The sequence below is a fragment of the Cibotium barometz genome, chromosome 30 (assembly GCF_041138505.1).
Source record: "Cibotium barometz isolate CiBa-2024 chromosome 30, ASM4113850v1, whole genome shotgun sequence".
NCBI lineage: Eukaryota > Viridiplantae > Streptophyta > Polypodiopsida > Cyatheales > Cibotiaceae > Cibotium > Cibotium barometz.
The window spans coordinates 49,944,563-50,088,741 of record NC_141075.1 but is presented as its reverse complement, the minus strand read 5'-3'; the positions used below and the strand labels follow the sequence as shown (position 1 = coordinate 50,088,741).

The following is a 144,179-nucleotide window of genomic DNA, read 5'->3' as shown; positions in this document are numbered from 1 at the left end:
GATTCTGACTCTGAGGTATCTTCTCCGAAATCGGATTCCGAGGTTTCTTCCTCTTTTCCTTCTTATTCTTCTTGAAGTCTTTGTTTGTTTGATTTCGGACTCCTTCAACTCTGGCAACTCCTACGAAATCGGATTTCGAGGTAAAGTTAGGACTTCTAGGTCATATGAGGCTACTACCGTCTAGAGCTTTTCCCTCAATCCTCTCACAAACCAGTGGCTCAGTGTGGCTAGAGCGGGACGGTTGGGCTGGTCCAAGAGCATCAACATTGCTCTAAATTCAGCTATGTAGTCTTATGTTGCCTCTTTTCTGTGTCATCCTCTATAGCTTTTCCACACCTCTGTTATGGTCTTTTTTTCCCTTAATCTTTTCAGGAAAGCCTTCTTCAGTTCTTTGCATGTCTGAAAGTGCTTCAGACTATATTGGGTGTACCATCTTGTGGCTTTTCTGCCCAACATGGTAGCAAAATACTCTGTCTTTTGTGCCAATGGAGCTCTATTTGCCTGGAACGTGGTTTCAAAGGCAAAGATATGGGCATCTGGATCCTCCTCACTCTTACCTTTGAATTTCGGGTACTTGAGGGACGTCCTACCGCCCTGCCTGCCAGTTCTTCTCCTTCTTGAGCTTCATGCCTCTTGTTTGGTGATTCTTGGTGATCTTCTTCCTAATTCCTTAGTGGTTCCAGAATCAGTCTTTCCAATTATTGTGGAATCCCATCTACTAACCTTCTTGGTGGGAGGATGCAGTGGTGTTTCTTATTCTATAGCTTCAGACTGTCTACGGCGGTATTGCATTGCCCTATTTGAGCTTCCATCATTCTCCATGCCTTCTCCATTGTAATCTTATGACTCTCTAGTTGGCATTCCTGACACTAGTTAGTGTGTGCTTTCTTTCTCGTATTCTTTTGACTAACTTACTCTATTGACTCTGTAGGACTTAACCTATATTGGCCTCTATCTCTCTACTCCCCTACTTGGCATACCATTCCCCAATAGGATCACCAAAAATGTCAGTGTGTCCAAAACTTGCGTGGTTTCAGGTTGGCTCTCCAGAGGAGACGAGACGCGACTAATGCAACTGTGCCCAATGTGATAAGCTAATGCTAATGCATTGCACAACTGATTTGCCTAGGCTAAGAGAGTCAGACATGCCAGCACAGAGGTTGGATCCTGCATTTGTCAGTATTCCTAACATGACTCCTAATCCTATTTCCAGATAGGAATAACTCTATAAATCCCAGTGAGAAGGCATATCATAAACAAGAAAGAACTTAGCATTAGACAAGGAATCAAATAGACTTATACAATATAAAAAATAGAGAATCACACAGATGAATCACTTGTCTCACTAGATCAGAGGCTTAGCCCAAAGTACAATGTTGTATCACACTCTTAATTGTCTTCGCTACTCTCTTCTCTATCCTGTATCTCTCATCCCTGGATAGTTTCCCTTTTTCGCTTTACATTTTCCTTGGGTACTACCCATTGGCAAGATTCAGTTACAAGGTTACAAGAAAGGAGATTTTTATCCTGAGAGCCTGTGCCCAACGAATATACTGAGCCACAAGGCTAGTGGCAAGGTTGGGCACCAGTCACATCAATGGCCAGATGACCTTCAACAGTACATCAGAGTGTTTCCCCCAAAGTATGATAGTTTAGTGACCTAACCTGCCTCTTACTTTTGAGATGAGTTGGACATAATGTTCGTGGAGGAGATGGGTTTCAAAGCCAGACATGGTAGCAATATGGCACTCTCTCGCAAACGCAAAGAAAGGTAAGGGGAAGGGCTCCAGTAAACCAATGGTTCTAAAAAGAAGAAAAAATCTAAGGTAAATTTTTTCTACTGTGGCGATTAAGCTAGTCACATGGTCAAGCATGTAGACTGAAGGAAGCAGATGAAAAGAATAGCACTTTGAAGCCCTAGAAGAAGGAGTTTGGGAACACTGCTAAAGCAAAATTAGAGCTATTTATGGCAATAGAAGAAATCTATGAAAAAGCGGAATATTCCTCAGCATTTGATGGTTCATGGATCCTTGACGATGGAGTATCCTAACATACTCTCTTCTTGCCCTCCGCTTTAGCTAAGCTAGCTTAAGCCATCCGGAAACTTGACCAGTCACAAAAGTTCTGGTATACCTCCCTCAAGCCTATGGGGGAGTCCATCCTGGTAGAGCAGATAGTCAAGAATGACACCAAATTCCTAGACATGGGTTTAGGTACCTTTTTTTTTTGTCAAGCGCAACGGTGATACTGAGAAGTTCTCAAATGTCCTTTATGTTCCAGAAATCAAGAGGAATCTCTGCTATCTATTGGTGGCCATAGTTGACCGTAACTTAAAGATTCTCTTCAATAAGGCTAATGTAGTCATCACATATACAAATAGTAATGTTGTTTTGGGAAAGGAATTTGGCACAATAACTTGTATGAGCTGTTATCTTTTACAGCCCAAGCTAATGTGGGGACAAGCAAGCTATGACATGAGAGATTTGGGCACTTGAGCTTTGTAGTCTTGTTGATGCAAAGGTCTGGGATTGTGGCACATCTACCAGCATTTTGAGAGATGTCATGCATTTCTACAGGAAAGTAATAATTATGCAAAGGCTCCTCTAGAGCTTATACATGCAGATCTCTATGGTGGTGGTAAAATGCTAACCACTTCATTAGCTGGTTCTTCCTACTTGTTACTAATGGATGACTTTAGTGTAGGAAGATGTGGTTTATTTTCTTTGGGATAAGGCTGAAGCTTTTGGAAAGTTTAAAATATAGTAGAGAACGAGATAGGAAAGAGACTAAAGAAGTTTTGTGAACATATCAAGGAGAAGAATTCACATCAAAAGGGAGTTCAATGCTTACTGCAAGGAGCATGGGATCAAGAGAGATTTGATAACGGTGTTACAGAGCGTAAGAATTGCATAGTGGTGGAGATGGTGTAGATTATGCTCAAAGGAAAAGGATTATATAATTATTTTTAGGCCGAGGTAGTTAACATTATAGTGCGTGTCCTTAACAAGAGTTACACAAAGCCACTGAAGGGCATGACACCTCAAGAAGCTTATTCGGGTAAAAAACCCTAAGTTGCATATCTTTTAAGACATTTAGGTGTGATTATTTTGTGCATGTTCTAGACTTATCCAAAATCAAGTGGGATTCTAAGAGCATAAAGGGTATCTTATTGGGGTACAGTATGGAGTCAAAGGGTTATTGGCTATACAACCTTGAGGCAAAGAAGATAATTATCAACCCATGATGTGGTGTTCAAGAAACAACCTCACTAGGTGGAGGAGAGGGCTTCATCCACACTATCCTTCAATAATGAAGAAGTAGCCCAGTAGGCACAACCGTCAGTGAAAGTGCCAACTCCACAAGAGGTGGATTCATTAGCAGAGATGATGAAGAAGAGAAGCCTCTCAGAAGCCTACAATGCCTTATAAGGTGCCATGTCCTAGATGGGTGAAGCAGCTCCTGGATGGGAAAGCTCCACCAACAAATCATAGAGGATCCAACAAGTCCAAGAGAATAGAGGAGCAGAAGAGGGCCTCTGATCACATTGCCAATATGGCCTTAATTTTTGAGATAATAAAAGTATAGGAGCCAACTAGCTTGTAGGAAGCATTAGCAAATCCAAACTGGAGGGGGGCCATGGAGTCAAAGTTTGACTTAATTTTGAGAAACATACTTGGGATCTTGTGGGTTTGGAAGGCCAACTATAAGTCTGATGGTACATTGGATAAGTACAAGGCAAGGCTCATAGCGAAGGGTTTTACACAGGTTGAAGGATTCAACTTTCAGAAGACATTTAGTCCCACAGCTAGATTCACCACTATTCGTATAGTACTTTCCTTGGTCGCTCATGGGGAAGTGGCCAATATTGCAACTGGATGTGAAGTCATCATTTTTGAATGGCCATCTCAAGGAGGAGATTTGTGTGGTGCAACCACCTAGGTTTGAGATGCCTAGTTCAGAAAACAAAGTGTGTAGACTCTAGAAAGCATTGTGTACAGGCTAAAACGAGCCTCCCATCAGGCATGGTACTAGTAGATGCTTTCTTTGTAAGTATTGGTCTTTCTAAATGCCCATCATATGTAAATTTATATATTTTCTTTGAGCAAGGTAGGTACATAATCACTATCCTATATGTGGATGACCTTATGAGATAGGGAACCATGAAGGGCAAATCCAGTAGACATAAGAGATGTTGAGTTCAAAGTTTAATATGGAAAACCTTGGGCTTATGCATTTTTGTTTGGGGATAGAGGTCTGGCAAGAGTAAGATGGAATCTTCCTTTCTCAACAAAAGTATACAAGAGAAATTCTGAAGACATTTAGCTCATGGCTGGAGTACAAGTCGATGGTGGTTACACCCATGGAGGTTGATGCAAAACTTTCTATTAAAGATGCTTCTCCACTAGTGGATATGAAGGAGTACATAAAGTTGGTGAGGAGTTTTATCATCTTATGTAATACATAGCCTGACAGCTTTGTAATTGGTGTCCTTAGCATGTTCTCAAATTAGCCTCGAGAGAACCACTAGAAGGCAGGGATGCAAGTGGTGAAATACATCACAAAGGTACCATTAGCTATGGCATCACACTTATAAATCACGCATAATTTCCTTGAGTGAATTTTGTGACTCAAATTAGGTAGGAGATTGTGATAGTAAGAAATCAATTTCTGGTTACTATTTTCTTATTGGGTCTAGAATTACATCATGGATCAGCAACAACAAGAAGTAGCCTATAGGGACACTTTTTTCTACAAAGGCTGAGTACAAGAGGTAACATGCTTTGCTTCATGTAAAGCAGTCTAGTGGAGGAGGATCTTAAGAGACATTATTGTTTCTCAAAAGGGATAAGCAATGTTGTTGTGTGATAATTAGAGTTGCATGGCTATCATCAAAGAAACCGATGTTTCATGCTCTCATGAAGCACATTGAGATACAATATCATTATGTGCATGAGCTAATTATGGATGGAGAAGTGGAGCTTATCTACTTCCTAACAATAGAGAATTGTGTAGACATTTCCACAAAGACTTTGTGGATAGATTTGCTGGAGTGCCATCTTCATCAACATAATGTTGGACCAAAGATGTAGTTCACCTACTATCGTCAACATTGAGGGAGTGTTGTAAAAGCATTTACTCAATACTCCACCCTCGTGATGCTTTTGTGTGAGTGACGGATGTGCTCTATTTTACAAGGCCCCTTAATGAGGAGAGCACCCGGGCACCTGATAGTTCCCAGTTTAATCTGACCAAGTGTGGCTAGATGGCTTATGTAGACTTGACACTCTCTTCCAAGGAGGATGCATGCAAACGAAGTCACCACATTATGTGGCCTATGTAGACTTGACACTCTCTGCCAAGTAGGATGCATGCTTGTGCAAACAAAGTCACCACATTATGTGGGTGTTGGATAGCAAACCAAGGACACACAGTTCTTGGATGTTGTGGGGTGTTCATTTCATAGGTCATACATAGAGAGGGAATTTTATAATCATCAAGCTCATTATGTTCAAGCACTCTTGTAAGTAAGACATCCTCTGTCCAAAGTCTATCTATATTGCCATCAAAGCTTCTTACCCGGAGCACATGGGTGGGCAGACGCCAAAGATTAAAGTGGATTACTTAAAGGTATAAATAAGGGCTTGTTATGTGTTACATGATCATACTTGATGCATGCTACATTGGTATCAAAGCTTTTGGTTGTGACCCCAACTTGGCTACCTAAAGTGAGAGCAACTCTTGGATGGTAAATTTGAAGTCGGGGAAAACCACCTAACCACACCACGTCAATAGCAAAAGAAGAAAGCTTCAAAAAGAAGACACCACCAAAGAAAGCTTCAAAGAAGGCACCACCCAAGAAGAAACAACATTTCTGCAAAGCATTAAAGATTTCCTTCAAGAGTTGATAGAGCAAAATAGACTACTAAAACTATAACTTCTATAAGCAAAAGAGGTAAAAACGCCTAAAGAGCAGAGTCCCACAGAATTTGAATGTGTTCTTCTCCTAATGGAGTAACAAAAACACCAATAACTTGCTAATGAATGGAAGGTTGATGCAAGGTTGAAAAAGACCAACACCATGCAGACATCATGGCTTTAGAGCATCAATAAAAGCTAGATTAGAAAGCGATGCAACTCCAGCATCAGCTGACATTGGCAACATTACAGGCTAGTCTCATAGTAGCGGGCACTTCCCAAACTAGTTTTTGTAAAGAAATAATATTATTTACTCTCCACTTCTTTCAGTAATTTAGTTCTTTGTATTGTGTTGATCCACTTCCACTATTGTGTATTCGTACACTATATACGAAGTTGGCATATTTTGTGTAAAGTGAAGAGTGTAAAGAGTCATTCATAAGCTCAAGGAGCCTTGATAATAGCTCCAATTCTCAAAGCACCAAGGTGGGATGTTATCTTCCACATACACATAGATGCATCAGTGTACACTATTGGATACATTTTAGCTCAACTTGGCCAAAAACAACATGGACTTTCCTATTACTTATACTAGTAGACATCTTAATGATTCTGAGAAGAATTATACCACCACAAAAAGGAAAGGCTTAGCAATGGTTTATGTGGGTCAAAAGTTTTGCCATTATCTGGCAAACAAATTTATATTTTTTGTAGACCCTCAAGCATTTCTCTACCTTGTAAACAAGCCATGCACCATAGGGTAAATTACACGGTGGTTTGTTACTTCTTCTTAAGTTTGATTTCATGGTTGCAAAAGAAAGTTGTATGTTTATAGCTCATCACCTATCTAGAATTTCTAATAGGGTTCAAGGATGATCTTCCAGATGCATCCCTATTTTAATAAGCTTAGTGTCAAGGTGGGGTTACAAGATTGCTAAGTATTTAAGCAGTGGTGGACTTCCTAAGATGAGATCATATCCCTAAGAAGAAAACACTAAGATGAGATCATATCCCTAAGAAGAAAACACTAATTAGTGAAAGCAGCTACCATGTACACCCTCATTTTAGGACAACTCTACAGAAGAGGGAAAGGTGATATTTTAAGACTGCATATGTGAGGATAAGTATGTTGATATTCTAGAACAAGCTCATGCAGGAGTCACTAGGGGACACTTCAAAGGAGACACCAAAGTGAGAAAGTCCTTATATGCAAGAATATGGTGGTGTGGCTGACACTCTTCGATGATGCAATGGAATATGTCAAACATTGCGATGAGTGCCATTGCTTCACCATTATCGAGCAAAAGGATAGAATGCCTTTATGGCCAATCATGTCTACAAGATCTTTTGCAATGGGCATTGACTTTGTGGGACCCATTAGCCCTACCACTAGAAGCACACAAGCGTGATGCATCATCGTGGCTACTTATTATGTGATCAAGTGGGCTAACGCTAAGGCCACAATAAAAGCAGATCTAGGAATAACCACCAAGCTCATGTATGAGTCATCACTAGATTTCGATATCCTCTAGAGCTAACTAGCGACCAAGGAATAAATAATGGTAGTGTACCATAAGGCTTCACCATAATATCCACCACCGATATGCTGAAAGTATCAACAAGGTCCTATGCATTGTGCTCGCCCCACAAAGGTACTTGTCAAAACATCGAGGATGGATCAGGAGAAAAAGCTCTCATCCACATTATAGGCTTACAAAGCCACATACAAAACTTCAACTAGGACTATACCATATAACATAGACTTTGGACTTAATGCTATGCCACTTTGAGAGGGTAGCAAAGCAAATAGAATAGATGGACAATAAGTTATCTAGATGACTCATAGAACTCAAGAATCTTGATGAAGCAAGGCTACACTTAGTGGTGGGCATGTATGTTAAGAAAAAGATAAGAAAAATGTAGTTTGATGCCAACATCAAAACTAAGAGGTTCAAGGAAGGGGGCCTAGTCCTACTTTATAACCTTAAGAAAAATAAAAGAACATTGAAGTTAAGAGGGATGGGTCCTTTTAGGATCTATAGACTCACGACTAAAGGGGTATCGTGCCTATAGACCATCGATGGAGTCGAGATCAAACGATTCCGTAATATGGGAGTAAACTTAGAAAGTATTATGGTCCATTGTCCTATGAACAACTTCAAGCCATTCACAAGGCTGAAGAAAAGCAAAAGCAAGAGGTTGAGATGATGAGATAAGTCCAACAGGAAGCTGAAGCCCAGGCAAAAAAATAAAATCAAAGAAGAGGTATTATACCTAAGAGGTTAAACCTCAAGGATTTGCCTAGAAATCCCCTATGAATAAAACCATAGCCAAAATTTCTTTATTGGATATAGGGAGCAAGAAGAAACTTAATGTTTTATGAGAGTTAGGCCTCATTAGGAAAACCTACCCTTGATCCAACTCAAGCTCTGGTACAAATGATCTTAGGCCTTTATAATGAATGCAAGGGGATGTTAAAGCTCAAGTTCCATACTAATTCTTATCCCGTGGAAGGTAGTTTCTATATTATGATTGCAGGAACAATGCTGGAGGAGATCATCCTTGTAAGGGAATGGATTGCCAAACACAATTGCAGCATAGATAGGACCATGAGGACATCCATTGTCAAGCTTGTGCAACAAACAAGAAATATTCTTCTCACAAAGGAGAAGCAGGGTAGATCTCTACTCAGATCTAGAAGTTATTAACACTGTTAAAAGCAGGTTCGATCAAACCAGTAAGTGTAATTATCCATAAAATCAAGGCCTCATCCAATCAACCTTCTCCGCATCTCATAAAACCAAAAGCCAAGGAGGCAAATCCCCAACCAAAAGAAGAATAAGCTTCATCGAAAACAAGTAGACACTACAAGAGACCAAAGGCAGCAACCAATATTTCAAATCTTGCTACCTCAATCTCTCCTTAAGTCCCAAGGAACCAAATGAAGCAAGTGTGGGTACTAAAGACACCTTATGTACCCACTAAATAGCCAAAACGCAAGAATAAAAAGCCTAAATATGTGTGGATTTCAAAGAATTCCCAAAATGCTGACAAAAATGGATGACAAGTTGGCGTAGATCCCTAAGCCAAGAAGAAGCCGAAAGTCATACAATGATCTAGCCACACAAGGATGGGTGACCACCTACTAAAGGTCACTAATTGCCTAAGGATACTACCAAGGAAGAAGCCAAATCTGGGTGTCGAAAATGCAATGTGCTCGGAGATGCAACCCTCTTAGAACTACAAAAGAAAAGTCAACAAAATCATCCTCGTGCTCAAGGACCATGCATCAACAAGTCACACCAAAATAGGTATCTGGATGCCCAAAAGGCAAGATAAAGGGAAAGTTAAGATAGAGCACATGTGGAATATGGAAGAGAAGAAACAACTTTAAAGGAAAATTCAAGAACTACCCGCTTCTTTAGCTCTACACAAAATCCTATTATCCACACCATCGTTGAACCCTCTAAAGAGCACAGTGTCAAGAATGTCCTAGCATAAGAGAGCCTAAAGACCATCAAGGCCTCATTACTATCATGGGCAGAAGCCAAGCTCATCAAGGTGATGCAGACCCCATTCACTAAAATAACTAAGCTAAAGACATCATTGCTTAAAGCATAATAAACGAGGGAATGCCACTAGCTAAGCATCCGACTCTAAGTGAAGTCAGTTGCCCCATTGCCTCTGTCGACACAACCACTATGATAAGTTGTTTTAGCACCAACGATCGTCGATCTGATGTTATGCCACATCATCATATAAGATAACATAGATTAATTTGACTACCCTATTACTTTCCATAGAGTTTTGGTTCATAGACAACCAAGTTGTTGACTTAGTTATAGACAAGATCATTATCACCCCACCATGCCTAAGAAGGTATAATTCTTCTCTCCAAGGTAGGCACCATAACACTTATTTGAATACTGGTTAAGAGTGTTAGAATCAGCCATTTCACAAAAATCTTGCACACAAGCATAGAAACTTGCAGGATTGGATGCGGGGAAACACAAACATAGTAAGTTTTGTGTACAACAAATTGAAGCACTTTGTGGTGGCAAATATTGAATGCCTTGCCTAATCAGTGCAAGGCTCAGCAAACTAGTAGGGTAGATCAGAAGGGTAGAAAATCTTATGGCCGTATAAAAGTATGGCTGCCACAGTCAAATTGTCCAGCTCAAGTTGAGACGAAATCAATGGAGATAAAATCAATTTGACTCATATATTACCTGCACATAAGGATTTCCTATAGGGTTGGATCGCTGATCTTGTTGGATCACTGAGCTAGTTGGATCGTTAACAATCCCCGTGCATAGTCATTCAATGATCCCAAAAAATAAAGAAGCAATTACATTCTAATATGCATGTCCCCCCACTAATGCAAGATTGGGGTAGTGAATTGTGAATGTGTATGCCTAGAAACTAGCTATCAATGAAGCTATACAAAGCTAGGTAAACTGCTAAGGTTTAGCTAAAGAAAATAACTATAGGCACCCCTACAAAAGGTAAAGGTAAGAAGACTGCAGAGGAGAGCCAAGGGCACCCGCATGAGCCCTATATGTCCCTATAGCTCTTTGAAGCTAAGGAGAGCTACTTAGAGGATTCAAGCTGGGCAAGATGATCCTAAGTTTTAATTCTCACATCTTGTTGGCCTTCACATGCTATGCAATGACTACTAGAATTGGAGGATGTGCCATAATGTAACTATTGCAAAAGATTGGGTTGTTACCCTTGTTTAAGCTGCCCACCCTAGGATATGGACTTGGCCCAATGCAGCTAAGCCATCCACACTCATTTGACAACACAATAGAAACCTTTGTCATATTGCTACTGCAGCTTGCCCCACAACCTCAAAAGGGTAAGATAGAAGAACATCAACAAGCTACAACAACAGCACTACTGCAGCCTCCAACATGCACCACCAACATAAAGTCGAGCCACTCCCTCTACATTTTTCAACAAGCAGTTGTTTACAAACAAAAAGTAGTTTTATATACTCTTAGAGAATGCCAAACAAATAGCCCAATTCCTAGCCACAAATGAAGATGTAAATTCTACAATAATGCCAAGCTTGAACATAGAAGAGGGGTGTGTGAAAAACATTATTTACAATACACTACAACTTTTGCAATGACACGGAACAAAGGTAAAGATGTATGAGAATGCCTCAAAGGATGCACAAAAGATGCAGTAGAGCAAAAACATGCACAAGAGACCAAGACCCTGCATGTAGAAAGAATCATCCTAGATTATTAGAATGCAATAATTAAAAGCAGAGGAAGAAATTAAAGAACTGTTATCCACTGAGCTTACATAGAAAATAGCTATGCTGGATGGCCACCTCTCTAAGTCTATACTATTAAGTAGAATAATTAGATCATTAGTAAATGCAATGTTGATCTTATAGAAGCACCCTCCAAGCAGCTGAGATGCAAGTTAAAGTAGATAAAAAGAGCTGTGGAGAAAAACACTATAGATATGCTATTGCATATATAGGTTAAGGATAAATGCATAAGGGCATTGGAGGAGGAATTATAAATTCTCAAAATAGGTGGCAGGAGCCTTCCACTCCTTGCATCCTACTGATAGCCACCATGAGTAAAGGGAGGTAACCTTCAAGGATGTAGCATAAATACTCTTTGACTTCCTATGTGAATAGTTAGAGTCCTCACAATAGAATGAAGCTCATAAAATATAGCTTAGGCTTGGCTTTCATTTGCCAAGGGATGATGCCGATGAGCCACTCTCCCTATTGCAATTTGCCAAATTATGCAAGCAGATCCCCTAGGCAGTGGAGAAATATGTAGCAATGATGTTTTTCAGGGACCCTGGCCTTGCAAAATTTTGCTGACTTGTATCAAGCGCAGATGCCATGGTCACCAACTACATTACATGGATATTCTTTTTTGAAAAAACACCTCTTGACTTAGAAGAAAAGTGCATTGAGCTAACAACTGGCAAGAGTGCCCATGGATATGGCCGTTTGCAAGGTAGACTTAACATGGCTAGAGGGCATGAGAAAGAGGATAACAACACAAAGACTTGCAAGAAGCTTGTGGATATGGCATGTCTAGCATATGCACCTACAAACGTTCCACTAGTATATCACCATGTCCACTAATAGCGTTAATTATTTTATAGATCAAAGAAAATGCTTGTTTCTTTGGAATACAGCATGCCACCTATCCTCAAGCTTGTGGATATGGCATGCCTGGTATATGCACTTACAAACTTTCTACTACTATATCACCATGTCCATTGATAGCTTCAATTGTTGTTATACAAATCAAAGAAACTTCCTATTTCTTCAGAATAGAGCATGTCACCTATCCTCAAACAGTCCCACAAGAAGAGCAAGGAGAAGTTAAAGTACTTGAAGAATTGGACCACATCTAGAGAAGCACAAAGAACCAAAAGAGTCAAACAACTCCGAGGAGGGAGAAGGTAAAGATGATCAAGACAAGGATAAGGAAGGTAAGCAAGAGTACAAGGACAAAGAGCCACAAGGACAAGGAAGGCCAAGGATCGAGTGATCATAAACAAAAGCTAAAGACAAAGGAAGAGATCCAGGGCCAGCAGACCCAGGGCCAACTAGCTAAAGAAAATTAGCCCAAAAGAATCCATGGCCACCAAACAAACATAGCTACACAAGGATTGAACATGGTTGGAAAACAAAACAAACAACTAAGGGAATAAGAACTGCATGAAGAGCTCTAACACATTGAATTTAAATATTTAGTTCATTTTATAAGCTTACAAGTAAAGCAACATAAGCCTCAACACTACCTCAGTCAAACCAAATTGAAAATCCCCAAGGCCCCAAAGTCAATAGGTATTCTCATGGAAGAACCATCATTGGAAATCCCTTAACACACACTAATACTAGAACAGGAAGAATGTGCAAGAGAGGAAAGTTTAAATGAGGAGGGAAACTGCTCAAGAATTCATAAATCAGCCTGTCGCACAAAATAGAAATTCAAACGTATAACACTTTCATCTACACAATAGCCCGTCTCATAGAGATGGAGCTGCCTCTATTGAAGGAGTACTACTTGGAAATCCAAATGGAGGCAATGGAGCACACATCACATAGAATATGAAACGGCCAACTAACCAAAGGCTGCCACAAAAGCATAATTTTTTCACACGAAGCATAAAGAAAACCAGCAGGCTTGGCAACTAATATGGTTTGTAAGAGGTCCACAATACACAGACATACTCACAAGGTACTGGCCCACTAGCATTCTATAGATCCCTAATACATGCTGATCAACACAATCTATTCATGGAGGATATGCTAAAAAAGGTGATAAGCCACTAACTTCTTTTTTGAACAATTTTTTGAAGTTATCCTCTCTTGCCACTAGGTGAAGCCATCACTTAGCAAATCCTCTTCTTCAACATGATGCCATCCACAACTTCTCATTTATGCCATTCCTATTGCAATGAGGACAAAAGCTAGCCTAGGTAGGGGATATGATTGAATTCACGCTACCTCCCATCTCATCACCAAAGGATGTTTGAGGAATGCTTTATGACAAAATTTTCAATGTGGCATGTTGAACCTTTTTCTATCAATCCTCTTCTTCAACATGATGTCATCCACAACTTCACATTCATGCCATTCTTAGTGCAATGAGGACAAAATATAGCCTGGGTAGGGGGGGTTGTTACTCCTTTTTCCATATACTCCTTGTATCACCACCCTAGCCTACATGTTTCACATTGTATATGGCCAAAGGCCTACAATTGTAACAAAGGCCGGCCCATAAAAAGCTTGAGTTTATGATGAGAACATGTTTTGGGCACCCCATAAGTGTGGGAAGAGCCAAGAAAAGTCCTAATTATATATAAGTAACTTATGGGAGTGTGTAAAGGTACTTTTGATAATACAATCTACATTTGAGCTCAAGGTTGGGAGCTCCTTCATTCTTGCTTGTCTTAATCTCTTCTTAATCCTTGCATGCTTCTATGTTTATGTTATCATTATCTATGGAATCTTTTTGAGTTTCTTCTTGCATATGTGAGTGCTTGATTGTGTGTGAGAGGTAATACAATCTACATTTGAGCTCAAGGTTGGGAGCTCCTTCATTCTTGCTTGTCTTAATCTCTTCTTAATCCTTGCATGCTTTCATGTTTATGTTATCATTATCTATGGAATCTCTTTGAGTTTCTTCTTGCATGTGTGAGTGCTTGATTGTGTGTGAGTGCTTGAGGTAAGATTGCTTAATTCTTGCTCGTTTCTAATTAGGCTTGGAGTGTGATTGGGAGAGGAAAAGAGAGATGGAGTGAGAAGAGAGGAAGCTTGATAGCTTCTCCCTCATGTAACAAAGGTCGAAGCATTGGTGGATTGGTAGATCTTGAGGGCTTGACTACCCTTGAGGGTTTCCATTCCCACGTTTAATGTACTTTGGATGGGTTATACTCTTTGGTGAAAACAATGCTTGTTGTGAAGCCACAACTTCCCTGAACAATTTTCCTTTGAGAGCATCCTTGTCAAACCTAGCCCAAGACCCCCCAAACTATTGGCAAACCTTAACTTTATAAGAGTGAGAGACATGTCTATCTAGGCCATTCCTCTTAATAAAGTGACATGAATGCAAATCCAAAATATAAAGACAAAGAAGACACGCAGCTCATATAGCAAAAGAGGCATCCATCTCTCATCATCCACAAATGACTCAAGGGAAAGCCAAGTCCTATCTACATGAAGTCTCTCAACAAGCAAAAATCACCCCAAAGACTTGAAGGCATAGAACCAAGAAGATGGGGAGAGTGGAGGACCAAGTGATAGTCTAGGAGGAGGGCTCAAGCAAAGACATGGCGTCCAATACTTCATCATCTTTTCCTTTAAAGAGAAACTAATTATAGCTAGTCCATAAGCAAGAAGAAGCAGTCATAGACCTTAAAAACCTACCAAGGGGTTGGCAAAATTCCCAAATCCCATAGAGGAGAAGAGTAGGCTAGAAGCCACTCAAGAGCCTACCAAGAGTAGATTGAAGGAGAGCCATGAGAACACACCATCTTCCTAGGCACCAATGCTGCATTTCTCAAAAGGAGACCAAGAAAAGAACTTGCCAACCAAGAGTAGATTGAAGGAGAGCCACGAGAACACACCATCTTCCTGTTAAGAAATAGGAGATGAGAGTGGAATGCTAGAATAGCTAATCACAAAAATAATGAAGCATAACCAAACTCATCAATGCACATAAGCAATGTAGATGCACTTAGCATGTGATGGATTAACCAATAAAGACCATGAATCAAATGATAAACACGAATGCCACAAAGATTACCTTAATGCATGAGGAGAAAGCCTTATGCCCACAAAGGATCCACCAAGTATATTACCAACATATGGTAGCTTGCACAAAGCACTTACAAAGGCTCCTCTTTCTACACACCAAAGAGTCTAGGACCTTGTTTATATAGAGAACCAAGAGCAAAACATGTGACCTCGATTGTCTCCACCATCCCCTAATTATCTCACCAATCTCACCATAAAGTGACTCCTACATCAAGGGAACCACCAACCATGCCTAAACCTGTAAACCATGGTAATTAGAGACCAAATTACCTTAGAATGTCTATTCCTAAGGTGCACACAATATCTATCCCCACTAAGGACTAATGCTAATGGATGCTAGATCACAAAAATCTCAACACTTCCTAGGCACAAATGCTACATTTCTCAAAAGGAGCCATGAATAGAACCTAATCTCCTTGTAATTAGAGAAGAACCCAAGAGAAAAACTCAAAACCACATTTCTCAAAAGGAGACTAAGAAAAGAACTTGCTCACTCCATAATTAGAGAAGAACCTCTTCAAGATGAAAACTCAAAACCATGCTCAGATCCATTAAAAAAAAAGAGCCTTGATGCTATATGGAATTACTTGACAAATCCCCACTCTGAAGGGCCAATCTAGACCCCATACATCATTACATTCCCTAGGTAGCTTAAAAAGAAAGAGCATCCAAGCTCCATAATGCATCGCTAGTCCCTCCACCTTCTAGATCCCAATTAGCTCCTTGCTTTCAAGGTAACCCAAGTTTATGGAAAGACTTGAAGGATTAGATAGATGGAAGACTATGAGGTCATGGATACACAACCACATTTGAACTCCTGAAACAAGTCTATAAGGATAAAGAACTATAGGGTAAGGGAGAGAATTCATGACCCTTCCCAAGGTTCTTGTTGTGAACAAACTAGGTCACTATTTTAAAAGTGATAACAAGAATGTGGCAATACTTGTGAAATATGGAGGCTCACAAGTCATGACAACCTTAGACAAAGGTTCTCGGGTTATCATCCTCACCAAAGCAATGTTGGAAAAAATATGGCAAGCTAACATTAGACCAAACTAGCTGGGGCTAATGAAGCCACAACAAATCACATCGGTCTAAATAATACCTTCTGGCTTGAGATTCTACCACTCATTTTTGGTGATGAGTTTTTCTCAATAGTGGTCAAGCACATTGTGTAGAAGAGGCTAAGCCTTCAAGATATAGAGCACTTATTTACCAAATGAATCCTAAGTAATCTTATATGGTCATGTGGAGGAAATTGAGATAGGATCATTAATGCCAACAAATTCATTGACAAAATTGATCATATAGATCACCTCATTTTTAGATCATTAACTTTTTAGATTGTTACAGTTTGGATCACCGATCCCAAAATATTCAATTCAGATCATTCTATTTTTGGATCACTATTGTGCTGCAGTTCGGGTGACCAATCCCCGACCCACATGCCATGTCGATGATTTGACTCATCAATCATGGAGAGTAGACTGTTATGGTCATGTCTTGACAATTCAAACTTGCACATAGCCTACATGATGTTGAATTTATACTAGAACTTCCAAATCTCCATCATAAACACAATCAAGCCATCATAAACACAATCAAGCCATCAAACGTGCCTTCACAACGGCTCTAAACGTGTTGATTTGCATCAAAAGTTTATATCACCTCAAAAGTATTTGCTTGTGTAAGAACCAATTGTAAATTGAAATTTTAGCATAGCTGGCATCAATAGCATGGTTGAAGATTGTTCCATATATGCCTAGGTTGTGCAAGTTTAGAATGTGTAACTACATTTGGCAAATTTAAACTCGGATCAGCCCCACTACCAAAACTCTGCCAAAATTGGAACAAAAGGCCTGCATGCTTACAAATTTATTGTGTTTCTTACCAAGTTCTTTCCTTAATAGTTTTTATATGCATAGCTTGCTTAGGGGTAGTAGGCAGCATAGTGCGGTCTCGTAGGATCAAAAAATTAAATGCTCCAATGACAAAGGAGCCTATATCCCCCCTTACATTCCATATGAGATAATCGTCAATAAGGTAGGTCACCTCCGCCCAAAGGAATTAGAGCAGGTGGGTCACCTTTTCCCAAAGGTGGGGAGATGTATGCCCAAGTTTCACAAATAGGATAGCCATATAGATAAATCATTAGGTAAAGTTTAGACTCAAAAAGGGTCCTATAAGAAAGTATTAAAAAAAGAATGGCCTAGCCAATGAGAGACCCAGGATTTACAATCCATGTAACATGGATCTTTTTGAATCTTTTGTTACCAACTCTAACAAGGTAAAGTTTCTCAAATAAAATATTGAGACATTTACATTAAAATGTTAGGAAGTGGTAGATATACATTGTACTCCTGAGACGACAAGATGATTTGATTCAAAAAAAAATAGCCTTCCTATTTTTTGTTTCCCCCCTTTCCACATTTTCTCTTTTTCCATTTCTCCGAGCTTTTTCTTTTCTCCTTATTCTATTAGGAAAACATTTACAAATGCTTAGCCTACTAGCATTTAAATCTTTAGGATTCTAATTTGTTATTACACCTTATTAATGTTTACGTCATTATTTGACTAGTTTTTAAGGTTCCAAGTTACTAATAATGTGTATCATGTTGTAGGTTTAAGCTTTCTATTTTGAAGTTTTTGTGCTCAAACATTTTGGTGTTGATGAGAAGTTTTCCCCAAAGTAGGTAGGAAGGTTTTTAATTAAGTTTAGACTTTAGATTTAAATGTTGATGTTTGTATATATTTTTTATAGTAGGTAATAAATAATCTTTAGTTTTTTTGGGTCTACGGTTTCTACTTTTTCAGTAATCTTCCATGATGTTTGTCTTTGTATAGTTGTTGCTATTGGTTTAAGAATTTTCTTTATCTATCAGCATCTTCTGTAAAGAGCTTTAAGGTAACACATTTACATTCTACATGTTCTTTGATTCTTGGTCTTATTTTTAGTGTAATGTCCATTATATGAATTTTTTTTAAGATGGGAAACAAGCTCTAAAATGTCTTCCTTTTCTATGTGCAGATCCTAGAAAGATGAAAGGTTATAAGTTCTATACATAGTATTAAGGTCCAAAATAAAAGAGTTGATGAGGAAAGATCGATTAATAGGACGACATACAATACAATAAGTTTGAATGGGTATTAATGTACAATAGCCAAGGTTTTTTCACTCAAGACAAAGATAAAGCATGGAAAAGGTAGAATAATATACTTTAAAAGTATAAATATTGGTGGGACTACAATAATGGAGGTATTCATCTAACAAGTGTATATGCACAAAAAAATCTCTCCTTCATCTTTCCTCATAACATTGTATATGGACCTTAACGTGTATATGGACAAAGAAATTTCTCCTTCATCTAAATAATCAAATTGCAAAGAGCTAGCCTAATGGGTAAGAATATGACTTTCTAGCACATTGTTTTTTTCTTTACATTTTTAAAATAAAAATATGGTATATCTAGTATGTCTTTTAGCATTATATCCATCAACAATGAAGAATGGCAATTTGTACAATGCTTAAGTGGAAAGCTAAACGTTTTTCATGCTAAAATTGGAACTTTGTTGTATGAGGGCGAAAATGCTAGCTTCTTGGTATCATAACGTATCTTTTTCTATGATTCATTATACATTGTGCCATTAAGGAATATTAAGTATGGTTCCTTGAAGCCTCCATGTCACGCCTATGTCACTCCTATTACTGTCAAATGGCCATAACCTACTATGAATATAATTACAGCTTGCAACATAAAACTTGTAAATAATTGTCAGTGTGTCCAGAGACGAGACCTAGCACTTGCGTGGTTCTAAACCACTTAGTCAGCTCTGAACGAGAAATGACTAATACAATTATGCCCAATGCGATAAAGCTAACACTAGTGCATTGTGCCATCGATTTGCCTAACCTAAGGGAAGGTTAGTTCCTACGTTCGACAAGATTCCTAACGTGGCTCCTGATCCTATGTTGCACAGGCAAATCATTGTATCACTAGAGTGAAGGCTTAGCCCAATAGTACAATGTAGTAACCCTCATTTTTCACTCTCTACTCTCTTCTCTATCTTGTATCTCTCTAGCCCCAGATAGTTCCCCTTTCCTCCTTTACCTCCACTCGAGTACTACCCATTGACAAGATTAGTTAAGTTGTTACAAGAAAGAAGATTCATACACAAGAGTTTGTTGCCCAATGGATACACTGGGTGGCGAGGCTAGGCGGCCGACAGCTGGATGATGGCCACCAGCACCTGGCAATCACAGTGGATGTTGTGCCAATAGCGAAGCCCATAATGGCTTATTGTCGTTGCTATCCAATTTGAAGGAGATCCAATCTTGAAGTCTGAGTGACGGCCTTCACTTGGTGGAGACAGCACTAAATGACCTTGGCCTTAATCCTATGCAACCAGAACCACTTCCTTCTTTAATGATCAAAATTTTTGTATCCGGAAGCCGGATCTGAACTCTGCAGCCCAATTATCTAAGGCATGTTCAAGCCCGCTTCTTCTGTTTCGCCCTCTGTGGTGGCAAGACCTCTTGAAACAAACTTTATGGGCTTGTCTTGGGCATATCTGGACTCATAAGCCCTATTCCTGCTACTCACCTAGGCATGCCCAAGCAGGGATGGCCATCCCTACTGCAAAAGCATGTGGCTATGTCTCCTCTAGGGCAATGGTTACATCCTCGTCGAGTATAGTCTACTCAGACTCTCTTGGTCTTTTTCTTCCACCCTGACTCCACTTCCACCCATATGCTGGTCTGCTTGTTGCTAGTTTTGTTTTGGAGTGTGCCCTCTCTCTTTCTACCAGTAGGTAACTCCATTGGCATGGGCACTACTCGGGGGGTTCAACTCAAAAAATGTTAGTGTACCATGTGAGTCCAACATGAGGGGTTTTTTAATTAGATACATTGAGAAAAATTAACACAATTACATTAACAGGAGGGGTTTTTTAATTCAATTTTAGAAAAAAATCATTCAGTTCATAAGTAAAGAGGGGTTGTTTTATTGGGGGGAAAATTTTAGTTAAGGGGTTTTTAAAATACCTCTTGAACGCACGTGATACCTAGGGTTTTCTAGTAGTGCACTCCCCGAAGGGCACTAGAAGTCCTGTTCTGTGCATGAGTTGTTGCATCCTTACCCGGATCCTTGTGTCACAAGATCTCACCACTTCCCCACACTGCCACCGTCAGCTTCTTCAAATATTCACCCCACATCTCCTTTAGGTCTTTGACTATGTGGCCTTCCCATTGTTCCATTTTCTCCACTTCCAGCTCATATACTTTTGGAAACTCCTCTGCGTCCAAACTGCGAGTATGGCTTCCACCTTGACTAGATCCACTTTGTCCTTATCTGCCTTGGCCTGCAACTCTCTTATAATATTAATGTGCTCTTCTTTGAGCAAGAGGATTTGGTCCTCATCCCTTGCTTGGCTTTCCTTAGCCATGTCTACCTCTTCTCTCAGCTACTTGTTTGTCTCTTCATTCCTGGCCAGGACCCCTTTTATCATTACCATCTCCCTTTTAGTTTCTTCATTCTCTTTTTGGGACTCAGCATCTCTTTTTGCATCTCATCTAACTAACATGCTTCCCTCCTTCTTCTGTTGAGCTCTTCCTCTCCAAGGGGTCCTGCTAGCTTCTCATGGTCTGGATGATGGTATCCTACTCCCTGATCGTCATCTGCAGCTTGGTTATATCCTTTAATCCATCTTTCATACACCTTTATAGATAGTTGAGGCACCCTTTCACCCAGTCTATTTCAAAGGATTTTGAAAAACTTGCAAGACAATGTGCAAGGGGCTCGGCATGTGCTTGTTCTATGTGTAGGGGTTCAGTGTCTGACAATGATTCCCTAATGAGCTTGTCTGAGGTGTAGGCGTTCAGTGTCTGAGGCCTCCTGTTGTGCATGTTCAGGATGCAGGCATTCTCCGCTGATGTTTCCTGCTACTACTGCTCTTCCAACTTCTGTGTAAGAATGAACTTGCCGATGTTAGCAAAGTCCTCCTTGAGTTCTTTGCTGCTTTTTTCTTCTGTTGTTTTCCCCTTCTTGCCCTTCTTCTTTTCTCCAAGGTCAAAAACTCTCTCCCTTCTAGACATCACCTATCTGAAACTCCCCTCTTGCTGTTTTGCCTCTCCATCCTCTTTACGCCCTATGCCTTCCTTATTGTTGCTTGCCTCCCCCTTTTGGCTCTCCTCCTCTTTTGCACTTCCTGGTTGTGCTTGAAAAGTGTTGTTAGGTAGGGGGCCAATCTTTGTCTTGGTGTTCGGGCGACTAACCTTCCCGATCTGATCTTTTAAGTTATTGTACAACACCTCTGCCGCCCAAGCTACCTTAATTCTTGCCTCCACTGTCTTCACCAGTCTCTGAAGGCTTTTCTTGGCATGCAATATGGCTTGTGGGTGAGATTGATCATCTCCACCACAAAGCGCATAGCTTATGCCTATCCTCATCTGGCATTCCTATAATCTTAAATTCTCTAGCCTTACCTTCCAAAGGGCCAAACTCTTTTATCGAGTGTTCTTCATTGGCTAGCTTGACCTCTCCTTCCCCTTCAGCCCTGTAGTTTGAAGACCTCAACCACATAGAGGGGGTTGAACACCCTCTTTTTGCCCGATGGAAGTGTGATTGTATTTGACTTCTATAGCAGCTACTCCGTGGCTTTGTAATTTTGTTGGAGTTCCTCTTAGGGTAGCTCAGCAAAATATTTTAACCCCATCCTCTCCAACCATTGGGAATGTTTATCCACCTCCTTGTATATAGTGGAGGATAGGGGCTCAAATTTTGGCACCATATTTTTTACTTCAGGTACGCTAGGGCTGAGCAACATTGTTAAATTTGCAGCAATGTGATGAGCAATGGTGGATCAAATGCTAGAATCAACATCATTAATAAAGAGATTAGATGATAATTAAGGTGTGATTAATGCAATTAATTAATAGCTTAATATAGGCATGGATAATCAAAAACCAGCAAATTCTCATTAGGCCAATGCCTCAATTTATGGGGTTTGCATCCAAGCATCTAATCCCACTGATTTCTCCTTGATTCACTCCACCTCTTTTGTTTGATTCTCTCCATCTCTCCCAAAATATCTCCACACCTCCTAAATCTCCTCATGCTACCCTTTATTCTCTCCCAGTAGATACTTCTCACCTTTTCACAGGCTCTCTCACATTTACAGATTCTTTTTTATAGCCTCTTGCCACCAAGGGCTTGTTCCCGCACACACCCTATTCACTTGTATATTTCAACACCTCCCCTCAAGTGAATACTCCTAGCACACTTGGACCCTATACCAAGTTTCCCTCTTACTTGATAGTCCGCGACCAGTGCCTCAAGTCCCTAAACTCATAGTCCTTGACACTCTCTCTCCAGAGAGTAGAGACACTTAGAGCTCGCAGGAGACAGAGGACACCTGGCTTTCGGACACCACACCTATACCAGAGAGAGATGACAGAGATCAGAGCTCAGTTTCACAAAGAGGGTGCGGAGCGACTGGCTTGCTTCAGAGCACACCCAGGCATGTTCTTCAAGGAGCTGTGGACACCCCCTTCACTGATGTATACCATTTTATACCCCCAGTATGGTACAGGATGGAGCTAGCTAGGTTGCATATCATGATTATACACTCCATGCATATAGCTTTGCATTCTCCTAGTAGTAGAGCTCCATCCCCTGCACACCCAGATTCAGCTTTTTTGTTCAGTACTTTTTCATTTTGTTGGGATGACAGAGGATACCCCATACAGGAGTTCGGTCTTTTGGAAGACGTTAATAAAATCTTTCTTTCTTTCTTTTTCTTTCTCTCTATGTGTCCAAGGCTACTACAAGTGCCCGTGACCTTGACTAAAGTACTCATACATACATCTACCACATGGCCTACATCATTGGTGGCTTAGAGGTGGTTTTACTCTATCAAGGCAGGTTACATTGGGTTGTGGGGTTTCTCTCTCTCTCTCTCTCAGAAAAGATGATCTGACTCCACTTCCTTAGGAGCCTCCATGAAGTTTGTCGATGTCATTCCTTCTCCACTGGGTTTGTTGTAGCAGTCTCTTGCCATGTGTCCTGGCTTTCCACAGTTGTGGCAAGTGAAGGTCCTTCCTCCTACTCTGCCTCTTCCTCGTCCTCGTCCTCGAGAGAATCCTCCTCGGGTGAAGAATGCTTTTTCTTCTCCTGCGCCTGTTGAGTCCAGCCATTTCTTCTCTCATCATCACAGGGATATAATGGGCAAAAGATGCATGGGATGAACTCAATAAATTATTTGGCACACAAGCTAAAAATTCAAAGATAAATTTGTTAATGCAATTCTATAAATTGGATATGAAGGAAAGTGAACCTTTAATCACACACTTGAACAGATATAAAAGCATTAAGCAACAACTGGCAGCTATTGGCAAAAAGGTAGAAGATGATGAGGCACTAGCAGTGCGTCTGAAGAGTGTGGACAAAGGTGAATATGAAAACATTATAGAAACACTAAAGAATGTACCTTAATTGAAGCTACACGAGATACCTCATGAGCAGATACATGGTTTTTGTCTGCCATGTGTAAACTTGCTCCCCATTAAATTTGGCTATCTCTTGTGCACCATACTCATGAGATGATGTAAAGGGGGTCTTACCTCTTGATCCAATTTCAAGATTCAAGGGCAGTGTCTACCCTTTTACAACTCAATCTGGTGTCTAGGTGATGATTACAACATATTTATCAGCATAAAATCACCAAAAATTACATTAAACCAAGGGTAACAAATCTGTACAGAAATCTAGGAGTATCAAACCATCTCCGAATTGCAATCTAAAGTTATAGAGATCTGTATTAGATACCCAATGGTTAATTTGAACCCTCAATTGTACCAAAATATAGTGATTAGTGTACTGATTAATCACTGATTAGCAAATTAATCTTCTATTTTGTTTGCAAAAAATAGAGTATGCGGGGAGTCCAGATCTGAGGCCTTAGAGTTCAAATGAGCTCAAATCCTTTCAAGGCCATCAATAGCAATTAGTCTAGTAGAGGATTAAGCCAAGAAACACAAGATTTGACCAAACATTAAATGCTTAATCCCTGTTTTACCAAAGTCACCTGTAGATTTAAAGAGCTTAGGTCTCACTGTAGACTTGATCAAATCAAAATCTGTCTTCACTAGCTTGTAGAGCACCCTTGAAAACCCCTAGGGCCAAGAGGAATTAGAGCCATTGCATCTGTGGAAGACAAGATCTCCATTTTTTGCAGAAAAAGAAGCGCTGAAAAATCACAATTTTCTCCTGCTTGCATCGACGGTTTGATGAAATTCTTGAATGGGCTAGAGCCCAATGAGTATGGCTAGCTATGGCTAAAAGCTTTTGAGCTAATAATGAGCTTAGAGGGAGAGGGAGCTCCTCCACCAGCTAGGGGTGCAGAGGTTAGTTGAAAATAGACTTAAAATGGATTAACTCCTAATTATGATTAGTAGAGTAACTAGCAAGGTAATTAGGCTCAAAAAACAGATGAATCCTAAGCTTGGCTCTGATACCATGTTAAATTTGTAGCAATGTGATGAGCTATGGTGGATCAAATGCTAGAATCAACATCATTAACAAAGAGATTAGATGATAACTAAGACGTGATTAGTGAGCAATTAATTGATAGCTTAATGTAGGCATGGATAATCAAAAACCAGCAAATTCTCATTAGGCTAATGCCTCAATTTATGGGGTTTACATCCAAGCATCTAATCCCACTGATTTCTCCTTGATTCACTCCACCTCTTTTGCTTGATTCACTCCACCTCTCCCAGAATATCTCCACACCTCCTAAATCTCCCAGAATATCTCCACACCTCCTAAATCTCCTCATGCTACCCTTTATTCTCTCCCACTAGATACTTCTCACCTTTTCACAGGTTCTCTCACATTTACAGATTCTCTTTTACAGCCTCTTGCCAAGGGCTTGTTCCCGCACACACCCTATTCACTTGTATATTTCAACAAACATAAGGTGGGGAAAAGAGCAAAGTTTAGCAGAGAGACATTTAAGCACGCACAGAGAACAAACATAAGGTGGGGAAAAGAGCAAAGTTTAGCAGAGATACATTTAAGCACGCACAGAGAATTTTCAAAGGTGATTTGGAGACTAAGCTTTCGATGGAGAAGCATTTGGCCATTGTCTACACCTTCCCCGAGGGCAGCCATAACTGCTTCATATTTTCATGATTGCCCCAGATCCTCCTTGCTATCTGCCAACCATCACTGCCTATTGCACTATTTACAAGGTCATTAATGGCTGGACCGAGAATAGGTGATGGTGATGTGACAAGTTTTCCTTCATATCCATGCACCCCTTTTTGTGGTGACAAACTCGACTTGCCCGACTGCACCATGCTGTTGCCACCTGGCTCCTCATATCCATACATACTGCTATCATATTTACATATGGAAAGTCTATTTTTGGGCTATTATCTTTACCATTTTAAATTTCTCTAGAATTCTATCCTACTTCTTGCTCCTAGCTGGACGTGGATTTTGGTTCCTGAATTATCTCCAGATCAGGATCCTAATTTCCTTTTGGACACCCTTTTCCTTCGTCTGGCATCTTTCCATAATAGGATTCAGCCTATATTTATTTACCAACTTCCTAAGTTTTTTGGCATCCAGACTTGCTAGTTCAAAAGTTCATGTCCCCAGTTTCTTGACAATTTTGTATGGTCCGTCCATCTCATTTTTTATTTTCCTGGGTGGGGTCCCATTCTTGATGAGAATAGCATGACATTAGAAGATCTTGAACTTTGTGTTCCTGTCCACTTGTTGCAGCTTCCTATTACTGCATCCAGCAAAAGGAATCAATGAATCAAAATGGAAATGGGTCTGATATAGTGGAAGCATTCAGCTTGCGGTAGTCAATACATATCCTCAACTTCCCATTATTTTTTGGAACAATGACTATCAATGATGGCATCCATTCCGCCCTCTCCACAGGATAGATAAACCCCACCTTTAGTAATTTGTCGATCTCTTCCTTCACCTGTTTGGCATAGTTTGGGTTCATTCTGTATCTGCTCTACCTGATTAGGGTTGCATCTTCCTTGAGGTTAATTTTATGTTGGAAGAAACTTGGATCAATCCCCTTCATGTCAAAATAGTTCCATGCAAATATATCTTTGTAGGAATTCAGCAATTCCAGGAGTCTCCCTCTAAATTCTTGATTTAGCTTGGCACTAATTCTAACTATCTTGGGTTGTTGATCATCGCCTAGGTTCATCTCTTTGAGCTCATCTTCTTGAACTTTGATCTTCCTTTTTCGGAGCTCAGCTTCCTCCTGATTTAGGGCCACCATGGCTTTTTCATGTTCAGCCTGTAATTCTTCCACATTGTCCTAGTGTCATCTTCCTCTTTATGAGTGCTCTCTTCATTCAACATCACTTCAAGATGAGCCATCAGAACCTCTGGGTCATACCTTTGTACAATCCTCTCTATGTCTACTTCAAATAGTGACAGCAGATCTGGATTCTCCTTCAAGATCTGCTCTTCTTCATCATCTTCTACCCCTTCTAGGTAGTTTAGGCCCTCTGTGTGCATTGGTCAGCTTGCCGGGTTTAGCCTGTCTTTTCCTGCAAACTAAAATGCAGAGTTTCTTTTTGCCTCTCCTAATCACGGTCATAATTTGGCCCAGTTGACAATTCAGCATTTGCTTCTTTCATGCACCAATCTCTTCTCTTTTCTTGATCAAGTTTTTCCTATCCAGATTTTCCTCAAGATACACTCCCAGGGGTGGGATTTCCTATATCGTCCTCACCATTCCTTGTGCGCTCTGCACTAACTTGGTGATTTGTTCTTAGACCTTTTGCTGCCCTACCCATTGTTTTGGTTTCTTTTCTAGTTCATGCTCGGAATTTGTGCATGTCTCTGCGCCTTGAAAAGTCCTTGTGATCTTGTCACACAGCCATAACTTATGTGGCTTCTCTTGTTTCTTTCCTGCACCATGGTCCAACTTTACCATATTGACAACTGCATCATTTCTTGCTAGATTTGCCTCCCTTTGTGGCCTTTACTCTTGTAGTTCCTACTGATGGAGTTGAAATATGGAGCAATCATTTTGTCTGTGCCCTACAGTAGAAGCACACTACCCTTGGGCCAAATCTTCCACCTCCTCTTCCATATAGTCTAATGATTTGAGGTCTTGTGGTGACCTGGTTGTGACAGTGGCTCGGGCTTGCCCCTACTACTACTATCTTTCCACCACCCTTGGATTCTTGTTTTCCGAGTATTACAGTAACACATATATGTAGAGTGTTTGTTCCTCCCACAAATAGTGCATACTTGTTGATTGTCTCTTAACTGGAACTCCTCTTTTGTGTGCCCTTGATTCTTGCACCTGGTATACTAGACATCTAGTCTAAGTCTAGATCCTATGTGTCCTCCAACAAACTTGGCTCTTATGTGGTTCCAAGGCCCTTAGTTCTTCCAGAACCTTTTTTGTCTACTTCATGCCTTTATTTTTTCGAGGCTTCCGCTCTTTGACATTGGACTCCTGGCTGGATTCTGACTTCGAGGTATCTTCTTCGGAATCCATTTTTAAGGTTTCTTCCTCTTTCTTTTTCCTTTTATCTTTCTTTTTTTTCTTAGAGTCTTTGTTTGTTTGCTTCACGACCCCTTTAGCTCTGGCAGCTCTCCTACCACTACTTGTTCGAACGTAAGGGCGTGTAGGTCGTATGAGGCTATTGCTGTTTGGAGCTTTTCCCTCAATCCTCTCACAAACCACTACCTCCGCGTGGCTAGAGCAGGACGGTTGGGCTAGTCCAAGCACATTAGCATTGCTCTCAATTTAGCTGCGTAGTCTTCTTTTGGCCTCTTTTTCTACGTCATCCTCTGTAACTTTTCCAACACCTCCATTATGGTCTTGTCTTTCTTAAATCTTTTCAGGAAAGCCTTCTTCAGTTCTTCAAATGTCTGGAAGTGCTCTAGACCATATTAGGCGTACCAACTGGTGGCTTTGCCACCCAATGTTGTTGCAAAGTATTTTATCTTTTGCGGCAATGGAGCTCTAGTGGTGGCTACGAGCATGGTTTCAAAGGCAAAGATATGGGCATCTCGATCCTCCTCACTGTTACCCTTGAATTTAGGGTACTAAAGGGACATCCTTCCCACAACTGCTAATTCTTCTCCTTCCCAAGATTCATGCCTCCTGTTTGGTGGCTCCTAGTGATCTTTTTCCTGATTCTTCAGTGGTTCAGGAAATCTATCTCTCCAACTGCCATGGAATCCCATCTATTAGTATTCTTGGATGGTGCAGTGGTGCTTCTTGTTCTACTACTTCAGCCTGTCTACAGCGGAACTGCATTACCTTGTTTGTGCTCCGTTCATTCTCCATGCATGTCTACAGAGCGATACCGCATTGCCCTATTTGAGCTCCCTTCATTCTCCATGCCTGCTCTGTTATTCTCTTATAACTCTCTAGTTAGCATTCCTAACACTAATTAGTGTGTACTTTCTTTCTAGGCTTCTTTTAACTAGCTTACTCTACTGATTATGCAAGACAACCTAGAACTAGCCTCTATCTTTCTACTCCCCTACCTAGCTTACCCATTCCCCAGTAGGATCGCCAAAAGTGTTGGTGTTTAGTCAAGACCTAGCTCTTACGTGGTTAACCACCTAGTCAGCTCTCTAGACGAGCAGTGACTAATACAACTGTGCCCAATGTGATAGCGTAAGGCTAGTGCATTATGCCACCGATACACCTAAGCTAAGGGAGTTAGTCATGATAGCATAGAGGTTAGTTCCTATGTCTGACAGGATTCCCAACATGGCTCTTGATCCTATGTCTAGATAGGAGTCACGTCTAAATAAGAATGAGTCTAGATCTAGATTCCAGTTAGAAGACATGTCCAGACTACGAATCAGATAGACTTATTCAGTATAGAATCGAGAATTTCACAGACAAATCACTGTATCACTAGAGTGAAGGCTTGGCCCAACAGTATAATGTAGTAACCCTCAGTTGTCCTCACTCTCTACTCTCTTCTCTATCCTATATCTCTCTACCCTCAGATAGTTCCCCTTACCTCATTTACCTCTGCCCGAGTACTACCCATTGGCAAGATCAGTTACAAAGTTGTTTTACAAGAAAGAAGATTCATGCCCAAGAGTTTGTTGCCCAATGGATACACTGGGTGGCGAGGCTGGCGCGGCAGCCAACGGCTGGATGGCCACCAACAATAACGTGCAAGCTTCAATGAAACCAAACATAGGCTCAAAAAACATTCACCTTTCTTGGTTTATACCCTTTATTTTGTTCACTTATTTTTAACTTGTAAAGAATTGAAGAGAGCAAAGATTACATATAGTTGTAAGAGTGTAATTGAAGACTTAATGAAACATCTCTTAGGTCAGCAATGGGATATAAAGAGAAACTATCAAGATGACACAGTTGATTGTCAAGTTTCAAAATCCTATGTTACATTCCAGTGATAACTTGGTTAGTGTGATTGTAACCTCTATTTTTTTAGTAAGTATTGTAAATATAATTTTATTATATTTTAGCAATAAACTGGTTAGTGTGATTATAACCTTTATTTTTTAGTAAATGTAGTAAATATAATTTTATTTTGTAATGAATAGGTACTTTATTACTCTCGGACAAGCATTACGTATGTGATTTGTTTATAGGAGGAATGGCTCAACATGAACCAAGATATATACAATGATTTTGTAATGGTAGAACTAAACATTCTTTGGGGGCGACAGCATGAAATAATTACAATAATTGTGGAAAGCCACTGGCCATTAACCTTCCTTACACAAGAGATTTCCTTGATATTAAGTGACCCTTCTACTAATTTTTATTTTAATTTTTAAGTTAGACAATAATAAGTTAAGAAGTAGATTTGGGAACTCCTTTACCCACTGTGTATTAACCCCCACATCTTAAAGATTGTGGATTAATGTAATTGATAATTTACTAATGCAAATTATTTTGATCTTTCTCAAAAAAATTATTTTCTTTATTTGGCAATCAAAAAAGTCATCAAAACGATGTGATCTATAGTAAACTTTCAAATACAATGAAGCTTTATAATAAAACTATAACATCTAATCTACCATAAATTTTAAATACACTAAAAACTTATAATTTAAAAAAAGCATGGGTCATGAAATCTAAAACAATATAATCTAAATTCATCAAACCATGCCCCCCTTACATGTGAAATAGCAAAAAAAAGGAACATTTTTTATCGAGAAAGCAAAAAGTTTGTATAGACATAATGAATGTTTGTATTAAAAATGCAAAAAGTAGCTCCAGTGTGCTAGAAAAAATAAAAGAATAATAGAATATTCACACTGACAAAAGAAAAGTACATAAAAAAGATGGGACAAAAAACTTTACATGGGGAAAGTAAAAAGTTAGCATGGGAAAAGTGAGAAGCTTGAACTATAAGTAGTGTATAATTGGTTTAATCAGACTACTTGATTCTAGAACCACTTGCATTGTATAATGTGGCAGGTAACATTATTGATGATGATCTTAGCATATACCTCTTAGGTCTACAACTCCCTAAAGTGACTATAGAAGAGATGCATAGATTAACACCTACAGAGCAGGAGTAAGAGAAAGATTGAAGCAATAATATGAGAGGATAAATTCTATCGGTTTTGACATGCAAACCTTATCTTAGTTAGTACTCTAATTAGTTACCATAATACCATGTTAAATGTTAAAAATTTACTAAAACTTGATCATTCTTATAAAATTTTGAGAAATGAATAGAGAAAACTTTCGACACTACTCGAGAGACATGAACAGTCCAATAGAACTAGTTGATCCAAAGGATACGAGAAGTGCAAAATGCTATGTAAAAAACATCACAACTTGGAATCAGCAATGCAAGCAGATGAGTGAATGTGTATGAAGTTCTATGGAGTAAACTAGTCTCACCAATGATAAAAGCATCTGTCAAACAACCTCAATAAAATAATATATGGACTTGATTAGGTGTTATTCAAAACTATTTTATAATAAGATTTTCTCCATAATGAAAAATTATTGCTCAGAGTTTATTTCTTTTGATGCGACTTTTTTTCAGGGTCTTATGTGGGGATTTTCTAGAGAGCTTATCCCCTACCTGTTTTGAAGGCATAGAAACAGATGGAATTCCTTTTCTTTTCTTTGGCATTCTATTTACATATGTTATATGTTGTTCTCCTTGGTCCAGTACTATGTCGGCACTTAATATTGTTGTTCACCTTGGTCCAATGCTATGTAAGCACTTAATATTTTTTTATCGATGATGCTCAAGTTAGCCACATGTAGTCATTTGAATAGAGATCCTAAGAAAACTAAATCATATATATATATATATATATATATATATATATATATATATGGCATTATTCTTTAAATATAATACCAAGAATCATTTGATTACTCACCTTTACATCATTCGTTTAATTGAAAAGTGATGCTCTATAAATTTAACTCTCCAGCCACATGTATGAGCATCGATCTAGATAGGGACATGCTCAAAGATGTATAGGTTTGTTGAAGTATTTCATTGATCCATGCAAATCTTATGTTGATGCCATATGCTCTATTATTGTGACCATATGCTTTGCATATCTATGCATTGTAAATAAAAAAAATGAGCAAACATTAGAGTCATATAGAGAGACATCAAGATGCCACAATTTTCCCATGGTGTGATAGAAGAGAGTGCATTTTCTTTCGGGTTTTCATTATCACACAGGTGAGGTACTTTGAAACAAATACTTATAGTATTGCATCTCCACGAAGTCAAAGGATCCAGTTCATGAAATATGCTAATTTTTGTTCAATATCAACTACTATTAAGTTTCAGTAGATAGCTGCTAAAATCCTAAAATAAAATATATTGAATAAGGGAAATTTTTATTAGTAAATATTTTTCATACACAAAGAGAGAGGAGCCCCTTTCGTGATAAGGAAACAAAAAAACTTTGACATTATCAAAGGGAACACCATTAAACCAATTTCATATTCATACTTAGTTTACCACCCCTTTTGGGAGCTAACAATAGCTTTGAATTAGGGATAGCTAGTGATTAATCTAGGAGATCTACATCCATCTTGACATCCTTTAGTAGGGAAATATATATATTTTTAGTCTTTGACTTCTCATTGGTAGTTGACATAAGATCACTAACATGCACATAATCCTTAGATTCAATAACTGATGAATGACCATATGTAATCCTTTGAACATTTGAAAAGAGGTCTTCATATGTAATCCTTTGAAACAAGATCACTAACATGCACATATAATCCTTAGATTCAATAAATGATGAATGACCATATGTAATCCCTTGCAATTCTAAAAAAAGTTTTCATAATAAGCAAAAGTTTTTATTATTAGCTGGGCTAGATTAATCTAGGAATTAAATATTTCTCTAATAGTTGTACCTCTTTTGTCTTCCCCAACTTTGTAAAGGAAATAGTTTCTCCCCACACAACTCTCTTCTTTAATTAATTTTTTGACATCTTCCATTACATCGTGTGTAAATGTTATATATTGTTAATATCTCTCTATTGTTCAAGGAGGTGTCTCATTATCCAAAAAGAGGAATTTTAAAGAACCCATGGGCCTTCTCTTTACACGATAGGGTACCCATATTATCTTTAGGACTAGATGACCCATGATGCAAAGAGGATGCCTCTTAGGTTCTCTATAACATTCTCTTCACACGTTAGTGTACCCAAGTGTTAAGTACATTTGTTTGGTTACAACATGTCATCACCCCCCCTTAGTGCAAACATAGCTAGTTAAGGTACTAAGGTGTGTTGAAAACAACAGAAATGAGATGAGATAGATGTCTACTCATATGGTGGCCCCTTTTTACAACATGTAAGCTGAAATATAAGCTTGGGTAGTGAGATTTGCTAGATTTCTTACTTAGAGAAAGTGAGATGCTTGTAGTCTTCTCTACTTAGATTTCTTACTTAGATTTCTTACTTAGAGAAGTGAGATGCTTGTAGTCTTCTCTACTTTGCTTGATGAAGACCTTATGTGGTTACCTTGATGCTTCTTCTTCATGTCGATATGTCGATTCCTAGATTAGAGAAGTGAGGTGCTTGTAGTGTCCTCTACTTTGCTTGATGAATACCTTGTGTGGTTACCTTCATGCTTCTTCTTCATGTCGATGTTGATTCCTAGCTTCTCTTCTTGTCCACATAGTTCTTCTTCTTCTTGTTGTGTGGTGTCTTCTTTGTCATTATATGCTTCTTTAGCTTGTTTGAACATTAATTTGATTTATGAATGCCACCATTCCAATCAAATTGGGAGGAGTGACCATCACCACTATGACCCACGCGTGCATTGAGGAAGAAAATGGAATAAGGAGTTAGAGTTGTTTTCTGAACTCGGGCATAGATCTGGTTGATTGGCCTTGCTGGTCCTTAATGGATGAGTCCATGGCTCTTTTATATGGATCTGTTGGTTAACCTTGCTGATCTTCAATTGAGAGTCCATCTGGATTTTCTTAAGTGAATATATTTTCGGGTACTATGAGCTAGAAACTATTGAAAAGGCCCCTGAGTGAGCAGGTGGTGAGCATTCTGGTTGCCAATGATGCCATAGGTACGTTGGGGAAGAAATGAACGTAATACTTGATTATATTTCCAAGTACTATGAGCTAGGAACTATCGAAAAGGCCCCTAAGTGAGCAAGTGGTGAGCATTCTGGTACCAATGATACCATAGGTACACCGATGAAGGAATGATTAGAAATTAGAATTCAAGCTAGATATTTTGGAGGATTATGATCAGTGATACTATGGTTTCATTAAAAGATTGTTTTAAAGACAACTGAATATGTGAAAAAGGTAATTTCATTAAAGACAACTGAATATGGTTTCATCAAAAGATTGTTTTAAAGACAACTGAATATGGTTTCATTAAAAGATTGTTTTAAAGACAACTGAATATGTGAAAAAGGCAATTTCATATTGGGTGTGTAAGTGGTGTGACTATCTTAAACTTTGCTTGAAGCGCCGGCTAGGGGACCTAGGAACTCTTTTCCTCCCTGGTACCTAGGGCAAAACATAATCAAATTCCTAAATGGATCCTATCACTACAGTGGTTGGTGGGCGGTTGGCTAACCCATGGGATTGGATGGGGTTAGGCTTGACTCATAGATCCCTAAAATGAGACTCAATTCTGTTAAGTTACGATAGTTGAAGTAAATCTTGGATAACCCTTGTTCTATGGAAAAGAATCAACGGTTGTGCCTCTTGATAAGGAAAAAAAGTGTTGGACTCTATGATCCAAGTGCAAGTCTCTTCTTTGATCTGACCACCATGAGACTTACGGGTTCGGTCGGATTAGTTTGGTTAGTGAAGACATTGACTATGTTAGAATAAAATTATCTTGCAGGAATCGCCTATGTCTACTGTTGGGCGAGGGAAGTTTTTCCGGGTTCAGTTTTGGAAGAACCGAGGGATTAGTCTCTTATCCGGATATCCATGGGCGAGGTCCCGAGTGAGAGGCTCTGCCCTGCGCAAGAAGTGCTACTTCCGCTGCTAGCACCCCTGAATTCGTTGCGTGGAGGGGGCAGGGATCTTTCACATGTAGTGGGTGATACCACTATGACCAAAAGCTTCTACCATTGATTTGTAAAAAAATCTAACAACGTTTTTTAAAATTTTCCATCTCATCATTTTTTGTGTTGCAAGTAGGTGCTAGATATTATTACAAGACCTGATATCACTTCCATCCTTTTTTGTTGCAAGTAGGTGTTCGATATTCTTATAAGACTTGATATCACTTCCATTGTTGACCTCCCAATGACCAACTTATCCATTGGTTTTAGCTTCTTTAGACGTGCTCTTGTGTTGTTCTCTAACATTATTTGCATCTTCTTATCATCTTTCTCAAGAACATACACCTTCTCTATTATTTGGTCATCCTACACTTCCATAGTATGCATTCCACCATGCAAATTTTCACATTCCTTCTCTTTCTCAATCATTTATTTTGAGAGTTGTGTTATCCTTACTTCCTTACTTGTCTTAACATACTTTGGACTAATTTATAAACATAATATGCATGGTTGGAAAGCCTTCTTTTGTACAACCTAAGAGACCTCCTACATGACCATCATATACATACTTGATAAAGGAGGTTAATCCAAAAAACAGATGGACCATTTTAATAGAGGATCAATAGAGTATATCGATGCCTCTACCCGCAAGTCCACATGTTTTTTCCATATATCTCTATTCTCTTGCATTATTGAATTTTGCATCAAGGAAACCTCTGTCCTCTTATACATAGGTGCATACTCAGAATTAAGTTGAAGGTGAATGTCTCTTTTCTTACTCTGTGTATCGTGCAACTCTATTAAATCATCGATATACATAAGTAACTCATAACAACATTGACTCAAAGTTAGCTGCAATAATCAAAACCATTAAACTTTTATTTAAAAATATTTTTTTATCTTAAAACATTGATAAAAGCATTAATATTAAATATCATTAAACAAAATATTTTATCAAATCCTTCAAATAAACACAACATTCTAATCTATAAGATTAGAAAAGATATAGAATACTAACCTTAATAGCTTTATTCTTCTCTGAACTTATATAGTGTAGGAAAGATTAATGAAGGGTACGATGGTTTTTTAATTCCATCTCTATGGCACCAGAAAACCAACACTGTTTATCGTCATTAATCCTTTTTTCTCACCCTAATCTGGGAGCATCTATCACCATTAATGTGACAATATAGGGAAAAGAAAGAAAGGAGGGAAACTAGAATTTCATACTATGAAGTCGATATTATTTCAAAACACCAAAAAAAAACATTGGATTGTTGAAAATAAACTTTACAATCAAAGAATACTCATAGAATTGCTCAAACTATTAAAAATTCAAAATACTAAGCTAGATTATATAAATTATTCAAACCTAGCATATTTAAGATAGTTAGAATGTTAGTAGCATTAGAAGTTAGATTTCGCCCTAGAATTGGTTAAGATACATAATAACAATAAAATATTTGATGATCTATTTAGTAAAACATGGTCCTAGAGAGTGTAAAAAAGAGAAAGAGAGTCAATATTTTAATATTATCTTTTTCCTACGTGTTATCTTTTTCCTATGTGTTATCTACATGGAAGAGAGAGAAAGCTCTTAGATGGCCCTTTTTGGTGCAAAATTTGATCAAATGCTTTTTTATGCCATGGTCCCATCAATAAAGTTCCATCACCTAATCATGAAATATGTAGAAGCTAATCAGACTTCTTTAGAATGTCGCCATAGGGGATGGATTACCTTAGATGCTTTCAAGCAATGAACTCTTACAATAGGATGACCAAGGCCTTCTGGGTTGATCCCATCTAGGGCCAAGGTAGAAAAATAGGGATATTCTAACTCACCCACGGAGGCAATACATAATGTCCTCAGTTTTCCAATAGTTAGACATGCTTGGGTAAAGCATAATGCATTAGAAGCAGGAATAGCTTCTATGTTTGGGCAAACAAAGATTATAAATCCCCATTGGACTGATGTAAGACTGCAATATCTAATCAAGCCTTGCAAGGCAATATGTACAAGCCCAACAAGTTCACTGAAGTAGACTTTGAGGTGCTACTAAAGCTCTATAGAGCCTATAAAGATCAAGGTAATGAAGCTACAGTCCAAAATTTAATATAAAATAGATTAACAAGGAGATCGAGAAGCTCATGACACTGGGAGGCTAATACCTTGGTGCATGACTTCTTCTTACATGGATCATCTACTCAGGCTTGGAAGCCCGTTAGTAGTTGCCAAAGCCCACGGAAAGGCAAATTGGAGAACTAGTCACTTGTGTATAAGTCATTTTTTACAATAAGAAATACACAATCATTCCCTTGCAATAAGTCCTGTGGGCTCTTCTATTTTATACTCTTGCTTGCTTGTATGCTATTGGATTCATACATTCTAGATGGATGCTTGCTTGATTAGGTTTGCTTAACTTGAATATGAGGTAAGGGGAGGTAGGATGAGAAAAAGTGCACCACAACAAGGCAAGGTGAGACAAGGCAACATATGCTATTGTTTATGTAATGTAAATAGTAGCCTATTCCACTCTCCTCCTTCCTTCTCCCATAAGGGCTATGCCTCCGTGTGCTTGATTTTTTTCTTAGATACATAAGAAGATGCACAATAGAAGATTTATCTCTCATTGGAATAAAAACAAACCCATTCAAACTCACACGCTCTACCACTTTACTTTTTATTACATCCTAAAGTTGTTTTTCTCTTCTCATGCCCATACACCTCACTTCTTTCAAGGTTATGAAACTTCACATGTTCGAACTCCGATACCCTCTCACGTGTGATTTCATCCTTCCATAGAGTTTCTCAACAAAGTAAGGTAAAAGTGAATCAAATCTTCCCAACTTCCATCAGCTAGCTACCACATACTCAGGCAAAATCAACAAAGAAGAGCTCAAGTGCTATCTTAGACACTCACAAGTACCAAGAAACTAGAAATTCCAAGAGAGGATTGCATAAAAAAGAGGAATACCAATCATCCACAAGTAGAAAACCATTGAAGAAGACCTCACAAAGTAAAGATAATCATGTAAAATCCATTAGAGTGCAGAGAAATCGACATATATATATATGTTTTTAAGTTAAGTGATTTTCAAACTCATTTAAACATTAGTATGTTACAACTCTTTATTCTTACTAACAAATACTAAAAAAGTATTATCCTCGGCACATTGTTAGGATTACGTTAGTGCCATCACGGGCTATTATCTATGACTATGTATAAAATTAGTATTCATCGTGCCCATAACCCAAAGTCGTAACCAATCAAGAAGTAGTGGGTGTTACCTTTTTGTGAATTTTTTTCCACTATTGTCGACATTTTTTGTGATCCAAGCGTTAATAGTGTGTGTGTGTGTGTGTGTGTGTGTGTGTGTGTGTGAGAGAGAGAGAGAGAGAGAGAGAGAGAGAGTTTTAACTCTTTATTATTACTAACTAATGCTCAAAAGTACTAGCTTAGGCACATTGTGGGGAATTCCTTACTGCCATCACATGCTCTATTCTATGACTATGTACAAAATTAGTATTCACCATATGTGGACACAACTTCTGCACATGGACCAAATTAGTAACTCATCAACCCACTATTGGGAAGTAGGGGGGTGTTAATTTTTTATGGACTTATTTCCATTGAGAGAGAGAGAGAGAGAGAGAGAGAGAGAGAGAGAGAGAGAGAGAGAGAGAGAGAAGACCCAGTGATATAATCAAACTTACTTTGTTCTTATCTTTAGAGGTTTAAATCCATATAGGAACCTTGCTTTAGGGGAAATCTAGGAATATGGAGGATTTGTAAGACTAGATAGGGGGTCATCTACATGTGGGTGTTAGGGAGATAATTGAACCTTCACCGGTCAAGAACTCAATGATAAAACTTGTGTAGGTGCAAGAACAAAAAAAAGAAGCTACTAGAAGTACCTGTTAATAGGTTGGGCCACTACTTTGAAAGTAAGTAGTTTTAATTTTGCAATTTTCATTAATTATGAAACTAAAATCAAGTTTCTATTCATTGGAAAAAACTATACTCTATAAATGCTTTCACAAGATGAAATACAAAGCACATTGCAATATGAGGACAAATTAAATCTTGTCTTTGATTCATTAAAACATGCACCTTGGATAAAACTCGAGTAATCTTTATGGTGCAAGGATCACTTAGGGAAGTTCTCTTAATGAAGATTTTAATCTCAAGGATATGTTAATAGGTGCAAACAGGCAAAGGATAAATTATATTTTACTATGTAAGATCTTTAAAGAATGCACTCTACACATAGGTATGCATGGTATTAAATTCATAAGATTCCATGTGAAATTTTAATATGCATGATCATAAACTTTAAAGATTAAAAGTTAAGTCTCTTTCCATTAAACCAAAAACTCTCTTTCTAGGTAAATATCAAAATGTTAAGGGAAAAATTTTCATTAAACTAAAAAATCACTTTCTAGGTAAATATCAAAATGTTAAGGGAAAAAATTGCATTCAATTTGGCTTATAAGCAAAGCTAATCCAAGCTAACATGCAATTTTTATTCATTTGATAGATAATCAAGGTTGAAACCAAAACCTTTGATTTTGTTTCTTTAACAATCTTCAAATACTTCTCCTTCAAATAATTTAAAGAAGGAGACATGGCAATGGCTACCATAAATGGAGAGGATAATTGTAAGCTTTTGGCAAGCCTTTCTAGCACTAGGGTAAAATTGGAAAGTGCTCCAAAGATACGGCTTTTAAGAATCATGCATAACTGTATCCTCTTTATAATAAAGATCGGACTAACTTTGTGTATCTCACAATGTTATTGAGCAACCATTAAAAAACAAGAACTTGCATGTGAGAATTTTATATTAATCATAGATAGTACTGAACTTGAAAAAATGTGCATGCAACAATTTTCTACTATTAAAGGCAAGTAGGATGCAATCCTCTATTAACCATGCAAACAATGTCCAAGAAATGTCAAAACAAGCAAGTAAAATAAAGTGGGGAAGCATAAAAAGCATACAAGTTAAGTGTGAGATTGACATGAGTAGTATATTTTAATACTTGTTCGTCAAATTATTGAAAGATAGTTGGTGTGACTAAGACCTTGAGAATGCATTAGACAAGACCAGAAGAGCTTTGAAAGGGAAATCATGATTCCTAAGTGCAAAGATAAAGAAAATTATGAATATTCGCATAGCTTTATATAATTTGAAATCTATTCGGAGAGTATTGTATTCCTTATGACAAGGATGTGCTAACTAGTCTAAATCATGCCATGTGCACTCGCGTTATCTTTCTCTTTTTTCTTTGATATGGGTGGTCTTGAGTGGTGGGGATTAGGTAGGACACACCCCCCCACACACATGCACATACACATACATGAGAGAGAGAGAGAGAGAGAGAGAGAGAGAGAGAGAGAGAGAGAGAGAGAGAGATTTCAAACTATGTTTATTTAGTGCTTGAATTTTTTCATATTATTGATCATATGGTTCTACATGATGCAAATAGTGAACTATTGTGTGCATATATTCATGGTGGCCCATGTTATTAAAATGGGGATTAATATATTGCCATTGTAAAGTTCAAAAAGTATAAATAGTCACAATCTCTTAAAAAGGTGTGTTTTCAAGCTATTGCTTGGGTCTTGTTTTAGGGGATGAGTTTAATGGCAATGTCAACAAGCTTCATGGGAAAATGAAGCCTTTAAGTTAGGATGGTGAAGTTTGTACCTTGAAAAGAAAACAATTTAAGATTACCAAGGTGACAAATTCATTGATTATGAAGGAGAAAACTATGATTGTCATGTTAATGAAGCGTGCCTTAATGCCATAAATGATGTCTCACTCACACAAAGACAACATAAGTGGCCTCCTAAGTAAGTGGGAAGGCTTACCTTGAGGGATAGACTCTTCTCATGGCCAATTGCAAAATTTAGTCATCAAGGTATAGTCAAATATTGGCAATTGACTCTCAAAGGTTGCAAATGGGAAGGACAAAGATTACTGACAACAAAATGGATCCTTGGGAGAATACCTCTGGTGGTCTCATGATTCAAACAAAGATGGTAAATCCTTGGCTTGCATGAGAGTTAATAAGGCCGGGAAGTTGCACAAAAAAGGAATAAGAAGATAACAAGACACATGGGATGGATGGATTTTGGGGCTATATCAGTGTAATATGGCATCACAATGGATATATATGCCTTGAATCACAATTGATGTATATGCCTTCTTAAGAAAAGGAATGCATCCTCTTCCCTAGAATCGACCCACTATTGTGATTTTTGCAATTACAAGTGGATGCACAATTGGAGAATTTTAGGAGGCAAATCCCTAATAAAATCAAAGGCCAAGGACCAGTATGCCTATGCATAGGAGGAAAGAAGGGAGATATGGCTCTCGTAAAGAATTACAAGCCTTGTGCCCCTTGGAAGAGGTGCTTACTATATGTAACCCCAACCTGCACATGCAAACTTGTTGATGTGGAGGGTTTTAGACTCCAAGCTCCCTACATAGGACCGTGCTGGTGGTAAGTGGACACATTCAACATGCTTTGCCCAAGAACTTGAGGAAGCGCTTCATCTCTTTTGCAAATGTTGATCAGCCTACCCTCTTTGGAGGGGTATTAGAGAGTGGATGTGTACTCGAGAACTCACTAAGGCAACTTATTGAATAGGATGTAGTTGTAGATGTTTTAGTACTTGTCAAAATAGCCAATAGGATGTAAGTAACACTACAAGAAATCTCCTTGTTATTATAAAAAGGGTGGGTGCATGAAAAAGAGGGAAATGGGGTGGTGTGTAAAGGGGTGACAAGATAATTGCTATGCTTACATAGTGAACGCTTCTTAAACACAATCATTACTACCTACCTTTGAGCTTTAGGAAAGGACTTTGTCCATTATAGCATTTCATCACTAAAGATTGAAGAACTGCATTTTTACTTGATCTAGTTGTATTTCTTAAAGGTTTTTCCACATGAACCTCATGGTGGAGAAATTGGAAAGGTGTGAAAAAGGAATGCTTCCTTTTGCTAGGTTTGGGGGCAGATACACTCTTTATTTTTCTTGTTGGTGCTGATTTTATGAGGAGGCGCTTTTGCCATGAACATGTTTGTAGAGATGATGCATTTGGAGTTGTAAAGACACCGCCACAAGAAAAAAAGCTTTAATAACACCCAGAAGTTGTTGAAAATGATTTTATGAGGGGACACTTTCATGGACAATGTCAAAGACTGCTTTGGTCACAAGCATATTTGTTGTTGAAGCATCTGGAGTTGTTAAGACACTCTTATTAGAAAAATAAGCTTTACACACTCAAAAGTGAATGTTGAAGATGATAGGTTGTGAATGCTTCAAATACAAGTACACTATAGCTACATGGGCAAGTGATGAACATCATCTCAAGTACAACCAAAGCAACATTTCTTTTCTTTGTGCTTCATGTGAATGGATAAAGGAAAACTATTATAGAGGCTACTCCCATGCTCAAGTTAACGACACTAGTCTTTTCTTCCTACATTTCCTACATCCACGTAACTTGGTTAATTCCAAGAATTAAGGGCAAGTTTTGTAACTTTACCCTTGCACTTATTACATTCAATCAGGCTAATTGGAACTAGGACACGTCTCTCCATACATGGAAGGAGATAGATGCTTTATGATGGGTGTTTAGTTTCACCTTATCACATGGATGGTGGAGCAAAATACAAGGCTTTAATGTTTTGTTACATAATTACAAGTGAGAATATCCCTATAAGAGTCTACCATTTGAGTATTGGTTGCATTGGTGCTTCTTGTGGATATGTATGTGTTAACATAGAACGTGCTTTTGGTTTGTGTGTGTGTGTGTGTGCCCCTCCCCCCCCCCCCCCCCCAAAAAAAGAAGAAACTCCTCACTACACTCCAGCATCCTATGGTCACCTCTAGCTTGCACAATCCCCCCACCATCGCTTAGCCTACACTTCATATGCATATCGGTCCCTGTCTCCCTTTGTTATAGGCCAACCTTGAGATGCGTTGCAATCACACATCTCTCTCTCTCTCTCTCTCTCTCTCTCTTCAGGCCATTTACTCAACCCCTCTCTCTTTCTTAAAGTCCATCTTCTCCCCCCACACCCCTTTGGTGGGGCCAATAAGAGCATGTCCCCATAGAGCACCTTCACTGGAGACTACATCGATTGTAGGCAACAAGGGGACAACTCCCCATAACCATGCACGATTCCCAACAATGCTATAAAAACCTCATGGTGGCAGGAGAAAAGGAAAAGAATGTGGATGTCGCTCCCCAGTACCCCCTAAGCGTTGCTTCATGACCCCATCTAACATGGCTAGTAGCAACTGCCTTGAGTTGCTAGTCATTTGCACCAGGCAAAAGTTTTGAAATTCATTTTTATAAAAAACGAAAAGGAAAAGCTACTCCTTTAGAGCAATGTCCTGGGAAGAAGCTTTTGCAAGGGAAGGATGGGAGGATTACACAGATTGGCAAGGAGAGGCAGCTTGGGCTTTCAAAAGCTGACAAGACACAGAATGACGAGCGGGACGGTTGGTGGCGAGCCAACGGCTAGGCAACCATTAAAAGGAGGCATGGAGCTCGAAGGAGGTGGAGACTCAATGTGTAGCCATGTGCATATGCATGGTTAGGAATCAAATGGGTTGGTGGGATGATCTATCACGCACGGGCGGTGTGCCAATGGTAAATCTTGGGGGCCATGGGTTGTGTTCAAACTTTTGGGGCTTGGAATATTCATTGACAAATAAAAAAATTCATGTAGCTTGAGAAAGCCTTGACACGAGAAACTCCAAGGCAAGACAATTATGCCACTCTTTTTGTGTTAGGCCCTAGAGGCTAGGTGGGACGGGGCTCAAAATACGACAGATTCTCACTTATCAATCAACATGTCCTCGACTCCTTCCATTCACCTTATATAATAGGGGTTAATGTTACTCCGTCAATCAGTAACGTAGATGGGCACTGTAGGGCATTATGACAGATTATTAGCGTAAGCGTGAAGGGGGGGGGAGGTAGAGAAAGGCACACTCTCTGTAGGTACCTGAGGCTGAGGGATGCTGGAGGAGGAGGTACGTCGAAGGGGGGGGGGCCTTGGTGGTGACGTGGGAAGAGGAAAGAAAGAGGTAAGGTTCAAAGCTTTTATTAGTACAAAGAAGCAGCAGCTGGTCGACATCCCTCCCGCCCTTCTCTCCCACACACAAAAGGACGCGACTGAAGCTGTCCATTGCCGCCCCCTGCCCTTTCCCTTGTCTCTGTGAATCAAAACCTCTCCCTCCGCCACCGCCTCCGCCTCGCCCGCTCCCTCCCTTCTCCTTGGCCATCGGAAAACTAAAAACATTCTCTCTCTCTCTCTCTCTCTTTCTCACAGGCCAAGCAAGTGTGGCTTGCGGATGCTTTGAGAGCGCCATGTTCTTGTTGAACGATTTGCCTTCTTTGAGAGCGACTGCCTTGCGATGAAAGTCAGCAGACTGTTAGCCTGTCGTTTCGGGGAAAGGTAGCCGCCCCCTTCCGCGCCCGTCTCTCTGTCTCTCTGTCTCTCTCTCTCTTTCTCCGGTGGTTGGATGATTCTAGTTGAAAATTGTTGAGATTCAGCACTCTGCCACGTCTGGATCATGTGTGCGAAGAGACGAAGCTTGTCGGGACGCAGAGAAGAAAAGAAAATCGTCACGCTTGGACACACATAGCTGTGGAGAGAGAGATTTTCTTGTCAAGCAAGCTTCACCTACATTATGTATGGAACAATGAGGCGGTGGCGGATGAATGAGGACGACGATGGGGCTAAAATGGCGGACTGCCAGGAAGGACACAAGTTTGGCTAGTTTTGTAAAAGATGGAAAAACCAGCTGAAAGCGGCGAGCCACAGCAGTGGCAAGAAATGAGCTCATGCTGCGGGTTCTTACCAAATAAAGCTGGAAGAAGCCTGCACAGAGCTCCAATGCCTCAGAGTTCCAAACACTGAAGAAGAGGGAAAAGACCGCAAGAGATCCATCTCCTTTGTGCTGAAAGCGAGCACATGCCTCTCATGACACCCCTACATCTTGTGCTGCTGCTGCATCATCACATCAACAGTAACAACAGGATATCACACTTCTTGATCACAACAACAACAGCAGGAGAAGAAGGCAGCAGGAATGCGCACCTGCAAGCTTTTGTTTCCGCTCCTGCTGCTAGTCTTCTCCATGGCTTGTCCTTCCACATCAGTGCTCACGTCCAAAGGTGTCAATTTTGAAGGTAAGGAAAAGCTCGAGCCACCCTTTCTTTGCTACGATCCCTCTTTTAAATTTGCCATCCCTTTGTCTTGTGATCCAAGGTGTGTTCTGGCAAGTTCTTCGTTTCCTTTGTCTGGTTGCATCAATACACAATTAAACTTTGATTCTTTACGGTTTTTGGCTCCTTGCATTGCCTCCTTTTTAAGATGGTTTTGACCCTTTTACCCTTGCTCTGTTACTCTGTAGCTTAAGGTGATTTTCCAACCTTACAGGAATGCACGCTAAAGAGCTCTGATCAGACTCTTACTATCATTGGGATTGCCATCCTTATCGAAAGCCTCAGACTGTGCACATTGCCCAAGCCCTGGGATGGCTAACATTGCCTAACAACTGGGGCACACTATTTAAATCCAGCAGAGCTTAGCCTCACAATTTCTCTACTTCCTTGGTGCTAGGTGTAGGAATTCTCAGAGTAAATATCCTGTAGGGTTTTCCTGTTAAAGTATGTGCATCTGTAGTGTGGGAACAGGTCTTGTATAAAGGGCATGGCCTATTTGAGGTCGTGGCTGATTTATGGTCGTGTGTCTTCATGTGAGTAGGGCAATTCTCCTGCCATCCTATATAAAGACTTCTCCCCCTTGTTGTCTTCTGCTGCATTTTTGGAGGAAGAAGACATTGCTGCGTTTTCATCAGTGGCTGCGTTTTCTTCTCCTACATTCTCGTCTACATCAGCATTTTACTTCTAGCCATGCTCCTGCCGGGTGTCAAAGGTGCTGTTCTTGTGGGCTGCGTTTTGTACTTCTTCAAGCTTTTTAGCAGGCTGGAGGAGAGTGGGCCGTTTTCACAGTCCAGAGAGAAGTGGAAGGTGTTTTCTTTGCATGTGGTGCAGCCCGAGACGCGGCTTCAATGGTCCTTTCTCTTCCCTTCCAGTTGTGTGTTTTCCGGTGAGTTTTTGGCGCTGTTATGCGGATGTCCAGCCCCTTATCTACCTCAGTTTTCAGAGGGAGCTGATTGGTCCTTGAGTTCGTGCTATTGGAGTGTGGAGATTTGAGGTTTTTAGGCAGTTTTCTTGTAGTGGTGGTGTTTCTTTTGCTGTGGATATGGCTCCCCCCGTGTACGACAAAGGAGGACAAGCTTGATGAGACAAATATGGTCGCCAGAGCTTTGTGATGCCATGTCACTACCAATCTTTTAGATTTTGATGACATAATCTCCCTCCTATCGGAAGAGGATTTAATCCTCATGACACAAGGTAAGTTAGCATCAGTGTAGTAGCAGAAGATTCGGAGTCGTTGCTACTCGTGTGGGAAGAAAGGACATTTGTCTAAGGACTGCTTGTCCAAGCAGAAGGACAAGGGCAAGGGCAAGGGCAAGGGCAAGTCTTCATCCAAGAAGAAGGTTAAAGACAGGACACAAGACAGTGATGCCGATGTCTAGTGACTCATCTAGGGCTCCCAAGGCGCTTCCGGCCTAGGAGGACCTGGATGATCAGCTTCTCTAGTTATACAGGTAGTTCCCTCCCATGTGCTTCCAACTAGAAGAGGCTTGTGGGCGGGAGAGGGGGCTGTTAGCAGCTCCTCATTTCTAGTGCATGGGACACGTGTTGGAGTTCCAAGCATAATACATATATAAAAACAAAATCTGGCAGGTAAAGATAGGTATGTATCGGTTGTGTTCCAGATTCATTGCTTGGTGTAGAAGAAGCTATGGACCGGATGTGTTCCAAGTTCATTGATTTGAGGTTTTGGGACTTGATGTGTTCACAGTCCATTGTTGGGGATAATGAAGTCTACTGTTCACTAGTGTGGGAATTTGGAGCCAAGCAGATTTCTTTGCTATTTAGGGTGGTATTTGTGTTTTGAAGAGACAAGTTGGTAGGTGCATCTTGTCAGAATACGCAGCGGAGATGATGACCAAATCTGGGAACACGAGCAAAAACGCAGGCAGAAAAACAGCACAAGAAAGAGAGAGATGTAGGCGTGTAACTCTGCTCTGATATACACAAGAAGATCCCGAATATGATACACAAAGTGGTATGGGGGTGGGGGCCTATTTATATGCCCCCACATGTGCAGTCGGCCTGCTAAAAAAGGCTCCACGACTGCATATGCAGTCGGCCAGCTCTGAGGAGTCCACGACTGATCAAGTACAATCGGCCAGCTCCAGTACACACATCTGATGTAGTCGGCCAGCAAATGGATCCTCCTGCCAACTCAGGGCTACCTCCCAAGCCACAGAAAAATGAAAAAAATAAGGGAAAAATGCGGAGAGTGGGGAAAAATGGTAAAACACCTCATAAGGGCGGGCACACCCACAACAAAGGCCCTGGTGTATAAATCTAGACAGGAGATGACTTCTAACACCCCCTCTTAGCTCCTGGCTGTGAAACCAACCACTGGGAGCTGGGGTGCCGCCTGAGCAAATCCTGAGAGAGCGACTTCGTGAAGAGGTCCACCGTACTGTCCTCCGTCGAACAGAACTCTAGCAAGATGTCATCAGCAACGATCTGTTCACGAACAGAGTGCCTCTGGATGACCACGGGTTCCTTCAGTGGAAGCCCAAGCCTGCTATGCAACCTCCTGCTGCTCTGTAAAACTGCTCCTGGGCCTGAAGTAGATCCCCTCGTGTCTAGATCTCCTCCCCAAACCGAGTCACTCCAACCGTGGAGTCGGACTCCATCCAACAATCCCCCTCTTGTGTACAAGAGTCCATGATCCTTCGCATGCCGCAGAAACCACAGGAAACGCAATCCTGTCTCCCAAAGAGACATCTGCAACCATGAGCTCAACTGCCTCATCACGAGGCTCCCGTCCAATCTGGTGTCCATCAACCAGATCAATGAACCATACAGCTTCTGAGTCACAGAGACATCACACTGCTCACAAGGATCAACACCTGTTACGGTGCTCAAACAAGTCCTGGAAGCCTGATGAAACCTGTCAACCACCCCCTCTGACTCCGGAACCACAAAGCCTGGAGAAACCACCTCCTTCTGCAAGTAAGCACCTGCCACCTGTCTGGCTTTCCGAAAGGTCCCCGTGGAAAGACCATCCTCAACTACCGGAGGTTCTTTGTCCCAAACACTACGAGACATCAGAGCATAAGTGACCTGTTCAGCTTCCTCTGATTGACGAACACAAGAACCACCAACATCAGTACTGGAAAGTTCCTGCCAACTGGTAAGCTATCCACCACTTGGTCTCAGAAAGCTCGCACCTGCAGCGTATCCACACTTAAGTGGCCATCACCAGACTGCCACTCATCACAAACCTGAAGACCTGGGAGAGAGAGTGCTGAAAGCCTGTAAACTCCATTCTCCACTCCACCTTCCCAAACCACTTGGCCTGTTGCTTTGTCTCGGAGAGCAACAAAATGCTCATCAAACTCCACCCGTACGCCAGTCTTGCAAAACTGATGCACTGACAACAGATGAAAACCAAGTGCCGGAACATACAACACCTGGGAGGAATGCTTCCCCCCTCTGCCACATCGGGAACTATCTCCATCCTGCCCTCACTGTGAACTGGGATAGTGGATGTATCCCCAGTAAGAATATGACCAGAAAGCCTGCAGAGATCCTGTAAACCGGAACGGGAAGGAGTCATGTGCTTGGAAGCACCACTATCGAGAATCCACTCCCGAGTATCCGTTGCGGAGAGTCCTCCAATCTCCTCCCTGCCTAAAGAAAATGAAGCATCGGTGTCCATCACCTCCAGGTGCACAAAAGCCGGAGTCTTCATGATTGCTGCTGAGGAGTCTTCACCCTTCTCGGTCTTCCGCTTGGGACACTGCCTCCAATAGTGGCCTTTCTCGCCACAATCATTACAGGTCCTCTCTGCCTTCAGCTTCTCGCGGTCAGCGTCGGACTTCTTCTCAGAAGACTTCTCCGATGAAGCCTTCCCTTTGCCCGAGTTACGGCCTTTCGACCGTTGGCCAGTTAAGGCCTCTGAACCTCCACCCTGAGGAGGGTTCGTGAATCGTTCCTCCTGGTCCAGGACCATGGGCACAAGCTCCTCCCACGTGATGGTGCTGAGCCTGCCACACTGGTAATCAAAGAGGAGTAAAATGCTGAGTACGAAGAGGGCAAATGTGACAGCAACGTGATGGCCATGTCCTCTGACGATATCTCCTTCCTAGCCTGAAGAACCTCCTGTGAAGAGCCTGCAGCTTGTTAATATGCTCCCACATCGTCGACGACTTTGCAGGGCTTATAACCCGCATCTGTACTTCCAAGGAGATCCTCTTCATGGGCGATACCCTGTTGTAAAGTGAGGCCAAATGCTGCCATATACCTCTGGCCAGCGTCATATGCTTTACATGATTGATTACCTGTGGTGTACAGTTGAGGAAAATAAACGAACGGACCCTGGCGTTGACACGATCCCACATCTGTGTCTGGGCCTCCCGGTCCTTTCGGGTTGACGGTAACTCCCCTTCCTCTACTTCCGGCCGTGGAACACCAACAACGACGAAATCGGCGAGGTCGTAAGACTCCAAAACAGATTCCATCATCACCTTCCATATGCCGTAGTTGCTCCTGTCCAACTGACGGTCCACCGGGAACGTGGGGAGTGTCGGGATCTTCACATGTCTCTCGGCCATCTCAAACAGATCTGCCATAGCGGGGATGTACTCTGAAAAAGGTGGGTGGGTGGGAACAAAGAAGAACTAAAACCTGCAAGTGGCTGTCCAGCAAATCAGCCCGCCTTCCTCTTGCACCTTCTCTTCCCGATCAGCCCAAAACAGTCCACCAATCAGCCACAAAACAGTCCCCCTCTTGCTCACACAAATCCCAAGACCTATCTAGAGCCTAGGGCTCTGATACCATGTCAAAATACGCAGCGGAGATGATGACCAAATCTGGGAACACGAGCAAAAACGCAGGCAGAAAAACAGCACAAGAAAGAGAGAGATGTAGGCGTGTAACTCTGCTCTGATATACACAAGAAGATCCCGAATATGATACACAAAGTGGTATGGGGGTGGGGGCCTATTTATATGCCCCCACATGTGCAGTCGGCCTGCTGAAAAAGGCTCCACGACTGCATATGCAGTCGGCCAGCAGCATGCATCCAGTCGGCCAGCTTTGAGGAGTCCATGACTGATCAAGTACAGTCGGCCAGCTCCAGTACACACATCTGATGTAGTCGGCTAGCAAATGGATCCTCCTGCCAACTCAGGGCTGCCTCCCAAGCCACAGAAAAATGGGAAAAATAAGGGAAAAATACGGAGAGTGGGGAAAAATGGTAAAACACCTCATAAGGGTGGGCACACCCACAACAAAGGCCCTCGTGTATAAATCTAGACAGGAGATGACTTCTAACACATCTTCCATGTTGTATTCAGTATCCGGCTGGTACTGGGGTGTCCATGGTCGCATGTTCTTTATCAGTTTTCTTCTTCCGACATATGCAAACTATGAGCTGCAAAGGGAGTGTTAAAATATGTGCATTTGTAGTGTGGGAACTAAAGAGAATGTGGGGGAGAGGGAGTGCTTGAAACCCTAACAAGCAAACACACACACACACACACTTTTTTTTGGTAATATCCAGTGCAGTATATTTATATGCTCATAAATTTACATGATGGGAGGTCTCCGAAATGGAGAGTATCCCAAAGATCAGAAACATAAAAAGAAAAGCTCTATGCAAGAAGCATCCATATCACCCTCATGGCAGGCATCATATAAGGATTGCCGCAATGAGGCTCGGAAAGATTCATATGACTTGTGAATCTGCCGACCCAAGTATGCCAAATTATGCTCACTCCAGATTGTCCAAAGAGCCCAATATCTCACCCAAGAGAGAAATAGTGAGTATTGAGACAAAGACCTCATAAATCTGCCAAAGAGCCAGAAATGTTTCCCAAATTTGTGACTCGGGAAACGGAGCCGAAGAAAATCTGAAATTCTCCTGAGGAGGATCTTAGAACACGGGCAGTGCCAAAGCAAATGAAGAACAGTCTCTGAAGGAGCCTGACATCTTAAACATGTGGATGGTGCAATGCGACGTTTAGCAAGTGTGACCCCCACTGACAATGTGCCTGTCATACATCTCCAAAGAAAAAGTCTTTGTTTCAATGGCATTTTACACTTCCATAACATCCCGAGATTCTTTCGCCACCATGAGAGGGGCTTCCTTATATGCCACAGAGAATTAGCATGTTGCTGAATCCATGGAGCAGGCTGAAGAAGCCTGTAAGCTTTGATGGAGGTTAAGGCGGGAAGAGGAACAAGATGAGTGCATGTAGCAGAGGGTTGCAATTGCCAATCGGTAAGCCTGTCTGTGTCAGCCACAGGAGGAACAGGTAGAAAAGGATGTAATAAATCAACAATTTTCTTCCATATAGACCTATGATGCATTCCGAATGCATAGGAAGCAGTGGCCTGAGGAAAAGATAAGACATAGCCCTGATCATCTACCACATCATGTATGTATCTAATTCCCAATTTCATGAGATTGTATGCCCGAACAGGTTCCTGTAAAGCGAGTGGAATGTCAAAGATGGCACTCCAATGAATACTTTCTTTTCTCATTGAGTTTGTCCCCGAGCAATTATCAGGAGCCCATTTGACCTTAGAAAGTACTTGTTTCCAGTCAAGTATCAGAGCAGTAGAGAAAGGACAGCCAGGTATCTTCTCTACAAATCTCCCAATGACAACCTCCCAATGATCAGTAATCCAATGACCATAAGCACAAGTCCTCATGTTGACACACATGGATGCTAGCATACAAGTCCATGGCTGTTGTTGGCGGAAAAAAGTATGCAGCATAGTCGCCTTCCTTGCAAGTACATGATATCTTATATTGAGGACATTAAGTCCACCATGCATCCTAGGAGAGCACACCATTTCCATCTTCATCAGTCTCAATGCTTTCACAGCAGTTTTTGTCCTCCGTAACATCTCCATAGCTTGAGACATAAAGGCTGAAATATCCTTGGAGGACCAATGCAGCAAAGGCAAATAGAATTGGACATAGGACATTACAATGGACTGTACTATTCTGAGCCTGACATGAAGAGGCCAAGTAGAAATCTTCCAGTATTCCAGTTTATGTTGAAGTCTTTGGAAGATCCATTTTAGCTGCTGCTTCCTGGTGATATGCCATCCTATGGGATATCCCAAATGCCTGACTACATCTTTGGAATGCACCACCTGACCCGGCCAAAGAATAGAATGCCAGTCACATTGATTCAGGGGAAGTAATTTAGATTTGTCAAAATTGACATGCAATCCCGCTGCCAAGCCATACAATGAAAGAGTGGTCATAAGCATTTGAACTTCCCGGGAAGAATTCTGTGGCATAAAGAAGGAATCATCAGCATATGCTTGTGCCAAAAAAGATGCAGCTCCAGGGATTTTAAGACTAGTCATCTGTCCTGTGTTTGTAGGATGATCAAGATACATTAAAAGGGGATGGGTTGCAATGGCATATAAGAGAGCACTAAGAGGACAGCCCTGTCTAACTGATCGACCCAATGTCCATGACCGAGACAGATGACTCCCAAGAATGCACTGAGAAGTAGAGCCAGAATAAAGCCAGTAAACTACATTTGCCATCTTGGGACCAAAGCCCAACTTGGTCATGATTTGAGAGATAAAATCCCATTGAACAGTGTCAAATGCCTTAGCAATATCCACCTGCAATATAAGCACATCTTGATGCGAATACTTAGCATATTCAATTGCAGTCAAGGCATTGGATATGTTGTCATGGATTTGTCTTCGCGGCACAAACCCATACTGATGAGGATGAAGTCCCGCATCTAGTATCCTGTGAAGCCTATGCACAATCATTTTGGTAATGAGTTTGTAAACTACAAGCATGAAAGTAATAGGTCTCCAAGCTGACATATGGTCACACAGATGTTTTTTGGGCACAAGTTTGACTATGCCATGCTTCCAAGAGTGCGGCAACTGATTTTCTTGCCAGGCAACATTGATCATTTGCAAGAGGACTTCTTTCAAATCATCCCAAAAAGAAATATAAAATTCCACCGTAAGGCCATCCCAGCCAGGGGACTTGTATTTGCTGAGGTGGAACAATGCATTATCAAGTTCTGTGTTAGTAAAAGGTCTCTCCAAGGTAAGAGCTTCATCCATTTCCACTATTCCAGAAACATATTGGAGAAATTCAGTCCTAGCCTCAGTCATTTGATTTGATGGGGAACTAGGAGCGGAGAATAATTTCTGGAAATAATTCTGGCATTCATCTTGGTGATCAGAGAAAGAGTGCGTCCAAGAGCCATCTAGCTTCCTTACCCTTAGGCATGAGTTTTTCTTTCGAGTAGCATGCAAGCCCTGAAAAAAGGCTTTTGATGAGCAGCCCTTATCCATGAGGGGCTTCATTCTTGCCCGAATCTGCCATTTGTGCAATTTCCTCTGATCATTAACAGTCAATTTAAACTGAGCATGTGAAAGGGAATCCTTTTCTGAATCAGAGAGAGGCCTTAACTGAGAAAATTCAGTCAATTGTTGTGCTGTCCTCTTTGCCCATTTAACCTCATTCCTCCATTCAGTCATATGCTAGTTGCCATACTCCCTAATGACATTCTGCATACGAGAGACAAAGCTGTCCCAAGCATAATTCCTGTCCTCTTGGGCATGCAAAGGCAAGGGATGAATTGCAGGTCTGATCATTTGCTGGAAATAGCGATGTCGGAAATAAGCCTTATTAACATGCAATAATCTACTGGAGAGGGGTGGGAAATCATCCAGAGGCATGCCAAGCTGCAAATTCATCCACAATGGGGCATGATCTGACAAGCCCAATGAGAAATCTATAAGGAGACGAGGACTAAAATCTGCAAATTGTTGAGGGTAAAACAAATACCATCTGTCAAGCCTTGCCCAGTATGTAGCAAGTGCATTATGATGAAAAGTATAACCAGGCACTGACCCTTGGAGAAGCACCCATAAATCTTCAGCCTGCACAGAAAGAAGCATGCTGTCCCATTTCTGCCTTTCCAATGATAGCATATGAGATCTTGAAGTGGTGTTATCTCTTGGCAGAGGGGAATTATTAAAATCTCCACAGATGAATGCATTGGATCTCCATGGATATCTGCATAACGAATCCCATAATGAAGCCCTCATGGCAGAGGTTTGGGAAGCATAGACTGATGCAAACTCAAGAATATCACCATGGACATTACATTTTATGACCATCCATCTGCCACTGCTGTCATTGAAGGCTAACTGAGGCTCCAGCTCATGTCTAACCAGTATGCATACACCTGAGTAGGTAGTGGTACCAGCATAATATATATCATAACCGCCAAAATAAACATGATGACCAACCATGGAGTGTTGATTATGCTCTTGCAAACAAACAATATCTGGCTGCATTTTATGTACATAATTCCATAAAAGCCTCCACTTTGAGACATTGCAGAGGCTCTGTACATTGTAGGTAAAGCACTTAAGTGTTTGAGGCATGAAAGAGGTATATACAACAAAGTATCAGATATAAAAACAAGACATTAGAGAGGCAAAGCCTCTGCCTGCATGGGCTGCATTCCATCATGACCCATGAAAGACATAGCATTATCCCCTTCTTCTGAATCACATATGGGGATGCCCTTCTTCAAAACCCCCACCCAATTTTGAAGGACAGGAGCTGAAGTAGAAGCTTGTCCTGGTAAGGGAGAAGAAGCATCCCATTGACGAGATCGAAGGGGGCGTTGCTTCAATACAACCACCTTCTTAGGTTGTTGAAAACCATCCTGATCAATCCCCGCAGATTCCTTCGTCTTCTCTTTTCCTTTATCTTTTCCTTTTCCAACAAGTGACTGCACCTGATTGATTGGTTTGGCATTCTTTGCTCCATTTCTATTTGCTGTCTTAGCTTGCAAATTCTCATTCTTTTCCTGTGTCTGGGGCGGCAAGGCATTGGGAGGGGGCTGATGCAGAACCATTGGGCATTCAGAGGCTAGATGCCCAAACTTGTGGCAGGCAAAACAAGCTCCTGCAAACACACCCCACTTCAATTCAAAATACTTTTTTCCCAATTGCACTCCCTCAACTTCCACTGCAATAGAAGGAGGGGTAGGTGTATCAGTGTCCTAGAGAATGCAGAACCTGTTACGGTTTCCCATGGGGCGTGGAGGACAAATGACCTGTCCCAAAGAAGCAGCCAGGCCAGGCAACTCTTCACGCATATAGTCCGGGAAGTTAACAACCTCAACCCATACAGGACAATGATGTCGTATAAGACTTTGATAATCCTTGTTTGGGGACCAGGGCATAGCATGTACCATTTGCTTCCCGTAAAACAGGGGAGAGAATTCAAGAAGCCTCTGCTTGCACGAAGCATCTGATAAATGCACCTCATAAAAGCCTCTGGAAGCAAAATACACTCCCTCTACAAAGCATCCTCCAAGGATGGACTTAATCCACTGCGCGACATCACTGGCCGCTGGGATTCTTCCTGGAAAGAAAATTATAACTGCAGTTTGAGACAACTTCCTGAGAGGATTCACGAGGGACGGCAATTTCAATTTGTACGTGACCTCTGGAACCGGTTTGCCCCATTCCTGTCGTGACTGCTGAAAGTCATCCTTAAGGGTGTCAAAGACGTACTGAGCTTCCATAGTAAGTTCATCATCTTGTGATGCAGGCTCTGATAGGCGGCGCTTAGCATCTGCAGGTCTTTCTTTTCGAGCATATGTACAAAAATCCAAACCTGAAGCCATGATTGAAATACGACTCTCTCTCTCTCTCTAACACACACACACACACACACACACACACACACAGTTGCACCTAGAAGGAACAAAAGAAAGAAATATTGAACAACAGGAGAGGGAGCAGGGGACAGGCGGCTGACACGCAAGGCTGCAGAGGTAGCATCTGGCGGTGGCAGGAGGTAGGACAGTCAACACTGAAGAAACAATAGACGAGAGGATGACCAGCGTTGCAGGAGGACAGGAGGCCGGCCACTGCAGAAACACCACAGGGCAGCAAGTAGCGGGCGGTGCTGCACAGGCAGGCCATAGAAGCGAGTGGCGCAGGCAAATCTCTCTCTCACACACGTACACACACACACAAGCGCGCGCGCGCGCACACACACCCACACACACACAAGAGAGAGCAAAACACGAGAGAGATGGATAGCTGAATTTTCTTCTATTTTCTTCTTCTCTACTCAACCAACATAACATAAAGATAAGAGTACACACTATATGGGTTAGTACTCAACTACTACAACATACAAGGGTCGGTCCATAATGTGAACCCGACTAAATGAGCTGGTGCTATAACTATGCCAATCTCTAGTAATCCAAAATGGGTGTCACACAGTCTGTCATCCCACTGGCCTCATATCACCCATAATCTCACCAACCATGCCAGTGGTGTAGATGCTGAAGCTATCACCCAGGCAAGTCATCAATGTCCGCTGTAGCACTAGTGGAGCTCGATATCTCAACACTCCCCCTTGAGCTCAACTCCACACACTGCACTCCAAGTAAGCTACTAAACCTGTGGAGCTTCTCTATGTCCAATGCCTTCATGAAGATGTCAGCCACCTGATCCTTTGTGCTGACATATACTAGATCTACATCTCCCACTAGAACCTTCTCCCTCACAAAGTGATAATGCATCTCAATGTGCTTCGTTCTAGCATGATATACTAGGTTACTGGCCAATTGTATGCTGCTCATGATGTCACAATATATGACAACTGCCATATTCACGGGCTCTCCCATGTCACCAAGTACCTTCTGAAACCAAGCTACCTCACAAGCTGCCATAGCAGCACCCCTGTACTCTGCTTCTGTACTCGACAAGGTAACTGTTGGCTGCTTGTTATTGCTCCAACTCACAGCAGCACTCCCAAATGAGAATATAAAACCAATGGTAGATCTCTTGTCTGCAATCTATTAGACCAATCAGCATCTGTTGTCATGTGCAAGTATGCCCATGGACATGTTCCTCAGCTAGTCCAGAAGGGGCAGCCAGAAAAGAATGATTAGAACTAGAAGTTGGAGCATCAAGTGCTGTTTTGGCTAGTGTGGACCAGATTTGAGGCGGCTGCAGGCGCATCACATTTATGGGAAAAACTGCCAATCGGCCAGCTCTTCTATTTGTTCAAGAGCCTATATAAAGGCATGGATGCTCATTGTTGGAATCATTCAACTCCTTATGAGTTGGGTCCTTAGAGTAGGACAGATTTTGGTGATTTACACCTTTTATGTAAGGCAGCCTATGGCTATAGATTAGGTACCTTTTTGTACCATATGAATATATTGAATTTCCAGCATTTCTCTCTCTCTCTCTCTCTCTCTCTCTCTCTCTCTCTCTCTCTCTCTACTCTCCCTTTTGTCTGCGTTTTTGCATCAGCATGTTCTCAGTAGTGTTTAGGACTGAAAGAAGACTCCCAGAGCTTCCGCGTGTTGCATTGGTATCAGAGCATCAGGCTCAGCAAAGCTAAATACTGATTCGGCCCCATATGATGTACAAGTCCAAGGTACAAGAAAGTACATGGATACGAAGCCCAAGGCAAGGAACACATGAATGGGAAGAGCTCCCAGGAGGTTTGTTGGTGGTGTTTCACAAAGCCAGAGGGAATGGAAGTCTTGTGAGCTAGATAGGTTCTCGGGCAACGGTCCCAACGGTTCTTGTGAGAGTGCCAGACTCATTTCTCAGGAATGAAGACCAAGACAGTGTTGAGAGTCAGGACAGGAATGGATTGGAGACTGGATGGAACAGATGCATAGATATTATTCAGAGTTAGAGTGGTTTTGGAGACCGGGCCGGGTTTTTAGTGAAAAGGGTTCCCAGGGATGGATGGATGACAGAGGGACTCCTGAAACAGAATGGGATGATGACAGTCATCCTAGGAAAAAGTTGGAATTCCGTCATCAAGTTTAGCAGAGGGGGATGTCATGTGCAAGTATGCCCATGGGCATGTTCCTCAGCTAGTCCAGAAGGGCCAGCCAGAAAAGAATGATAAGAACCAGAAGTTGGAGCATCAAGTGCTGTTTTGGCTAGTGTGGACTAGATTTGAGGCGGCTGTAGGCGCATCACATTTATGGGAAAATCTGCGAGTCGGCTGGCCAACCAGCAGTCGGCCAACTCTTCTATTTGTTCAAGAGCCTATATAAAGGCATGGATGCTCATTGTTGGAATCATTCAACTCCTTATGAGTTGGGTCCTTAGAGTAGGACAGATTTGGGTGATTTACACTTTTTATGTAAGGCAGCCTATGGCTGTAGATTAGGTACCTTTTTGTACCATACGAATATACTGAATTTCCAGCATTTCTCTCTCTCTCTCTCTCTCTCTCTCTCTCTCTCTCTCTCTACTCTCCCTTCTGTCTGCGTTTTTGCATCAGCATGTTCTCAGTAGTGTTTAGGGCTAAAAGAAGACTCCCAGAGCTTCTGCGTGTTACATTTGTGTACCCATGGAGCTGTATCTCTGTACCAGCCTCATAGAAAAGTCCATAATCAACTGTGGACTCTATGTACCTGAGGATCCGTCTAGCCGCATCCAAGTGTGGCTTCCTAGGGGCCTGCATAAACCGACTCACAAGTCCAACAACATAGCTCAAGTATGGCCTTGTAGTGGTCATGTAGATCAAACTACCCACTATGCGCGTGTATGTAGTGGGGTCCTCCAAAAGCTCACTTGTATCTGCGGAAAGCTCTGTGTTCTGCTCCAATGGCACTGAAATAGGCTTACAGCCTGTCATACCATACTTGGACAACATGTCCAAGCCATACTGTCTCTGCAATAGCAAAATGCCATGAGGTGATCTCACCACCTCTATGTCCAAGAAATACCGCAGCTCATCCAAATCCTTCATCTCAAACTTCTGCTTCAAAAGCATCCTGACATCATGTATGTCTGCATCACTATCACGAGTGATAATCAAGTCATCCACATAGATGACTAATAGCATGATCCCTCTATCTGTCTTTTTCACATATAGTGAAAAATCTGCATTGGATATTTGAAATCCAATGGTAACAAGATACTCCCCGATCTTGTTTGACCATGCTTTGGGTGCCTGCTTCAAGCCATACAAGGCTTTGCGTAACCTGCACACAAAATCTGAATGTGCATCACTCTCATAACCTGGTGGTTGCATCATGTACACTTCTTCTTCCAAATCACCATGCAAGAAAGCATTCTTTACATCCATTTGATGTAAAGACCAACCCTTCACTGCAGCCATAGCAATGACAGCTCTCACGGTTGCCATTCTTGCGACCGAGCTGAATGTCTCCTCATAGTCTATGCCATAAGTTTGCGCATAGCCCTTGGCAACCAATCTTGCCTGGTACTTGCTCACTGAACCATCAGTATTGTGCTTGAATTTATACACCCACTTACATTCAATTGTCTTCTTTTCCTTAGGCAAAGGCACTAACTCCCATGTTGCATTTGCATCCAATGCTGCCATCTCCTCATCCATGGCATCTTCCCATTTCTTATTTTCAATTGCCTGCTCAAAGCAAGTGGGCTCAACCTCCTGTATTGCTTTTACCATGTGAGCATAATGATGGGCTGTATATCCATCATATCTCAACCTGTCAACAGGGTATCTAACCCTTGTAGACCTGCGTACACCTGAATCACTGCCAGGTGTCCTCAAAACAGTCTTGATTCTCCTTACACTAGGAGTAACCACATATGGAATGCCAAGCTCCTCATCAAGGCTCTGCTCAGAGCCACTAGAGTCACCATCCACATATGAGTGACCTGCTGACAGATTAGGCACAAAAGGTTGATCTACCTTTTCCTTTCCTTTCCGTGATACATGTGTACTTGCATCATTTCTCAACCTGCCTGACCATGGGCTAACATTGGATCCACTGCTCGAGAACTCCCTAGGTCCACTCAGCACCTGATTGCTGCTCTACATGTGGTGCAACATCAGCACTTCTTACATCTGCATCTTCTGTTGTCTTCACTATTGGTGCATACCAGCTACTCATCTCATCGAAGACAACATCTCTGCTTACTCGCATCTCACGAGTGGTAGGGTTATAGCATCTATAACCTTTCTGCTCCATAGCATAGCCAATGAAGATGCATTTCTCTATCTTTGGATCCAACTTTGTTCTCACTTCATCAGGAACATGTACATATGCAATACACCCAAACACTTTTAAGTGAGACACATCTGGTCTTATGTCTGTAAACTTCTGTTTAGGAGTCATACCATGAACAGCTGCAGTGGGTGTTCTGTTCATAATGTACGCAGCAGTTGCTACTACTTCTGTCCAAAAGTAACGTGGCATATTCTTTTCAGCCATCAAGGCACGTTCCACTTCTGTAATGTGCCTGTTTTTCCTTTCTGCAACACCATTCTGTTGCGGAGTGTACTTGCACGTAAACTACCTCTTGATTTGCTGCTTTCTCAAGACATCACTGAACTCATTGGAGAAATATTCTTCCTCATTATTTGATCTTAGGCATTTTATTTTCATGCCTTTTTCTTTCTCGACCAAGGCTTTAAATCTCTGAAAGTGAGCAAACACCTCACTTTTCTCCTTTATGAAATAAACCCACACTTTCCTAGTGTGGTCATCAATGAATGTAACATAGTACCTGCAACTTGCAATTGTTGCAGTCTTGGTCGGTCCCCATACATCTGAATGTATGACATCCAATGGCCTTGCATTGATATGCTTTTCATGTGGGAAAGCATGTTTGGTCTGCTTACCAAGTTGGCATGCTTCACATATCTTATGCATACCGTCAACCTTAAACTTTGGCAAACCTGCAACAATATTTTGGCCCTGCATAGACTTCAGTCGTTGTACATTCACATGACCAATGCGCTTGTGCCATATGTCAATATCTGCAATGACACCTGTTCCATGCGCAAACATGGTTGTCTTCATCTCAGGCATGTTCACATCCAAAGTAAATATTCTGCCATTTCTGTTACCCTTTGCAACCAAGCGACACTTATTTTTGAAGTTTTCCATAAAACATCCTTGAGGATTAAACCTCACTTGCAGACCTTGCTCAACCATCTGTCCAACAGAAACTAGGTTCTTTGTAATATTCGGAACATGAAGTACATTAACCAAGTACTTCATTTTGCTATCCTGCATAGACAATGGCACTTCACCAACATGCGCAATGGGATGCGCGGTATCATCACCTGTGTCTACGTAATCTAGTTTTTTCATTTTCTGCATGTCTCTAAACCACTCAGCATGATTGGCCATGTGATTAGAGGCGCTAGAATCCACATACCATATATCTTGAGATCTTGACACATCCCGTGTTATAGAACTAAGCATGTGCTGCATCACAAACAACTGCTCACTTCTGACATCACGTCCATGTTTGCTAGATGATGCATAGTTGCCTTGTTGCAACTTCTCACTTTTAATGTCATTCTGCTTCTTGTAGCAGTCTTTTGCCATGTGTCCTGGTTTGCCACTGTAATAGCACTCTATGCTATTTGCATTCTCATTTCTTTGCCAACCACCTCGGCCTCTTTGGTTCCCCTTGCCTCTAGACTGGCCTCTTCCACCTGTGTATCATTGCTGTTGTGAATCATTGGACTGTTGTTGTCCAGAATTCTGATTTCCTTGTCGGCCACTACCTTGGTCTCGACCACGGCCTCTACCTTTGCCTCTACCTGACTTAGAGTAGAAAGCCTGTTCCGATGTGTTCTTGCTTTGTGAAGAAGAATCCTCACCTAAAGCCTTTTCTTCTATGAATGAGTATAGATATTAAGTCCCGAAAGTTCGGAATATTCTCCCTAACTGTAATGGAGGTCTTGAATGGCTTGTACTCTTTGCCAAGCCCATTCAGATAGACACTCACCAAATCATCATCCTCCACTGATACATTGATAGACCCAAGGGATTCAACAATGCCCTTGATCTTTAAGGTATATTCATTGATGGACATGCTTTTCTTTTCCACAGTATGTAACTTTTGCTTTAACTGCAACTTCCTTGCCTTTGTGTGTTAGTCTGGAACATCTGAACCAGATTTTGCCATGCAACTACTGGAGTGTTTGCATCCTGTATGTGTTCTATCATAGTGTCTGTGACACTAATTGAAAGCCAGTACATGACTTTTCTTGCACCCTGATTCCAATCCTTGAATGCCTTTATATTTGTAGGAGTGGCATTCTCCTCAGATAACTCTGGAGGCTCCTCATTGTCTCCTTCTACATAATCCCAAAATCCTTTACCTATTAGGAAATTGGTCATTGTGAACTTCCAGGCATGGAAGTTATTCTTATCCAGCTTCTTACTAACAATCTGATTAATTCTGTCAGACATGTTTTCTTGCAGCAATCAAATAACTTGCAAACAGACAACTTTTGTATGTAACCTGTAATGCAACAGTATCTCCTGTAACTGATGTAGCAGTGGTACTTCAGCACAGCCTGTGTGTCACCAAATGTGACCAGAGTTGTCATGACCCTGTGAAAATGGAACAGCACAAGTGTGGGCATGGTGGTTGCTGAGCAAAATAAATATTAAATGATTCGTATTTGGGGTGCCCGGACAAAGAGAATGATGTGTGGACATCTCTAGGTGTGAAGGGGGACCAAGAACATTAATATTATTAATGTTTGAACCATGGGTGGCCCCTAGGAAACTTTAATAAACATTAAAGTTTGGGTCCTAGATATTTTTGGAGGGAGGAAACTCCACTTTTGGTACACGCCTCCCTCATCCCTCTCTCTCTCTTGCTTTTGGGGAAGCGTGCAAGCTTCATGCGTAGAGAAGAGAAGAAAAGAACTGTCGACTAGCTGCGTTGAGCTGTGTGGACTGCAAAACGGGCCGTACAGATCTTGCAGGTACAGGCCACGTGGCTGCTCTACGACTGCAGGTTCAGGTTGCATGCGTACGGATTAGTACAGGCGGTGCTGGCAGGTTCAGACTGCAGACGGCTGTTGTGCAGGCGAGTACTGTACGTGCTGAGGTTCAGGCGGCGCTGACAGAAACTGAAGGCGGGTGCTGTACGTGCTGCAGGTTTTGGCGACAGCTGTGCTGATGGTACAGGCGTAGCTGACAGGACAGCGCAGACACCTTACGGACAGGTACAGGCTGACACAGATAGCGCAGACCTGTACGGACAGGTGCAAGCTATCAAGGACTATTCTTCCAGCAGGTACAGGTGGCAGCAGCTGCTGTAGGCGTAGAGACTGTACGGACAATTGCAGGCAGTGCTTTACCAGAGCTTAGTTGGAACTTGGTGCATCAGTCAAGGGGTTGCAGGAAGGCAAGTACAGACTGGTACGATTGGCCAAACGAGTGCAGAACCACGTGCTGATTTGGTAAGCTCTGAACTTGTCCATCTTTCTTTCTTTCCATTGGCTTATGTCTGCTGTAGAGTTGTTTTATCTGGCCCCTTGTGAGAGGAGGGGTATGGCAGATTGAAAGGGTGGAAACAGAGATTGGACAGTGGATGTATATGTGAACTGAATTGTGGAACCATGTACATGGGATATGCTAGATGTGTGCTCAAGGCTGCCCTGCTGAATGGTCTTGGCTGATCAGAGGGAAACACAGAGTGTTGCTTTTGTGGGACACAGATCTGTGTGTGAATCCTCTGTGCTAAGAGGTCTTGTGGGCTGCCAGATTGGACATACACGTGTATTCTCCTGGCTGGTTTTGTTGTACTCAGTTTTACATCACTTTGAATTTGAATAAAGAAATACCGAAAGGGGCGCCAAGCTTTGGGGCCAATAGGTGTCGTTCTCATTTCAGTTTTGGGGCACTCTAGCTCCAATTAAATTTGTTTTTATATTTGAACTACAAGTGGAAGGGTAGATTGCTAGTCTACTGCACTTTGGTTTCTACCAGAGGCCGGTTCCTGTACGGACAGGTACAGGCTGACACAGACAGCGCAGACCTGTACGGACAGGTGCAGGCTATCAAGGACTGTTCTGTCCAGTAGGTACAGGTGGCAGCAACTGCAGGCGTAGAGATTGTACGGACAGTTGCAGGCAGTGCTTTACCAGAGCTTAGTTGGAACTTGGTGCATCAGTCAAGTGGTTGCAGGAAGGCAAGTACAGATTGATACGATTGGCCTCACGAGTGCAGAACCACGTGCTGATTTGGTAAGCTTTGAGCTTGTCCATCTTCCTTTCTTTCCATTGGCTTATGTCTGCTGCAGAGTTGTTTTATCTGGCCCCTTGTGAGAGGAGGGGTATGGCAGATTGAAAGGGTGGAAACAGAGATTGGACAGTGGATGTATATGTGAACTGAATTGTGGAAACCAAAGTGCGGTAGACTAGCAGTCACCCTTCCACTTGTAGTCCAAATATAAAAACAAGTTTAATTGGAGCTAGAGTGCCCCAAAACTGAAATGAGAACGACACTTATTGGCCCCAAAGCTTGGCGCCCCTTTCGGTATTTCTTTATTCAAATTCAAAGTGATGTAAAACTGAGTACAACAAAACCAGCCAGGAGAATACACGTGTATGTCCAATCTGGCAGCCCACAAGACCTCTTAGCACAGAGGATTCACACACAGATTTGTGTCCCACAAAAGCAACACTCTGTGTTTCCCTCTGATCAGCCAAGACCATTCAGCAAGGCAGCCTTGAGCACACATCTGGCATATCCCATGTACATGGTTCCACAATTGAGTTCACATATACATCCACTGTCGAATCTCTGTTTCCACCCTTTCAATCTGCCATACCCCTCCTCTCACAAGGGGCCAGATAACACAACTCTGCAGCAGACATAAGCCAATGGAAAGAAAGAAAGATGGACAAGTTGAGAGCTTACCAATTCAGTGCGTGGATCTGCACCGGAGGGATTGACTGTACCAGTCTGTACTTGCAATCGCTTGTATCAACAACTCTGCTTCACACGTAAAGTTATAAAAGTTTTAAAACCTTGGGAGGCCCCTAGGTAATTTTTAGAGGCTACTCTATTATTGGAGGGAGGCTTTTCGTGTGAGAAGGCAGTCGGGCAGGGGCTAAACAACACGTGGGGATTTTTCTCTTGTGATGGTCGGCTGCAGCTACATGTAGAGGAGCTTTCACCCATGAGAAGGCTGGTGCGTAGGGGCTGAACAGTCCCTCTCTTTGGTGAAAAGCTGCGCAGGTCTGCAGGAGGACAGGAGGTGGGCGGGATTGGCAGCAACATGTGCTCTCTCTCTGTCTGGCGACTGTTGGGCTGCAGGACAGGACGTGGGCTGGACTGCAGGTGTGCTTCAGGGCTGCAGCAGAGGAGGGTGTGCGCTTTCTCTGTGGAAAGAGGCAGCGCTGCAGTACATACAGGGCCGACTGAATCTCTCTCTCTCTCTCTCTGTGGCGACTGTCAGCTTGGATTGCACGTGGACTGAACAGAGGGTCGCAGGTGGCGCAGAGAAGCTGAACTGCACATGGGGGCTCTCCCTTACTTGCTACAAGTTGGGCTGCGTGCTGGAGGGGCACACATGCTTATGGAGGGGCTGGCGGCTGAAAAGACAGGCCACCTTCTGAACAGCACATGGGGCTTTCTTCGCTTGCCAAAGTCAGCTGTACGCTGGGGGCCTCCACACACCTTTGGAAGACTGGTCGGGGAGTTTGTTGGCGGCTAGGACTGCTAAGGTACACGCAGCAGGGATTGCTTGCGCAGATGGTCATAGGGCTGGTCTGTAGGAGGATAACACTGCAGAAGACCATGCAGGCCTTTGGCAGCGCATAGGAGACTCCAGTTGGACTGTAGTGTACAGGTCCTTTCATCCATAGGTGGCTGTTGGACAGAGGTGCACAAGTGTGCTGGTCCTCCTTGCAACAGGGTTGTTTTGAGACCCGTTGAGGACTGTTTTGAGACTGTTTGTAGACTGTTTTTGTTTGGCTGCAAATTCAGCTATGTACTTGGGTTTCCGGCTGCAAGTACAGGTCAATTGAAAGTGTTTCTTGGCATGGGAGTGATGCAAGCTCGCATGGCTGCGTGCTCATGGAGCAGATTGTTTTCTTCCTGCTCGAAAGGAACAAAGGGACCTACAGTTATGGGCATCTCTATGTTTCCAGATGTTTCATGAGGGAACAGGTAACTAGATGTACGCCGTTGTTGGCACTGTTGTTGAATGGTGCCATGAATGGTTCTGTATGGAAACAGGACAGAAGTTTCAAAAGGGAAACAGGCCTAAGGGTTTCATGTGGAAACAGGTCGTAGGTTTCTCGAGGAAACATGTTTTTGGGTTTCTCCAGGAGATAGGTCACATGCAGGCAAAAGGTACAGGAATGGACACATGTTTGGTACAGCCTTGCTACTGATTGGGCAGGGGACAGGGAATCCATGACAGAGATGGATAGTACCCTTGGAAGGTAGAGAGGGTTGGTACAGATGTGTCGACTGTATGGTATGCTGTGCTGTGATATGAGTTCTCTTTTGAGAGACAGTTTGGGAGTACGTGTTGTGATGCAGAAGCACTGGATGTGTCAGGGTGTGATGCTGTTCATAGGGTGAGAGGCTATGGATGGTTGTGGCAGTCCTGATCATGGGAAAAGACTTCTGTATGCAGGACTCAATTTGTGAGAGTGTTTTGATGTGAACAAAGGCTGGACTTATTTGTGGATGCCGAGTGGATATGAAGCCATGATGCAAGGTCTTTGCAGGTTTCAGGAGTTCTACTGTGACAGCTGAGTTCCCAGCCTTATTGTTATCAAAGCTCTTATTGGCGTTGAAGTGTTTTATGTGCGAGTGTTTGTTTCACCGCCCGTCAGATTTCTGAAGGCCGGTTTCAAGGTTCCGGGTATGTCATGACCCTGTGAAAATGGAACAGCACAAGTGTGGGCATGGTGGTTGCTGAGCAAAATAAATATTAAATGATTCGTATTTGGGGTGCCCGGACAAAGAGAATGATGTGTGGACATCTCCGGGTGTGAAGGGGGACCAAGAACATTAATATTATTAATGTTTGAACCATGGGTGGCCCCTAGGCCTAAGTGGCCCCTAGAAAACTTTAATAAACATTAAAGTTTGGGCCCTAGATATTTTTGGAGGGAGGAAACTCCACTTTTGGTACACGCCTCCCTCATCCCTCTCTCTCTTGCTTTTGGGGAAGTGTGCAAGCTTCATGCGTAGAGAAGAGAAGAAAAGAACTGTCGACTAGCTGCGTTGAGCTGTGTGGACTGCTGTTTTTCGTACAGAACGGGCTGTACAGATCTTGCAGGTACAGGCCACATGGCTGCTGTACGACTGCAGGTTCAGGTTGCATGCGTACGGATTAGTACGGGCGATGCTGGCAGGTTCAGACTGCAGACGGCTGTTGTGCAGGCGGGTACTGTACGTGCTACAGGTTCAGGCGGCGCTGACAGAAACTAAAGGCGGGTGCTGTACGTGCTGCAGGTTTTGGCGACAGCTGTGCTGATGATACAGACGTAGCTGACAGGACAGCGCAGACACCTGTACGGACAGGTACACGTTGACACAAACAGCGTAGACCTGTACGGACAGGTGCAGGCTATCAAGGACTGTTCTGTCCAGCAGGTACAGGTGGCAGCAGCTGCAGGCGTAGAGACTGTACGGACAGTTGCAAGCAGTGCTTTACCAGAGCTTAGTTGGAACTTGGTGCATCAGTCAAGTGGTTGCAGGAAGGCAAGTACAGACTGGTACGATTGGCCTCACGAGTGTAGAACCACGTGCTGATTTGGTAAGCTCTGAACTTGTCCATCTTTCTTTCTTTCCATTGGCTTATGTCTGCTGCAGAGTTGCTTTATCTGGCCCCTTGTGAGAAGAGGGGTATGGCAGATTGAAAGGGTGGAAACAGAGATTGGACAGTGGATGTATATGTGAACTGAATTGTGGAACCATGTACATGGGATATGCCAGATGTGTGCTCAAGGCTGCCCTGCTGAATGGTCTTGGCTGATCCGAGGGAAACACAGAGTGTTGCTTTTGTGGGACACAGATCTGTGTGTGAATCCTCTGTGCTAAGAGGTCTTGTGGGCTGCTAGATTGGACATACAGGTGTATTCTCCTGGCTGGTTTTGTTGTACTCACTTTTACATCACTTTGAATTTGAATAAAGAAATATCGAAAGGGGCGCCAAGCTTTGGGGCCAACAGGTGTCGTTCTCATTTCAGTTTTGGGGCACTCTAGCTCCAATTAAATTTGTTTTTATATTTGGACTACAAGTGGAAGGGTGACTGCTAGTCTACCGCACTTTGGTTTCTACCAGAGGCCGGTTTCAAGAGTACATGTACATACACCCAATATCAACAATATATGTGCAATCCTTGTCTGCAGTTCCAAAATGCACTGCTGCACTGCAATAACTAGATTTCGAGCAAAAATAGTTCTCTACCAGAACTTCCAAAAAACTGTCGAAAATACCCTGCTGTGACGAAACGGGGCTCGTAACGCGTTCGAAACGCGAATTTGGCCACAAAAACTTTGTCCAACAGGACACTATACCTGTCCTGTAGCTCCGCTTCTGCAAAGACAGCTCCTCAATCAAAGATGTGTAGCTCCTAGAGCTACTGAGGGAGTATTGTATCTAAACCATGAAGGGAAAAGAGATGATGGTGCTCTTACCTATGAGTACCGCTTCCTTTCTTGCTTGTTCTTACCTCTTGCTTGCCTCCTTAGCTCTCACATGAGCCACGCTCTGATGCCATAAAGAGAATGTGGGGAAGAGGGAGAGTGAAACGGATCCCGTCAAGTGGGAATAGACTCCGTTGGACACCCACACGCGTAATAGCAAAACTTAATATCACAATTTGAAATGGACAACTTAATAACAACTGCAAATTGAAATGAAATAGATGGACACCAACACTGGGGCCGGAACGGGCCGACCCCCCCCTCAATATATGATATATTATTGGGAGTATTTAACAAATACAATGCTCCATGGGTTCAATGAACCAGATGATGTCCATGTACAAATGAATACAGTACCAAACAAGAGGCTCGAAGTAGATATTCGAAGGAGAGCAACCACTTGAGTGGTCCAGTCTCAACGGTCCTGTGCCTTCATTGGAATCCGCGGAGAGCGCCCCACTGGTGTTCTAGGACCACATACAAACAGGCGCTCCAGTACTAACGCCTGGCCTTCCCGATCTCGGCACCTTTGGACTGTGGTTCTCCAAAAGCTCGGACTACCCGGCACTGAACGGGTGTGAGCGGTAGAGAGAATCCTTTATCAGATTTACAACAAAGTTCTTTACATAAATCTGAATTCACTTACTTGTAGCTCGCAGATGGAAGACCAATACGCGAGGTGTCTGTGTGCAGCTACTTGAGAGGAACACCAGGGCGCAGCCGCCTGTCGAGGAGGAGGAGGAAGAGCTGCCTGTGTAGGAGGTGTAGCCACCTAGGAGGTGCAAAGCCACCCGTAACCGCCTATGGAGGGAAGGTGTAACCGCCTGCAAAGGAGAACAACCACCTGCTGTGTAGGACACAGCTGCCTTCTGTGGAGGAGGAGGAGGAGGAGGCGTAGCCGCCAATCTGAAGAGGAGCCGCCTGGCTGCAGAGCACCGCCTACTGGAGAGGACACACAGGTTGCTGGAGATGGAGCGTTGGTGATGGACAGCCGCCTGCTGGAGGTGAAGTGCAGCCTGCTGGAGATGGGCAGCCGCCTGTTGGAGGAGGAGCATGTGCAGCCACCAGCTGTAGGTACAGCAGCCGTCTGGCTGCAGTGCACAGCCGCTTGGCTGTAGGAGCACAGCCGCCAACTAAAGTGGAGAAGGCGGCGCGCACACGTCTGGCTGCAGCCGCCTGGTGGTGCAATCGCCTGAGAGGAGCAGAAGCGCAGCAGTTCTGATGTGCAGCTGCCTGTGAAGAAGATGGAGCGCAGGCGGAGGAGATGAAACGATCGCCGGTTCTGTCCTTTCACGAAGGGTGGTTGCCATCTTTTGAAGATGTTGGAGGGGGAGATAAATGACCACAGCTGGCCGGCTCCCCACGTTTGCATGGGGGCGGCCAGCTTCATGGTGTGGTGTGGGTAGGTGACCATGCACCCACCCCCACACACACTTAAGGGCCTAAGTGTGGCTCCCCACCTTGGCCCATATGTGGGTGCCCCTAATGGGTGCCCACTTTTAAATGAAATGTGAACTTACAACCTTATAAAATGAAAGGTTAGAAATAAAACTATTAAACCAACAAGTGCAATACACTTACCACCTGTTCACATGCAACAAAACTTGTCAGAAGACAGAGCAAACTTCACGACTCACTGGCAGGCGTCCCTGCTCAGTAAGTGGCACGTCAAGCAGGCAAACACAAGAATACAAGTCATGCGAAAACAGTTTCAAACATGCAAAACATGAGTGCATGTGCAAATAGTATCATGGACATATCTCCCGTTCATGGAACAAGTACAAAATATCTGTCGGGCACAAAAATGGCACGACATAAAACATAAATCCTGGTCTTCCTATGGAGTGACAGTCCCATAGGTAAAACACAGTTCCAGGCACGAGCCTCCCTATGGAGTGACAGTCCCATAGGCAAGACACGGCACAAATACTGGCTCTTTCATGGCGTGACAATCCCATGGATAGAACACAGTCCAGGTCATACACGGGTGGCACCAGTCTGGCTCCCGTCCATACGACACCATCCTGCTAACACACGGGTGGCACCAGTCTGGCTCCCGTCCATGTTAAGCAAAAATACTGGCCTCTTCACATGAGACACCGGCCTGGCCTCAAGTGAACGAGACACAAAATTGGAGATGGACCAAATGGTCGACCAATTGGTGACATCCCCCCGGGCTTCTAAAGAGTTGTCCTCAACTGAAAAGCCTTCATTGATCTTTTGAATCACCTTGAAGGGTCCATAATAGCGAGGAGAAAGCTTAGGATATGATCCTTCTCGTCTTGGCCTCTTCCGAAGCCTAGCGTTCTCAAATTTCAGCAAAACCCAATCACCTTCTTTGACTTGCATGTCCCTTCTATGCTTGTCAGCAGCCAGTTTATGCTTGTCTTGAGACCTTGCAATGGCTGTCCGCACCTGAGCAAAGGCTACTTCCAAGTCATGAACATATTCATCTGCTGCAAAAATCTCATCCTTTGTACGAAGGATGGGTGGCAATACCACTCTGCCATAAATAATCTCAAACGGAGCCTTTCCCGTGGAGGCATGGTTCGTATTATTTTAGGCAAACTCAACAAGTGGAAGATACTTCTCCCATGCAGTCTTTTGATCTGCCACATAACACTTCAACAAATCCACAGCATCATGCAAACGAGGGCTCTTGTATGCAACTGCATGCCCTTCTTGATTTAGGACAGCTCCTATACAATCGCCACAAGCATCACATTCTACCACGAATGATTTTTGCAAGTCAGGAACAATCAATACGGGTCCACATATGATAGCATGCTTGAGCTGCAAGAAAGCATCCTGTTCTTTTGAAGTCCATTTGAAAGTGGTTTTCTTCTTTGTGAGATTATGTAGAGGGGTGGCTATCATAGCAAAATGTATGAAACACCTATAATATGAACATAATCCCAGAAAACTACGTACTTGATGTACGTTTTGCAATTCTGGCCAATTTTGAATGGTCTCTATCTTTGCAGGATCCATTGTTACTCCATCCTTGGATACAATGTGACCCAAATAATGTATATCTTAAAGGAAGAACTCACTTTTCTTGGCATTAATGAAAAGTTTATGCTTCCGCAACTCTTCGAACACTGTGACCAAATGAGTTCTGTGTTCCTGCTCATTCTTGGAGAAAACCAAGATATCATCAAAGAATACTCCTGTGAATTTGCGATGGGGTCGGAATATCCTATCCATCATACGATTAAACGTAGCAGGAGCATTAGTGAGACCAAAAGGCATCACCAAAAATTCATATAATCCAAAGGCTGTCCTGAATGCAGTTTTATGGACATCTTGTGGCACCACTCGTATTTGGTGATAATCACTCTTCAAATCAAGTTCGGCTGAAACAAGCCGAACCATCAAGCTTATCCAAAATGTCATCAATACGCGGAATTGGGAATCTGTTCTTGATGGTAAGCTTATTTAAAGCTCTATAGTCCACACACATGCGGAATGAGCCGTCTTTCTTTTGAACAAGAAGTACAGGAGAGCAATAAGGTGAGGAACTAGGCTGAACCAAACCTTTCTCTAAAAGCTCATTTACCTGCTTCATGATCTCTTCTTGTTGTGCGGCACTCACACGGTATGCGGGTTTGTTAGGTGAGAACTACCTGGCACAAGATCTATGCGATGATCTTCGGGCCTTTGGGGAGGTAATTCACCTGGCAATGTATCAGCAAAACAGTCGTTGAATGCATGAAGAAAATTCAGCCTATCATTAGTCATAGCATCCACATTTTGATGACTTGGTACAATGCTATCACGAACAAAAACCAAGTACGCAGAAAGACTCTTTTTCATTGCTTTATTAATTTGGATGTGAGATACAAGTGGGATGGAATCTCCTTCTTTGCCAGCATCAATGAAATGCATGCGGCCTTTATGTATAAAAGAAATCATGTTGGTCTTGTACTCTTTGTGGGGCTCAAGCCTATGATGCCATGGCTTGCCCAACAATACATCACATCCATTTAGTGGTGCAACTAGGAAATGTTCATTATCAAGGTAGCCCTGGATATGTATGCGCAACTTCCCTATCAGCGGGGTAACCTGCACCTCTTTACCAACAAAAGCAGCTTCGGCTTCAATCCGGGATCCCATGTTTTCAACCTCAATACCCAATGCAGTTGCCGTTTGTATATAGATGAAGTTATCGGTTGCACAGTCATCAAACATGAATAAGGCGGGCTGATCCTTGATTTGACCCCAAGCCTTGCATACCATCCGCTCTTTTGCATCATGATTTGTGTTTCCCTGCACATCGGGAACTGCATGTTCATTAGCCTTGGTCTGCTTGTCCTCATGCTTAGGTTTGCGGTCAGGGCATTGGTGAAACATGTGCTCTTTGCTGCCACAAGAAAAACATTTTCCCTCCTTGGCATATTGCTCTCTTTGCTCCGGGGTCAAGCCGAATTTGTTCTTCTTTGGGCCCTGATCTTTAGATGAGGTATTTTCAGCTTTACCTCCCTTGTGGGTCTCCCGGAAGTTCTTTTTAGGTGGCTGTTCACCTTTTTGTAGATTTGGGACAGCCTTGTCTTTCCTCTTTGAACCGCCTTGATCCTGCTTAATTTTGAGCACCAATTGCTTCGTAGCAAGAGCAGAGGCTGTGAGCTGTTGCAAAGTATGTTTCGGGTGCAATTCAATGCCCGAACGATAAGCTGGTTGCAATCCAAAGCGAAACTTCCTCTTTCTTTCATCCTCAGTGATTTGCATAAAAGGAGTTACTTCCAGCAACACTTTCCAAAACTTGTTGACATAGTGTTGCACACTTTCATTATCTCTTTGCTCAAGTCTATCCCACTTTTGGGTGAGAGTTTGCTCCGCATTTGGTGGCAAGAACTGAGCATAGAATCTGTCCTTAAATTCCTTCCAGGTGCAAATGGGGTCCTTGGTGATCTTTTCAGTGATCCACCAATGAGCAGCGGTCCCTTTCAAAAACATGCTAGCATGGCGTACTTTAGACTCCTCACTGAAGTCCTCATCGCTAAAAGCAATGTCAAACTGTGCCACAAATGCTAACACTTTGGAAGCATCATGCTCTCCATGAAAAACATCAAACTAAACAGACTTGTCACCTGCTTTAAATTCCTTGAGCTTTCTGGCATAAGGCTCATGGTCTTCTCTTTTTCTTTTCCCTTTATTCAACGGGGCAGCCCTATCTGCATGGGCTTCATGGGCCATCATGGAAGTTTCATGAAGCACGGTGGCATGTGCTCCACGAACTTGAGAATCGGATGCATGTGACTTTCCTGCATAAGGCAATGTCTTTCCATGAGACAACTCAGAAGGCAAAGCTCTTCTAGTGGCAGACCTGTCACCCCTACCATGGGATACATGTCTTGAATGCATGTGACTATCATGCCCTCCATGAGCACTAGCATACATATACCTCTCAGGCTTTGTGCCTTGTGGAGAAGATGCATGACGAGAGGTGACTGTCACCTCTTCCTTTTGCATAAATGACCTCAACCTTTGAGATGCGGGATCACCATGCTTCAAGCGAGGTGGATTTCTAAATTTCAGCTCTCCATCTTCCCCCTCTTTGATGTCACCTTTGCGGAGGAGGTAGGAAAGTGCCAACTCCCTTGGCTTCATGCCCACTTCCCGTGCCATGGACTCAAAAGTCACATCTACCATTGCATCGGCTTTCCTTGCTTCAATGGCACTTTGCACATGGGGATCTTCATGCAAAAATTTCAGCTCTTGCTCTTGTGCCTGCAAAAGCTTTCTCATATGCTCCATTTCAGTCCTCATTGCATTAGGCTCTTCTTCTTGCATGACTGTCTTTCCTCGAGACAATTGTCCCTTTGAATCACTATCATTTATCCTTTTAAGGGGCTTGTGCCTTCCTCGTAGAGCATCAGAACCACGTGAGGCACTTGATGGGCCCCTCAAATTAGGCACTTCCAAAGGGTTGCCTTGGCTGTCCATTGTGTTAAGTGTGCTAAAAGCGGGGTGTCCAATACACAGGTTCGTTTCCCCACTAAGAAGAGGGAAACAACCGTGCTCTGATACCAATGAAACCGATCCCGTCAAGTGGGAATAGACTCCGTTGGACACCCACACGCGTAATAGCACAACTTAATATCACAATTTGAAATGGACAACTTAATAACAACTGCAAATTGAAATGAAATAGATGGACACCAGCATTGGGGCCGGAACGGGCCGACCCCCCCCTCAATATATGATATATTATTGGGAGTATTTAACAAATACAATGCTCCATGGGTTCAATGAACCAGATGATGTCCATGTACAAATGAATACAGTACCAAACAAGAGGCTCGAAGTAGATATTCGAAGGAGAGCGACCACTTGAGTGGTCCAGTCTCAACGGTCCTGTGCCTTCACTGGAATCCACGGACCACGCACAAACAGGCGCTCCCGTACTAACGCTTGGCTCTCCCGATCTCGGCACCTTTGGACCGTGGTTCTCCAAAAGCTCGGACTACCTGGCACCGAACGGGTGTGAGCGGTAGAGAGAATCCTTTATCAGATTTACAACAAAGTTCTTTACTTAAATCTGAATTCACTTACTTGTAGCTCGTAGATGGAAGACCAATACGCGAGGTGTCTGTGTGTAGCTACTTGAGAGGAACACCAGGGCGCAGCCGCCTGTTGAGGAGGAGGAGGAAGAGCTGCCTGTGTAGGAGGTGTAGCCACCTAGGAGGTGCAAAGCCACCTGTAACCGCCTATGGAGGGAAGGTGTAACCGCCTGCAAAGGAGAACCACCTGCTGTGCAGGACACAGCCGCCTTCTGTGGAGGAGGAGGAGGAGGAGGTGTAGCTGCCAATCTGAAGAGGAGCCGCCTGGCTACAGAGCATAGCCTGCTGGAGAGGACACATAGCCTGCTGAAGATGAAGCGCAGCCTGCTGGAGATGGACAGCCGCCTGCTGGAGGTGAAGCATAGTCTGCTGGAGATGGGCAGCCGCATGCTGGAGGAGGAGCATGCGCAGCCACCAGCTGTAGGTACAGCAGCCGTCTGGCTGCAGTGCACAGCTGCCTGGCTGTAGGAGCACATCCGCCAGCTAAAGTGGAGAAGGTGGCGCGCACACGTCTGGCTGCAGCCGCCTGGTGGTGCAATTTCCTGAGAGGAGCAGAAGCGCAGCAATTCTGACGTGTAGCCGCCCGCCTGTGAAGAGCAGAAGCGCAGCAGTTCTGATGTGCAGCCGCCTGTGAAGAAGATGGAGCGCAGCCTAAGAGGAGCAGCCGGAGGAGATGAAACGATCGTCGGTTCTGTCCTTTCACGAAGGGTGGTCGCCATCTTTTGAAGATGTTGGAGGGGGAGATAAACGACCACAGCTGGCCGGCTCCCCACGTTTGCATGGGGGCGGCCAGCTTCATGGTGTGGTGTGGGTAGGTGACCATGCACCCACCCCCACACACTTAAGGAGCTAAGGGTGCCCCGGGCCCCCTAATGGGTGCCCACTTTTAAATGAAATGTGAACTTACAACCTTATAAAATGAAAGGTTAGAAATAAAACTATTAAACCAATAAGTGCAATACACTTACCACTTGTTCACATGCAACAAAACTCGTCAGAAGACAGAGCAAACTTCACGACTCACTGGCAGGCGTCCCCGCTCAGTAAGTGGCACGTCAAGCAGGCAAACACAAGAATACAAGTCATGCGAAAACAGTTTCAAACATGCAAAACATGAGTGCATGTGCAAATAGTATCATGGACATATCTCCCGTTCATGGAACAAGTACAAAATATCTGTCGGGCACAAAAATGGCACGACATAAAACATAAATCCTGGTCTTCCTATGGAGTGACAGTCCCATAGGTAAAACACAGCTCCAAGCACGAGCCTCCCTATGGAGTGACAGTCCCATAGGCAAGACACTGCACAAATACTGGCTCTTCCATGGCGTGACAATCCCATGGATAGAACACAGTTCAGGTCATATCCGGGTGGCACCAGTCTGGCTCCTGTCCATACGACACCATCCTGCTAACACACGGGTGGCACCAGTCTAGCTCCCGTCCATGTTAAGCAAAAATACTGGTCTCTTCACATGAGACATCGGCCTGGCCTCAAGTGAACGAGACAAAACTGGAGATGGATCAGATGGTCGGCCAATTGGTGACAGAGAGCTTTAAACCCTAGCAAGCAAACACACACACACACGAGAGAGCAAGACACAAGAGAGATGGATAGCTGAATTTTCTTCTATCTTCTTCTTCTACACAACATAAAGATAAGAGTACACACTATATGGGTTAGTACTCAACTACAACATACAAGGGTCGGTCCATAATGTGATCCCGACTAAATGAGCTAGCGCTATAACTATGCTAGTCTCTAGTAATCCAAAATGGTTGTCACATAGCCTGTCATCCCACTGGCCTCATATCACCCATAATCTCACCAACCATGCCAGTGGTGTAGATGCGGAAGCTATTACCCAGGCAGGTCATCAATATCTGCCGTAACACTAGTTGAGCTCGATATCTCAACAAGAACAGGTCTTGTACAAAGGGCGTGGCCTATTTTATTGAGGTCGTGGGCTGTTTTATTGTCGTGTGTCTTCATGTGAGTAGGGCAATTTGGCGGCTGTACTACCCTTGTAACCTCTTTGCTCTATGATAAGAACTTGATCATTGCCTACTTCCTTCCCCAGAGCACAGAGAGGATATGCAGACTATGCCAGGAGGAGGTTGAGAGTGAGGAACATTATGTATGCAGATGCAAGATGCAGAGCATATAGTGTTATTAGAGAGAGACACCACCATCTTCAGTGGACATCCCTCACACCGCCAGATCATGGAGTCTACAGCCAGCGCAGATTTGGCCAGTTCTTGTTAGAGACAATGCCACAAAGAGACACTGATACGGACTCATACCACAGGGAGAGGTGGGCGATAGCTCCAGCTCACCGATTTCTTCCAGAGATCTATCCCAGTGCCTACCCTGACACAAGAGGGGGTTACACTTCAGCGCGTTGCGGACCTCCGAGCCAGACAAAGACCGAGAGCACCAGGCTACCAGACTCCCAGACTACATCAGAGGGAGATCACAGAGATACGGGCTCGACATCAGCACCATATCCAGGAGCAGCTAGCTCACTTACACTCACACCCGGAGATCATGCTCCGAGGTATTTTTACCTCGCCATCGCCTATGTATCACATATTACACCCCCATTATGGTACTGGTTGGAGCTAGACAGATCTGCATTGCATTCTTGTATACCCTCGTATAGGTTGCATACTGAGCCTCTAGCAGTAGTGCTCCATCCATCACACCCCCCCACTAGCTCAGTACTTTCATACTTTATTTCATGTTCATTTTGTCCTTTTTTTTCCTGACATCCAGAAGACATTGACAGTTGTACATTGATTTGTCTCATAGGTCGAGTTCGGCCTCTAGTAGACATTAATACAGCTTTCTTTCTTTCTTTCTTTCTCTCATTCACTCTCCTTTCTCTTTTATGTTTCCGCGTGTGCTCACTCTAATATTGCCTTTGTATGTATCACACAATTTTTCTACTTCCCTGGTGCTAGGTGTAGGAATGCTCAGAGTAAATATCTTGTAGGGCTTGGCTTTGTATGTATCACAGATGGAATTTCTTACATTTGGCTTATGTACACAGAGTCCCAATTGGCCCTTATTAAAAGCCCACACACATACTTCTCAATCACTGTGGCAGCTTTCTTTTGAGATCATAAATACTGCATGCTTAAATATCATCATTAGTTTTTGAAGGCAAGCTTCATTTATGGAGTTCATTTCTTGTGCAACTCATCAATCCGAGCAACACGAACTTGCTCTCTTCAAAGTGAGATGAACACGTTTGTGGCCAAGGGATAATCAATAAGAGGATTGAAGTAAAACAATTATGGGGATTTTAAATGTGAGGACTTTCTCTCTTCAAAGTGAGATGAACACGTTTGTGGCCAAGGGATAATCAATAAGAGGATTGAAGTAAAACAATTATGGGGATTTTAAATGTGAGGACTTTAAAACCCAATATTTTCCGTTTCTTTTTTTGACCCGAGAGGAGAGAGAGAGATATATATAATAATTTTAATTTTTGAGGCGGGGATGCCCTATGAGACACAATCATGCAAGTACATGTCTATACAAAAAATGGTTTATGAGGTGTCTAGTATGTGTGGATGCCCTGCCCCGTGAGTACTTCTTGGCGGTGATCACTTTTGCAGCAAGCAATAGTCTTCACTGAGAGAGAGAGAGAGAGAGAGAGAGAGAGAGAGAGAGAGAGAGAACATCTGCAAAAGGCCAAAAAGGCCTATGACACCAAAATCTGAGTACATCATGCCAAACACCCCATATAATATAGTGTAAATGAAACGAATGGAAAACAATACATAGATTTGTATTCTGGATGGGTCTGTCCAGAGAAACAGTGCCTAAAGCTCCCGGGGGCTCTGGTCTCTCTTAGACGGGTCTGAAATCTGAAATCTGTTCTGGTGTCTGAGAGAGAGAGAGAGAGAGAGAGAGAGAGAGAGAGAGAGAGAAGGGGAAGGGGGTGGGGGAGAGGGAGACTATTTATAAAATTCTAGGGCCATCAATCACCTTGCTACCAAAGCTCAATGAAGCTCATTTAAGAAATGAGCATTTTTAATCTGATGGCACTCTTTGTAAGTAAGCTGTCGAGGTTGTGTCCAACAGGGGATTCCTAAGCCATTGCCAAAGTGCAATGATGATAAAATCTTGTCTCTATGTTCCCCAGGTCTTCTCATTCGTTATTTAATTTCTACAATGCATTCTCTGAATTGGGAATATGAGGACCGCTTATATGCTATTCAAAGGTGGTTGTCAAGTTTAAATGGCATCTGCTTCCTAGATGAGTAAGATTTCTCACAAAAGATCTCCAACTTGGTACCTTTTTTGTACAGTTCAAGCTCTGATGGTTATCAAGCAACATCTTAATGACCCAACGAATGCCTTAGGTAGTTGGGATGGCAACGCTGTGGACCCCTGCAGCTGGTATCATGTGACCTGCTCTAGCCAGCAGCTTGTCACAAACTTGTGAGTAGCTTCCTTTGGCTCCATTCAAACTTTTAGCAAACGTTCTATTTTGCTAGAGGGAAGCAATTAACTATTGTCAAAATGATTAAATGGTTTTTGTTCAGAGGATTACCCAACCTGCAGCTCTCTGGAACGCTCCCTTCAGATATTGGGAACTTAACCAATCTGCTGTCACTGTAAGCATTTTCAGTTGCATAACTTGCATTTTTTACAAGTAGGATTGCAAGTTAGATACTCAAGTTTAAAATTCACACTTTTGTCTAATCTAGGATGCTTGAAAACAACAATATTTCTGGCCAACTCCCTGTAGAAATGGGAAAGCTTTTTAAGCTGGTTAGTCTAGACCTCTCCAACAACCACTTCAGTGGGCCGATACCACAATCCATGGGCCAGTTAAAGAGTTTGACCTATTTGTAAGTCATCGAGATTGAAATCTTGTATTTTACATCCTTCAAAGTGATCTGAATCACAATTGTTGCAAGGACTCTGAGAAACTAACTTCTGCCTGCACTTTTACAGGCGACTCAACAACAACAGTCTCTATGGAACTTTTCCAGCATGGTTGGCTGACATTCATGGTTTGGATTATCTGTAAGTATCAAAGTATTGTTCCCATTACTTGGCATATATGCATGCATGAGACCATGCAAGTTGCGATATCTTGGTTTTCCTTAATAGAAGTGTTGAAAGTAGTCTTGTTTGGGAGGCTGTGATCTCAACGAGCTCTACGATTTTCGGCTTCACACTTCTTCTTCAAATTTCTTCATCTCACAAAATGGCTTGTACACGGCTGCTGCCATGTGATGATCAAGATGGCCGAATTGGACTCGGGTCAAAGAGACAAAGTTTCTCTACTCCAAATTCTCAACAACTCTTCGTTAAATTCTAAATGTTACATCTTCAAAAATGGCTAACAAAATAGGTTTGCAGAAGTGTTCAAAAATTTAGACTAGCTTCCAACGAATGTATTTACATATCTAGGTCTTTCCAAGAAACGACATGTGAAAATATTGTAATATACATGTTCTTCATGGTAAAGCAGAGTTTGTAGTTACAAAGGCTTATATCATGCCTTTTGGATCTTCACGTTACCGGTAGTTATGACTTCCAATTTGGAGGTACGAACTAGGGTGGAATCTTTCAGTCTGAAGAAGATGGTGTTTAGGCTTTACTTGATGTTAGCTTTGCAGAGAGAAGAAAGCATGATAACATCGGTGCTTCAAGCCTTGGGAGAGATTTATGAGTTGAGAATATAAGATCAAAAAGGGCCAGTTTGAGCCATATGTAGTATTCAAAACTCTTTAATATTATCAAGATGTTGGTATATAAACCTCTCTGTGGAATTGTTTCTTTCTTGACCATATCCTTGTGTTCATAGTTGTTTCCGTACGGCGTACGATGGCATATCGTACAGAATACCATAAGATACAATACCGCACGGACTTGTATGGATTTTTTCAGGACAAAATTTTTTTGGGGGAATTTTTTTCATTTTTTTTTTCACAAAAATATATTCGTTTGGGGGTAATGGTCTTGTTTTTGCTTCCTCTGGAGTCTGTACTATGACGCTTCCCTCCTCTTTAAAATACTCCCTATCTCGAAATCGGAAATACCTAAGTTTATAAGTAATTTTTTGAAACACTGTATTTTATCCTACGATAAGATTTTTTTATTTTATCATACTGTATTTTCCCGTACGGTATCGTACCTGACAACTGTGCTTGTGTTCTCATGCATGCTGAAGAAGCAACATAATGCCTTGAGCTAGCATTGAAGCTGTGGAGGTGCTTTTAGCTGTACATCAAGGCAAAGAAGCTCATGTTCCTTATGGATTACTTGTGTCTAAGTGCAAGAGTTTATCAAAGAGCTTCAGAGAAGAGATCAGCATAATAGAAAACACAAGCACAAACAGAAGTAACCGTAGGCTTTATAATATATCATGGTCAATGAAAAGGTTTACAACTGAATTTCAAGTACAATATGATACTTAGAATTTGATCTTTGATCTCTGTCCACCGCCTTACTGTAGAGTGATCCTAGCACCCCCAATCTACCTAAGAACAGGTCACCTTGATTGTGTGCTCTAAAATTCTGAGATGAACAAAACGAGGACAAAATCTTCGGTTATAGAGAGTGGCAGCCTACACATGACTTGCAAAAAGGTCCTTATCACATGTGGGCTGGGTGGCTGGTGCATGACTCAGCTGTCCGATCCTATGCGCCAGTCAAGGGCCGCCTGGTTAGTCCCTTAGGGATGCTGGATTGCTCCATAGGCTGTGTTTGGGGCCTAGGCGCTCAATACACAGGTGTGTCACACTTATCGCAATTGTCCTCCACTGTTTTATATGTAGCAATTATATCTCAACGGGCACCCCCATGTCCTATAGCCTCTGCATCAGCCTCCCTCGTGGTACTGTGTCAAAGGCCTTGCGGAAATCCACAAAGCAACAATATACTCTCCTCCCATGAGCACTGCCCTCCTCGATGATGGCCCGAAGCGTGAAGATGTGATCCAGGGTAGAGTATCCCTCCTGAACCCCGCCTGTCCATGTGCCTGATGCTGATGTGTCTCTGCCCATTTGCTCAACTCATGCTCTAGTACCGATCCATAGAGCTTGGCTAGCACGTGGCCAACCATGATGGTCCTATAGTTACCCGGAAGAACCGTAGAATCACCCGATTTCAGGATCGGTACTATAGTATTCGTTGACCAACTGGCAGGAAAACCTTCGCAAATGGCCCGATTGAACAGGCCGGGGGAGAGGTGGCTGTCCGGGTATCTGGTAGAGCGAGGTAGCATAAGCATGCCATGTCTTCGGTGATGTAGTGTCTGGAAAACTCGCCACGCCTCCTTGCTGTCCTGTCCCAAGAAAAGATGGTACAACTCATGCTCCAACTTCGCCAGGTAGGCTTACTTCTTCCTCCGCATGAGGCGGCGAAAGATCACACGCGCGTGGCGATGTGTACAGATCCCCTGTGCTTCCTCTCGGATGAGGTAGGCACGGGTTTCCTGGCATTCATCATCATACCAGCCTCTCTGTGGGACATTCTTGCTCGGAGGTGTGACGAATGGCCAAGTGTGAGGGAAGTACATGGCAGTAGGCGTGTGGAGTGTCGAGGCGAACTGTGTCGTGAAGTCCTCCAGCGGTACATGTGGGTCCATGTCTTGCAGAGCACTGTACAAGTGGTTGGCGTAGCCGGATGCTGTCTCTCTGGTGAAGTGGTATTGGGGGTGTCTCTGGGGGCCACCCGGTGGTGGCATCGGATCAAAGCGGCATGCAATGCTGAAGGAAAGGTATGCATGATCGACAGCTACAACGATGAGGCGATGTGAGACTGTAAAAGACTGTATGTCCGGTATGAGAGATAATGGTCCCAGCAAGTAGTCCACTGTACTCGCACCGGGTCTATCTGTTGTGGAACGTGCTCTCGGCTGCATGCTGTGTGCATGCTTAAGTGAAAAGCATGTGAAGGCTCCTGAACCTGGCCATTGAGTGAGGCCATCGAGTATGGCCAATCCGTGTGCTCCTCTTAGCTCCAGCAGATGATCTCCATAATCTGAATCCTCCATGTCCTGGGAAGTCCTGTCAAGCCCCAACTCCTCTGGTGCTAGATCTCTGTACATGGGCTCATCACTCTCAAAAAAGGGCACCTGATGCTGTTTCGTACGCGCGTTGAAGTCATCTGCTAACAGTACATCTCCAATGCTAGAATAGTGCATGACATCCTCATAAAGTGGTAGGTATGGTAACTCGCCCTCTGTATGGGTGGCGTAGGTGGAGCCTTTGGGCGCGAAGTAGCATATGGCAACATAAATATCACGTGGCTGATCAGTATGTATGTGGATCCGCATGAAACGGGCCTCCTCATCTCTCCTCATGACCTGCACGACATGCTGTAGCTCCTCCCTGTAAAGGACAGCAACCCCTCCAGATCCTCTAGTACCTCCATGTGACCTTGCTTGAGGGCGGCAAGTGGACTCCCACCTGTAGCCTCTGACCTCTGGTAAGCGGGTGCTCGGGGCCTGGTGTGTCTCTGTATAAAGTACAATGTCTTTGCCTTTGAAAGTCTCCTCAAACATCCCCACATCTGTCCTCATCGCCGAATTGCAGTTCCACACTGCAAATCTCAGGTGTGTCTCATAGGCCGCGCCCTGTCATGGGTGCCTCTCTATGATGATCACACGACCATCCCGGTAAACCGCCCACTTGCCCGCCTTATGGGCCTCTAGAATCCGCTGCATACATTCCCTCTGATGTGCTACCTGGATGGTGTGAGATCATCCTCAAGGTAGATTGTCTCCCTTGAGGGCTCTCCTCTTGGAGAGAAACCCTCGTTGTGTCTCTAGGTCCGCGAACTTGAGGATAAGTGGCCACTCCTTGGCAATGTCTTTCCCTACTCTCCATGCACCGACAATAATAGAAGTGTTGGCCACTCCCATACGCCCGCAAATGCCCTTGGCATCCTCCAACGGGCTATCCTTCTCCTTCCATCCCACCACCGGCACGTGAAGTGCGCGGATCTTCCTCTTCCTCTCCTCCTCCATGGCCGCATTGATGAACTCCTCCTTGTTCGTTGGTGGCTTGCGCTTCTCTACCTCAATCCACTCGGATGTGGCTTGCACCTCCTCTTGGGCCTTCTTGGCCACTGCTTTCCATGTTTGGATCTCCTTTGCTACATGTGTTTTGATGTCTTCAAGCTCCTTAGTGACGACTCAATTTAGATAGGGATTGCACGACTCAAAATGATGATTAGGTTGAATGAATAAGCCTCCACTAAGTGCATGCTTTTTATAGGCATAAAAGCCTTATCTTTTGACTTAAGACATACACATACAAACAATGACACATGGCTTAAGGCTATGACATCATTGCTTATATACACGCGCACATAATATCTGGTTCATAGTTCGTAACTTTGAACCCAGTACATATGACCGGGCTCCGACTCTTGCTCGAAATGAAGAAATGAAGATGAACGGAGGCAAGCCTAAGCAGTCATCATAGTCCAGTACTAAACCCTAGTAGCAGCAATCTGCTGCGCAGCTAGGGAAAGGTAATTCGTCTTCTAAAGACACTAAGACAGACAACAGTCCTAGCTCTAGTTCAGGGGGTAAGGAACCCAAGCTTAAGAAAATCCTTGAGGAAAAGGCTAAAGCAGGCAGCACTAGAGGCTATCTTCCTCCGGAGGAGCAAAGGAAGTATCAGTCAGAAAACCGATGTTTTTTTTGTCATACCATTGGATATAGTAAGAAGGATTGTCAAAAATGGCAAGCGGAGCAAGCCTCCAAAGAGCCTTCTACTGACTGCCACAGTTGCCGCAGTATCCCCCGCTCCTCCAGACCCGCTTGCTACTACCAATGCGGTTCAGATCTTACCTTCTATGCATCCCATTCCATCCGTGGTGCTGGATGCTAAGCAGGAGGGTGAGGCTACAACCACACATAAAAGCCTGATTCGAGCTTATGGCTCTGCCAAGGGCCACCAGTTCATAATCCTTTTTGACATGGGCAGTTTTGAGGACGCCATCTTTCCCCAGTTGGCTACCAACATGAGCTATACCTTAGTGCCCTATCATTTGGAGGTAGACGGGCTTACACATGGTCTTTGCACCCGCATATCTCAACTGGCATAACAATTTTCTTTTCAGGTTCAAAAGGCCTCATTCCAGCGAGATTTCATTCTCTCCTCTTTTGGGGTGTGACATGATCTTAGGAATCCAATGGTTTCGTCCGTATGAACCTATTCCCAATTGGGGGCATGATACCTTTATTATCTCTAAAGGTTTTCTTGAGCCTGTCATGATTCGTGGAGATAGGAGCATTCTTGGCATTCCTATGATTTCTCATCTCCAAGCCCAACGAGCTATTCGCAAGGGAGCGGAAGTAGCATCGATTTAGAGCTATTCGCAATGGAGCGGAAGTAGCATCGATTTATGCTCAGACAACGACTATCTCATCGATAACCACTGCCTCATCTTCTTCTTCAGTCCCTTAGTTGTTTGGCAGATCTCCTTTCTCATTCAAACATTTTGCTTAAGGATGATCTCCCACCCAGTATCCCACCCTCTCGTCTTGAGGATTATCATATCGATTTGGTCCTTGGGACAGCACCTTCTAGTAAGTTTCTCTCGTCTTTTCAAGACTTTCAAAGGCAAGCTAGAACAGGAGTCAGTACTCAAACATTTGAAACCTGTTCCTTATGGACGACACAGTCACCACAGACCACCAAGCACTTAAGTGGGTCTCGACGATGCCAAGTGCCCAGTGGAGTGACCAGTACACTAGACAGGGTCAGCTCTTCCATGGGTGGAGAATCAAAGTTCTAGTCTTACAAGTCCTCAAGCGTTGACCAGAACCATGCTTCCAACGATAAAGAAGGATCTGCTCAGGCTCAATGACTTCTGCTTCGTCTATCACGTCTGATTGCTATTCATCTGAAACATCAAACACTTCTGGTCCAACATATGGTTTTCGCCAAGAAACATGGAAAACATCATGCATTGTCCAACTGCTAGGCAACTTCAACTTCATGGAGACATCACTTAATTTTTAACTATTGGAAAAGGTCTAAAACTACGGAAAGAAATCTTGGGACAATGTTTGTCCACTTGTTTCAATCTCTGTTTCATGGTATGCAAATAGACCCTATCCCCTTCCTTGAAGTGGACATCTCATCTAGACTTATGTGCATGTCTGTGAATTGAATAATGGACAGGTTGAGAATTGAGGGCCAAATGGAGTTGAGTACCAAACTCTGCGGAATCGACATGCGGATTGGTCATGCTATCCAAGTCTTTTCCAGAGATTATGAGAATGGTAGACTCCTGAATGGTCTGGATATGGGTCTGTCTACTAAGAACATCTGCTACTAGGTTATGCTGACCAGGGATGTATACTTGACCATTCCTCCAAACTGGACCATACCCAAAGTGGACCCTAAACACATGGCTATATAGGCCTAAGTGATGCATGACCTTCCAACTTCAGTCCCTTTACCTTTCATTGTAACTAGGCATGGCTCTTTCGCTATCCAATGCCTCCTCAACTCCCCCTAGAAGGGGATGCCTACTTTTGTGGCTTCCCTTTTGCACCATCTACATTCCTTTTACTTTAACCTTAATGCCTATTAACCATTGCTTTAGGTATTTCCAATTTGAAATCCCTAAAACCTTATTTATATGCAAACCTTTCACATATAAATAATATTTTCTAGTCTTACCTTATCTTGTTAATCTCATAACAAGAACCTACTTTGTTACTAGGTTATAACATTTGCATGCTTTTCTATCTTGTGCATACCCAATGTACGCACCTTTTTTAGCTTTTGGATCCAACTTCCTTCTCTTCTCATGTGGCACATGCACATAAGCAATACATCCAAAAACTTTAAGATGTTTGATTCTGGGCCTAACACATGTCATCATCATCTCAAAAGTACTCTCATGTACAGAAATTGTAGGTGTCTTATGTCTTATTCAATATGTACAGAGTTGTAGCACATGCCTCTTCCCAAAAATACAATGGCATATTCTTCTCATCAATGCTCTTGCCACTTCACCTATCACTCTATTCTTTCTCTTAGCAACTCCATTTTGTTGAGGGGTATACTTGCATGTGAGCTGCCATATCTAATACCTGTTCTCTCAAGAATCCATTAAATGCATGTGAAGTATACTCGCCACCACTATCTGTACTCAAAAATTTGATCCAGTGTGACCATCTTACTTTTCCACAAGTGCTATGAACTCTTTAAACTTTTCCAATGCTTCACTCTTCTCTTTCAAGAAGTAAATCCATGTCACCCTACTAAATTTATCAATAAATTTAATGTATTATTTTCTTCCATTTGTTGATTGTGTTTAAGTTGGACCCCAAATATCACTATGCACAATCTCAAGTGGTCTTCTACTCATTTGACCATCTCTAGGAAATGGCAACCTTACTTGTTTCCCAAACTAACATGCATCACAGACATATATAATCCCATCATACTTGAATCTTGGCAAACCAAATAATGTCATTTTTCTACACAGATTTCATCTTTTGTATATTTCCATGGTTGTAGACGGGTCTAGACACCTTGGTTTTGCCTAGGGTTCATCATGGTGATAGTCCAATATATCTACTAGACGCTTGTGATATCAGCTTACCAATTGCACTCCTATTGTGGCTGTGCGGGCCTGGTGAAAATTACAACTTTGCGTGTTGTACACTGCTTGTAGTCTGCCCTGCTGCTTAATGTTTTGGCATGTCCCAGTGGGACCCACATGTACAAACTCTTTATGTCTTACATGTATACACATTGGGTATGCTCATACGAGTATCAAAACCCATGTTGATGTCAACTGTAATATCAAAAACAGAGCTGCTCTAACTTGCAGCCCCGATGCCTCTGCTACCACCTAAATTACAACTTTGCGTGTTGCACACTGCTTGTAGCCTGCCTTGTTGCTTAATGTTTTATTACATGTATACACATTGGGTATACTCATACGAGTATCAAAACCCATGTTGATGTTATATGTAATATCAAAAACATTGAAAACAGAGCTGCTCTAACTTGCAGCCCCGATGCCTTTGCTACCACCTAGACCATGGTTGTAGACGGGTCTAGAAACCTTGGTTTTGCCTAGGGCTTGTCATTGTGATAGTACAATATATTTACTAGATGCTAGTGATGTCGGCTTACCAATTTCACTCCTATTTTGGTTCTGCAGACCTATGATTGGGGAGGAGATCCAAACACAAGGAGATCTACTTCAGGATACGGCTTTACTCTTGGATCGGGATTGATTTCTTGGAGCGGTAAGAAGCAGCCAACTGTTGCCTTGTCTTCCACTGAGGTAGAGTATTGGGCTATTTGTGGTGCTGCTTGCGTATGCAAATGTGGATGTACACTTAACATTGGAGGATTCTAGTAGTATGTCTAGACCACATGAGACATCTAGCAGTGACAATGTGAGTCCATGGTCAGGGAGATTGAGACATGAGGTGAGAGTAGTGCATTGGAAAAAGGTAAGAAAAAGGAATGTAGGTTATGACTCATCTAGTTCAGAGAGACTTGATGATGAGTTGGGAATCCGAGTGCTAAGATCTCCAGGTGTAAGGAATGACATATATGTACTACCACATGCTAGAGATCAGGGAGCTCTTAGTGACCCCCACAACCATCGAGGAGGTCACAAAGGGTGAGATATCCAGTACAAAGATTCACATACAGTGGGCATGCTATGCATTATGCATATATAAAATCTATGGTTAAGCCTATGGACCCTTCTTGTTTTGATGAGGCTATTGGCAAAGAAGCATGGGATAAAGCTATGGTTGAAGAGATGTATCACATAATGATACATAGGATTTGGTTGAGTAATCAAAAGGAAAAAATGTGATTAGATGTAAATGGGTTTACAAAGTCAAATGCGAGTCAAATGGATCCATGGAAAGGTATAAGGAAAGGCTAGTCGCTAAAGGCTATACACAAATGCATGGACTTGATTATAAAAAGACAATTAGGCCAGTGGCTAAAATGGCTACAGTGAGATTTGTGAGTTCATTGGCTGCGTCTAAAGGTTGGGAATTGCATCAAATGTATGTCAAGAACACATTCTTGAATGGAGAGCTATAAGAAGAAGTGTTTATTGAACAATTAGATGGTTATGTACACCCAGAATTTCCCACACATGTATGTAGATTGAAAAAAGCATTGTATAGGCTAAAGTAAGCACCACAAGCTTGGAGTGACATGATTAGTAAGTATCTCATAAGAATTGGTTTTCATGTAAAAAATTCAGATTCTTCACTATATGTGAAGTAGACAGAGAATGGTTTGGTGGTGGTTATCATTTATGTGGATGACTTGATAGTCAAATCTTGATGGTACTCTTCAATTGTCCGGCTATCCTGCTTTAGTTCCAAGAACTCATTCATTTTAGGATATTTGGCAAGTATGGCATGACTAGATGCAAGCCTATGGCGGCACCATTGGAGTAGAACGTAAAGCTAAGGGATGATCTGGGTGATGCGTTGAATGATGTTACTATGTACATGAAGATGGTTGACAACTTAACTTATTTGACCATTACTTATCGGATTTATGTTATACAGTGGGACTAATTAGTCAGTCTATGCAGAGTCCCAAGAAGTCACATTTAGATGCTGTCAGGAGGATCATGAGATAGGTGGAGACCATTGCCTATTATGGTTTATTTTATGAGCATGTAAAGGATGTGATGGTATATGCCTACACAGATGCAGATTGGGTAGGTAGTGCTTATGATAAGAGATCTAGATGGGTATGCATTTAGCATAGGCAGTGGTGCTATGAGTTCTAGCAGCAAGAAGAAACCCACAGTTTCTTTATCTAGCATAGAGGAGCAACTGCATCATGTGAGGTGGTATGGCTAAAAACGTTACTTGGTGATTTGGGACAACATCAAGATGGAGGAGTTATCATATATACTACACTACAATAAAACCCCTCCTTAGCACGGGCCCAAAATGATTGGTTTTTCCAAGCGCATCACTTAAACGATGACGAACGTCACTTAAATGATGACTTTCAAATGTGACAATGTAAGTGTCGCAAATCCCATCGCAATGGGTGTCGCATAAGTGATGCATATTTATGCATCGTGTAAATGATGCTCAAAGCGATGCTTGCAAACTGCAATGTAGCACATAAACTACATCACTAATAGGGCCATCGCTTACACCATGGTCTAGGAATTTTGAAAAAAACCCAAAACAAATGGATCCCACAAATTCGCAGGATCCATCTACATTCGTTGCATCAACACCCTCTTCCAAACAAACGTACGATCAGCTATCGGCGCCGCCTGCTGCCCACTGCCACTTCTCCTCCCGTCCGCGCCCCTTCTTCGTCTATCCAGGGAATGCTTTGTAACCTTTTCTTTGTATTAAATTTTTCAGACTAGTTCTAATGTAAACACTAATCAGGCAACACTGGCCCTTATGCACTTACTCTTAGCTGCTGTTGAGGCCTGTGAAGGCTACTGGGCAGCCTTTGTGCTTGGTCGCCTAGTTGGGCAAGTCTCCTAGAGCCACTCGGCTGCTTGGACAAGCCCCTTGGGCTAGCCAATATCCTTCCCAGCCTTTCTACGGGCTGGTGGACAAATTCTAGGGCCTTTGTTGGCCCCTTGGGGTGGCACAAGGCCTACCTCTTGCCCATTCAAGGAATGCAACATCCCCTTCTTGGGGTAGCCCTAATCATGCCCCCTCCTACATGCAAACTACATGCTTCCTACAGATGCATGGTGTCTTATTTTTGCAAATCCAACACTTGGATCATCTGACATCATTCTAGAGTGGGCTAGCACTGCTTTATGTATAAGGAAATGCACACCTGACCTTGGACGCTTAGAGTGGAACCTTGGTTGACTCGTCCCAGACTGGGCTCACATGGGACTAGTTTCCGCTCCAAGTCTTGCACCTTCTTGTTCAGATATGTCCATGTGCCATCCAAGTGCAGGATGCATGTGACATTAGCCCTGGGATATAACACTCTCCTTGCCTCTTGAGCTTTGTTGGCCCTCGTACTGGCCACTTTTTGGCCATGTCTTTGGGCATTTTGATCCCTAGATTGCTGATTTGATCAACTAACATGCTGTTGGTTTTACCTTTCAAAACCTCTACATCTTTGGCCTCCTTTGAACCTACCACCTTTCCCTTTATTTCCCATGACAAGGTCTTTCTCACCAATTGCTTTAAATTGTTAAAAACCACCTACAAACCTCATCTCCTCTAACAACATAAGAGAAAACAACTCTTGGAAACTCATGGAACTAGCATTCATGAGGAAACAACTCTTGGAAGCTTAGAAACTTATCTCTCATTGAGATGATTACAAAGGGCTTGTATTCTTTTCCGAGTCCATGTTGTGTGACCAACACTAGGTCATCATCATCAAGAGCAACTCTAGTGCCACAATTCTGGCCTTGTTCCCATTGGACTTATACTTGGTTTTGTACACCCACTTGACACCAATGACTGACCGTTCCTTCGACAGTCTCAGAACCACCTCCCGAGTCCCATTCTTCTCTATGGCCTCTAGTTCCACTTGCATGGCTTTCCTCCAAGTCTCGTGGGAAAGGGCTTCCTTAACTGAAGTAGGCTCCTTGTCCCAAACGATATGAGACAGCAAGGAATAATTTACCTATAAATTCTCCTGTGACTGACTTTTTTCACGAATTTGTGTGCTCTTCGAGGTCCATCCTTTGTGGTCCACTTGGAGGGATACTTGGTCACACCAGACTCTCAAATGGTATCCAACAACCACTTCAGTACCCGAAAAGAATGTGGAGCAGCCCGCTGTGCTGTTGTGGCAGATCTCCAACCTCGGGACATAGTTGAGCCCGTCCAACTGTCGGTTCACTAGGAACGTCGGGAGGGTGGGGATCTTCATAGGTTTCTCCGCCACCACCCTGAGCTAATTTTCCATCTCGGGAGTTCACGTGGTCTTGTGAAGAGAGGGTTGGTGGGAAACAAAATTTGAAGAAGAGGATGCACTTCTTTTTTGACGCCCGCCTTCTAGGCACTTCTCCACGTCCCGTACAGCCCAAACATGCTCCAATTAGCACCAAGTACACCAACGCCACAAGCTCTCACCATCTCCAAAGCTTCAAGTCACTTGGGGATCTGATACCATGTCGGAATGTTTAATGGAAATGAGACAAAAATCTAAGAGCAGAAAAACGCATCATAAGTGCAAGAGAGGAGAAGTGGTGTAAACTCTTCTATATACACAAGATAGTTGGTATAGAATGTGCAGGGGGGCAAGTGTCCTATATATATATGGGCAAGGGGCAGAAGTCATCCAGTAGAAACAGGCCCATAGCCCCCAAAAATGGGCCCACGGATAGGTCTATCCTCATGTCCAGCACATGGCCTCGTCGGCCATGCACACGATTAGATATGACCTAGTCGACCACGGGGTAAAAAATAAGATGTCTCCATAAATATATAAGCGTAGGTGGGTTGGCGATTATTCCTTCTATATAAATTTAAAATTATAGAAAATGGGGCGAATGTTTTCAAACAATGCCCTAAAATGTCTAAAATTGGGCGAGCATTTTCTAGAACTCTTCAAAACGGCCAAAATTTGGGTGAATGTTTTCAAAAAATGCCCGTAAAATGTCTAAAATTGGGCGAGTATTTTCTAAAACCCTTCAAAACGGCCAAAATTTGGGCAAATGTTTTAAGATGTCGGGTAGCACCGAAAGTGGGCCCCTCGTGGCCAGCCAACTCTTATACAATGAGTAAGAAGTCCCATCCCTTGTGTGGTCCAGATCTCTGGTGATGAGGGTGCTCCAACACCTGAGTGGTGGTGAGAAGCAGAGAGGGTTGTCGTCTCGACTAATGTCAGATGATGATGATGAAACACAGAGTGGGTTGCTATCGTGAGGTGAGTTATAGGGGAAAAACGTAGAACTGATGTAGCATAGAGTGGGTTGCTGTCCCAAGATGTGAGTTGATGTGTTGTAGCAGAGAGTTGTTGTACCAACGAGGTGTTGTAGCAGAGAGTGGATTGCTATCCCAACGATGTGATGCTGATGTAAAACACTAATGTGATGTCCCAATGATGTGCTGTAACAGAGAGGGTTGATGTCCCACTGAGGTGATCTGCTGCAAGAGAAACGTTGGAGCTGAAAGGCGATGATAATCTGATGTAGAGTAGGCACCGGCAGTAACAACAGCAGCAGCAGATGTGGTCACCGATGTGATGTGGGACTGAATGATGAAGCTATGCTATATATAGTAGGCGGGCTACTGGTCGGCCTAGTACAAGGGTTGTCGGCCCAAGCAGCACTGGGCCTAAAAAATCAGAAAAACCATATAAAACCAATAAATTTCCCTTTTTAGGACTAGGAAAAATGCCATTTTCACATAGGGTTCCCTTTGCGGAAGGAGTTCTTTCAAGAGTACCCCCAGTTGTTGTGGCGGACTACTTGGAAGCCATGAACCTGCCGCCAAGCTAAGCAGGAGGGAATGTCACATGCACTCTGCATTGTAGTGCACGGTGACAAGATGGCTCATCATCATCATCAGTGCAACATTGTACAATATTAGTACCCTTTAGGATGATATTTGTCGTACGCCGTGACTCCATTGTAATCCTCAGTCTAGGATATGTTAGGCATGAGTTACGTAGGTCATTCCTCAGCCATAGTGAGTGAGTGAGACTTCTCTAATGAAGGCTTCCCTTTGCCCTTGTTGTTGTTGTTATGGTCTTTCGACCGCTGGCCAGTCAAGGCCTTAGAACCTCCGCCCTGTGGAGGGTTCGTAAATCGCTCTTCTTGGTCCAAGACCATTGGCACAAGCTCCTCCCATGTGATGGTGCTGAGACTGCCACTGGTAATCAAAGAGGAGTAAAATGTTGAGTACTGAGAGGGCAAATGGGACAACAACGTGATGGCCATATCCTTTGACGATATCTCTTTCCTGGCCTGGAGAACCTCCTGCTGAAGAGCTTGCAACTTGTTGATGTGCTCCCGCATCGTCGAAGACTTTGCAGGATTCATCACCCGCATCTGCAAGGAGATCCTCTTCATGGGTGATACCCTATTGTACAAAGAAGCCAAATGCTGCCAAATCCCTCTGGCCAGTGTCATATGCTTTATGTAATTGATCACCTGTGGTGTGCAATTTAGGAAGATGAAAGAACGGACGTGGGCATTAACATGATCCCATAACTGTGCCTGTGCCTCCTGTTCCTTCCGTATAGAGGGTGATTCCCCATCTTCCAACTCTAGCCGTGGAACCCCAACAACAATGGAACTAGCCAAGTCATAGGACTCCAAAACAGACTCCATCGTTACCTCCATATGCCGTAGTTGTTCCCGTCCAACTGTTGGTCCACCGGGAACGTGGGGAGTGTTGGGATCTTCACGTGCTTCTCAGCCATCTCAAGCAAATATGCCATCTCAAGGGTTCACAAGGTCTTGTGAAGGGAGGGTGGGTGGGAAAAAAGAAGAAGAGGCTGCAAATAGAATGCAAGGTGGCTGTCCAACGGTGATGGCCGCCTTCTACCCAATCTCCAAGTCCCGTACAGCCCAAACAGTCTCCAATCAGCAAACCCTCGATGTCCCACTATCTCTAAGCTTCAAGCCACCTGGGGCTTTGATATCATGTCAGAATGCACAGCGGAAATGAAGACAATTGCTGTAGAGAGCAATACACAAATGAAAAAGAGAGAGAAGCTGTGTAACTCTGCTATATACACCAATAAAATCTTGGAAAATATAAACAATGGAGTGTGGGGGCAAGGGGCCATTTTATATGGCCCCTGGTTGCTTGTTGGCCAGCCCATAAATATCCGACAACAGCCCTGGCTTCCCATGACCAGCAAAATACTCAGTCCGCCAGGAGATATGCAGTCGGCCAGCACTGAGAGATAGCCGGGTAGCACCAGAATACTTGGGCAGCAAAAACACAGTCGGCTAGCATCTGGGGCAGCCGTCAGCCCACCCACTCCTCCAGAAAAATAGAAAAAATATATGGAGAGTGAGGAAAAATGGAAAGACACTAAAACGAGTGGGCACATCCACAACAGAGGCCCTGACATAGTGTACAGATAGGAGATGACTGCTAACAGGACACGCACTTTCCTATGAGCTCCACAAATACCCGAGACATCATCTTGTTAAACGTCGCAGGTGCATTGGTGAGACTGAATGGCATCTCCATAAACTCGTAATGGCCACGTTTAGTCCTGAAGGCCGTTTTTTGGAATCTCAGCCGTAAAGTTCTGAACCCGATGATAACCACTTTTGAGATCTATCTTTGAAAAGAACTTTAGTCGCTCAAGGATATACTCAAGCCTGGGCATTGGGAACCTATTCTTCACTGTGAGCTTGTTAAGAGCGTTGTAGTCCACGCATGATCGTGCGGACTTGTCTTTCTTCTGCACAAACGAGATGAGTGCAGCAAAGGGCAGGGATGACAGCCCGATGAATCCAACGTTGAGTAGTTGGGAAAGCTGTTGCTCCAGTTCACTCTCCAGTGCCTCAAAAAGGCGATAGGGGAACTTACTGGGTAGTTCCATCTTGGGGACCAACTGAATGCGATGATCCTCAAGACGACTGGGTGGGAGTTGCAGTGGAAGATCATTCTTTAGCATGATGTCCTGAAACTATGCTAGGAGACCATCCAACTTTAGCGTTAATGGGGTTGCTGATTGAACACAAGATTGTTGGCTACGGACATAAATCAATGCACACTCGGCTCCTTTTTTGATAGCTTGTTGGACCTGGATGTGTGAGATTAGGGGAATACTTGGAATGTTCCTATCTCCATGAATTAGGATAGGCTCAAGAACACTATCAACAATCGTGTAAGTGTTCTGCCTCCAATCAGGAATGAGTGCATACTCCCTAAACCATTGAATGTTGAGAATCATATCACACCCTAAAAGAGGTGAGACAATGAAGTCTCGGTGAAATGTGGCTTTTTGAACCATGAATGAGAATTGGTGAGCCTTATGAGAGATGTGTGTGCGAAGACCCAGTGTGAATCCATCTACGTCCGGAGGATTTAGTACATGAGTACAACTCATCTTTTTAGCCAACTGAGGAGAACAGAGTTGTCCATATCAAAGAGAAAATGAACTGTTGTCCCTTTGCTATGCCATAAGCACGAATGGGGGCTTCCTTTTGCTCCTCAACCATGCCCTCTTGCTTATTGTCACGTACCACTGTGGGTATGACGTTTAAGGCAGACAAGAGTTGGATTGCATTTGTGGTTGATGTGGGAGGTGTAGCTGTAGCTGTAGCTGTTGCGGTGCCTATTGTGGTGGTAGAGTGATGTTTTTTATACCCACTTTTGGAGCTCTCTCTATACTACCGGTTCATTTCATTTTACTTTTTACCCTTGAATCTTGATGGTGTATCTAGATGATGATGATGGACTATTTTGGTCTCATAGGTCATTTGGCCTTTTGCAGACGTTTAATATAGCTTTCTTTCTTTCACACACACACACACTCTCTCTCCCTCTCTTACACACCCTCTCTCATGCGAGAGACATGCTGGCAGAGCTTCTAGCAGTGATGTTCAATCGTGCTATGTGCGAAGGCTTACCCGAGACTTGGAGTAGGTCCACCATCGTGCCTATCTTCAAGTCAGGGGACCCTATGCAGCCAGGGAATTATCGCACTATTATGATTGGTCACACACTAGCACGATTGTATGCATCCATTCTTGAGCAGCAGTTGAGTAGATGGGCAGAGAGAGCTGGCATTCGAGCAGAGGGACAGGCAGGGTTCAGGAGAGGTTTCTCTACTCTTGACCACATCTTGACTCTCCGGGCCATTATTGAGGAGGGCAGGTCGCATGGGCGACGGATTTATTGTAGCTTTGTGGACTTCCGCAAAGCATTTGATACAGTGCCCAGAGCCAGATTGATGAGGCGATTACAGGAGATGGGGGTACCCACAGAGCTCATATGGGGAATTATGGCTTTATACAGATCAGTTGCAGGACAGGTACGCACCCCAGAGGGGGTCTCTACTTTGGTTCACTCCACTATAGGAGTGAAGCAAGGTTGCCCGTTATCTCCTTCACTGTTTGGTATGTATGTGGATGAGGCTTCTGACTACATTGAGAGATTGGGGGACAGAGGAGCCCAGCTAGCAGGTACATGGATCCCACTATTGTTATATGCTGATGATATTGTGTTGATCTCTGACTCTCCTGAGGGTATGCAGCGTCATCTGGATGCTTTACATGAGTTTGCACATGATAGTGGATTGTCTGTCAACCTTGGCAAAACCAAGGTTATGGTGTTTAACACCACGCCACAGTGGGTTAGGCGATCAGCTCCCACATTTACATATGGGCAGGAGATTGTGGAGTATACAGATGCATATACATATCTTGGGGTAGTATTCAGTGGGCCAGTGTTTTCGATGAGGAGAGCAGCAGAGACTAGATTGACTAGAGCACATGCAGCCCTGGGTGGTTTGGAGAGGATGTGTTCGCAGGTTCAGTTTCAGGAACCTCGAACAAAACTCTGGCTTTTTGACACTCTAGTGACATCAGCTATGCTTTATGGAGTGCAGATATGGGGACCTTCAGTGGGCCATCACAGCGCAGGCGGGTGGAGAGGTATGGAGAGGCCTTTGGTATCTATGATTGCTAGGCTTATTAGAGCCAAGGCTGTGGTACCTCATGAGATTATTCGAGCAGAGCTGGCGGCTGCCCCTCTGGTGATTGAGGCTCTTACGAGATCAGTCTCCTACATACATGGCTTGTGGGATCTCCCCCGAGACAGATATGCACGCCTCGCCCTGGAGTCCTCCCGACAGTTAGCTTTACAGGGAGACACGGCTTGTTGGTATGGACAGATGACATCTTGGTTCCAGGCACATGGTTTTAGCATGGACAGATTGCCTCCCTTCCAGTATTCTCTGGAGGCACCCTCTCTCACTCTTACACGGACAGAGATTACCAGACTCATCCGTCAGGATTTAGTTCAGCTGGACATTAGGAGGACATGGATACAGCCGACTGAGGAGCTGGGCACGAAGATGGCTTTCTACAGAGAACATTTTCTTCAGCTCACAGCAGATGGTTTTGTGATCAGACCCAGTTACATGGATGTACACTTGTCTCATGCAGTACGATGTGCTATTGGTCAGATTCGCACATCCTCACACCAGCTTGAGATTGAGATTGGCCGATATAGAGGTATACCAGCTGAGGCCAGGATATGCCGAGTATGCCATGGGGAGCCAGAGACAGAGCTGCATTATATATGCCATTGTACTGCATACTATGAGATACGTGGTCGTTTCCACTGTTTATTCAGAGAGGGTTTTGGACCACTTTCCAGAGTCATGGGGTACCAGGACCAGAGGTGTTTGGGATTGTTCTTGCTTGAGCTGCGGAGACATAGAGATAGCCTGCTTAGGCGCACAGAGAGCCAGACTCAGAGGCATATTACAGACTTCTTTAGTCCGGCCATCACTGCGCCAGATGGACCACAGCAGCAGCAGGACATGGATACCGCCCACACCAGGGGTACACTGATTGATCGTGCGATTGAGCTTGGGTGGTCCAGACGCCCACGACCACGGAGGAGGGCATCCCAGCATAGACGGAGGTTGCAGCGGCAGATTCGGATTATTCTTGCGAGGCATGCGAGACACCCAGTCAGGGTGCTGACCACAGAGGATATTGAGGAGATCCGCCAGTGTCCGATGCGGCACATATTATGAGATGGAGGTACCTCCATAGTGTACCTTCCAGTTCCAGTTTCATTTTCTAGGTGCCAGTAGTATCATCTTTATTTTTCATTTTCTGGGTTTTTTTATCCAGACATTGTATCAGATCCACCATGATGTAACTTTTGGTCTCATAGGTCATTATGGCCTTTTGAAGACGTTAATATAACATTACATTACATTTCTCCCTCCCTCAAGGCTCATACATACACACTCTAGTCTCTCTCTCTCTCTCAACTTTCACTATATATATTATACCTATCTATCACTATATAATATATATATATATATATAAAAACAGCGCCTCTAACGTCTCTAAAAAATACGTGTCTTTCGAGGCGCGTACCATACCCGCCTCGTACGAAACGCCTCTGACGCCTCTAACAACCTTGCTCCATGGTGTGGCAGAAGAAACATTTGTTCTCCCCCTTTTACCGCGTTTGCTCTTCTAGTTGGAGATATCCACCAGTGATGCCCTCCTTGGCCTTTTCCTCAGGCGTTTTCTTAGGTGCAAAGGTTTTATCCTTCTTACCTGTTGAAGTGCTCTAGGATTCTTTCTTATTATCTTTGTTATTCTGAGCCTCCTTCCCCCCCCTGAGATGATGATCGTTGGGTTGTGGATGATTGTTGTTGGGGTTTGGAGCCAGTCTGGGGTTACTTGGGCTTTCTTCCGTTCAGCATCATTTCTTGATTCTGAGCAAAGAGTGAGAGCCCTGTCATAAGACTGTAGCTCAAAATTACGTATAGTAAATCTAATGTTCGTATCTAGACCTCTAATGATTTGTTTCAATTCATCCTCCTCAGATATACCTAACTACTGTGCTGACATGATTACTTTGTTAGAGTAAGTTGGCACGGGTGACCCATTTTGGAAGAGTGTAAAACTCATCCTCAAGGTTGGTCATGTACTGTGGAGGGAGAAACCTTTTCTTTAGGTCGACCGTCGGACACAAAGTTGTCCCATACATACTGCGGAGCCCTTGTGAACGGGTCGACATGTAGACTCAACCAATGCTACCACTAAGTGACCGCTTCGCCTGAAAGGTGAGGTGCCGCTAGGTGGACTCGATCTTGTGGATCTGAAACCTTAGCCAAAGGAAAATATGCGACAAATTGATGAATGAATTGTAATACTGCAGCATGATCACACTTACCATGATACTTACTGAGGTTAGGTTGAGCTCATATGACGGTGGTGGTTGGGGTGGTGGAGGAACTTGCGCCTTGGTTCGCTAGTGTAGGGAGAAGAGAGAAAACTTGAGAAGAAATAAATTTTTCAATTCTGAGAGCTCTTTGGGCTTTTTTGTTTCTTCTTTAGCTTTTTCAGCTGTTGCTTTGGCTTTTTCCGCCTCTTCTTTAGATTTTTTTTCTTGTGCCGTTTCTTCTTTGGCTTCAATTTGTTGCCTTTGCAACTTGCTTTGCTCCAAGAGCAATCTGATGAAATCTTCATTGCTTGGCGGAAGCGTTTCTATAGGAGGTGTGTCTTCCCTTTAGAACTCTTCTTCGATATCTTCTGTAACTTGGTGACCATGTCTCTCTTGACATTGTGGAGGCCTGGGTGGTTTTTCCCGACCGCAGTTCTACCATCCACGGAATGCTCTCACTTTAGGGTAGCCAAGTTGGGTTACAACCTCTACCTCCGATACTAATGTAGCATGCAAGGGGTTGATCGTCGTAACACGCAACAAAGCCTTCTTTATACCCGTGAGTTTGTGCAATTCCACGTAGAGAGAGAGTAGAGAAGAGAGAGAAATCAGATAAGAGTCGACACAATATTGGGTCCCAATTTACCCACTGAAGGGCCCCCCTCTGCAAGCAGGAATATTTGCTTATATTACTCTTTGGAGAACTTACAATGAGTGTGAATGATGACTGAGGACTGCCAGACGCAAGGACGATGTAGACCAAACGCAAGCTGATCCAAATGCTGTCCAAGCTCTGTTGAATGGCTATTCAATGACCATTATGCAATCCCAAAACTGAGGGATGCACATATGCTGGCTGAATGCTGAAGATGCCCTTCGTAGAGACCTAGGAATGCTTGGAACTCATCTTGACTTTGCTGAATTTCTCTGAATACCTGCATGAATTATTGGGAAATGAAGCGCTTGCATTTGCATTTATCTGCTGCCAAGCTGCTGGTCGCCCAGTTGCTTTTTGACATTTATTAGCATTAAATGCTAAATAAAATGCTGTGCTTATTAAAATACTACATTTGATGCCACCCGACTGAATGGGTTGCCCGACTGCCTGCTGAGCTACACCTTATGCTGGACGACTATAGCTATGAAGCCTCAGATGCAGTCGGCTGAGTCCTAGTGCTGGCCAAGTGTTGCTACTGCTGTCGGCTGGCTCACAGGGCTGTAAACAACCCTACACAGGCTGTCGACTGAAGCCTGTGGCCATGGGCTGGCCTTTGGCTGGCCCATAGGCATGCTTTATCATGCACTTTGTCTTATTGATGCATACCTAATACTAAGGCTGACACTACATGCACTATCTGATAAATTCTCCAAGTGGGTTAAGAGGATTGACACGTGCAAACTCTCTATGGCTGTGGAGACTGCCCTACGTAGCTCATGCCTGACATGTCCCGAACTGGGGCTCACAATGGGGCCACGGCATACGACAAAATATTCCTAAAAAGGTAAATGCTACTGATGAATGGTGCACTGATGTAGAGCCAATGTGTCATATAGCACTCCAGTGCAGGGTGCATGTGACAGAAGCCTCTTAAATAGGCCAAGGTAGATGCCTTGATGTACATAAGCAATGATGTCATCCTCTCCACAACCATGTAAGCTAGATTCTAGCCTATGGAATCTCCACTTGCCCACTTGCATGAGGCGCCTTCTTCTAGTTGACTCCTTTACCCATTTACTACCTCTTGTCAATGTCTAATACCCTTTTACATCCATACAATCACATGAACCATAGTCTATGATGTCTATGACAAAAACCATACCTAATTTCCATTCAAGCAATGATTGGAGATGGCCATTGGGAGCCAACTTCCAACATTAACATCATTTGGATTGTTTACAGTAATCACGATAAAGTTGGTTTACAGTAATCATTTTGTGGGTTTAACATCATTTCTTCGTTAGAAATGTACAAAGAAAGGAACATTCTTGTGACAATGAGCAGTTATATTCTGCTCACGAGTTTGTAATATTTTTTGGGATTTCAGGGATCTATCTTACAATAACTTAAGTGGACATGTGCCTCGCATGTCAGCAACAACTTTCAAGTAATCTTCAAACCATGGCTCTTAATTTTCTTGTGGCATTGAACTTTTCTGTTTCATCTATGTTGTGGGGTTGATATATCATATGGCACCTGTTTGCAGTGTCTCGGGAAACAAGTTACTCTGTGGATTTGACACTCTGCATGACTGCCCTGGAGAACTTCCTTCGCCTCTCTCTCTTCCACTGAATGCCTCGCAAGGTTTGCAGCAAAGTCTGTCTATTGACATTGTCCCAGATCTAATAGTATTCTCTTTCACAATGCATTGAAAATTATGCTTTACTATGTGGCAGATCCTGGGCAAAGTGCACAAGGGCGATCAAAGATAGAAGCAATAGCAGTTGGGACAGGTGCTGGTTCTGTTGTATCCATAGTGCTGGCTGTTAGTTCATTTACGTTGTGGCGGAGACGGCGTAAGCAGCAAATAGTTTTTGATATAGGTGAGCTGGGCTAACAATGCCTCGGTCGTGTGATAAATACATACAAACATACAAAGCTTTGTACGATGTGCTCTCCAGATTTCACCTAGCCCAGTGCGCATTAATTTCGTAGTTACAACAGAAGGCTATATTTTTTGTTGTGTAGTCACAGATTAAGGCTGCTTTTTAACTGGTAATTCCTGCAAAGGCATTGAATGCACCTCGCATTTGATGTATGAAACACCATTGTTTGCTTGAATTGCCAAACTTGTTTGTGCATTGACTTGAAATATGGCTACTTCTCCAGAACGTGGTGACTCGGAAATCTGTTTGGGACAGCTCAAAAGGTTCTCATTCCGAGAGCTGCAGGCTGCAACAGACAATTTCCACAACAGCAAAATACTTGGAAGAGGTGGATTTGGAAATGTATACAAGGGCTCCCTACATGATGATACAGTAGTTGCTGTGAAGCGGCTGAAAGATAGGAATGCTGCAGGGGGGGAGGTCCAATTCCAAATGGAAGTAGAGATGATTAGCCTTGCTGTGCACAAAAATCTACTACGCTTGATTGGATATTGTGTAACCTCAACCGAACGCTTGCTTGTCTACCCTTACATGCCAAATGGAAGCGTTGCCTCTCGCTTGCGAGGTTGGTTTTTATAATTCTATTAAATGAATCGTATAGGATAGATGCTGACAACAAGAGACTTGTGTGTTTTGAACCTCTTGTTTTGCCCTCAGAAAAGCCTATCCTTGATTGGCCTACTCGCAAGCGAATTGCTGTTGGATCTGCCAGGGGGCTACTTTATCTGCACGAGCAATGCGATCCAAAAATTATTCATCGAGATGTCAAAGCAGCCAACATTCTGCTGGATAAAGAGTTTGAAGCGGTGGTGGGGGACTTTGGTCTAGCTAAACTCTTAGATCATCGACAATCCCATGTGACAACAACTGTGCGCGGTACAGTAGGGCACATAGCACCTGAATACTTGTTTACAGGACAGTCCTCAGAGAAAACGGATGTGTTCGGTTTTGGGATTCTGCTGCTGGAGCTTATTACTGGACAAAGAGCCATCGACTTTGGGCGCCTTTCCAATCAGAAAGGCTTAGTACTTATGGAATGTGTAAGAACCATTATGCTTGTTACATTGACTCTTATGTGTAGGTTGTATAATGCTGTATATTAAAGGGTTGCACTCGTTGACATCGACATTGTTTTACAGGTGAAAAATCTGCAGCAAGAGAAGAGACTAAGTGAACTTGTGGATGCTGAACTCAAACTTGATTATTTGGCAGCTGAACTGGAGGAGATGGTACAAATTGCCCTGTTGTGTACACAGTTCGATCCTGTTGATCGTCCCAAGATGTCTGAAGTGTTACAAATGCTGGAAGGCAATGGCCTTGCTGAAAGGTGGGAAGCATGGCAAAGAGCTGAGGTTGACCGCTGTCAAAGCGCAGAACTCTTACCGCAGAGATATTTCGATCTGGTGGAGGACTCTTCGTTGATACTTGAAGCTGTCGAGCTATCTGGACCCAGATGAGGGCACATTGTTCTTGCACAGTTTTTAGCTGAACGGCTTGTGTAGCCAGCAATGAACTGGCCAACTTTTAATACTATGGATTGGCAGGCGAATTTGAAGCTCTGTTGCAAAAAGAAGTGTTGTAGCCTTGCTGTGAGTAACAGGGTCACTGCCACAATGCGGCATCAGACTTATCAGATATACTCCTCAGCATAGTTCCTAAAGAAGGCAAGCAGAAGTTCTCTCACTTTTTCTGTGGCTTTTGTAATGTATTGATCCCCCATTAGAGAATGCAATTCCCAGCATTGAATGCAGAACCCAAATGTCAAAAACCATCTTTGTATTGCTATGGTGGGCTGCATTTATTCTCACTCCACTACTACCATTTCACAAAAGGCTACAATGTAGGTAATGGCAGAAGGCAACTGGCAAAGATGATGTGGCCTTTTCCTTCAAGGTGTCCTCATATACCAAACAAACAAACATTTGCTTTCTTGTCAGATTAACCTTGTAGTTTTTCTTTTAGATGTGGATTCCTAACGAGAAAAGGCGGTTTTAGAGTATCTAGCAGTTTTCCTTCTGCTGGTTCACAGTGTAGTGAGGGTTTCCTGTTGCTGCCATCCTTGTCTATGACTATTTGTAGTAGTGAATAGTGATAACATAATATGACTTGTGTTAACAATGAAGCTAGGTCGAGAAAGAACTCGTGATTCAGTTTGAAAACTAACATAAAGATATGGCAAGACAAGTGTACCTGCAACTTTTTGAGAGCGACTTCTTCATAATACAAGAAGAATGTAGCGAGTTTGATACTCTAGTAATTTTCTGCAACTTGAAATTAATATGCTTGTCAGGAGCTAGAACATTCAGAATAACATTTGAAACCTTTTTCACGTCCTCCTGCATGGGTTAGGTGATGTAACTCTGCAACTGCGACGTGAAGCATTTATTATAGTGCTTAAACATGCTAAATAGGCCTTATTAGAAGGTAAAAAAAAGGAATCCCACATCCTTGCGAGGGTGCCGTTCCAAGGGGTTGATTACAATCATTAATTCTTGCATTGCAGTAACGGTTGGAAAAACCTTAATTAATAAGGTTATTAATACTTTTTAAAAACAATAAATTATATTCGCTAATTAATGATTTTTTATTTTTCTACTCGTTATGGGTCCCTAATAAAACAAAAAGTAGAACTGATAAAACTCATGGAGATAAGAAAACGCCACCAATAGGGTGGTCATTTAATTAATAAGATTCCATCAGATTGACATTATTTGAGCCTTCGCAATGTTTTATGCATTGTAAGGTTTGAACATTAAATATAAAACAAAACAGTAAACGTCGCCTGCATACGATCAATTTTAGGCCCCTATTCATCGCTATGAAGAGGCGGGCACAGAGGTAGATGAAGATACCCCCCCCCCCCCCCCCCCCCCCCCCCCCCCCAAAAAAAAAAGGAGCTTGGGATCCTAGGAGATACACATGATCTCAGTCCCCAGGAATCAGTAAATTTTTTTCCAATTCGTGCATATGTTTTTTTAAATAACTGAATTAATGTGTTTGCCACCGTCTAGCGATCCTTGTGCACCTTTGTCTCACCATCGTGGTGTTGGAATATTAGTAGACCAATTTTGATACCGACATTGAAGCTTTGAATGGAAACCTACACCTTCTAGGTTGATACTGTAGCCCAATTTTGTTTAAAATAGCAAACTTCTAGTGTGAAGTTTTTAATATAGTAGCATACACCTTCAACTTAGTAAAAGCTTTCATCCATAACTAAAACGAAATTGCAGATTATATTTGTCTCTCTAGTGAGCTTTTTGTATGTGGTATACACCTTCAACTTAGTAAATTTAAAGCTTTCATCCATAACTAAGACGAAATTGTACATTATATCTGTCTAGTTCTCTAGCAACCATATGCAATTTGCATTGAAAACCATGACATTGTAAATTTTTAAAGAGCTTCACTTAAGCAACCATAACTTAGTAAAAGCTTTCATCCATAACTAAAACAAAATTATAGATTATATTTGTCTCTCTAGTATACACCTTCAACTTAGTAAAAGCTTTCATCCATAAGCAAAATTGTAGATTATATGTAGTTCTCTAGCAAACCATGTGCAATATACATTGAAAACCGGGACATTATATATTTTTAAAGAGCTTCACTTTAGCAACCATGAAAGAAACTAATTCCAAGTTTGAAATCACAATAAATCAATATGGCTAAGTTCAATGGATCACATCTAAGAAACCTTATTTTGAAAAAATAAGGCCATTGAAGATATAATGTAGATGAATCAAGAAAATTCTCCATTTCTCTCCTTGTATGTACAACGTCCACTAATGGTTTTTTTCTAAGGAAAAAATTATGCATGCATATGCTAGGGTTTGAACGTTAGAGCCACACATCAAACAGGTTGAGGTATTACCATTTGGGTGGGAACTTATGAAAAGATGTAGGGGAGAAGAGAGCTTGAGCTCTTGCAAGCACACACACACTCACGAAACCCTAAAAGAGAACACACAAGGTGAGAGGTTGAAAATCTTCTTCTTCTTCACACAACACTTAACACACCATATACAAAGATAAGAGTACACACAATATGAAAAGGTACTCAACCAAATACATACTAGGGTTCTCTATAGTGTGAACCCAACTAAATGAGCTGGCGCTATAACTATGCCAGTCTCTAGAATGGTTGTCACACAGTCTGTCATCCCACTGGCCGCATATCACCCATGATCTCACCAACCATGCCAGTGATGTAAGTGTGGGGCCTATCCCCCAGGCGGCTCATCAGTGTCCATCGCCTCACTAGATGAGCTCGATATCTCAACACTCCCCCCTCGAGCTCAACTCCATCTCATGTATACCAAGCGAAGCCCTGAATCTGCCGAGCTTCTCTGTACCCAATGCTTTGGTGAAGATGTCAGCGACCTGATCCTGTGTGCTGACATAAACAAGGTCAACGTCTCCTGTCAAAACCTTCTCTCTGACAAAATGGTAGTGGACCTCTATATGCTTCGTGCGAGTATGAAAAACTGGGTTCTGGCCAACTGTATAATACTGCTAATGTTGTCACAAAAAATGACAACTTGTCTATCCACTGATAGACCCAAATCTACAAGTAGCTTTCTCAACCAAGTTACCTCACATGCTGCCATAGCAACACCTCTGTACTCGGCCTCTGTATTGGATAGAGCAACCGTAGGCTTTTCTTGCTGCTCCAAGTCACAACAGCACTCCCCAAAGAAAACATGAAGCCACTAGTAGATCTTCTATCTGAGTTACTACCAGCCCAATCAGCATCTGTGTACCCATGTACACATATCTCTATCCCAGTTTCAGAAAATAGTCCATAATGCAAAGTAGACCTCACATACCTCAGTATGCATCTCAATGCATCGCTTCCTACTATGCGCCTATACATATTAGGATCCTCCAAAATCTCTCCTGAATCTGCACTTAACTTGCCATTTTGATCCAATGGCACTGAGATAGGCTTACAGCCTGTCATATCATACTTGGACAACATGTCCAAGCCATACTGTCTCTCCAGTAATCCAATACCATGTGGTGACCTAATCACCTCAATGCCCAAGAAATATCTGAGCTCCCCCAGATCCTTCATCTCAAACTTCTATCTAAGCAAGATCTTTACATCAAAGATCTTTGCATCATGGTCCCCCGTAATGATCAGGTCATCTACATAGATAACAACAAGCACAACCCCTCTATCACTGTGTCTCACATACAGCGAGAAATCTGCATTGGCTACATGAAAGCCAATAGTGACAAGATATTCAGAAATCTTGTCAGACCATGCTCTTGGTGCTTGTTTTAAGCCATACAAGGCTTTCTTCAACCTGCAAACATGCTTGGGGTGACTCACATCTTCATAACCAGGTGGCTGCAACATATACACCTCTTCCTGCAACATGTTCGGGGTGACTCACATGTTCATAACCAGGTGGCTGCAACATATACACCTCTTCTTGCAAATCCCCATGCAAGAAGTGCCACATAACCATCATAGGTAAACCTCTGTACAAGATTCTTCACTCTCCTAGATCTTCGCAGCTTTGCATTCATGGCTTCCATGGAGAGTCTAGTGGCTCAGAGATGAGCCTTGATGAGAGGATCTTGGGATACCAGCTATGAGGACACCTGGTGTAAAGAAGGCTATCAACATGAGAATGCCCTGCAGAAATGTCAGGCATACTAAGGGGCTCAACCACTTTCTCTTTGCCTTTATGTGATGTACTAATCACATTTGCAGGACTGGTATTATGACGCAGCCTGCCACTACTAGATGAGGACTCTCCTGGTCCACTCAAAGACTGTGATTACTGACTTGCATTCTGTGCAACCACATTTCCACTCACATCAGCCCCAACAGCTTCCTTTTCAGCAGCATATCAGCTGATCATCTCATCAAAAACAACATCCCTCCTTACCCTCAACTCACGTGTAGCATAGTTATAACACATGTATCCCTTTTGCTCACAAGGGAATACCCAATAAACACACATCTTTTAACTTTTGGATCCAGCTTGGTTCTCAGCTCATCTGGCACATATGCAATGCATCCGAAGACTTTTAGATGAGACAAATCAGGTTTTCTGCCAGTAAACCTCTCCTCTGGAGTTACCTCATGTATGGCTGCAGTTGGAGTCCTGTTGATGATGTAAACTGCTCTGAAGAAATAGCCTCAGCCCAATAGCTATGCGGCATATTCTTCTCTCCCATCAATGCTCGCGCAATGTCAGCAGTTGGAGTCCTGTTCATGATGTAAACTGTTGTAGAAATAGCCTCAGCGCCCAATAGCTATGCGGCATATTCTTCTTTCCCATTAATGCTCATGCAATGTCAGCAGTGTGCCTGTTTTTCCGCTTAGTAAATCCATTTTGCTGCGGAGTGTATCTGCATGTAAACTATCTCTAAATACCATTCTTTTGTAAAAATTTAGAGAACTCATTGGAGAAGTACTCTCCCCCTCCATCTGACCTTAGGCACTTTACATGTTTCCCTGTTTGCTTTCATAACTCTGAAATTTTGAAAATGAGTGAACACCTCACTCTTCTCCTTCATAAAGTATACCCACCCTTTCCTTGTGTGGTCATCAATAAATGTCACATAATACCTGCAGTCTCCCATAGACATGGTCTTCGTAGGACCCCATACATCTGAATGCATAACATCTAGTGCATTTCTGCTCACATTTCTGCTCACATTTCTGTCACGTGAAAATATATGCTTTGTTTGCTTTCCATATTGGCATGCTTCACATATTTTCTGCATACCTTCAACTTTAAACTTTGGCAGCCCTGTCACAATTCCTTTAGTCTGCATAGACTTCATTCTCTGCACATTCACATGTCTAATTCTTTTATGCCAAATGTCTGTGTCTGCAACAATTCTTGAACCATTTGCAAACATCGCAGCACTCACTTCAGGCATGTTTACATTCAATGTAAACAGTCTGCCCACTCTGTTGCCTTTTACAACCAACCTGCACTTGTCTTTAAAGTCTTTAACATAACAACCATCAGGGTTAAACTAAACCTGCAGACCCTGCTTAATCATCTGGCCAACTGAAACCAGATTCTTTGTTATGTTCGGAACATGAAGTACATCTGCAAGGTACTTCACTTTGCCATCTTACCTGGTCTTTCAAGGTTTTTCATCTCCTTGAACCACTCCCCTTGTTTTGCTGCAATTTTGCATTTTGCATGTCAGCCTGCTTCTTATAACAATCTGCCTACACATGTCGAGGCTTACCACAATAAAAGTATCCACGTGTATCATTATACTGCCTTTGCCAATTTCCACGACCTCTTTGACTCCCCCTGCCTCTGAATTGGCCTCTTCCACCTGTGTGTTGTTGTGAATTCTGGGACTGTTGTTGTTGCTGCTCTGCTGGCCATAATTCTGATTACCTGTTTGGCCACCTCCTTGGCTGCGTCCACAGCCTCCTCTACCTCGTCCTCTTCCTGAACTTGTGTAGAAGGCCTGTTGCTCTGAACTGTTTTTGTTTTGTGAAGACTGTTGGTCTTCACCCAAGCTCTTCTCTTCTATAATCAACATAGACACCAAATTTGTGAAATTGGGAATGTTTTCCTGAGTCTGAATAGACGTCTTGAACGCCTTGTATTGTGGCATGAGACTACGTAGATAGACTTCCACCTTATCATCATCATCTACTGAAACACCAATAGATGCAAGGTATTCCACAATACCCTTGATCTTCAATGCAGTCATTCACAGACATACTCTTTTTCTCCATAGTATGAAGTTCATTCTTCAACTGTATCTTTCGTGCCTTGGTATTCGTTTCATAGAGTTTTACCAAGGTGTCCCACGCCTCCTTGGGGGACTTGGCATCTTGTATGTGTCCAATCATGGTGTCCTGTATACTGATAGAGAGCCAATACATAACTTTTCTAGCTCCTTGGTTCCAATCCTTGAACTCTTTCACATCTGTAGCAGTCGGATTGATCTCCAGTATCTCCGATGCCTCTTCATGCTCACCTTCTATGTAGTCCCAATAACCCTTTCCCATTAGAAAATTTGTTAACCTGAACCTCCAAGCATGGAAGTTGTTCTTGTCAAGCTTCTTAGCAACAATCTGGTTTATGCCATCATTTGACATCTTGCCAGACACACAAATTTACCAGAAACAGCATTGTGGTTTGTCCTGCACAAACTGCTGTATTTTCTGCAAGCGGTACTATACTACATTCAAATGTCACAACCAGTGGCCTCAATGTGCATACATACACCCAATGGCAACTGTTTGACCTCCTTGTAGCACACACAATGTCTGCACAACCAGTGGCCTCAATGTGCATACATACACCCAATGGCAACTGTTTGACCTCCTTGTAGCACACACAATGTCTGCACAACCAATCTGTCTTCTTGCAGTTCTTAAAAACAGAGTTCTGTATAGACTCCATGACTTACCCCTAGTGCTCGAAATCGCCTGCTTTCCTGAAAGACGGAGGTCCTAACACGCCCGAAACGTGTTTTTGTCCAAAATGTTTTAGTCCGATACGACAGTATAGTTGACCTATAGCTTTACTCCCGCGAAGAAAGCTCCTCAATCAGAGATCGTTTGCCAGTGCCTCCCGTAGAGCTCCCGACAAGGGTGTAGTCACCAACACAAATAGGGAAGAGTAGATTACCCTCGTACCGCTTCTTGTGCTTCTCTTGCTTCTGCAGCTCAGCCCTTTGCATGAACCAGGCTCTGATACCATGAAAAGATGCAGGGGAGAAGAGAGCTTGAGCTCTTGCAAGCACACACACACACTCACAAAACCCTAAAAGAGAACACAAAAGGTGAGAGGCTGAAAATCTTCTTCTTCTTCACACAACACTCAACACACCATATACAAAGATAAGAGTACACACAATATGAAAAGGTACTCAACCAAATACATACTAGGGTTCTCTATAGTGTGAACCCAACTAAATGAGCTGGCGCTATGACTGTCACACAGCCTGTCATCCCACTGGCCGCATATCACCCATGATCTCACCAACCATGCAAGTGGTATAAGTGTGGGGCCTATCCCCCCCAGGTGGGTCATCAGTGTCCACCGCCTCACTAGATGAGCTCGATATCTCAACAACTTAGTGGTACATGGTTTGCGTTTTCAAAAAAATGTTGCATGCCAACAAGGTTGATTATTCCTCTACAAGATATTGAGATCAATGGAGATCTGAATAGCTTTACCAAAGCTATCAAAGTTGATGTCAAAGGAGTAAGAGGCATGAAAAGTTAAAATACACAACTCAAGGTATTTCTAAATTGAGTAAAAGAAACTATGGCATGTGAAAACTTAAAATGGAATATAGCACTACAAGGGAATGACCCCATATAATACCGATGCCCATAATGACATCTTAGACTTATGATTTTTATCCCCTCCTATCGTCTCGATACCATCATCTGTAAAAGTGCTTGTATGGGACCACCATCGGTATAAGCGTCGGGATGTCGATAGTAGTGCCAATTTAGGCATTGATAACGAGATATACTGATGCTCTTACCCCGTTGATGCCTATATCAACTTTGCTTAACGATGCCAATATCGACTGGTTACTTACCAATGCCCATATTGATGCCTATATCGACTCTTAAAAAAAGTTAAATTGGTAGAATGGGATAGATTGGGGCTGGCAACTCTCCCAGCCCTAATTTATGATCCCATTCTACCTTTTGTACGACACAACAGGTACTCAAATTTGAGAGATTTTGAAAGAAACGTGTTTGAAAGCATAGGTACAAGACATACTGATACACACAAGTATTATGATTAGGTTGATATTAGCATTTGCGTAAACATCGTTTATTACAAAAAATAGAGTCCAAGCTCTTACAAAAATCATGAGTAAAAAACAGACTAAATATTGCATGGTGGCCTATCTACTTGTCATCACATCCATCGCATCCTTCCCCTCCCTTGTCATTGTGAGCCTCTTCTAAAATTCCTTGTATAATATAGGTATTAATTACATGCTTGCAAACTTAATTAGCAAACCATTATACGTACGTAATTGACAACGTGGGGGCAATTAACTTGATGCCCTTTTCTTGCTCCAATGGTTCAAGCAATGTAGTTGTTCGTGCCTCCATGCATAGTCATACTCCTCTTGCGTATAGGCATTGCCCGGTTGCTTCCTTCTACACACATTCAAGAAAGACAATTGAGCACATATGGTACATGACTATGCATAAACACATGGAGTAAATGTGAGGGAGTATTGCCTGCTATGGCTACTACCACTATGGTGAGACCTATGACACGAACTCCCTCTATCGTTGTGGCATGACCATCTACGGTGCAAGATGATGGGCTAGGTGTGCCAAGCTCTAGCCTAGCTACCTCTTGTTGTGCACAAGAGAGAGCATCTTGAAGAAGTTTTCGATCTCATTATGAGTGTAATCTTTGGGATTACTAGTCCACAATCTAGGAGACGAGTCATCCATAGATCCGAAAAAAACACACATATATAATGTCCAAATCACATAGAGTAAAGTCTTCCTGCCCAGACTTAACAATGGACTCTATGCATAGAATCCATGTATAAGACTACGCAGTAGAGTCCATGCATGACTCTAAGCATATAGTGTATGGACAAGACTGGCTATGTAATAGACTCTATGCACAGAGTCTTATATATGAGACTATGTTAACCACTCCATTGGTTAACATAGTTTTGCCCACCTGACCCACCATAAGGCGCTTTGCCATCTTGTTTCGCCATCTTACATGCACAAATGGGTGCTTAACTTTTGTAAGATGGCATTAGAATATATGAAGAAATCTTACCATGAGCTTAATATGAAGGAGCCTTACCATGAGCTTAATGTAAAATAGGGGGAAAGTCTTTGGACTTAGTGCACATACTTACTTAAGACTAGTAATAGAGGCTAAACCATTTTTAAGTTTGGCCCTAGTGTGAAAACTAGTCATTTGTATATAAGTCATTTTTGACAATAAGCAAGGCACAATCATTCCCTTGTATATTTTTCTTGGACCATTTTTTAAGTTTGGCCCTAGTGTGAAAACTAGTCATTTTTGTATAAGTCATTTTTGATAATAAGCAATACATAATCATTCCCTTGCAATAGTTTTCTTGTTAGCTCTCCTTCTTCCCTCTTCTTGGTTGTTTGTATTCTTTTGAATTCAAGCTTGCTAGATGGATGCATGCTTGAATAGGTTTGGTTGTAGGTTTCCCTCTTCGATTAGCCTCTTCTTCCCTTGCTTTTTATGAGAGAGAACCATCGAGGACCATCTCTTCTTGCCTCCATCTAGGCATTGAGAGCTCTCCCTTCAACCCTTTGGCAAAGGAGCATTTTGGTGTGACTACAAAGTCAGAATGCCATGGATGAGATAGTTCACCCACATCAAAATGAGAGTTAGGAAAAACCAAGCTAATCCACATCTCAAGGATGATGACCAAATTTAATGGAACTGGAGATCCTATTCACTGAGTACCTAGAGAAGTTTGATCAAAGTTGCAAGGCCATGGGAAGGATTAAACCAAGATCTACTCATTTGGACTTTGCCTTGAAGGCAAAGTAGGCCAGTGGTTTAAGTCAGTAAACCCACTTGACAAGCCCTACTTTGCCTTGAAGGCAAAGAAGGCTAGTGGTTTAAGTCACTAAACTCACTCGAAAAGGCCAGCTACTATGAGATCTTGAGACACACTGTCATTGTTGGACTTTGCCTTGAAGGCAAAGTAGGCCAATGGTTTAAGTCACTAAACCCACTTGAAAAGGACAACTACTACGAGGTCTTGAGATACACTTTCATCATGGGTTCTCACCCAATGGAGCCAGATGGAGCCCCATCGAATTTCAAACGGGAGTATCACACGGCACTCCCCATCATGGTGATATACAACCTCAAGCAGGAGGAGGGTGAAACAATGCACAAGACTATATTGCTAGAACCAAGTATCTTCATGTGAGATGTAGCACGAGTGAAAGATTAGATGACTTATCACTCACTCATTGATTGATTTATGGTTGTCTCAAGAGCAAGAGGTTTCATGACCATTACTATAGATCTAGGCACTACATCTACGAGTGCTTTGAGGCAATAGACATGACCAAATAAGCTACAAGACAAGGATGTAGAAGCCATCCACATAAACTAAAAGATAGGGGATGCATCATACAAAGCCTCAATATGTAAGGGTGCCCAATCATCACTAGCTAGAGTCCTAGTCAAAAGCATGGATGAGTTTGAAGAAATTTGGTCTACCATTTTGGTAGCAGAATGGGGAAAGGCCAGCCTCAAGGGAAGCCTTAAGGCCAGCTAGGGTGGTTGAATGCCTTCTTCTTTAAACAAAGCCAATTAGTGAATCCAAAGTTCGAAGGATCTCATGGAAGCTCTTGTTTCTAGGTATTTCACGGTTTCCCTCCACTCAAGTTCGTGTTTCTTTGGCTCATCTCCTCGCTTGAGGTGAATCTAAAGACGTCTAGCCTTCTTAATAGGGGGGCACTATGCTAGGTGCTGGTCATTTGCCTGAGATCGAAGGCTTAGTGGGTTTGAGGAGGTGTATTTTGATGCACTGTAATTGATTGTATTTTCATTTCCAACAATTAGTCTCGATTGGGTTCATATCAAAGGTCCTGGGTACTTCTCGAAATTTAGGTTTGAGACTAGTTTTTTTTTGGCTGTAGTAATTGGTCCATACTATATAACATATACCTACCTCCAAGCTCACGTTTATAGGTTCACGTGTCCAAGCTCACGTCTACATAGGTTCATAGCTCGTGTTGAAGCTCATGGCTCATGAACTTGGAGGTATACCTACCTCCAAACATTTCTAGGCTCATAGCTTGTGTCCAAGCTCATGGTGGCTGATGACTCATGTCTACAGGATGCTCTGACATGTCCAGATTCACATCTTTTTATGTGAGACTATGGGGTCATGTCCCCTACTTAAGCTGGTTTGGCCTCGTTTTTGGTGGTTTTTGAGATTTTTTGGGCTTGTGTTTAATGTTTTTAATCCTAATTAATGGTTTTAATGCAACTAATTAAGTGTTTTTTGATTGTTTATCATGCTTCTACTCTATAGTTTCAACAATCCATGAACCAATTATGAAAAATATGAAATGCATGAACAAAAATTGATAATGTCACTCTAATTCAACCTAATGGAGGTTAATGCTCATGGTTTTAGAGTGGATTCCACTCTTAATCAAAATTCTCTAGCTAATTCTTAGATCAAAGCAATGAAATGTAAGCTTTAGTTTCATACAAATCATTGAAAAATCAAGGTTTTGGCTTACCAATAGATAAATATAAAATTTTTAAATGTAAAATAAACTTCAAATGGAAATTAGAATCAACAAACAAACACATCTAATGCTCCAAAAGTGTAGGTTTTTTTGGAGTGTGACATCCTAATAAACACCAGGTAATATTGGTGATCCCGATAGCTTGGAATGGAACTGTAGCTAAGACTTGGGCGAGTCCCTCATAGTGGCACCAAATATGTCCAAGTTAAGAGCTTACCTTAGCCTTGTTGAAGCATGCGTCATTGGGTTTTACCTTACAACCATAATCATCAGGGCACCCACACCTATTCCCATAAAGAAATATGGTTTATTATCTGTACAATTTGTGCCGTTGAAATCATACAATTTGCCACTAAAATCATACAAGTACGACATGTTCAATGATGAAGCCTAGACAACAATAGTATTGTGCTAATTTGCTAGCACTACTACGGGAACCATGACATAGCTCATTGTTGGAACACGACACCACAACCTATGCTCATGGTGGCAAAGCAACCACTAGCCCTACTGCCCATACCAAATGCTTCTCAACCAAAGCATAATCTAGCAGATTGCCATAAATAATATTGTTGCTGTAGGAGAAGCACCAGGGAGATGGTGGCCAGCAATCATACGAAAATCTGCAACGAAAAGCGGCTGGTCCAAGCAAAGGTAGTGGATAGCAGGAAGCACACGATGAAGGGGCTGAGGCGGCGGGCTGCAACCGTCGAGAAGGGAGGCGGCTACAAGCTGGCGCACGCTAAAGATCGTGTGCAGGCGCAGGCTGAAAACTGCACGACTATGTGGCAGTTGGTGCCAGTTCGTGAAGGAGCCCAACTTCCGCTCTAGGATCTAAAGATGGAGTGGACTCGTTGCCTTGTGGTTGGTCCATACCTCTCACTCTGGTTTGCCAGGATAAAATTGTGGAGCCTCGAAGCAAGGCTTCTTTGTGAATGTGTGGGGGAGGTTGCTCCTGGAGAGATGGTCTATCCATGCACTGAAGTTCACGCTCTCTTATCTTGAGGTCAAGAGTTCCTTGTCCCGTGCTGGGGTGGTCTTCACTTTCGCTGATGCTGTCAAAGACAAGTACCATTTGCCTCAATGCGGTATTTGTCCTACTCTTGCTAATCCTCTTGCTAATGTCTCTCTCTAATGCATCCTAGTGAGTGTGTGTGAGTGAAGTGAGGTGAGAGGAGGGACGAGTACATGTAGTGCAACGCGGCGGTGAGACAACGCTCACGGGGGAGATGCGGTGGAATTGCTTCTCAAGGAGTTGTAGAGTTTGGATACCTCAAGGGTTATGGGCTCGGCTATTGGAAAGATCCTCGACAGTTGCAGTTTATCAGGTAATCTCTTGTTGGATGTGTTTCAAGGGTGGTTAGGGTGAGCCATAACATTTCTGGCACCACTGCCAGGAGTCATCCCTTGACTTTTTCCATTGCTTTTCTCTAATCTACGCATTACCCAACCACTGTCTATTGTCTTGAGATTAATGGTTTCCCATGAAAAAGATGTGGTTTTGATGGTGATTTTTTTTGTGATTTGGTGAAGAATAACTCTCTTTTTTGTTTTTATAAAGAATACCTCTTTGCTTAATGTTTAGCTTAAATTGTTGTTTTTGTTGTTAATTTAGTGTTTAATGTTCAATGCAATAGAATGCAATTTTTAGTGATTTTTAGATCTCTTTAGAGTTAAGCATAGAGCTAGAATCATTGATTTTGATTTGATTTGTATGTTTTTTGTTTGATTTGTATGCATTAGAGTGCTAGCAAGCATTAGGAGTAGCTTAATCATTTAAAAAATTTCTCAAAACCATAAAAGTCTCCTTGAAATCGACTAATCTTTCTTAATTGACTGGTTTTAATCATCATTAAAGATGATTAATCCATTTCAAGAGGTAAAAAATTAGAAAATATAGTTTTTAGGGTCAAAATTGATCATGTAAGAGTCGAAATTAGTGTTTTTGAGTGTTTGGAGAGCATCTAGATACATCAAAACACCTGATTACATCAATTGAATGAATTTTCCTCTCTTTTGCTTAATTTTGCATGCTTAATTTTGCATAAAAAGAAGAGACTAAAATTAAGAGTTTAATTAATCTCCAATTATAGATTAATTTACACATTAGTTGAGGCGCATAGCTTAGCAATTTCATGCTCTATGCAATGATATGCTCAATGGTGTGAATTAATTAGTGGTTAATTAGAGCCCTTGATTAGTCTAAAAGAGGAAAAGATTAGTGGAAGGATTAATCTTTATTAAGCACTATTTTATATAACTCATTAAGGCTAATGCACATTGAATGAAAAGATGCCAATGAGTTGTCAAATTGTCCATTTTGGGGCTCATTTATGAAGGGTGTAAGTGGGTGTCATAAAAGAGTCATGTTTTTTGATTTCCACTTGCCTTTTAGGAAAATGCCCATTATCTCCCCAATTTAAAATTCAAAATATATTCCCCCCAAAAAGAAAATTTGAATTTCCCTCTAGAATCCCACAAAAAAAAAAAGAATCCATGAATCACCCAATTTACGCCATGAACCGTACTTGCAGTTTCATGTCGTGAAACAACCCTCGTGCAAAAAAACAAAATTCATGAACCACCTAGTTCACGTCATGAAACAACCCCTATGTGCGCAAAAAAATGGATGTTTCATGTAGCAAGGTCTCACGCCATAAGCAGTTCACGCTTTAAGGTCTCACGCCCAAAAAAATAATCAAATTTAATAAAATCTGTGAAGTCCACTTCACATCGTGAACCCCACACTGCTGGTTCACATCGTGAAAGGGGGTTTGTCTTGAAAAAAAAAATGTTTGGGAAACAGGCCTGTTTGGAGGCTCATATATCCTAAACCGTGAATCCGATGAACACGCTCTAGTGCTCATCGTCGGAAAGCCGGCATTGAGCTCTTCGAAATTGGTCTGGAGCTTCCGAGGGTAAAATCCATCATTTTGCCTCCGATCAGCAGCCTCAAAATTCGACCCGGCAATAGAGGCAAAAATAGCCCTTAAAGCACTAAAAATTGCCCAAAACAGCCTGAAAACGATTGCGAACCATATTCGGGCTACTTTTTGAGTGTCTAAATGACAAAATCACGAAAAAATCATAGAGACAAAGTTGTAGTACTCCAAAAATACTACAACCCTCTCATACAGAGTTTTTCCAAATTCCTTTTGGAACACATTCAAAAATGGGCTATGAAACGTGGAGTCTTTCTAGGAAAATAATTCATCTTGAGACAGTGATGATGGAAAATAGGTTTTAAGACCTCCTCTTCCATTTGGGATGCTATTGGCATGCACTTTTTTTGGAAAAATGTCTTTAGGGTGTTCATTTGCATGTAGTGCCCAAGCTAATCAGGGTGTTCATTTGCATGTAGCGCCCAAGCTAATTAGGGCAAATGAACACTCGTTTGACCCAACGAAGAGTATACTAGGCCTCTTGAGATTGTAATACACTATAAGAAAATCTAAAAAGCAAAAAAAATTAAATATTACTATGCTTGATCATTAAGGAGCTGTTGACAATGTTGAGATATGGCAACAATAGAGGGATTAAGTGGGTTCACATCCAGACTGAACCCAATGGTGGCTGATATCTTCTAGCCATTGAGATCCATGCCCAAAATGCATTTCCCAATACCATTGGCCATGCCTACAACAAGCGTGTCATCGGATTTTACACTCCCTGTCACATTAATCCCTCCACGATTTGGCCCCTTGCTTAGCACTATCTCCCGAGCCTTTATAAATGCTAGGTACCAACCCTTTGTAAACCCTAGATACCCGCACCTTGGACGTATTGACTAATCTAGGAAGGGGGGTTGCCTAAGGTCTAAGTGAGTCCCTACCTATAGTAGCACTCAAACGCGGCCTCAGTGACTCATACAAAAACACGGCCATATAGATTTCCAAAATCATATGCAAATACGATGGAACGACTGATCCTATTTAATTTATACAAATGTTTGAACAACGATGTGAAGCCTTTGGAAATCCAAATTTCCCCACGAAGGTACATACATTGAACCTAAGCTTAGTGGAAAAGGCTAGTCGATGGTTCATCACATTAATGCCAAGATTAAAATGAATTTCAAGACCTTGGGAATAGCCTTTATCCATGGCTTTTCAAGACAAGGTGATTGGTGGAGTGCAGTGAAAGAACTCTATTCAATTGAGCATAAACAAAACGAGACCACCATTAGAGATTTTATCCTTCGTGAAAAAATCTTGGAATCGCGATGTGAGTCATGGGAGAAACTAAATGATGCTCAATTGAAGAGATGTTTCATGATGGGATTAAAGAACAACAGCTTACACAACTTGATCATTGTATCCAATCCAAAAACATTCAATCAATGTATCATAATGGGATTAAAGAATAACAGCTTACACAACTTGATCATTATGCCCAATCCGAAAACATACGATCTATGTTGTAAAGAAGCAATACATTTAGATGACAACATGATGGAGGATGATCATGATATGAGATTTCCCTCATCTAAACCAAGTGAAGCAATGGCGAAAGAAAAATTGATTTCAGAATTGTCATTCCTTTAATTCTACGCAGCCTTGCTTAAACGTTTTTAACTAGAATCTCCAAGAGAGGATGAGCCCCCTCAAAACCAATCATCCTTAATGCCTCTCCAAGTGATGGGTGAAATGCCTTGTGTTCATTGCAATTACTACGTCCATCCCAATCCCCAATGTGTGTACAAGGCGCCTATCTTTGTGTACTACATATATTGCAAAACCTTTGGTCATGACACACTGCAATATCCCAATTCACCTACAATTAACTCAAAACCTCCATATCCCGTGCCCTAAGAAAACACAGCTCAAAGGGTCGAAAGTGCTCAAGAAATAGTTCAACGAACACTTTAGTGTTTCTATTATCGTGGACTACACAAAGTAGCAGACTACACAGTTTGGAATACTTTCATGCCCACAATCACCGACACTTTGCAATCCATGAATGATGTGGAATTGATCACATATTCCAAGATTACCCAAGGTGAGTTTCTTCCCTCTGTAACCTGTCTCACAGAATACAACTCTTAACATCTTGAGTGTATAAAACGAGTAATTGTCCATGGTACCCTTCAATGTGCTTACATGCTTATAAGCCAAGGCACGAGATACAGTAAAAAAGAATGCAAAAGAAAACACTTGGAAAATGGATAGAAGAGCATGTTTTAAAACAAAATCCAAAATAGGAAACAAAACCTTCTAAACTCAAGAAGAACAAGGGCAACCAAATTGTTGAAGCCAAGGTTAAAATAAAGGACAAGGGAAAGGAGCATGTAGAGGATCTAACCCCAATAGAGTATAAAGCTACACATGATGCAAAAGCATCCACCTTAAAGGCTACCACTCAAAACACAAAACCCACGGGTAAGACAGAAAAAAAAGAAAGAAAGTCCGTTCTCATCGCATGGACAAACATAATGAAAACTTGACGATCCATGGAAAGTCAGAAGATGATACAAGTTTTAGTACGTCACTTAGTGTGGATGAACCAAGTTCTGATTCGTCACTAAGTGCACCTCATAGACCAATCAAGAAACTAGAACCCGCCCAACCACCCCGACTTGAAAATCATGATCACATGACGTATGCACAACGCAAAAAGCAAGCTCAAGAGAGCATGCTTTAGCATTGTTGAGTGTCATATAGAATCACCGGTTGTGACTGAGCCTCATAATGTCAAACCTACAAAAGTAAACCAAATACAAAAACCAGAGGAGTATCGCTTCCCCTTCCAAGAGGAAGACACACTACCTACATAAATGAACTCAGTAAGACAAGAAGAGTCATTAGAGACAGATTGCACGAATGATGCAATTGAAAAAGCACGTGAGGAATTTGATGAATCCCTTACGAAATTAAAGCAGTCTCTCAAATCTTCATTTGGAGGAGTGCTCTTCTCTTGTGGGGTGAAGCCAGCATAGCGTCAACACTTGCACCATTAAAGGTTAAACATGAGTTATACCAAGACATAAAGAGCTACATAGAACAGGACTGTCAGGTTTCACAAGTTTCCAAATATACATTAGTTAAAGTTATCATAGGATTGAGTGTGCCATTGTACACATTGGGTACTATTGAAAAAGTTGAAAACCAAGTAGAGGATGAAAGTGAATGGGAATATGAAACCGATACGAGATCCGAAGCTGAAACATCCATGGTTCCTCTTAAAGATTTTATCATGGTATGGTTGGATTTCCCTATGGGCAATGATGTTAAGCACAAATGCGCGTTGATTAGCCCTCGAGCTAGTCATAACATCATGACAATAGACACTTGGGTGTCATTGAGAAAACCTCAAATCATCCCTAAAGACAATGGTCTTGCAAGAGGTGCAATGGACAAAACATTGATTTTCCAGGTTACTTTTGCTATGCCACTCAAACAATCGATGGAAATGTGGAATTTCGATTCCATGTTACCCCAGATTCTGTTGAGTATGATAACTTGGGTAAGTGACTCTTTGTATTCAATTGATGAATCCATGAAAATAATCACCTTGAACACTCCTGCAGGCATTGTGCTATTGCTATTATGGGAGGAAGAGACCTTCGAGGAGCTGGAACTTCCAATATATCTTACTGAGAATATCCCAAGAATTATGGTTGGATTAGAATTTTCCACTAGACTCACCACAATTCAAGCACAACTTTATCCACAACGAGAGCACAATCTTATGACCCTCGAGTTATGGGATTTGTTAGGTCAACCAACGTGACTCATCATGGCTCATCTTGATAGAATTCTATTTACACAAGACTTGAACATGCCATGTTTGGGATGCTTTGAACATACAATGTATATTGAAACTAACCCCCTTACTTGCAAGTTTTTTGTGATTGAGTATGTGTTGGAAGCATATTTGATATTGGGACATAAATGGACTATTGTTGTCCAAGCATCATTGTGCTTTGCTTGTAGAGATAGGGTCATCATGATGATCAACAACACAAAGGTGACAATACCATATTGCATGGAAGAGGATCCAACCCTAATGGAGTTCTATGATGCTGAATGCAAAAATTTACAAGTCTCTTCCATACTGCATGGGAGAGGATCCAACCCTAATGGATTTCTATGATGCTGAATGCAAAAAGTTACAAGTCTCTTCCACACGGAAACCCCTCTACACAATGACCTACCAGCTGCATCAAGACTGACTCCGATAAAGCATCTACCCCTTTAGCTTCATCTTGTAAGCAACTCCCAACGATCTTCAATAGCCATTACATTTTTGTTAAGCTAATAGCTTACTATTCTTTTGGCTAAGTTAATGTAGTAGCTGATCCATGAGTACATATCTGTTGAGATATCGAGCTCATCTAGTGAGGCGGTGGACACTGGTGGGGGATAGGCCCCACACTTACACCACTGGCATGGTTGGTGAGATCATGGGTGATATGTGGCCAGTGGGATGACAGGCTGTGTGATAGCCATTCTAGAGACTGGCATAGTTATAGCGCCAGCTCATTTAGTTGGGTTCACACTATAGAGAACCCTAATATGTATTTGGTTGAGTATCTTTTTATATTGTGTGTACTCTTATCTTTGTATATGGTGTATTGAGTGTTGTGTGAAGAAGAAGAAGATTTTCAACCTCTCACCTTGTGTGTTCTCTTTTAGGGTTTTTTGAGTGTGTGTGTGCTTGCAAGAGCTCAAGCTCTCCTCCCTTGCATCTTTTCAATATCCATACTCATGCACTATAGGACATTTGCACCAAGGCCTTATCATCGACAACTTTCCAGGTACATCTCTAGAAGGGGAGGCCATGGTGGGAGAAAGCTTGGTCAATGGTACAACCCATCGCTTGGAACTTTCCTTCAAATTGAAAACCTCTCCAAACACGTCTTCACAGCACATGGGTCTCTAATTCTTAGTGAAGATATCTATATTAGCCTTGCAAGGTGACATAATTCTTTCATGCCTCACCAACAAGTGGCTACTTCAACAACAACAGCTCAATAAGAGTCCATTTCACTCACTTAATGTACTTCATGTATCTCTGCTTCATAGAGCACTTAAATATACATAAAAACATAAACAACAAATGGAGAGAGCATGCAGGAATAGGTCCTACTCAACAAGATTTCACAAGAATCCTGCCACACAAAGGGACATCATCGAAAGCCAAATTCTTCAAATGATGAATGTCGTTTCAATGAATCAGATGAGGAACTGAGAATCACAATCTCAATCTGATGATTTTGTCTGCGTTCCTCAAGATTCTTCCTTCTCTCCTCCCCCATTATTAACATCTCTTATTTTCCCCACCAACACAAATCACATGTAACTTTTCTTATGATTGCCAAAAAACAACGTGAGCAAAAAATATTTAAAAAACAAAAAAAAATCTCACAAAAATTATAAAAATGTAATCATTCACAAACAACCCACCACCCCCACCTCATTAATAATTCCCACTAATCACTAACCTTTTCATTTACTAACTAGCCTTTCTTATTCCTTCCGGAGGAACAAAGACCATTGACCATCACTCAACATCAACGACCATTAAAAAGCTTGTCAATTCTCCCCACACAAAGGTCTTCAACGCAATCATGGGGATGCGATCGGCATCAAGAAGGGGGGAATGTTAACCCATTCCTAGGGTTAACAAGAGTTACTAGAGATACTACCTTTATCTTATATCAAGGATTCAAGGTAAATACACCAAAAGGTCATACATTCAAGATATGTAGCAATGGTGTCCAAATCTACAACTTGGACGGGTGCCTGTAATGGTCCTATGTAATACTTATGGGAAATTTTCGCTTCAAGAGTAAGTTAGGATGAAGTCCCAAGTGATGTACTTCATGGTTATATTATGAGAGTAGTCATTATAATAGCAATAAATCTCTTATGAACCTAAAGTGCCCGGTTGGCCATAGTTTAAGTGGGTGTGAGCACTTATGGCCATGTATATAAGTGAATATCTCTCATAACACAAAGAACTCTCCCATTGTGCAATAGAGTCTTGCTCTTACTAATCCTCTTGCTAATCTCTCTCTCTAATGCATGCTAGTGAGTGTGTGTGAGTGAAGTGAGGTGAGAGGAGGGATGAGTACACGTAGTGTAACACAACGGTTTGATAACACTCGCAAGGAGATACGGTGGAATTGCTTCTGAAGGAGTTGTAGAACTTGGAAACCTCAAGGGTTACGAGCTCGGCCATTGGAAAGATCCTGGTGAGGGGCCCAAAGTCATACCTCTGATGCCAACCCCAAATTTTAAGCAAGAATGGAGAGCAGTGGCTTCCACCTTGGCTCTTGTGTTGACACCACCTTGGCTCTTGTGTTGACACCACCTTCAAAAAAGTCAAAAGAGTACATCATCTCCAAATAGATAACACCTTGCATATGTGCAGTGGCCCTAACCATCCTTATTCCATCAAAGAAGAGCCTCCCATGGTGCTAAACCCCAAGGAGAATCATGCACACACTTTTGGCACCACTGAGCAACTCCAAGGATCACCAGAACCCCATGACAACTATGTTGCCACGCTGCGACTTGGAATTAGAAAGACACAATCAAGTGTGCCAATAAAGCTAGAAAGACACACCTCATTCAAGCATGCTAACAAAGCCAGCTACAATGGTGTCCAATCTTTAGTCCTGGTGATTCTCCACCCTTGTCCATTGGAGTGCGCACATAGCAAGCCTCAAACCTAGCTCATGTGTACATACGTAATGTCAATGTAACCTCTCTGCTCAAGTGTGTAGTTACTACCTTCACCCAAGAATGATAAAAAACACAAAAGCCTAAAAACATATCAAGAATCATCCCAAAAAAGGAGTTAAAGCCATGCACATTTGCAACATGCACACACACATTTTCCCGTGCACATGCCCAGTCTTGCACACGTCACATCATCATCCATGCACATGCACACACCATTGCATTCACACATTTTTGCATGCATATGTGCACCCACGTTTACATCTACATGTGCACATGCCCACACCCCACACACGCATATTCACTTGCACATTCATCCATGTGCACACTCACGTACACACACAAGTGTGCGCATGCACTTGTATTCCCACATTCACATGCATACCCCACCTTTGCGCATTCAAGGATGTGCACCCTCCCCACACTTTTCTACACACGCACATCCACACATGTGCACCCATTACACTTGCATGCACACATATATACACAAACGTGTGTGTACACACATTTGCACTTTTACATCCATACGGACACATGCACCCCACACTCATTCGCATGTGCACACACTCTTACATATTTATGTGTACCCCTCGCACATGCATATTAATGTACACCTACCTATATATGCACATTTACACCTACACATTCACATGCACATGCACATGCACCCGACACTCATTCACATGTGCACACATTCTTACATATTTATGTGTACCCATCACGTCTGCATATTCATATACACCTACCTATATATATATACATATATATATATGTATATATACATATGTATATATATACATATGTACATATATACATATACATATATATATATATATATATATGTATATATATACATATGTATATATACATATACATATATATATATATATATATATGTATATATATACATATGTATATATACACACATATATATATATACATATGTATATATATACATATATATACATATACATATGTATATATGTATATATACATATACATATACATATATATATATATATATATATATATATATATATATATATATGTATGTATATGTATATACATATGTATATATACATACATATATATATATATATATATATATATGTATGTATATGTATATATATACATATACATATATATATATATATATATGTGTGTGTGTGTGTGTGTGTAAGGAGACATTCAACCTGATTTGTGAGAATGACAAAACTATGAGAGCTATCATTGCTATGGCTATGGTGAAGGGTTGTGGTCTTTACATCAAATGGATGTAAAGAATGCTTTCTCGCATAGTGATTTGTAAGAAGTATACATGATGCAACCACTGGGTTATACACACCTAGATTTTATGTGCAAGTTATGTAAAGCCTTGTATGGCTTGAATCAAGCACCTAGAGCATGGTTAAACAAGATCATGGAGTATCTTGTTACCATTGGATTTCAAATATCCAATGCAGATTTTTCTCTTTATGTGAAAAGATAGATAGAGGGATCATGCTATTAGTCATTTATGTGGGATGACTTGATTATCACTAGTGATAGTGATGTTGATGTACATGATGCTAGGAGGCTTTTGAAGAAAACGTTCAAGATGAAGGATTTGGGTGAGCTGTGGTATTTCTTGGGCATAGAAGTGGTGAGATCACCTCATGGCATTTTGTTGTCAGAGGTAGTATGGATTAGACATGTTGTAGTATGTTATCACAGGCTATAGGCCTATTTCAGTGCCATTAGAGTAGAACACAAAGCTTTTCGCACATACATGTGAGCTTTTGGAGGACCCCACTGGAGGACCCCACTAGGTACAAGTGCATAGTAGGTAGCTTAATCTACATGACCATTTACTAGGCTAGATGTGAGCTATGTTGTTGGACATGTGGGTTAGTTTATGTAGGCTCCCTAGGAAGACACTTGGATGTGGCTAGATGGATTTTCAGGTACATAGAGTCATCAATTGATTACAGGCTTTTCTATGAGACTGGCACAGAGATATAGCTACATGGGTACACATATACTAATTGGACTGGCATAGAGATATAGCTACATGGGTACACATATACTGATTGGACTGGCACAGATAGGAGATCTACCCTAGTGGCTTTATGTTTTCTTTTGAGAGTGCTCCTATGAGTTGGCTCCACAGTAAGAAATAGCCAATAGTTACCTTATCAAGTATAGAGATAGAGTAAGGGGTGATGCTATGGCAGCTTTTAAGGTATCTTGGTTTCAAAATCTACTTTTAGTGATATGGGTGAGCCCGTTGGATAGGGCCATTTGTCATTTATTATGACAACATGAGTAGCATACAGCTAGCCAATAACCTAGTATACCATGCTAGGATGAATCACATTGAGGCACATTATCACTTTGTGGGAGAAGGTTCTAGCAACATGTGATGTAGATGTGGTATATGTTAGAACAAAGGATTAGATTAGGTGACTGACATTTTCACAAAACCACTTGGTACAGATAAGCTCCATAGGTTTAGGAGCTTACTTGGAGTACAGTGTGTGGATTGAGCTCGAGGGGGAGTGTGTGTGTTTTCTTGTAAGAAACTCAAGATCCCCCTCTCCTTTGCATTCTCTTTAATTGAGATTGACTTACAACCTATCATCCCATACTTGGACACAATTTGGACAACATGTGTCCAAAGTATAAGTCTACCTCTATAATAGCCAAATCCCAATTTTGTGATATTATTACCTCTATATCCATGAAGTATTATAGCTCACCATAGATGACTACTAGAACAATGCCCCTATCTATCTTTTTCACATAAAGTGAAAAATTTGTTGTGGATATATGAAATCTAATAGCATCAAGAAATTCTCTTATCTTGTTTGACCATGCTCTTGGTGTTTTTCAAGCCATACAAGGCTTTATGTAACCTACAACAAATAAACTCGAGGTGTGCATGGTCCTCATATCTTGGTGGCTACACCATGTAGACCTCCTCTTATAAATCACCATATGTAGAAATACATTATTTACATCTATCTGATGTAAAGATCATTTCTTAGTTGTATCCATAGCGGTGAATTCTTTCACAGTCTCTCACAGTTTTTCCATCCTAGCAACTAGTGGACTGGAAGTATCCTCATAATTAATGACAAAGGTCTATGCATAACCCTTAGCTACTAACCCATCTGAGTGTTGCTTTACTTTATAGTGATGACACCCAATTTTGGTATGAAAATAGCATTGATAAAGTGGTTCTACATTGGAAAAATTAATTATTTTATCAACCTTTTTTTTGGCATTGATGCCTTTGTAAAATTTTATTATTATCTCTTTTTACCACTCTATAAATAATTAGCAAAATAGCAGGTTTGTAAATTTGTAAAAGCCAATGCACATTTATATTTGCTCCCAACTTTAGTACTTGTATAGGTATTTTAGTCAATTAGGAAAAAATAAAGCCTCAAATTTGAAACTTTATGAAAAGAAATAGTTATATACTTTTGAATATGAATAAAATACCAAGAAAAGGTGGTTTGAGTGGTTGAGGAGTTGCATGACTCTTTTTTTTTCAAAAGGGAGGTTGTGTTTCTTTTTACCGTCTTCCACTTACTTGCTTCTTGCTCCTTTCCCAAGCTTTGTGTGTAATCATGTCTCTTTTTAGTGAGGGAGAGAGTGAGAATCAAGAAAGAACCATAGCTTAGTTGTGTGTGTATGCAGTTTTTTTTGGCTATTTTCTTGTGTTAATTGGTACCTTAATCCTTCTTAAAGCATAGAGAAAATATCTCAGCATATACATCGCTGGATTTTACCCTTAAATTGGACTACAAAAGGGTCATTTCATATAGAACCACTTAAATCCAATTGCCTTCTTCTCTTTAGGCAAAGGCACCAATTCCTATGTCTTATTTGCATCTAATGAATCCATGTCTTCATCCATTGCATCTTTCCAATGTTTATGTCCAAGTGCCCTTAAAACATGTGGGCTCTATTTCCTATATTACTTTGACCATATAAGCATAATGATGGGCTATACATGCATCATATCTCAGCATGTACACTTGGATAACTGACCCTCATAGACTTGTGTACACTTGTATTAGTGCTAGGTGTTCTCAACATTGCTTTGGCTCTTTATACACCTAGTGTAATAAAAGTTAGGATCCAAAATTCTCATACATTCCTATAAAAATGAATGACATACTGAAACGGTGATAGGAGTTATGAAAGGCTGATACACCTTCTCTTTACTCTATCATGATACATGTGAATTTTCTAAATTTTTAGCACCTATAGTACCTCTAAATAATGTGTCAAAAATTTTGGCATTTTTTCTCAACTTTCTTGGGAAGCCTTAGTGCCATAGAAAGAACACAGGGAACATCCCAATGTTGTGGGGATTTTCTCAACAACCACACTCAGAAGCATAAAACTGAGAAACCATTTTATTGTGGCCTAGCGCACAAATGCATAATCAAGGTGTGTCACTTACCTCGTGAACTCTGGTTGCCTGGGATTCTTGTAGGAGATGATGTTGCCATGCAACCGCACCCAAAAAAAATAAAAAATTAATTTATATAAAAAATAAAATTTAAAAATTTCCAAACTTGTCAGGGGCAACTGTGGGATCTTATAACACCCCATATTCACATGCATCTACGATCTGTGCATGTATAAGAGGCCTACTTAGACGGTAGTACATCTATCGAGCTAGGTACGTACCAATCCTCTCACTAGGCTCTAAACCTTTGGTTGAAACTCAGTTTAGCATTGTATAAGGACTTGCACTAGGGGCTAGTGACACATCGTCAGATTTGGAGTCAATGGAAGGATCCCCACTCCCAAGAAGTTAGAACCCTAACCAGGCCTCACCAGTCAAGCTAATTACTAATCTTTTTGACCGCGTAGCTAGCTACCTCAGAGGTTCGGCATCAATTGCTACCTCTAAACCAAATCTTACTACATATAGACCATATGATGAATAAGTTGAGGTATGTAAGATTCCTTCTCAGCTTGAATAATGAAAAAGCTTTTACCTCAATCCCTTGTAATCATTCCCTATTTCAGAATGCAAGAAAATATTATTTTTGCCTAGACAGAAGAAAAATTCTAGAGAGGTAATTCAATATTGAGATATTTTTAGATATAAAAATTCTTCTAATATCTAAAATATATTTTCTTGAAACAGAAGCTCAAAATAAATTTTCCAATGTGCATTAGGAATCAATTAAAAATGATATAAGGGACCTTAGCGTAAGGGTCTAGATTTTTAAATTTTTTTGGATTATGGTCCAATTAAGGTTTCTATGGGCCAATAGGATTAATCCAAGTGTTGGGATGAGATAAATCCAAAGAATAAAAGAAAATATCCAAAAATGAGTAAATTCTCACATAAGATGAAGAGTTGACTGAGTACAAGGTTTATTAGTTAAAAATTAAGAGATATTACTAGAAAATGAGATATTTTGGAGAAATGATAAAATTTTGACACCTTGGTAAGGAGAGGAGGACTTTTGAGGTAGGCGCCTCCTTCACATGTGCGGGAGGGTTTTTAATTCAAAAAAATTATGATATTTTTATCTCTCCTCTCTCTTAGATCAAAAGGGGAGCCAAACTGGATCAAAAGGGGAGGTCCAAATCTTGTCCAAATTCAGTCAAATTGAAGCTCATAAATTCTAGAACCCAGTTGGAATCAGTTAGTGGCCTCCCTCACCTATAAATAGACCCTCATTCTTTTGTATTCTCATCTGTGAGCTATACCATGCCAGTATTACATTAAAAAAAATATATTTTCTATTATCCCTTAAATTTCCTCTACTTTTGGGGAGCTTGGAGCTTCTCTCTCTCTCTCTCTCTCTCTCTCTCTCTCTCTTCAAAAACTCTTGGAGCTCTCTTCTCCAGTTGCTAAACCAATTGATTGGTTAGGGGCTTCACTTCTAGAAAAAGAAGCAAGCTAATCCTTGAGGTAAGAATGAATTTTATTATTATTTTGTTAAGTTTCTCAAATGACTTCTCTTCTCAACCCCTCTCAAGCTTGAGAAGTTTTCTAATTAGTTGTTTTAAATTCAAATCAAGCTTTCCCTAATAATCTTAATGTGTAATAAAGAAAAAGTTAATCTTTATGCTTATTTAGAATGCTTTCTTATGTATATCTCTCTCTCCAAAAAGAATAGTCATTCCTATGGCTAATTCTTTAGCAAAAGAATACTTCTCATTGATAAATTCTTTATTCAAAACCAAACTCTAAGCTTGTTAAACTAGAGAATAAGAAAATGGTATTTTTATGCTTTTCTATTAACAAAATAATGGTTAATTATTTTAAATTATTTATAAGTAGTTAAAAACTACTTCAATTGATTCTAAATGGGAAAGAGATAATCCTATCAATTTGGGAAAAGTGGAATAATGGAAATAGCTTAATCTAGTAGAATAATCATAATTAAGTTTATGATTATGGTTAAAGTTATGATTCAAATTCATAGTTTAGATTTAAGTTTAAGAATAGATCTTCTATCATATTTGCATTACAATGTTTTATTCTCTTAAGAAAAATTAAAAATTATCAGTAATAGCAGCGAAGCTATGGTAAAATTTTTAAAAAATAATACATATCTTATTTTATGCATAGTGCTAAAAGAGGACTTCCTACCATATTCTAGGATTGGACATTCTATGCAAAAAGAACGATTTTCATCATATTCATGGAAAATAAAATTTTAGTATTTATGCATAAATATTTAATTAAAAGAAAAGAGGAATTTGTGGTAAATTTATTTTTATGCGAGAAGAGGAATTCCCATGATAATTGAGATCCAAGTAATTAAATAGTAAAAGAGAAATTTTTGGCATATTTAAAAATAATAGATATTTTTATTTAATTTAAAAAAGAGGAATTTTAGATAAATTTATTTTATGATAAAAGAGGAATTTCCATGACATTTGGAATCCAATCATTTAAATACAAAAAGAGAAAATTTTGACATATTTGAAATAATGGATATTTTTATTTAATTTAAAAAAGAGAAAATTTAGATATATGATAAAAGAGAAATTTCCATGACATTTGGAATTTAATCATTTAAATGGAAAAAGAGGAATTTTAAGCATATTAAAAAAAAGAAAAAGTTTTATGGTATTTTAAGTAGAGAAAGGTTTAAATTAAATTTTGGTGACAAAAGAGGAATTTTCACCATAATTCCACCTAGAAACTTAGGGTTGATAATTGAATTGATTGGAAAGAAAATTCTTAGATATTTTATGTGGATAAATCACCAAATTGATATTTATCCAAAATTGGATTAATGGAAGAAGAGTATTCTCGTATAGAACCATTTCTTAATCTATTATGGTTAGGAAGGAATGAAATTTGTAAAGTTGGAATTTTCCTTACAGTTAGAAGTTCAGTAGATTTTTATCTGAAGAAAATCCTTAGGAATCAAAGTTAGAAGTAAACCGAATAATTTTGGTTAGCCCACAACTGCGAGAGGGACGGCCAATAAACTACTTGCCCATCTCTCGAATCCGAATCAAGCAAAAACCTCGTGTGACCAATTCCAATTCTTGACACAAAGAGTAGACTACCATTGAATTAGCATAGTTTTCCCTTAATCGAACTCACTAAGAATCTAGTTAGAAATTCAGTGAAATGATGGGTAGATTACCCTGATAAGAGATCAATGATTCTCATTAAGAAAATCTGGATTAAGGAAAAAGGGTTTTGTGGAACCAATCTCGAACCGGGAATTCTACTTGCATAGAACCTCTGTTTTCTTTTAAAGGACTATTTTATGCCAGAATGCTGGAGTAAGCATTTGGTATGTGTTTAACTAAGGAGAGACTCGTTGCAACAGCTGGCGGGGAGTCGTTGGGACGTCGCTCGCGGCAAAACCTGCTGAGGTCTTGACCAGCCTCGGTATGGTTAAAATGGTGCGCTTCCGGTACGATGGGTGAGGACTGATGAAGCGGTCCCCCTGAGTGAAGTGCTAGGACACCTAAGTAGGATCCTAGAGGGTTCTGACCGGGTGATGCATGGGCTCGCGGTTACTAGGACACCCATGCATATGATGAGGAAGATACGGATGAACCGAAAGAATGATTTTTGTGAATGGAATTTTGATATTGGATCTCGTTGGTTGACCAGCTCGAGAGTCCGGATGATATATTTTGTAAAACAATGGACTCAATATTTTGGGGGATTATGATCAGTAATACTATGATTTCATTGAAAGATTGTTTTAAAGACACCCGAATATTTTAAAATGGCAATTTCATATTGGGTGTGTAAGTGGTATGACTACCTTGAATTTTACTTGAAACATCGGCTAGGGGGCTTGGGAACTCTTTTCCTTGGTACTTGGACAAAATAGAACCAAATTTTTATAAAGGAATCCCACCAATACAGTGGTTGGGTGGTTGGCTAACCCATAGGCTGGATCGGGGAATTCTTGCGATACAAATAGTTACGATTAAGTTACGTTAGTTAGAATAAGTCCTAAGAAGGCCCTTGTTTTGTGGGAGGGAATCAGCGCGGTTGTGCCTCGCTAAAGGAGAAAAAAAGAGGTGATTCTATGGACCAAGTGCAAGTCTCTTCCTTGATCTGACCATGTGACTTTCGGGTTTGGTCGGATCAGTTTGGTTAATTAAGACTTTGACTCGTTAGATCAATTCCCCCGTTAGATGATTTTCCTGGTGGAATTGCCCGTACCTTTCGGGCGAGGAAAGTTTTTCCAGGTTCCGGTTTCGGAGGAACCCCCGGGCTAGTCTCTTGTCTAGATATCCATGGGGGCGAGGCCCCGAGTGTGGACTCCTACCCCGCGTGAGAGGCTGATGCTGCTTTCGCCGCCCAGCACCCTCGGAGGGGGCATCATGGAGGGGGCAGGGGTCTCACAGCTGGTATCTGAGCCTTGTTGAAAGATAATAAAGGAAAAATGAATTCTTATCAGAAATTTATAATAATAAAAACTTAGAAAGAGCATTTACGTATTGTATTTTCATTCCTTAAGCTTCATTAATGAAGATTTTCAGGAATTTGGTTTTATAGATGGAATCCACACTTATTCGGTATTCCCGATCTCACCTAGTCACAGGATATGACTGCCTTCGTCTTCAAGCATATTGTCTCTTCCGCTACGACTCGAATAAGCCAAGCCAGACTCGCAAGCCATTTTGAGGATTTATATTTCCTAGATCCAGTGGAGAGATGACAGCACAAGTGGCACGCAGGGCAATATGTCCTTGCCTCCTGCAATCAACGCATGATCCTGAGGAAGAATATCTCGTTGGCCATGGTCCTGTTGAGGTTAAAAGTGATTCATGGTGTTATTATGTATCACCCCACGCCTCGATATTTCAAAATTTCCTTCCATATCTATAGACTTCTTAGATGTTTTATCCCAAGTAGTAAGATAGTAGCTCCTTTAGCAGTGAGGGAACATTTGTATCGGGGCATGTATGTACCCCAGTATCGCCATCTTATGCATTTCCCGAGGAGGTTTTGACTTTCTGGAGCCGAGATGCTCTATGTACATATTGAAACCTTTATAAATAAAGAAATGTTTTGTGGAAAATTCCCTGTTATATAAGTGATTGTTTATCATTTGATGAATTGATGAAGAAAAATCTGCTACTTGGACATATGTCATAGATCTCCAATAAGATCTTTTATCTTGCTTAAGAAAATTTTTTTCGGACCTCTTAAGTCTTAGGATCTCATTGACGAAATCAAAATAAAAATTTAATAATGTATCATTTTTGGCAGAATAATGAGGCAAGAGAACTGTGGCCGATAGCCAGATCCTCTCACTGATGAGAGGAAGAGTTTGACCCCGACATTCGCAAGGCTCTTCACAGAACTCAGCCAGGACCCTTCAAAGGTGAAGGGGAGAACTTGGGCGAGGTTGTGGAGAAGTGGGTTGAAGCCATGGAGGAATATTTTAATGTCATCGGATACAATGAGAGGAGCAAAATGGCTCTCGCTAGGGTGAAGATTGTGGAAACAGCCAGGATGGCATGGAGAAACCATTGCGACACCAACCATCTAGATAGGAATACCCAATCCTGGAATGATCTCAAAGCTTATCTAAGGAAGAGATTTTGTTCCCTCGGATTTTTAGAAACCAAGATGAATGAATTCTTAGAGCCAGGGGAGTAAAACTATCAAAGAATATCATCAGGCATTTGCTCTTCCCTCAAGTATTCACCACTGCTAGACGAAGAGCAACCGGAATGATTATTTTCACACACCTTGAGACGGACCTTATTCAGTTTAGTCTAGATGGGAACGTAACAAAGTGCCAGTTCAGAGTCCCACCCTTGGGAATCTATGATGGAATCCTTGGAATGGATTGGATCCATAAGAATCAGGCTGATATTCATTGTCATAATGGAACCATCTCTTTCCTTGACCTTCACAGGAATAAAGTTCAAAGAACTGGAATTTTAGGATCCCCAGTGCTGCAATTAGTTAAGGCTTCTAAATTGTTAAAAGGGCTCAGAAAGAGGCAAGCTGTTTATGTCGTTAAGATGAATCCGGTAGATATAAAATGCAAGGCTAAAGAACTAGAGTGGTTAAGTGAGTATGCAGATGTGTTCCTAGAAGAGCTGACTGAGATGCCTTTGTCTCGCGAAGTAGATCATGAGATCGAGTTAACCCCCAGAGCTCAGTCAGTAGCCCAGCGTGCATACAAAATGCCAATCCTTGAAGCCATAGAACTTAAGGAGTAGTTAAGACAACTGTTAGAGCAGGGATTCGTCAGACCCAGTGTCTCACCTTGGGGTGCGCCTGCTCTCTTTCAAAAGAAGAAAGATGGAACATTAAGACTCTGTATTGACTACAGAGGGATTGAATCAATTAACAATTAAAAATAAGTATCCTATCATCCCGAGGATTGATGAACTTCTGGATCGATTAAGTGAGACCCAAATGTTCACAAAGATAGATCTCAAATCCGGGTACTACCAGATCAGAATGAAGGAACAGGACATCCTGAAGACAACATTCAATACTCGCTATGGGCATTATGAGTTCACAGTCATGCCGTTTGGATTGACTAATGCCTCAACAAAGTTTAATCGTCTTATGCAGGATATTCTCAGAGAATACTTGGATGATTTTGTTCTTATCTTCTTGGATGATTTTGTTCTTGTCTTCTTTGATGATATCTTGGTATACTCAAAGAATGCTACAGATCATGAAGATCATGTGCGCAAGGTCCTAGAAATCCTAAGGAAGCACCAACTCTTTGCAAAAAAGAGCAAGTGTTATTTTTCTGTTGACCAGGTGAAATACTTGGGATTCATAGTGTCTAAAGATGGGATTTCTCCTGACCCTGCAAAGATCTAAGCAGTCGTAGAACCCAAGATGGTAAAGGAAGTCAAAGGATTCCTAGGATTAACCAGATGGTATAGGATCTTTATACCCACGTATGCTCAGGTAGCATCCCCTTTAACAAACCTTCTCAAGAAGAGTACCCTATTTTAGTGGTCTGCTCTATGTCAGAGTGCCTTTGATAAGCTGAAGACAGCCTTAGTAATTAACCCTGTCCTTAAATTGCCAGATTTTACCAAACCTTTTGAGGTAGTTACTGATGCCAGTGGGTTTGTCCTAGGCGGTGCTCTTATGCAAGAAAGTCATGCAGTGGCCTATGAATCTAGAAAGCTCAGAAGACATGAGAGAAATTATGCCATCCATGACTTAGAGTTACTCTCTCAGTAGTTTATGCTCTGAAGTTATGGAGACATTATCTTTTGGGACAGAGGTTCACCTTGATGACAGATCATCAAAGTCTGAAAGTGGATCTTTACCCAAAGGGATCTCAACATGCGTAAAAGGAGATGGATACAGACCCTGCAGGAATTTGATTTTGAAATCAAGTATCGGCCAGGGAAAGAAAATGTGGTGGCAGATGCGCTCAGCAAAAAAGCCTCCTTGCTTGCAATTTTAGTGGTGTCAAATCCATTAATCATTGAAGCAATGGAGATAATCATGCAGGACAAATTCTTTGCCCCTATTGCTACCCTTTTGATGCAGGAAAGCAAGACTCCTCAGGAAATGAGTCGAGTTCTTGGGTACAAATTGGATGAAGGATGCATGTATTATAATAATCAACTATGCATTCCCAATGACGAGGGAATAAAGGGAAGGATTCTGAGAGAAGACCATGATAGCCTGATAATAGCTGGACATCCAGGGTTTATAAAAACCTATATGTTTGTGAAGAAAAGCTTCTTCTGTGGGGCTGCCAGGGCTAAAAAAGGATGTACTTGATCATGTGCGGCAATGCTTAATGTGTCAGAGAGTCAAGATAGAGAGAGTGAAGATGCCAAGAAAACTGCAGCCTCTAGACATTCCACAGATAAAGTGGGAATGTATCAGTATGGACTTTGTCACTGGATTACCTTCAGTGCAATCATGTTACAAGTCTATTTTTGTGGTAGGTGACAGACTAACCAAAGTTGCCCATGTGATTCCGGTGAAAGAAACATACACTACAGAGTGGATGTTGCCAGACTTTTCCTTAAAGAGATCTTTAGATTGCATGGCTTACCCAGGAGGATAGTAAGTGACAGAGATCCCAAGTTCACATTGAAATTCTGGACTGCATTCTTTGAAGCAGTAGGAACTTTCTTGGATCTCACTATAGCCTATCACCCTGAAATAGATGGTCAGACTGAAAGAATGAATCAAGTAATAGAAGATATCCTTCGGTCATGTTGTGGTGGCAGGGAACCCACGAAGTGGTTAAGCCATTTGCACCTGGTTGAATTTACTTACAATGCTTCTTATCATCAAAGCATTGGGATGAGCCCTTTCAAAGCTCTGTATGGACAAGATTACCTTACACCATTGACTTGGTCATCCGACCCATTGATCAAAGTCGAGATATCTAAATAAATGCTTGATGACATGGACTAGAAAATACAATCAATCTATAAAGATATTAAGGTATCCCAAGATAGGAAAAAGCAGTATGCATATAAAAAGAGATCAGAGAGAGAGTTTGAAGAATCAGATATGGTCTTCATTCGAGTACGACTAAAAAGAAGTTCCTTATCTTTAGGGAAGTAGAAGAAGCTCTCTCCCAGATACTATGGACCATATAAAGAAAGTAGGTGATCTAGCTTATAAACTTCTTTTGCCTCCCCATCTCAAGGTACATAATGTATTCCACGTCAATTTGCTTCAGAAATATGTACCCAGCCCGAGTCACATGCTTGATGATGAACAATTGATTTCTTCGACTCAAGGCCAGATGGCACTCCATCTCCTGAAGAAATCCTTGACATTCAGGAGAAGGTTCTTAGGGAGCAGCGTCCTCAGAGAGTTTTTAGTCAAGTGGAAGTTCTTCCCTCTAGAAGATGCCACCTGGAAGAAAGAAGAAGAGATAGAAAAAGATTACCCCCACTTTGCGAGATGAGGACATCTCACATTTTACAAGTGGGAGAGGATGTAAGATTCCTCCTCAGCTTGAATAATGAAAAAGCTTTTATCTCAATCCCCTGTAATCATTCCCTATTTTAGAATGCAAGAAAATATTATTTTTCCTTGTTTTTACCTAGAGAGAAGAAAATTTCTAGAGAGAGGTACTTCAATATTGAGATATTTTTAGATATCAAAATTTTCTTAATATCTAAAATATATTTCCCTGAAATAGAAGTTCAAAATAAATTCTCCAATGTGCATTAGGAATCAATTAAAAATGATATAAGGGACCTTAGCCTAAGGGTCTAGATATTCAGAAATTTCTGGATTATGGTCCAATTAAGGTTCCTATGGGCCAATAGGATTAATCCAAGTGTTGGGATGAGATAAATCCAAAGAATAAAAGAAAATATCCAAAAATGAGTAAATGCTCACATAAGATGAAGAGCTGGCTGCTGAGTACAAGGTTTATTAGTTAAAAATTAAGAGATATTACTAAAAAAATGAGATATTTTGGAGAAATGATGATTTTTTGACACCTTGGTAAGGAGAGGGGAACTTTGAGATAGGCGCCTCCTTCACATGTGTGGGAGGGTTTTTAATTCAAAAAAATTATGTTATTTTTATCTCTCCTCTCTCTTGGATCAAACTTGATCAAAAGGGGAGCCAAACTGGTCCAAATCTTGTCTAAATTCAGTCAAATTGAAGCTGGAAAATTCTACAACCCAATTGGAATCAGTTAGTGGCCTCGCTCACCTATAAATAGACCCCCATTCTTTTGTATTCTCATATATGAGCTATACCATGCCAGTATTACATTAAAAAAAATCATATTTTCTATTATCCCTTAAATTTTCTCTACTTTTGGGGAGCTTGGAGCTTCTCTCTCTGTCTTCAACAACTCTTGGAGCTCTCTTCTCCACTTGCTAAACCAATTTATTGGTTGGGGGCTTCACTTCTAGAAAAAGAAGCAAGCTAATCCTTGAGGTAAGAATGAATTTTATGGTTTTTTTGTTAAGTTTCTCAAATGACTTCTTTTCTCAACCCCTCTCAAGCCTGAGAAGTTTTCTAATTAGTTGTTTTAAATTCAAATCAAGCTTTCCCTAAGAATCTTAATGTGTAATAAAGAAAAAGTTAATCTTTATGCTTATTTAGAATGCTTTCTTATGTATATCTCTCTCTCCAAAAAGATTAGTCATTCCTATGGCTAATTCTTTAGCAAAAGAATACTTCTCATTGATAAATTCTTAATTCAAAACCAAACTAAGCTTGTTAAACTAGAGAATAAGAAAATGGCATTTTTATGCTTTTATGTTAACAAAATAATGGTTAATTATTTTAAATTATTTATAAATAGTTAAAAACTACTTTAATTGATTCTAAATGGGAAAGAGATAATCCTATCAATTTGGAAAAAGAGGAATAATGGAAATAGCTTAATCTAGTAGAATAATCATAATTAAGTTTATGATTATGGTTAAAGTTATGATTCAAATTCATAGTTTAGATTTAAGTTTAAGAATAGATCTTCTATCATATTTGCATTACAATGTTTTATTCTTTTAAGAAAAATTAAAAATTATCAGTAATAGCAGAAAAGCTATGGTAAAATTTTTAGAAAATAATACATATCTTATTTTATGCATAATGCTAAAAGAGGACTTCCTACCATATTCTAGGATTGGGCATCCTATGCAAAAAGAATGATTTTTCATCATATTCATGGAAATAAAATTTTAGTATTTATGCATAAATATTTAATTAAAAGAAGAGGAATTTTTGGTAAATTTATTTTTATGCTAGAAGAGAAATTCCCATGATAATTGAGATCCAAGTAATTAAATAGCAAAAGAGGAATTTTTGACATATTTAAAAATAATAGATATTTTTATTTAATTTAAAAAAGAGAAATTTTAGATAAATTTATTTTATGATAAAAGAGGAATTCCCATGACATTTGGAATTCAATCATTTAAATGCAAAAAGAGGAATTTCAAGCATATTAAAAAAATGGATATTTGTATTTAATTAAAAGAAGAAGTTTTATGGTATTTTAAGTAGAGAAAGGTTTAAATTAAATTTTGGTGAGATAAAAGAGGAATTTTCACCATAATTCCACCTAGAAACTTAGGGTTGATAATTAAATTGGTGGAAAGAAAATTCTTAGATATTTTATGTGGATAAATCACCAAATTGATATTTACCCAAAATTGGATTAATGGAAGAAGACTATTCCCGTATAGAACCATTTCTTAATCTATTATGGTTAGGAAGGAATGAAATTCATAAAGTTGGAATTTTCCTTACGGTTAGAAGTTCAGTAGATTTTTATCTGAAGAAAATCCTTAGGAATCAAAGTTAGAAGTCGACCAAATAATTTTGGTTAGACCACAACTGCGAGAGGGGCGGCCAGTAAACTACTTACCCATCTCTCGAATCTGAATCAAGCAAAAACCTCGTGATGACCAATTCCAAATCTTGACACAAAGAATAGACTATTGTTGAATTAGCATAGTTTTCCCTTAACCAAAATCACCAAGAATCTAATTGGAAATTTAGTCAAATGATAGGTAGATTACCCTGATGAGAGATCAATAATTCTCATTAAGAAAATCTGGATTAAGGGAAACGGGTTTTGTGGAACCAATCTCGAACCGGGAATTCTACTTGCATAGAACCTCTATTTTCTTTGAAAGGACTGTTTTATGCCAGAATGCTGGAGGAAGCATTTGATATGTGTTTAATTAAGGAGAGACTCATTGCAACAGCTGGCAGGGAGTCGTCGAGGGACGTCGCTCACGACAAAACCTGCCAAGGTCTTGACCAGCCTCAGTATGGTTAAAATGGTGCACTTCCCATACGATGGGCGAGGATCGGCGAAGCAGTCCCTGAGTGAAGGGCTAGGACACCTAAGTAGGATCCTAGAGGGTTCTGACCAGGTGATGCACGGGCTCGCGGGGTTGCTAGGACACCCATGCGTACATCGAGGAAGATACGGATGAACCGAAAGAATGACTTTTGTGAATGGAATTTTGATATTGGATCTCGTTGGTTGACCAACTGGTCTTCAACAGAGAGTTCGGATGATATATTTTGTAAAACAATGGACTCAATATTTTGGAGGATTATGATCAGTAATACTATGATTTCATTGAAAGATTGTTTTAAAGATACCCGAATCTGTTAAAATGGCAATTTCATATTGGGTGTGTAAGTGGTATGACTACCTTGAATTTTGCTTGAAATGCCGGCTAGGGGGCTTGGGAACTCTTTTCCTCTGTACCCAAACAAAACAGAACCAAATTTTTATAAAGGAATCCCACCAATACAGTGGTTGGCTAACCCATGGGCCGGTTGGTAGGACATTAGAAGAAGTAAGGGCGGTGGTAGAGGCACTGATCCAGGCTACTAGAGTAAATTTGCATCCGGAAGGGGGGCATATTAACCCTCATTGGACACCTCTCTAGTGATCACTGCTTGTCTATGAAAGGTGTATTATGAGATTAATTATGGAGATTTTATTCTTTGATTAAGTGTTTGCACAAGCCTGGGTGGTTGTGGATAGCCATGGACCTATTTTTTAAGTATGGTCGCCCAAGGTATGAAGGAGGTTGAGGGCCAAGACAAGGGTCATTTTGTAGTCTCACCATTCATTCTCTTATGCTAATTCAATAGAGTGCTCTTCTTCTCTACTCTCCTATGCTATTGGTTTCTTTCTTGCCTCTTGCTTGTTTGAGCTCTTGTGTGCTTTCTTGCATGTACGTGAGATCTCGAGTGAGAGTGTGTGATTGAGTGAGAGAGGAGGGTCGAGCTAACATTGGACTATGACTAGTGAGCGTGTGTGATTGAGTGAGAGTGGAGGGTCGAGCTTCCATTGGACTATAACGAGATGGCATTGGAGTGGAGCTTGGAGTGTGGCTGCACGACAACATCATCTCATACAAGAATCCGAGCACAAGCATTCATGAGGTGAGTGACACATCTTGCTTATGCAATTGTGGGCTAGGTTATGGTATATTAACTTCTTGGTTTGAGATGTTTTATGCCTCCGAGTGCGGTGAGGCAAATCCCCATGACATTGGCTAGTTCCTGCACTCTTTCTATGGTGCAAGGGCTTCCCATTTGACTTTTTTGAATTATTGACTATCCCGTCTCTCTCTCCATCTTTAATGTCGTGCATGATCCTAAATATGATGTCAATTCAAGTTGGTCTTATTGGTAATTTAATGACAAGTTGATTTATTATTGTGATGGTGTTGGCAACACACTAATTGTTTTCAGAGTCTTGCTGTCTTACTGGTAATCACTTGTTGATTTATTTACAAGATAATTGTTGATTTAGTGTAAATTAATTTATTGTTTTCAGAGTCTTACTGCTTATTGGTAATAACTTGTTGTCAATCTTGTTGTCTTAATGAAAATTTATTGGTAATCACTTGGCTGATTTATTAATTGAATAATTGTTAGGATTTTCTTAGTAATCACTTGTGTTGTTTCTAGAGTATTGGTCCAAGGAAAGTAACAAATAAAAAGGGACTTTTTTTTTATAAAAACATATTAGATACTACTCTCATTCCATCATCAATGTGTTTACAATAAACAAGGCAACCCTATATCATAATACTTTAGAAGGAAATGTTATCTAGGATCCTGTTGTGCACCTCTAGGGAGACAAAACATATAGTTTTGTGGCCCTTCACCTTGTGCTTTGATTGGATCATTGGGAAATTTATAGCCACCACCACCACTACATCAAAGCATGCACTATAGCAATTTGGTGCATCCTTTAGAAGGACATAATTGATTTTGCCACATGGAAGTTTTACATAATAGATACCATGTAGTACTTCATCATGTTGGTAGAAAAGCCAACGAATATCATAACACATATTAAAGCATCACAGATACAGAACATTATAGAACAGTAAAGATAACAATACAACCAATTAAAGAAATAAAGAATAGATAATTGAAAAACCATCAACAACTGCGTATACTACTACTGCTCTGAAAAATGAATGAATGAATGAATGAGTGAATACATAATAGTGTGCTTTGCGCATTAAGATGTTAACAGGTGTGGCACAAAAGGTCACATACATTCAATGTTGATTGAATTCCCATGACTTATTCAACAGATAAATGGTAAATAGATAAGGATAAGTCTATGGGTTAACACCTAGCACACCCGGTGTGAGTAGTGCCTTGCGTGAATACATAATAGTGTGCTTTGCGCATTAAGATGTTAACAGGTGTGGCACAAAAGGTCACATACATTCAATGTTGATTGAATTCCCATGACTTATTCAACAGATAAATGGTAAATAGATAAGGATAAGTCTATGGGTTAACACCTAGCACACCCGGTGTGAGCAGTGCCTTGCGGACAAAAGT

The 144,179-nt window shown here is 41.7% G+C and overlaps 1 protein-coding gene across 1 annotated transcript; it reads left to right on the top strand.

The window, feature by feature from the left end:
- Nucleotides 1-43,697: 43,697 nt before the first annotated feature.
- LOC147621594 (protein CLAVATA3 INSENSITIVE RECEPTOR KINASE 5-like) lies at nucleotides 43,698-104,447 on the top strand. Its single transcript, XM_086824386.1, has 11 exons — nucleotides 43,698-44,983; nucleotides 79,329-79,461; nucleotides 79,566-79,637; nucleotides 79,731-79,874; nucleotides 79,981-80,052; nucleotides 101,890-101,949; nucleotides 102,049-102,146; nucleotides 102,239-102,385; nucleotides 102,672-103,013; nucleotides 103,106-103,488; nucleotides 103,588-104,447. The coding sequence occupies exons 1-11, from the start codon at nucleotides 44,884-44,886 to the stop codon at nucleotides 103,903-103,905; spliced, it is 1,869 nt and encodes a 622-aa protein (XP_086680512.1). The 5' UTR covers nucleotides 43,698-44,883; the 3' UTR covers nucleotides 103,906-104,447.
- Nucleotides 104,448-144,179: the final 39,732 nt, after the last annotated feature.

Bases quoted from the DNA above. Each gene is read 5' to 3' on its own strand.
- LOC147621594 (XM_086824386.1), top strand. From the start codon at position 44,884: ATGCGCACCTGCAAGCTTTTGTTTCCGCTCCTGCTGCTAGTCTTCTCC. The intron at 79,462-79,565 runs GTGAGTAGCTTC...GTTTTTGTTCAG, and splicing joins CAGCAGCTTGTCACAAACTT to AGGATTACCCAACCTGCAGC. The intron at 101,950-102,048 runs GTAATCTTCAAA...ACCTGTTTGCAG, and splicing joins ATGTCAGCAACAACTTTCAA to TGTCTCGGGAAACAAGTTAC.